This window comes from Quercus suber, unplaced genomic scaffold (genome assembly GCF_002906115.3).
Source record: "Quercus suber isolate HL8 unplaced genomic scaffold, Cork oak 2.0 scaffold_650, whole genome shotgun sequence".
In the NCBI taxonomy this organism is placed as follows: domain Eukaryota; kingdom Viridiplantae; phylum Streptophyta; class Magnoliopsida; order Fagales; family Fagaceae; genus Quercus; species Quercus suber.
The window spans coordinates 123703-236782 of NW_027070091.1; the positions used below are offsets into that span (position 1 = coordinate 123703).

General features: G+C 32.9%; 6 protein-coding genes and 1 long non-coding RNA gene across 8 annotated transcripts; 3 read left to right on the forward strand and 4 right to left on the reverse strand.

The window, feature by feature from the left end:
• Positions 1-11390: 11390 nt before the first annotated feature.
• On the reverse strand, positions 11391-17367 carry LOC112025320 (serine carboxypeptidase-like 13). Its single transcript, XM_024057972.2, has 14 exons — positions 17087-17367; positions 16794-16939; positions 14914-14990; positions 14647-14769; positions 14267-14369; positions 14139-14176; positions 13889-13990; positions 13363-13449; positions 13128-13274; positions 12723-12794; positions 12530-12648; positions 11932-12045; positions 11767-11821; positions 11391-11690 (listed from the first exon to the last, which is right to left on the reverse strand). The coding sequence occupies exons 1-14, from the start codon at positions 17227-17229 to the stop codon at positions 11607-11609; spliced, it is 1410 nt and encodes a 469-aa protein (XP_023913740.2). The 5' UTR covers positions 17230-17367; the 3' UTR covers positions 11391-11606.
• A 21340-nt stretch (positions 17368-38707) lies between these two features.
• On the reverse strand, positions 38708-40772 carry LOC136064235 (stemmadenine O-acetyltransferase-like). The gene is made up of 2 exons (XM_065765751.1): positions 40749-40772; positions 38708-39742 (listed from the first exon to the last, which is right to left on the reverse strand). The coding sequence occupies exons 1-2, from the start codon at positions 40770-40772 to the stop codon at positions 38708-38710; spliced, it is 1059 nt and encodes a 352-aa protein (XP_065621823.1).
• Positions 40544-42327, reverse strand: LOC112011965 (stemmadenine O-acetyltransferase). Its single transcript, XM_024044314.2, has one exon. The coding sequence runs from the start codon at positions 42182-42184 to the stop codon at positions 40820-40822; it is 1365 nt and encodes a 454-aa protein (XP_023900082.2). The 5' UTR covers positions 42185-42327; the 3' UTR covers positions 40544-40819.
• A 3766-nt stretch (positions 42328-46093) lies between these two features.
• LOC112011971 (uncharacterized) lies at positions 46094-60753 on the reverse strand. Its single transcript, XM_024044318.2, has 16 exons — positions 60563-60753; positions 60272-60445; positions 59218-59397; positions 57754-58147; positions 56703-56821; positions 56510-56587; positions 55543-55683; positions 54468-54512; positions 54171-54337; positions 53849-53927; positions 53685-53770; positions 51834-51963; positions 50946-51078; positions 49953-50119; positions 48582-48780; positions 46094-46810 (listed from the first exon to the last, which is right to left on the reverse strand). The coding sequence occupies exons 1-16, from the start codon at positions 60680-60682 to the stop codon at positions 46611-46613; spliced, it is 2412 nt and encodes an 803-aa protein (XP_023900086.1). The 5' UTR covers positions 60683-60753; the 3' UTR covers positions 46094-46610.
• Positions 60754-69556: 8803 nt separating this feature from the next.
• Positions 69557-70387, forward strand: LOC136064238 (uncharacterized). Its single transcript, XR_010625905.1, has 2 exons — positions 69557-69804; positions 69959-70387. It is a non-coding gene; the product is annotated as an uncharacterized LOC136064238 (long non-coding RNA).
• Positions 70388-79729: 9342 nt separating this feature from the next.
• Positions 79730-82739, forward strand: LOC112011967 (rust resistance kinase Lr10). The gene is made up of 2 exons (XM_024044315.2): positions 79730-80002; positions 81229-82739. Exons 1-2 carry the CDS (start codon positions 79816-79818, stop codon positions 82530-82532), a joined length of 1491 nt encoding a protein of 496 aa, XP_023900083.1. The 5' UTR covers positions 79730-79815; the 3' UTR covers positions 82533-82739.
• A 12280-nt stretch (positions 82740-95019) lies between these two features.
• LOC136064237 (rop guanine nucleotide exchange factor 1-like) lies at positions 95020-100038 on the forward strand. 2 transcript variants are annotated; one of them, XM_065765754.1, is made up of 5 exons: positions 95020-95605; positions 96064-96180; positions 96272-96804; positions 98796-98847; positions 99817-100038. In XM_065765754.1, exons 1-4 carry the CDS (start codon positions 95308-95310, stop codon positions 98802-98804), a joined length of 957 nt encoding a protein of 318 aa, XP_065621826.1. In that variant the 5' UTR covers positions 95020-95307; the 3' UTR covers positions 98805-98847; positions 99817-100038. The 2 variants fall into 2 exon arrangements, with proteins under 2 accessions (XP_065621826.1, XP_065621827.1); XM_065765755.1 differs by lacking the exons at positions 98796-98847; positions 99817-100038 and adding an exon at positions 99415-99500.
• The last annotated feature ends 13042 nt before the right edge of the window (positions 100039-113080 follow it).

Sequence of the window (113080 nt, forward strand, 5' to 3'; positions counted from 1 at the left end):
TCCTTAGATTAGGCTATTCTATCATCAGAATGTCAAATCATTTTACTTCCTTAACAGTTTGAATTTACCATGTGCGCAACATGTAATCAGAAAGGAAAAATGATACTTGTAGGGTCAAAATTCAAGAGCTTATTATCAGATGATATTCATCTGTGGAGCCTAGATTAATGGTTTTCTTTTTAAGTCTAATGCACCATTAATTGCAAGTTAAACTTTTCACCTATCAAATATAAATTTCAAGTTGCTATGCTGCAATTTGGAAGATTGTGCCACATTGCTTAATGTGGTGCATTTGGAGGGAGAGAAATGCTTGATGTTTTGAGGGTTGTAATCGGTCTATTGTTGAGCTTAAATCCTTTTTCTTTTTTTGTTTGCTGGAATGGGGTTAGAGCTGTTTCAGCTTTCTCTTGTTATTCTTTCTTTGATTTGTTAGAGCTATGCTCTTGGAAATGTTGATGTTGGTTTTTCTTTGTATACCCCCGTATACTTGGAAGTTTTTGCTGTTTTAATAAAGATTGTTACTTATTAAAAAAAAAAAAGTTTGCAAGTTATACTTTTCCTGGTTGAAGTCAGCATTTATGGTTTGTTTTGTATGTTAAATGATTGATTTAGACACTTTTTTTTTTTTTTTGATAAGTAAGAATGATATATATACGAAAGGGTGATAAGTAAGAATGATATATATACGAAAGGCAAAAACATAAAAAGACATTAATTACAAAGAAAGAGAGTTAAGGAATAGAGGAAGAGAGTCACTAGATGTGAGTCCCCAAGCCCTAGCTCAATCAAATAGGGAACCGGAAAAGAGAGTCACTAGAGTAGCCTTTTGTTATGCTGGTGCTAATTTGCATCTAGCAGTTTTTTTAATATATTTTTTCTTACCTATCAAAAAAAAAAAAATATATATATATATATATATACACGAAAGGCTACTCTATGCAAGAGAAGCGCAAAGCAAACCAGAGAATTACAAGAAGAAAAAAAAAAAAAGAGGGAAAATACATAAAAGAAAACCAAACAATAGATTAATTACAAAAGAGAAAGAGAGAGAATCATTAGTCGTGAGTCCCCAAACCCGAGACCAATCAAAAAGAGTTTCACTAAAAGAAGCAAGTATCTGATCACCAGAACTATCTAAATTCTCAAAAGTCCGTCGATTCCGTTCCTTCCAAAGATACAATAGTATGCACAATGGAACTAAATTCCAGATATGAGATGAATACTTCTCCAACCAATTCCACCAGCCAAAAAGCAAATATGGAATCGATCTAGGTATGACCCACGACACTCCAAAAGTTATAAAAACAAAGCTCCATAATTGATAAGCTATCTCGCAATGAAGAAGTAAGTGGTCCACCATCTCCCTATAGTGTCGACACATAATGCACCAGTCCACAAAATCCAAGCCCCCCAATCTTAGGTTATCACCCGTTAGGATCTTATTCCAAGCTACACACTAAACAAAGAAAGAAACACGGCTAGGGACGTTAACTCTCTATATACCTTTCCAAGGGAAGACACTTGAGGGTAGGGGTATTCAGCCAACCTGCCAAAACTGACCCAACCCAACTCGCGGGGTTGGGTTAGTTTTTAGGGCTTAGTGAGTTGGGTTGGGTTGCAAAAGGTTTTTTTGATAGCGGATTGGGTTGGGTTCGGGTTACAAAATTCCAAATCTGCCAAACCCAACCCAACCCATCCATATATTCATTACCATTTTTTTATTACTTCATGGTAACGAAATTTAAATTTGCTGAAAGCATTCACAGTTTGTTCTTATGGTGTATATGCGTACTAATTTCATATACCAGTCATTTAAAGAGTCCTTGGAAAAAATATTAAACCATTTAAAAGTGAATTCACTATTCCAAAACTGTAGGTAGCTTTGTATTACCCCCTAAGGGATCCCCAACACACGCACACACACAAACTCTCCCTCTCTCTCTCTCTCTCTCTCTCTCTCTCTCTGTATATATATATATATATTGACGGCCTAGGATGTGGCAATAAAAAATGCAGGCCATGCAAAGTCTCCAATGGATGCTAACTGGTGTTGGACTGCTCAGAGAGAAAAGACTAATTGTTTTACACCTTATTTGAAAATTGAAATGGTTCATGTTATTAATTTGAAAACTGGCTTATGGTTAGTAAAAATTATTGGGGAATGATTATTGCAGGACTTGCTGTAAACAGAGTTAAGTGGCAGGCCATAAGAGTGACACTCTTATGGCCTGCCACCTGACTCTGTTTTCAGCAAGTCCTGCAATAGAGTTCACAGCAAATCCTTCCCCAAAATTATTTAATAAACCATTAATTGTGAATATTTAAATGATAAAATTTAGTTACAAAACTTGTTATAGCCTAAGGCTACAACTTTATTTAATAAAATAAACGTTATTACATATTTTGAAAATCTAACCGTTAAATTGCATGTTCTACATGCTCTTATTACACATGCCATATTTTGTGTCAATCGGATATTATTTACTATATAATTTATAAGTTTATATATATGCATAATTTTAAACTATAAAAACTAGCAATTTAAACAATTTATTGATGAAATAACTATTAATCTTTAATTTTTTAGAAATTTTGCAAGTATAGAGGATATAAGAAGAAAATATAATTTAACGGTGAATTTTTCAAAATTCACTTCCAATAAAAAGATAATAAGTAAGTTTGTAGCCTTTAAAACTTTGCCTCTTTTACTTTACTAGCAAAGTCAACCTTAATTTTAAAAGTTGTGTTTGCTAAACTGTAGAACTAACCAGCTATGAATGAATAATATAATTAGTTTTAAAATATTTATTCTTTAAAAATTTTAAGAATATAGAAATTTATCATAATTTGTTAATTGGCATTTTTTTTTTTTTTTGAGGGGATAGCATCCAAATTTAGTGAAATGGTGATACCTGTTTTCATAAAATGATTAAAATGTAGTAAAAATGTTAACGAATACTTTAAGAGTATTGGTTTAGGAAATATTTTTAGAAATATTTTATGGGAAAAGAAAAAAAAATTAATTTTTTGATGGTTATATATATATATATATTCCTTATATAAAAATTTTGTAAAAACTTTCCTAAATTGATTTATTAACAAATGCTCTAAGAGCACCTCATTAACATGACCCTAAAATGTAATTATTGCATAGTTTAGCAAACCCATAATAAAGATAAAAATTAGATGTAAGTTGGTCTTAAAAATAAGAGAAATGAAAGTTAAACGAATTTTTAATTTATACGTTATAACTGAGTTTGGAACCACAATGAGCAGAGTTTTAAGTTTGCTATACACTTTCATTACGTTTGATCAAGAATAATGTCATTTGCACTTTTTCACAAAAGTTGCTGGCAATTTCCACTTCTGCAATAAAATTTTGCATTTACATAGAATAAAACAAATTTGATAATTGGATGTGATGTCAATAATCAACAATGAGAAGAAAATGGCTAGTAATTGAATTAACTCACGAGGTTGGTAAGTTGGGGAATTTATATAGGTTGGTATATAGCTATTGGCTTATTGCAACATGTCTCAAGTCTCAACATATTCAAAGGATTTGCTAGTCATTGTCAAATGGCCTAGTAACACATTATGTGGGGAAGTGAGGACGTCCTCGTGTGCACAGTTTTATAAAATTGATAAATTTTAATTTAGGAACACAATATTTTTTACAATTTTTGATAATTGTAGTTACATCATTTTCATAAGGATTCATCATTGTTAACCTACTAATCATAATAAATCATGTTAGTATTTATGAAAAATATTGTATTCCAATATTTAGGCTCTATTTAGAATTTGTTTATTTTGCTGAAATTGAATTTTTTTTTTTTTCCTGAAAGTACTGTAGATAAAGGTAAAAGTTAGCTGAAATAGTATAGTAAGACTTCTGAATAGTACCAAAAAGTGTAATGAGATCCATATATAGTAGCAAAAATAAGTTGGTAAAAATAATTTTGCCAAACAAACACTTATTATTACAAGTTTATTGGATAATAAATAGTTCTACTAATAGGGTTTTCTACTACTTTTCATAGTAAAATTCTTTTTTTTTTACAAGGATAATAGTGGTTGAGTACGCCCAATTACAGAAAAAGAAAAAAGAAAAAAAAAAGTAATAATAATATACCAAATTACTTAAAAATAATGTAGCACGTGGAAAATTTGACATATAACATATGTGGCACCTAAAAATCAACAAAAGAAAATTGAGCACTTTTGATCCACGTGTTTGGCTACTCCACTTTTGTTGCAGCCGAGGCCACGAGATCGTAAGCTGTCCAAATGTCTTTATATGAAACTAGCGAACACTTTTTTAACACATTACAAAAATCCAACAAACTTTCCTGGACGCTGGAGCTAAACTTGCATTGAGGCGGCGGTGAATACTGTTAGGCAACCCAAAAAAAAAGCACCAAATTTGTGTATCAGATTCAATGATTCATCCCATCTTTAGGTCATTGCATTTGTAATTTTTTTTTCCCCTACTAAAATATTGGTTCCATCCATAAAATTTATACTACGTTCGTTTTTTTTTTTTTTTTTTTGAACTTTAAAATGTTCGTCATTTTGTTTTTAACATTTTTAAAAAGAATTTCCTAGTCATTTTACTTTTTCTTTACAAAGAAACTTGGAGGATGGAAATGTTCTAAGATATCATGCCATAAATACAATAGCTTTTTAGATATTATATATGATTTATGAGTTTTAACTCAAAATAGAAATATAGTTGTATGCTCTAGAGAACACAAAGATTATATGGTTCAACGGAGGTTTTAGCAATTATATCTCTACTATAATCTCAATTTATCAATCACAATAAATCTAATATCCAAGAAACTAACCGTATAATAAACCATAATTTTTTGACTTGTAGTACAATTATTAGTATTATTGGTTTGCACTTGATTGGACTTGAGTTTTGACTATGAATGGTTTCGACACCTTTAACATAAACAAAAACAAAATAATATGAGATTAAAAGAGTGTGATTTATTTATATAATCTAAATGTTAAAGGTGCCTTTAGGGCATTTATTAATAGACTATTTTAAAAAAAAATTAATACAACTTTTATAAGAAATATAAAAAACTTAAAAAAAAAAAGTTTCCAAAAATATTTTATAAATGAATTCCCTTAGAATATACGATTAACTTTTTCCATAATCTAATAATTAAATAACCTAAATTAGAAAATATAAATTCTCCCGATCTTTTATCTAATAAGTTATTCATTTATTTTACCAAAGAAAAAAAAGAAGAAAAAAAGAAGAAGAAGATGAAATTATACACTCATGCTCATAAATGGTAAAAAATTGATTGCGTTGAAAGTTGAAACACGGGTACGTAGAAAGGGAGAGGAGGCAACGGCATGTCAATCCAAGCTTCAAGCATGGCGTATAACTATATAATATAGAATCAGACAGAACCTAATCCAAAATAAAACGTGGGAGCAAATGAATGCCATGCTTCTTTCCTATTTAAAATAACCAGTGCAGTCTTTTTTGTTGTAAAGAAAGAATAGGAAAATTAATTGCAATGTCAAATGTTTGACAAATCATCGAACTTTTTGGTGTCACCAACCTTTCAAACTTGAGAGTCAGAGCACCATTTACATTTGGATGGTTTTTGCATTACTTATGGAGTTTGGGCTTTGGACTTGGAGTACTCTACCAACCATTGTTATTAAACTAGGCCTGGCTAGGCCAGTTGGACCAGAAACTTGAGCAGAAGATAAGTTGGACTGGTTTTTCTTTCAATTGGATTGGAATTTTTTTCTCTAAAAAAAAAAAAAAAATTGGATTGGAATTTGGTTCTGACCAAAACTTTGTCAAACCCATTTGGTCTGTTTGTCCAAGTCTATTTTTTTAACAAAGTTTGCCCAATGGCCCACTTGTTCAACTAGTCACCAAATAACCCAATCACTTGTGTGGTGTGGATCAATACTAGAGCTCTGTTAGTAGCAGTTGTAGCAGCAATTCATAATTTGTTATCAATTTTTATACTAAATTCTACTTTGTTAAAGGCAATGGAAGTCTTTACCTTAATTCTACTTTATTTACCTCAGGGTATTGAGTTTGTCCGATTTTGCTTTTAAAGGAGTTGAAAAGTTCTTTGAGAGAGATAAAACTCTTTTAGTTGAAATTGTTAAACATTTGACAATTTCGCCAAAGATGCTTGAATCATCTCAATTTGTAGTTTATAGTTCTATTGAATCAACTTTGAAGTCGTCCCAGGTCCATCGGATATTGCTTCTGGAGGAGTTTAAAAGTGCTTTAAGAGGGTTAAAGCCCACTTAGGTTAAATTGTCAAACGTCTGGCAATTTCACTAAAGAGTTTTAGAGGGATTCTTAACACTGGAGTTTGAAGTTTTTAGGAAAAAAAACCTCTACGACTCATAATTCATGTTTTATAAATCTGTAACTTTAAAGCACTATTCAGTGTAATTTGCCAAAAACTTAGAACGCTAAAAAGCTTTTTGTTAAAATTTTATATCACAAAAACTCAATAATTATAGCTCTATGGTTAAACTCTACTTCTTATAACAATGCTAAATGAGTCTTTAATTGAAATTATTATTACTCCTCAGCAAAAAAGAAAAAGAAAAGAAATTATTATTACTCCTAAGCTCATGAGAGCATTCTTGGGCTCTCTCTTTTTCTCTTTTGTTAGAGTCATATTTTCTATGTAATTGGCTAATCCTTCAACAAAACATACTTTACTTGTAATTTGATAGATCTAAATTGGGTTTAATGTATAAAGAAGTATGTTATTCACACATATCAGGTGGTATCATTAAAGACATGAAGTTTTATCCAAGAAACAAGTGAAGAAAAGTTGATTTATTAAAGCTTGACACAAGCCCAACATTAGCTGCTATCGAGGATTAATGGAGAAGCTCGACACAAGCTCGATCTGTCGAGAACTACGAAGTCAAAATTCTCAAATCTAAATTTCGACCCATGATGATTTGAATGATTAGGGTTTCTCTCTCTACAACCTTAGTCATATATAAGGCCTATTTTAAAAGTCATTAAGTACGAAAATAGAGACCTAGAACTCATATATTCTATGTGAAGCTACTACGTTTGTACATCTGAGAGTTTTGTAACCAAGTGCTTCTAATCTTCATTGTTTATGAAGTTAAGAACTTTGTAGCCAATAACAATAAATCAAATTGCTGGAGTTGGTCACGTACTGAGATCTGTGCAAAAGAGTTGGTCACAGATTGAAGATTTGTGCAAAACAAAGAAGTCTACTACAAGATAAAGTTCAATTCGGTATTGTAGCAAATGTTCAACTATAGATTAGTATTTTGAGATAGTCCAAAGTAATGGTAAGATTCCTCATACTTGTAACTATTTGATTATTGATTAGTGGATTCTTGGAAGTTGTGACCTTAAATTTGCGAAAGGTTTTCCCCATTTATCAACAGATCATCGTGTTAATTTATTTTCCGATGCACTTAATTTATTTGGTGATTTGTTGGCGCCTCAACGATTTGCGTGTAATTTGACCTAATTAATTAACTTGGGTAATTGAATTAATTAATTGAGGTCATTCTATAACCCAATAAGTGGTATCAAAGCGGGCACACTCTGATTAGGCTTTTAATCTATATTGTGTTATACATTGACCTTTATTGTCATGGATACAAATTACATGAATAAATATTTTTCTAATAATATCTCTTGTGATACTAACATTGATGCTCTCTAGTTTCTCAGTACATGTAAGTCTCAGGACATGTAAGTTTGACAACTATATATATAGAGTTGAGTTTAAGTTACATATAGTGTAACTCTAAGTAATATTATATCACCCAATAATTTTTTATAAAATTCATATTTTGGAAATCTTACTTATGATTACATGTTCTATATGTTCTTAACATGCATGCCAATTTTCATGTTAATCAGATGTTATTTACCATTTCATATATATATATATATATATATATGAGATGGGTTTCAGTTAAAACGAATGTAACCCTTGTAAAGTTACACATTTTTTTACACTGTAGACTTTAAAAAAATCAAACATTTGAAAAAACTTCATTAAATGTTATTCCTTTTTCCCATGATACCTAATTAATATTATAATTTTTTTTTATCTCTCTCCTTATTAATTTCTCTCCTCTTATTCTGTTCCCAGCTTTCTCCGCTTCTATACCTAAGTTATTTTCCAACCGCCGATCAAATCATCGGACCACTGCAAAGCCAACAAAAAACGTCACCAACAAACAACCAAGCTAAATCTCAAAATTCCAAAAATACTGTGTTGGGCCAACATGTGGTAATTTCTAAAATACGTTGCAATGGAACACCTTTGTTGGCTTCTTTCTCTCTTATTGAACTCGGTCCCAGAGAAGAAGAGGAATTTATAAAATCTTTTTTGCATCTAATTCATAGGAACAAGAAAATGCAACTATTTACACAACAAAGTAAGGAAAAGATGAACTATATATATATATATATATATGTTTACAAAGGTAAAAGGGAGGGATGAGTTTAGTTATTAAGGAACTAAACCCGTCCCAAAAACTTACCCACAAAATATACTATGTAGAAGAAAGGAAGAGGCTTTTTCTGTAGGGTTTCCTAGAGAGAGAGAGTTTTTTTTTTTTTTTTTAAAAATTTTCTAATGGATTTTTTTTTACCTCTCTCTCTCTCTCTCTCTCTCTCTTCTTCTTCTTCTTCTTCTTTTTCCTCTATTTCTTACACAAGTTCTACATAAATTTTCTATCCCACTTTCTCATCAATTTTTATATAAACTCTACATGATCTTTCCAAAAGGAGGGGGGGGGTGATTTATAGGAAAAGTGAGGGAAAGGGTGGCTAGCATTAGTGTACCATGGTATGCTAATGCTAGCCACCCCTTTCAAGGGGCAGCTAGCATTGGTGTACCCTATTGCACCAATGCAAGCTCCATTCTTATCCGCTACATCATCTGCCTGGGATGGCAATGGGGTGGGGCAGGTCCGAAGAATGAGGTCTTCACCCCCGCCCCGCATGGTTTTGTCTTACCCCATCTCTCCCATTGGGGCCCCGTGAAGCTCCGCCCCACCCCATAAAACTATACTACTTGTTAATTTGCCCACAACTATTGCAATTATTTTCAATAAAATCTGTTTCGTTAATAAAAATATACTTGAAATTAAAAATAAATTTATCCCATCAAATCAAATTAATTTTTAGCAAAAATTGAATAATATTATTAAAGTGTTTAATAAGACAATATCACCACAAAAAAAAAAAAAATCTCATAATACAAAATCAATGATTCAATAGTATATAAATTTGTTTATAATAAAGACAAAAGAAAATGTTAACATTGGTACCTTATTTCCAACCTTGCTAGAGAAAAAAAAGGGAAATCTTTGTTGGGTAGAATAAAATAATTTGATGATATTTTTATTTAAATAGAATGGTTTAGGGTATGAAAAATTTACAATTAAACCCTTATCAATATAGGGCGAGGCGGAGCGGGTTAGGTCTAAAAATTCTAAACCGATCCTCGCCTCGCCTTGCCTTGCCCCGCCCCATGGTGCGGGACTAAAATCTCTCCCCATCCCCACCCCACAACCTTTGCGGGGCGGGAAAAACTCACATGGGGTGAAGCGGGAAGGGATGGGGCAAAATTGCCATCCCTACACCCGCCCTGACAACATTTTTCATTTTTTTTCTTTTTTCTAATTTCTGTCCTGATAATTTCACGTCTGTTTGGAGGCCTTTCGACATTTTCTTCAAATTTTGTATGCATGGAAAGATCTGGATGTCTAGTTTCCAATAGTTTTGACCTCATTCGATTTGGAGCTACAATCGTCGAGATATCACGCTTGGAAGGAAGGTGACGCAAAGCTGAAAAATTCTGAATGTCTTCCCTTGAAAAATTTATATCTTTTAATCCGGTGCCGATATCGTTGAGCCCTTTTGGTGAAAATTAACTAAGACCTTGTTCTTCAAGATGGTCTAGCCTATTCATTCCAGTTATTGCCCAATCGGTACATTTCTTTGCGCGAAGCCAGATAAAAAACCATCAGTTTTCTTGAAAAATACAATGAAGACTTTATTAGGATTTAGGTATTTTTGTGATATCTCATCCATTTTAACTCTAATTTTGGCCTATAAACTATTGTTTCTAAGAGAAAAATAGGCCCTACGAAACGGTCCAAAATTCAATATGATCCAACGGTAAGATAAAAAAGTCAACTTTTTTACCATACCCAGTTAGGCTTTTGGTTAGATTTTTTGTAAAATGGGTTTTTCGAATGTTGTGACTTTTTGATTCACCATTAAAGTATGTTGTATTTATTTTTACCATTTTTGGCTTTGAAATTCATGATTTGGCACATTTTATAAAAAATAAAAAAAAAATTATATTTTTCTGGCCTTTGTTTCGATGTGTGAATCAAAGCCGGACAAAATACGATATCGACATCTAGGACCTCGCCCTTCATTCTTGTGAAACTCCAAAAGTTCCTATAGTTGTTGAAGTTGTCTCCTTAAATCATCCATTTCAAAATCTCGATGATCCGTCTTGTGTATCTCACCATTGTTTCCATGTCAAAGATGTCCAGCCATTGAACCAAAACTCTAATACCAACTAATACCGAATTCGTATGGGGCAACCCAAACTTAACCAATATGATAAATGAGGATATGCTGGATAAATATATTTTATATTTTTTGGTTTTATGGGATAAGAAAAACACTTAATAATTTAAAGGATAGATAAGCTCACCACCAAAGTAAAGCTAAAGGGAAACAAATAACACCACCCAAAAGAATTTAACTAAGGATACAAAATTATTTTGGTTCACCACTCTATGGGATACAGATTAACACCACCCAAGAGATACAGAAACTGATACTCGCTACCCAAAAGAATCCACCCAAGGGATTAGAGATAATTTAGAAGAAATTTATCTTCTAAAAAACACAAGGTTTTTAATATGAAAATACACTCTAATTTTTATTTAATTCAGCCAAAAGGCTTTAATATAGCTTGGAACAACCCCCAAACGTAGGAAAACAAAAATAATAATAAATACATTCACTTAATCTGACCAAAGTTCTTGTTTGTCTAGGAACTTAGAAACACAATAAAGTATTTGTTTGCCTAGGAAAAATAAAACATAAAGTTTGATTTATCCTAGACACTAAATAAAGACTATTTGACTTTATTAATACTAAAAGAACGTTTTAAAATAATGGGCTTTTGTTCTGATCTTCAAGGAAAGTTTTTGCACTGGACTGATATCACATTAGGCTTGCTGGATCTTAGACACCAGATCCTTATTGAATTTATTCTGATGTTCTAATACGAAGGATCTGTTTGGATACCGCTTATTTTGCTGAAACTAAAACTTATTACTAAAAGTACTGTAGATAAAGGTAAAAGTTAATTGAAACAGTACACTGGGGCTCATAAATAGTACCAAAAAGTGCAGTAGGACCCATGAATAATAGCAAAAATAAGCTAAATAGTGAAATAATTTATAATTTTAATTGCAATCCAAACGCACGCTAAGTAGAACTAAATAAAAGTTATCTATAAATAATTATCAAATAGCTCCATGGTGCAAGAACTCCCAAGTAACTATAAAGGGTAATAGGCGAACCATCTATCAAGCATGGCAGCACACTCCTTCTGCTTGTATTCTGCAGCTATGTGACCCCCTCCCTGTACAATAAGAAAAGATATTGTAAGCACTTATTCCAATCCATCATGGGGAAGTCAGGTAAAGGGTTTTTCTTGCCTTTATGGTTGCAAATGTTAGAACATAGTCATTTTCTGAATACTCCTCGGTGTATCTAATTGAAACAGGTAAGTATAAGTAACTGACTTTGGGCTAATTGTACATATCTCAAACTTAAGAACAAAAGGAATAAAATGCATCATTTTTGCAAAATTTAACACCAACCCTGCAACTTGAGCATCAACAAACCAGGCTCGCCATGCATCCATTAAAGTCATATTAAAAGATCTTATCCATTCTCGTGTGCCAATGTGTGGAATAGACATGTCATGATCACCACTGTGAGAATTCAAAAATGAAATTTATAAGAAGAGCTGAAATAACTCAGGACTACTGGTCCCTAAAAACGTGATATGGACAGAATGGAATCATCTTCATTTCATTTTAAATGGACTCAATTTCTAGAATCTGACAATGTACGGAGTGTCATGTCATAATGTAGTACTAGAGATACCTTTAGATTTGAAATTTAATTCATGAATCTATTTCAATACCCTCTTGCAGTCAAGTGGTTAAACAATTTTAACTAGTTCCTACTTCCTACATCATTATGTTGCTGTGGCCATTAAGCTCACCAATTCAACTGTATTCTGGTTTCCTCAGCTATCTAGTGAATTTATAAAGCTTAGATAGCTTTCTGAACCATGTTTCTCATAGGACCACAAAACCTAAATAGTTTACTAGAGTTAATATGCTATTTAATATATATTATATCTGTATCCAGTTAATGGCTGAGATTTGCACATTTATGAGGTAAATTTACCTGTATATCAGAGCTCTTAATTCTGCTTGAGTAAAATTTTGGTGATAAGCAATAACACTTGAGAACTCCTGAGTGTAAGACAAACTGCTGTTGCACATCTTCCATTGGTCCTTTGTTCCCTAATTAGCATTATACAGTTCTTGTTTAGTGAATTTTTTATAATGGAATATTATAACTCATAACTTTCACTTACCTCTCGAATATGAAGAGCTTCTTGGACAGTCTTATCGTTTGCCCAGATGCCAGAAAGAACATGTCGATAATTCTGACAAATAGTAAATAAATTAAGTATGTGTTGAACTCATTTAAGGAGGTAAAATGCTGCTTGCACAAGTAGAACAAGAAGATTGAAATGAAGAAAATCTATTTCAAGGCTAAGATTTTATTTCCTGGATCTTATAGTATATAGAATGCTACGTCATTTTGAATGTTACATGACAATTCACTAGATGCATCTTTAGATTTGTAATATATAATTCAAACCATGAAATCGATCCATTTCAAATGGAGAGGATAAACTGCGCCTTTCACAAACACACATACATGCACACAAAAGCGAAGTCAAACACATGCGCACACATGCATATTAGAGAGTTACCCGACACCAATATGCAGAACCTTTTGGCTGTGAAAGGAGAAGATCTTTGGACTGTTTTCTTAGTGATCTTCTTTCGGAATTTGATTTCCAGGATGTCATTGAGCATGAAGGTTCCAAAACGTGTTGAAGATTTATTTCAAGGATTAACTGCAATTTTAAAAGGTCACTGATCCTCTCTGCCAAAGTTAGCTATATTGATGAAGACATTGTGAGACAACTGTGTCAGTTTGCTAACCTCTTTGATGATTAGAAGAGCATATTCACATTGTTCATTGCTTGAATCCACATTCACAAAATCGCCATTGCAGCTTGTTTTAACATTCTAGAATAGCATACGAGATTAGAGACTAAAACGATACCATAAAATGATTTAAAGGAAGTAACATCACGAAGCATAAAAAGGAAATGTAAAACAATGATCAAGTAATAGAAACATAAAATTTCAATCTGAAAGTGGAAACAATTTCTTTGGACAAGAACATACATATTTTGATGTATGCACCATCACTTCAACTGCTAAAATCTTATGAGCCTCAAGATTGACATGTTTATATTAATCCATGGGCTCATCTTAGAATTTAAAATAAAGAAAGTCATACAGTGCACAAAGTTTATATTTTTGCCGGATCTTAGAGAAGTGATTAATGGCAATCTTAAGGTGGAAGGCACTTGCCATCACACCAAGGCTTGACCTCTCTCATCTCATAATATATGGGGGTGGGGGGAGGATAACATAATATGAACATATGTCATCAACTCACCTCATAGAGATCATTTGGAATAAGACCTAAATGGTAAGCAAAGGAAATTCTTGAATTAGTATCAAGGTAAGTATCTGTTTTTGGGTTCCCAAGCACATAACCCTGTTCCAATTCAAAGTACATCACTTATTAGAATAACTTGCTTTTCATGGAACTCAAAATAAGAAAGAAAATAATTATACCTCTAGAATAAAGGAGATAAAATCTAAATTTACTGAACTAACTCGTGTTACAGAATTATATTACTTACTTTCAGATTCATGCGTGGAATGCCTTCAATTTCATTGCCTGAAATTCCATAATTATTAGTTGACCCAATGTGAAAAAAAAATAGCTCACTCTAAATTTTAGACACTGGTTCTTATGAACATAATTTACCCTGTAATATTTCCATAACAACCAAAGGAACAGTTATGCCCGAATACGAATCGCCACCTATATAGAGTTGATTTGTCTTGAACTGTGGGTGCTCCACCATCCACTGCATTACAGCTTGAGATTTCATAGTCCGAAAGATTTGGATTAAAGTATTTGACATTTATATGAATCAAACAATCTAATACAATCCATCATGCTTAAATGTCTTAGTGAGCTTTTCAAGAAATATTAGATTAATAGTTAAAATGATTAAATTTATCATTTCTTAATAACTTAGCTTTTTGCGACAGTTGATAATTTATCATAATATCAGAACAGATGTTCTTGAGTTTATCGGACTTGTTTTTTTTACCAAAAAAGAAAAATTATTTATTATACACCTTTCTTAGAAACTCATAGGTGAGTACTGCTGATTTTACGTCCCCACTGGGGTAGCCTTCTGAGGTGTTTGAATAAGAAAATCCTGTGCCAACCGGTGCATCCACATATATTATGTTGAGGCCCTGCAAAATTTGTTGCCACCCTTAAGTTACATGACGAGAAAGTCTAAGATTATATATATTTGCTGTACAAGTCTAAAATTCTACGTGAACAAAAAAAAAAAAAAAACAAATTCAGTGTACTTTCTGCTGAGATTAACTTCGTACCTTCGTCCACGTGTATGGGTTCAAATGAAGGGAAGGTAAGCTCCCATTGTAATCAGAGTAAGTGAAACCCAAAGGACCTGCACGAAATTGAAAATAAAAAGAAAGTGGCAAGGCTTTTAATTTTGTAAGCATCATCAATATGTCACACTTTTTTTTTTTATATATATATAATTATATTATTGAAGTAATACTAATCACACATCCTCACATGGACTGAAAACTAATTAGTATCTTGTCCTAATAATAAAGAATAATTATCATAAAGAGAATGTTTTGTATCAAAAAAAAAAAAAAAACATAATCACTCAGCAAACTATTGTGGACTTGGGTCACAGAAACTCAGCCCAACAAATGAAACTCAAAGGCCGAAGCCTACCAAGTACCAAGTACCAACCCTGATTTTGGTCTGGGCCTGGCAGTCGAAGAAATAAAACAAATTTAAGGAATGTCAACAATGACTAAGAAGTGAGAGGACAAGGACACTGGAGACCCTAACTGATCTCTCTCTCTCTCTAAAATATAATAATCATGAGCACATTTAGAATTAAAGAAATCATGCTTTTCAATTTTGGATAATACTAAAAGGTATATAGACTATAGGCAAAACTACAATGTCAGTTCTTTAAGTTTACCTAGTGAGTGTTTTTTGTCTTTAAAGTTTTAAGTGAATGCTATTGGTTTTTGAGATTTAAAAAATGAGTATTATTGATCATTCTATTAACTTTCATTAGTATTTTTACTTATGTGGCTAATGGATTAATGAAGTGACATTATTTAAGTGACATGGTAGTTTTTTAATATTAAAAAATTAAAGGCATATTCTAATAAAATAACCAACACAGTAAAACTGACCGGTAACCTAAAGAGTCCCAAAACCCCACCAATAGCGCCACCATCCCCAATAAGACTTCCAAAGATCATGATGTGAACACCACATCCTCGAATCTCTTGGCTATATGCAACAACAAGAAGAAATTTTGCACTTAACAACATCACCAGAAAATGAAGCAAATTTTGCTTGAAAAGTAATAAAAAGACTTTAGCTACCGACACTACACTACTGCTTCAAATTTGACATACCCACCACAGTTTAAGCTTTTTAAATTCAACTTTGAACATTAACTCAATACCATATAACTAAAAGAAAAATAAAATAAAATAAAGACCCACACTAGCAATAAATTAAAACTAAGATTCGAAGACCCACACTTCCCATGGTATCTTACTTCAAAATTTGAACAGAGACCCACACTAGAAATAACAAATCAATGTCAAGATGAACTTTTCATGGGGAAATTCGATAACATCCTAGGACTTTTGGAGGACCTCCATATTGTTGGGGATAGTGGCGCCATGGGTGGCTGGGCAAAGTACAGGGACGGTGGATGGCGGGGCAAGAAAGGACTTATTGGAACTCTTTTAGGTGACCGGCCAATTTGGTTGAGTTGGCTTTTTTTTTTTTTTATAGATAAAACGACTGAACTATATTAGTAAACGTAAACAAAGTACACAAGTATAAAGGAGAAACACCCAACTGTGTTTACTCCATAAAGACAAAAAAAATAAACAAACCAAACCAAACAGAGGAATACAAAAACTAACAAGAAAAAGCCATCCCCATTCGAATTTTTTAATATTAAAATACTGCCATAACACTTAAAAAATGTTACTTGTTTCGTTAGCCACGTTAGCAAAAATGCTAACAAAAGCAACAGAACAGAAAAACTAATAATGCTCATTTTTCAAACTTCAAAAACTCATGAATCAAAAACACTTAATTAGATAAACCTCAGACACCAATATTATATTTTCGCTTATTATATATATTAAAGGCCTTTCTAAAGCTGCGCAAGATTATGCAGTAGTGCAAAAAAAAATACCACTCTCATAAAAGAATGCCAAGAGAGTAGAACAGCCAGGGCCTCCGGTAAGCCAAAGCACAACAGGGTCTTGTGCTGGACTCCTCTGAGACTCAACAAAATAGTAAAATAGCTGCACATCTTCGGTGTTCCCAACCCCAATATATCTGCCACCAAAAACCAATGTCAGTGGTTTCTTTTTAATACCACTCGAACCCCCAGAGCTCAATGTTGTTACCAACAGATTGCATTGAACTTCTATGAAGTAAAAAAGCAACATTACGTGTATTTTACTTGTTAAAAAAGAAGCTCACCCAGTTTCAAGTGTAAACGGGAGATCACCAGAATAACCCGGTAGAGTCTTGACAACTGAACCTGACATTGCAATGCCAGCTGAAAGCAATAGAACCAAAAGTTGCAAATATTGCCTAGGTAGGAAACCATTTGAGTTCAACATCGTCTCTGGTGAATGAAAAAATGGGGGAAATTAAAGGGAAAGGAAAAGGGTAAGACCAGCTAGCTTTAGGTCTATTGTGTATAGGAACAAGCAACTTAACTTTTTCGAGTAAAAGTAAAATCTACGTTTACAAAGACCTGCCATCTGTACCTATTATAGGACTGGGGCTTCACTTTACTTTTTCATGATATTAAAGTCATTCACAACGTGGATAGGTACAACTAAGGTTCTCTCTACTTGCCATTCAAACTTATGAACTATCAATCTGAATATGTACAAAATTAGATAGGTTTTAGGATTTGTGCCCTTTAAATCCTATTGTATGATACTATGTATGATATTATATATGATATTATGTTGTAATTAATAAAATTATTTTATATTATTTAAAATAATGGTAATATGAATATTTGGATATTATCATATAGTCTACAAGATGCATAGTATGTGATTTGTGTGATTTAGTTTAGTCACAGAAAATATAAATCGCAAGTTCTTTATAAATTCAGAATTTTAGTTTGTAGTTAGTGATGAAATTGGGTATTTCATCTGCAAAGACTATAACATATTAACTAAGATGATTTGTCTTGATCATGGAAGTGGAGATTTCTAGTTAATATATTGATATGTTTTAAGTGTTAAGACATATTGAACTAGACCGCTGTGAGATTTATTATTCTACTAATGACTGTCAAATAAATAACAAATTTCATGACTTCTATTTACATAAAATCTTAATCCTGAGAGAATAATGAATTTGATCATGAAATGTAAGTTGTTTTGATATATCAAGAGTAAGATCTGAAGTCACGATCAAAACCTCAGTATGTTGGGCAGCCACATTTAATGTTGAAAGAACATATATTCACAAGATGGAATTCATAATCTCTTAACGAAGATATAAAATATTCCTTTAAAATAAGTTTAATGAGTTTGGTTATTCAGAATGTTAGGCTTAACTAGTTTAGTAAGAAGTTACTAAAGTATATATATTTATGAAATTGGATTTCATAAATATATGATGAATAACTTAAAGGACTAAATTGGGTACTTAAGAATTAAGATGTAGTAATCTTTAAAGTGATAATCAACATTCATGACTTTGTATTACTACGAATATTTTAATGAAGGGGTTGAATGTATAATAAAGTCTTGGGATATAATTTATTAATAAGGCCTAGAGTGCAATTATATTTATATAGTGGTATTAAATATAATTAATGGTAATTTTGGACTTCTCAAGAGTTGACAGAAAAGCCCAAAACCCATTAGAGCTAGTGTCTTATTTGTTCCTTTTGGTCCCACTCTAAGCCATATACTAAAGCTTAATTGGAATGGCCCAAAAAACTAGCTCAATTAGATAATCAGTTATATATAAGGAGAGAAACATACAAAATTTTCATATGTATGAAAATGGTGTTTATGTGAGTGTAAGCCACTCTCTTATTTTCGCTTAAACATATACGTGTAAACTGATTGAGAGACCATACTTCTTGGGTAAAAGTGAAATTAGAATGAAGATTAAAAGTGTTCTCAAGTACTTCTAATCGTTGGTTTTCAATTTCACAGCACCAAGTTACACTATCTTGTTCTTAAATTCTGAAATTTACATAGTACATGTTATCAATTGCGAATGAAGTAGATCTGTTAATTTTTCGCTGCGTATGTTTTGTATGAGATACAAAACTGTATCTTTCATGTGTTTTTCCAACAATAGGTACAACCAACTTTTTTACATGTAGGTTCCATGCATTTATGGAAATGGAATGCACATTATTAATTAATTAGGTCCAGATGTTTTGAGTAAATGCAATACGGATTTTGTTAAGTTCTTGGCTAATCAGAATTTAGAAGAGAGAAGAAAGACAGTTACTTAACTAGCCTGCTGAGTTGAGAGAATTGAGAGAGAAGAGATAAGAGCAATTAGGTTAACAGTTGACTTTTCTGGATATTTCTCATTATGATCCTTATTAGTTTTATATACAATAGTATCACTTCTCTCCAAAATTGACAAACTAACTGACATTCCAACTAACACACTAGCACATGCCAGCAATCCTAATAGATTCTCTGGCAATCTCTTTTGGGTTATGTTAATGACGTCGTAAGGTGCCCTATTCGTTAAGATACTTGTTAACAGTAGCTTTTTTGTCCCTTTTTTTGTAATTTTTTGTCTTTTAATTTTGTAACTTTATAGGCTGTGGGACCAACTTCAAAGAAAGAAAAATAAAATAAAATAGACTGTGTGGTCAGTTTTATGCATTTTTCTCTATTTATCTAATTTTTTTATTAAGTGAGACATATATTAGTCCAACCTTAACAAGCACTACACAGTGCTTGTTAACATTTGCCATTTTTTTTTTTCCAAATTGCTTTGTCAGGCATCATGGTCCTTGTAGGTGTCTTGTGCTTTTATTTTAACCCCATTGTGAGCGCTCTTATAATTAATTTTGTTGATTGATTCTTTGAAGTTAGGTTGTATCTTTTTCAAAGCCAAGGTTTACACATGATAAATAAATTGGAAGGGATAAAAATTTGATGCGAAAGTGGAAGCATAAAAAGTAACACAAAAACACATGAAAAATTCTGTGGTTCAGCCTAAGGGCCTACTCCACAAAAGAAAACCTTAAGGGCTACATCTTTACCATAAACTCAATTCTTGTGTTACAATGAACCCAATTTGAGTATTTTTAAGAGGCTAAACCGTAGACTAATCATATATTAACTATGGTTAATAGACTTGGGGAAAATTTTGATATTTAGCCTTAATTTTTTAAATATATAGCCAAACAAACCCCTTTTTCAAAATATGTAGCAAAATACCCTTATTTTAGATTAGCAATGTCAAGTTTTATGCGTACTTTACCGCTTAAATTTTTTTGAAAATTTTGCGCAGAACTAGACATTAGGAATATCGAGTTCCACTTAAAAATACACATAGAACTCGAGTTCAAAAAGATTGGTATTTGCTAGATATTTTGAAAAGAAGATTGTTTGTGTTGGGTTATAGATTGACCCCAAATAATTAATTCAATTATCCAAGTTAATTAATTAGGTCAAATTACATGCAAATCGTGGAGGCGCACATAAATCACCAAATAAACTAAAGTGTAGTGGAAAAAAAAATTAATACAGTGATTTGTTGACTAATGGGGAAAACTTCTCACAAGGCAAAAACTCTATCGAGTGATTTTCTTCAGGTCACTACTCCCAAGAATCAGTAATCAAGAATCAAGCAATTACAGATACAAGGAATCTTACCACTAATCTGGACTATCCCAAAGTACCAACCTAAAGTTGAACCTTCACTCCAATCTCCAATTGAACTTGATCTTGGAGAAATTTCTTCCCTTTGCATGGATCCCAGTACGTGACTAAGTTTCCAGCAACTAATGTTTGTTGTTGGATGTAAAGTTCTTCACTTCAATACACGTTGAAGATCTGGAAGCACTTGGATACAAAACCCTAAGGCATACAAGAACGCAGTGGCCTCTCCAAAAGTATACGAGTCCTCTAATTGAGTCTCTGTGTTTCTGATGACTTGAAAAATAAAGCTTTAATAGGAGTTTAGTGAATGAAACCCTAGTAATCCAAGTCATCATAGGCCGGAAGTCTGATATGAGAATTTTGGATCAGCGTAGCTCGATAGATCGAGAGGTGTCAAGCTATTGTTGAGGTCCTTCATTTAATCTTGATAGATGCTAGTATTGTGCTCGATAGATATATATATATATATATATAAATATATATTCTTTAAAAAAAAAATCAAGACTGTTCATTTTTACAAATTGTTTTATTTTTTGTATTTAATGAAGTATTAGATCATTTATGATGTCATCATGGTTTGACCTTGGTTAAACTTCAGTCCGACTTCAAAAATCTTGAACATTTCATTTTTTGGGTTTTTATGAACAGTTCAGGTTTCGAAATCATACTCTCCATTACTCACTATATTACCTTTGCATGTAAAAAATTGGAAAAAATTGGTATTAGAATCAGGCAAGAAATAGTTATGGTTGGAACTTGGAACATAGCATATGTTCTTCACATTGAATGCCCAGTTCAACCAACTCACAAAAGTTATTTTTTTGGTAAGGAGTGAGCTTCAATAATCAAAAGCACAATGATGGAGGTGAAGAAGCAAATGCTAATGGTGGAAAGGCTCAGGACTACTTGACAATCTTTCTACCTCCTTATGATGTCGAATTGGACTCCCTCGTAAGGGGATGGAAAGTGGATTTCAAGGGTTGATTAAAGTTTTGGACTTCACCAGACTCCAAAGAAGGAGAAAGTACCTTTTTTTTTTTTTTTTTGAAAGAGTTTTAACTTATGGCAAGTATTGAATCCCAAATTTTTTATACAATCATCACAGACTTTACGAATTGAACTAACTGGAACCTACAGGAGAAAGTACTATTGACACTATTTAATTTGAAGGAAAATGCCAACTATATGGTTTCAGCCGCAAGGATGTTAGGCGTACGAATCAATCTCTGTTCTTATTTTGTGATATAGTTTTGGATGGTCAATGGTTTAGGATTTTTTCAAATCACAAATTAAGTTTGCTCAAGTGTTTAGTGGCGTTGTATAATTCTTTCCCAATTACTGTAAGGAAAAAATCATCAAAGATGTTCAGTATTGCTTGAAAATTAATATATTATTCCAACATGTTTAATTATCCCAAATGATAAGATTGTGGATTTAAAGAATTTAAAAAGAAGAAAGGACCTTGAGGACAATGGTGTTCATATAGGCGAAGATTGCTATGTCCTACTTTGATTTAAATAATGTTTAAAAAAATGTTGTGTTGACTGAAATAATGAATTAATTAAGAGTTTGGTGTTTATCTTTGTTTAATTGGAAGACAATAAATAAAGATATTCATGATTTTAAAGTACAACTTAGAGGTTCGAAGTTTCTTGAAAAAATCAGAGTAAATAGAGTTTATCGCAAAAAAAGTTAACCCCCCGCCTCGTGCGGACCCATTACTCAATCAATTATATTAGCACATAATACGTATGTAACTCATGGGAAAAAAAAAGCTTTTATTATTTAATTTAATTTGCTAGATTTGAACTTTATTAGAAAATGAGAATAAATGCCAAAGGTCTTGTAATTGAATTTGTACATCCCTATACACAAAGTTTTTAAAGGTCTAGAGAGAAGGATTTGAATTACGAAATTAGTAGCATGTTGTAATTATTTCTAAAAAATAATAATAATAATAAAATAAAATAAGAATAAGTTTCTTATCTTCAAATAAGAAATTTGAAATTCAAATTTCACCTATACAAAAAATTAATTGATGTTATGACCTATTGGTAAATAACAATTATCACGAATAGGCATTATATATTAAAATTATATCATATCTATAATAAATAAATAAAAAGGAAAAAATTCAATCCCTGACTTTGCAACACCGAAGCCTGATATTCGGTTGAACAACCAGTCCAAGTTGAAGTTAGTAAGGGAAAAAAAAATTTGGTTAGACATGAACTAAAATCCTTGTCCCATTAACCGTACTGTGAGTCTGGGACTATTATTATTAAGATAATGACAAACAGCCCCTCGCAATTTACTTCAGAGGACAATAATAGTAAAGTGTGCAAAATGTGTGGTACAAAGCATTAGTGACGTTCATGCTTGTCTAATATTGAGTGGGTTGGTGGGTGCTAAATTATTGCTCAAAACTCTAAACTCGAAACCTTCTTCCTTTCACACGTGGCCCACTTTCTGAAGATCACTCGCCCCCCTTCTTTTAAATTAGGGTAAAATATCATTTTCGTTCCTAAACTATTACAAAAGTTCGTTTTTCGTCCCTAAACTTTCAAAAGTTCGTTTTTCGTCCCTAAACTATCACAAAAGTTCGTTTTTCGTCCTTAAATTTTCAAAAGTTCTATTTTCGTCCCTAAACTTTCAAAAGTTCTGACGGAGTGCTGACGTGGCTTGACAGAGTGCTGATGTGGGAGGGACGAAAATCAATACGTTTGGAAAAGTTTAGGGACGAAAATAGAACTTTTGAAAGTTTAGGGACGAAAAACGAACTTTTGTGATAGTTTAGGGATGAAAATAGAACTTTTGAAAATTTAGAGACGAAAAACGAACTTTTGTGATAGTTTAGGGACGAAAATGATATTTTACCCTTTAAATTAAAGCTCAATAATTGGTATATCTTTATATCTCCATCACAATAAATCACACAGTATACAAATCAATGGTGTATTCGCATGTTAGTTTGTTTAAAACTTTTTCTTCTCTTTCTTTGTGTGTATTAAAATATTTAGTATTTAAAAAGTGTATTAAAATATTTAGTATTTAAAAAAAAGAATTAATAATGGATTCACACGTTCTAATGAATCTCTAGACTACTCTACAGAGTTATGGTCAACTGTATTCTACTTCTCCTTTCACTCCTTCAATCTAAACTAGTTAAAAAAATTCCTCCCATAATAATTAGACGACCATTGATTTGAAACCTCTCATTTCATACAAGGAAAAAAATTCAATTGAATCATCTGAGATTCTATTGGGCCTGCTGGCCCAAGGGGTACCCGGTCTCCTAATGACCTATCAACTCAGGGGTTCAATCCCCTGCATAAACACTTACCTAGCCAAAAAAAAAGAATCATCTGAGATTCTACATAATTCTTGCTTTTACCTGAGTTTTGCAAATTATAAAATGAGAAATTATCAAATTTGTGCTTGAGGTGTTTGGGAATGTTGAATTGAGGTTCACTACTTTAAGAAGAAAGGAATTTTACAATTCCATTGTATGATTTGTTATGTATTTTTCGTAACTTCATATACATTCCTTGTGCATGTCTTTAATCTAAATTATTAATATCACATTTAGTTGTTAGTTGTTACATCTATTAATTTGAATTTAAGAAGTTTAGGAATATATATATATATATAAATACATATAATCTAATAATCGTTGGATTACATATTCTCTATATTTTTAATAAGCATTCTAAATTTGGAATCAAATATTAAATATTATTAATTACTATTTGATCCACAAAGCTATCTTTTACTCAAAATTTTAAAATACAAAAACTTTAAAGTTATATTTTTGATAGATGAGATAGTTATTTATCTTTGATTATCTTGAAATTTGCAAATAGATATTGTAGGGTCAAGATTTGTAGCCCAGGCCCAAAAGATATGGAATGAGCCCAACGAACCCAATATAATGAATTTGTAGAGAGTGGGTGAAAGAGCTGGACTGATTGTGAATTAAACAATGTTCAATAAAGGTTCAACAGATAAATAAGTGCAAGAATAAACTTGAAACTTGAATAAATTGTTGTCCGAGAAGACAAACTTTTATTTATATAATTCTTAGAGTTACAGTAAACCTTCATTCTCTTTTCCTCTCTCTTTTTTCCAATCCCCCACACTATAAGAGGTCTCTTACACTTATATAGTTTTCTTTTAAACTATCTTGATCGTTCACTTGTTTTTCATCTAAACGTTCACTTGAGTATATGTTCCATCAGGTATCTTCGTTGGTTCTTCATGAGTGGTGGTAACTGAGACTGTACTGTTTAGGGGTATTCTCCACATTAATGCGGTCAGAAAAGTTACTGCAGTGTATTTAATGCGGTGGTAGCAGCTTTTCCTTTAGATATTTCACTGTTCTTATCATCTTTATACGTGCCTGAAATTTATCCTTATCGTTGGAATTACCAGGAAGGTCACCCAAACCTCCTAGGTACTTGCTTGACCGATATTCTTTATATCCGAGGAAGACACACTCTTCGGACTATATTCCTCGATCATTTCCTTGCATGATTCTCCAATCTGAGGCTTTTCTCAATCATTTACTACTCTTCGGACATACCCTAATCTTTAAATTGGGCTTAAGGCCCAATATATAAATTTGGGCTTTTAACCCCACAAATATATAAAAAAAAAAAAATTAAAAAAAAAAAAAGATATAATCCAACATTTCAATAAAAATAAAAAATTTGAGTGTTGTAAAGTCAACTCTCTCTCTCTCTCTCTCTCTCTCTCTCTCTCTCTCTCTCTCTCTCTCTCTCTCTCTCTCTTCTCTCTCTCTCTCTCTCTCTCTATATATATATATATTATATATACACACACACACACACACACACACATATATATATATATATATATGTATGTATGCATGTATGTATCAGCTAAAATATTAAATTTATTATAATGGTTGAAATATTACACCACTCCATAATTTTTACGGTAAATTATATAGTTAAACCCTACTCTTTATATCATATTTCAATTTAGTTTTTAACATTTTAATTATATCAATTTGGCCTTTAACTTTTCAATATCGTGCCAATGTTATCCTTTGATGAAAAAATATAATGTGTGAAATGGAATAATAAAAAATATTTTTCCTGTCACGTCAATTGCCAACTGTACAACCATGGTAGGTTAAAAAAAAAATTATGTTCACACGTGAGTCATATTACATCTCCTTAAAAGTTTCTAAAATTTCTAAAATCCCTAAAACCCAGCCCCACTGACTGAAAAAATCGTAATGCAACTGTCAAATCCTCTAAAGCTAATGGTAGGAACAACAACATTATCCTCGTTGATCAACCTCAACGTCACACCCCTTCTCTCCTCTTTCTCACCATCTGCACATTTCTCATTTCTTGTTGAAATCATGATGCATCAAAGAAGGAAACAAGCCAAACAAAAGAAACGAAAAAAGGTTTTTACTTAAAAAATGAATTTGGCTCATCCTTTGTGACTTTGTTAAATACTTAGATCAGCTTAGAAAATCATCAACGAATAATATTAGAATATATTATAACACCGATGAGAATCAATGCCAATATTAGATGGATTTTTAGCCTTTTAGGGATTTTAGAAATTTTAAAACTTTTAGGGAGATGTAATCTGAATCACGTATGAACATAAAATTTGGATTTTAATTTTAATTTTTTTAATCTAACGTGGCTACACAGTTGGCAATTAATATGACAGAAAAAATAATTTTTTATTATTCCATTTAACACATCAGATTTTTCTAAGGGAAATTGCATTGACCAAATTGACACAACATTGAAAGGTCAAAGAACAAATTGACATAATTGAAAGGTTAAATACCAAATTGAAATATGGTATAAAAGATAGGGATCAACTATATAATTTATACTAATTTTTTATTAGATTAATATTTTAAGAGCTCAACCATTGGAGTACATATTCTCTTTGTTCTTAGTAATTATTCTACATGCTAAATTTTGTATTAATTAGATGTTATCTACTATTGATCCATAAATTCATATTTTACATATAATTTTAAAATTAAAATTTTTGAATTTATACATTTTGTAATGAGATAATCACTAATCTCCATTTTGATATTTTTTTAGAGGGTAAATTGCAAATTATACCCCTAAAGTTTGGGGTATCTGAATTATATATCCTGGAGTTTCAGAATTTGGATTTTACACACTGAAATTTGAGATTATTTGGATATTACACCCTGACATTTCAAAATTTGGAATTTACTCCCTAAATTTTAAGGATGTTTGGATTTTACTCCCCATAGTTTTGGGATATTTCGATTTTACATCCTAAAGTTTTAGAATTTAAGGGTGTTAAATCTAAACGCTCCCAAACTTTAAGGGGTAAAATCCAAATTCTGAAACATTAGGGTGTAAAATCCAAACATCCTAAACTTCAGGGGGTAAAATTCAAATTTTGAAATTTTAGGGTGTAAAATTCAAACACCCCCAAACTTTAGTGGTGTAATATCCAAACATAGGAGCATTATAATACTATGTATTTTGAAAACTAAATTGTCAATACTCATTTAATTAAATACTATGTAACAGTGTAACATTGCAAAGGATTGTTTTTTTTTTTTTTTTCTTTTACAGTGTTTGTTTTGAAGTAAAATATTTGCTCAAAAGAAAAATATTTTTAGTCAACCAACTCAACCTAGGAAAAGTTGCATAAAATATTTTACACTTCAAATTTCGATAAAACATTTTACATTTGTTTCTACATTTCAGTCCTGATAACTCTCATGCTCTCTCCCTCATACGCACTCTCTCCCTTTTTGTTTTCTCTCACAACTCAGCCTGATCATTCTCTCCCAAAACCTAATAGCGCCACCCACTAACCTATGCCACCCACCAATGGCGCACTCTCCTCCCTCCTCTCTTCTCTCTCATGAAGTCATCGAAATCTGACTGCTGAGTGGTGGCTTGGGTTTTCGGTGGCTGCTCTGATCCTTTCGGTGGCTGTTCTGATCTCGCTGCCATTAGATTTGCTAGGTTGTTGGATTTTCAAATTAGATTCTTTGTTCGTGGGTTTTCTTTTTAGGTTTTTGATATGGTTTTAGGGGGTTTTTGTCTCTCTGATATGGATTTTTGGGTTGTTGGTGGTTGTTTTTCGGGTGGTTAGCGATGATTTGGTGGTTAGTTGTTGGTTTTTTGAAGCTGGTGGTGGTTTTTTGAATCTTTGGTGGTGACCAGTGGTGGTTTTGATGGCTGTTTTTTGAATGGTTGGTGGTAATTTGGTGGTTGGTGGTGATTCTGGTGGCTCTTGGGTGTTTGGGTAGGTGGATGATAGTGGCCGATGGGATGGAATTACAGTGGGTAGGTTTTTGCAATTGTTAGTAGTGGTTGATGGTGGCTGATTTATATTTGCAATGTGTAGATAGCAACACTTGCCAAACACTTGCAAATATTTACAGCAAGTGTTAGTAGACTATTGCAAAGAATTACTCCTATAATAACTTGAAAATGAGTCTTATTTAGTTATTTATAGTAATATTCAGGTAGATTAAAATTTTAATCGATTTTTTTTTTTTTCAAATATGGAAATAACTTACTATGGATAAAGGAGATCACTTGCCCATCACGCTGAAAATCACTCGTTTCTTTGGCCCATAGGCCCACTACAAATATCTTAATAAAGGCCTAAAATTTTGAGGTTTTTTTTTTTTTTTTTTTTATTTTATTTTACCCTCGTTTTGTTGGGATTAATTAACTATATTTGTTATTGGCCCTTTAGGCTCTGCTTGGGAGTTCATAAGGGAATGGAATGGAATGCAATGAGATAATCATAAGGGAATAGAAATGAATGAAATAGAATAGAATGTATATAAGGGAAAAGAATGGAATAGAATGGAATTAAGTAACCTTGTTTGAATGTTTTAAAATAAAGGAATGGAAATGAATGAAAATGAATGGAATGTAAGTAATTTTGTTTGGGAGCAACATGGAAGGAATGGAATGGAATCATTTTATGACAATATTACTATTAAACCTCTGTTTTAAAATAAAGGGTTGAATATATAGGGGTATTTTAGGAGTTTTAGTAAAAAAATCATTAAATCTAATTCTATTTCTTCTCATTCCTCCAAATTTCGGGGGAAATGAAAATTTGAAGTTTTAAGAGAATAAAAAGGAATGGGTGTTTTCTCCTACCCATTTCATTCCCTCCCACTTAAACTCTCAAACAAGGGAATGGACTTTCCATTCCCTCCATTAAAACTCCCAAACAAAAGAAGGGAAGAATATTCTAAAATTATTCTTTCCATTCCATTCCATTCCCTCCTCCCAAGCGGAGCCTTAATATTTTTCCATCTTCCAAATAAAACTAAATCTTCTTTCTTTTTTCTCAAAAAAAAAAAAAAAAAAAAAAAAAAAAAAAAAAAAGAAGAAGAAGAAGATAGATCTCCCTTTGTTAATTACACTCCAAACCCGTCTTGGACTTGGAAAGTGTAAACACATGCAAACTCAATTTTCAAACCGACTTCAAGCAGAACTCTGATAGTATCAACCTATAAATACCCATATCTGGCTTCTCTTCTTTTAGATTTTTCACAAGTTTAACATACAGATTCTTCTTTAATTCATTGGTTTAATTTCCATGGCCAAGTTCTCCTTTCTTTTCTTTCTTTTTCTTCTCCTTCTTCTTCCAACTCTCTCACAAGCCTCTAAAACAACCAACAATGAACCCCTTCACGTTTCTGCCATCTCAAACGCTCTCTCTAGCAAGGGCTACAACGAGATGTCACTGACATTATTAGGCATGACTTTTAAAGCTTTACTATCAACTCAACAAAGCCTCAGCACTACAGTCACTGTATTCTGCCCCACTGACAAAGCCTTCTACTCTTTGAACTACCGACATGATCCATTCACTTTGCTTCAATATCAAACTGCACCATCAAACCTTGACAAAGAGACTCTAGAGAATTCTCTTCCTTATGGGTCCAAAATTGATACCCTTTTGCATGGCCATCCCCAAGTGGTCACAAAATTACCTGGTGATCACACAAACACATCAATCAATGGTGTAAACATAGTAGACTGGGATATATACCATGATGGGCATGCAAGTGATTCTACATGGGGTTGATGATTTCTTTGATCCTGCCTTTCAAATTCTCAAGTATCCATGGTATGATCGTGTGGGCGTCACAAACAATCAAGAAGACAAGGATTTGGAAAGTGAAGCTGTTTATCTTATATTTTCTGTGTATTCAGCCCTTGCTGTGTTGACATTTGGACTTGTTTATCTTCTGTATGTCTATTATGATGAGTGTAGAGAGGAGACAGATGATTATATAGAATACGTTTAGGGTTTATTACTTAGCATGGAAGGTCTTGTTTATTGTCGAGGACAAAGTTCTCAGAGTGGAGATATTTGCAATTAGGGTTTTTTGTTTGTCAAATTCTATCGTATTTCTTGTTTTGCTTGGAAAGCTTTGTATAATTAATTTTTATCTTGCAATTCATTAATTATCGACATAGTTTACTTGGATGAAACTCTATTATCACATCAAGTAGGTTTATTATTATTAATTGTTAAACAATTGACTTTAGTTAAAAGTCTAATTCCTAAGTTTACTGATCCAACTAAAATTCTATCCCAAAAAAAGTTTCAATAAAATTAACAAATTTTTTTATTAAAAAAAATTATTTTGACCATATAACATAAATTTATACTTTTTTTTTAAAATGGAACATATATTAAGAGTTCCATTATGTATCATGTTATGTGCTTTGTGCCAAGTGACTTAATGCAGCACATATGCTACACGTGGTAGAATTAATGTAATTTCACCATATGGATCATTAAATATTAATATAGTCAACTTTATTTTAGGTGAAATTATATTAGAGTTTTAATTGAATCACTAATTAATAAATATTAGATGCACTGAAAAATTTGACGATTTTTTTTTTGTTAAGTGAAAAATTAAAATAATAGATGAGACTTAATAAGTATTAGTCTCAAACTATTCACAAAATGATGTGATTACTTTCTAATAAAGTATATTTGATAAAATATATTAGATTTTCTAAATTACACTATTTATTTTGTAAAAAATGTAATGTGTGGTTGAAATATATTTCTAGTGCTTTTTACAAACAATTCATCCTCAATGCATCTTAATTACTTAAAGAGAAAGCAAATATAAGTAAATTCATCACTTATATAAATAAATACAAGACTTTAATAAAATAAGAAACTATTACTTTATTCAGAATTGTCATACTCTCACATTCGTAGAGATAGCAACAAAATTGCTCATAGTTTAGCTAGGCTAGATTTGATCACATCATATTGTACTATGTGGATGGAGGATATTTCATCCTACACCTTACCTCTTGTTTAGGCTGATTTGGCCACCCTTTAAATTTATATAGCAACAATAAATGTTTATAATATTAGACTTAAGCTTTTAGATATTAGATATTATATAGACTAAGATAGTTTTAATGATATTAATTAAAAAAAATTTAATTACCCATGTTTATAATATTCAGACTATTTTCTAGTTGATTTAAATTTTTTATGGGTTCCAGTTAACTCAACTGATAAAATCTCTAATGATTGAGTAAGAGATTTGGGGTTTAATCCCCGCCTACACCAAAAAAACCAATTTAGTGTCTTGATCTGATGATAAAAAGTTATTATCCAGAGAGAACGCCTTCAGTTGAAATTCTATTAAAAAAAAAAATCTATAATGGCTTCCTTATATCATGCAGTATCTCATATTCCTATAAAATCTTTAAATTATCATTAAAAAAATAAAAAAGAAGAAGAAAGAAAAAGTAATTGACACTAAAAGGTGAGACCTTACACAATGACAATGTAAGTGTCATTTGCCCAAACAATGTATGGTAACTTCAACTAAAATTAAAAATATACACAATAAGGATAACAGGAAATGCAAACGACCAAGTCTTAATCCCAAATCAATCTAAAAAAAAAAAAAAGCCTTAATTCCAAAATTTTGAAATCACAAACACTTTAAATACTTTAGCCAGCAAACCTTATAGAATAATTTTTTGAGGTTTCTTAGTACTTTTGACACCAAGCTCATAACAAATGCAAAATTTACCTTACCAAAAACATAAAATTACATTTTCACAGCATCCTTCCTTTTACGGTTATGTGATGACCCACTGAATAGTGAATATGGTCTCCCAAGGCCACTCTGATGGAACAGATGGGACCAATGGAGTTTGGTTCCTCTTTTAACTCCGGTAACTTTTCATAAATAGATGTATATCCAAATTGCCCTGTTATGAAAATATCAAATGAGGACCAAAATAATTAAGAGAGAGATAGAGAGCAAGAACTACACAGACTGTAAGCATGACAAAATTACAGAGAGGGACCAACAAGGTCAGGTTTCTTATTAAATTTTGGTACTCAGATTATAAAAACCCAACTACTCTTCTGTTGGCTCCAACCTCAGTTTCAACATAAAAACAAATAGAATAGGTGTGCAATAATTGGCACCTAATGATAATTGTTATTTACCATTAGGATATAACATCAATTAATTTTTTGCATAAGTAGAATTTGAATTTCAAATTAATTATTTGACGATAAGAGACTTATTTTCATTTTCCAATAAAGTTCAAATCTAGTAAAATAAATTAAATAATAAAAGCTTTTTTTTTTTTCCCATGAGTTACATATGTATTATGTGCTAATATGACTGATTGAGTAATGGGTCCGCACGTGGTGGGGAGTCCATTTTTTTGCGATAAACTCTTTTTACTCTGATTATTTCAAGAAACTTTGAATCTCTATGTTGTACTTCAAAATCATGAATATCTTTATTTATTGTCTTCTAACTAAACAAAGATAAACCCCAAACTCTTAATTAACTCATTATTTCAGTCAACACAACATATTTTTAAACATTATTTAAATCAAAGTAGGACATAGCTATCTGCCCCTATATGAACACCATTGTCCTCAAGTTCCTTTCTTCTTTTAAAATTCCTTAAATCCGCAATCTTATCATTTGGGATATATAATTAAAAATTTTGGAATAATATATTAATTTTCAAGCAATACTGAACATCATTGATGATTTTGTCCTTATTACAATAATTGGGAAAGAATTATACAACGCCACTAAACTCTTGAGCAAACATAATTAGTGATTTGAAAAAATCCTAAACCATTGAGCATCCAAAACTATATCACAAAATAACAACAGAGATTGATTCGTACGCCTAGGATCCTTGCGGTTGAAACTATATAGTTGCATCTTCCTCCAAATTAAATAGTGTCAATAGTACTTTCTCCTTCTTTGGATTCTGGTGAACTCCAAAACTTTAATCAACCCTTGAAATCCACTTTCCATCCCATTTAAACGAGGGAGTCCAATTCGACATCACAAGGAGGTAAAAGATTGTCAAGTAGTCTTGAGCCTTTCCACCATTAGCATTTGCTTCTTCACCTCCACCATTGTGCTTTTGATTATTGAAGCTCACTCCTTACCAAAAAAATAACTTAGTTGTTTTGTGAATTGGTTGAACTGTGCATTGAATGTGGAGAACATCTGCTATGTTCCAAGTTCCAACCATAACTATTTCATGCCTGATTCTAATACCAATTTTTTACATGCAAAGGTAATATAGTGAGTAATGGAGAGTATGATTTTGAAACCTGGACTGTTCATAAAAACCCAAAAAATGAGAGGTTTAAGATTTTTTAAGTCGGACTGAGGTCCAACCAAAGTCAAACCATGATGACATCATAAATGATCTAATACTTGATCAATAAATTTAAAAAAATGGAACAATTTGTAAAATGAGCAGTCTTGATTTTTTTTTTTTAAAGAATATATATATAGCATAATTAAAAAAATTAAAGTTACGCTTAGTCCTGCAAATATATAAAATCTTTTCTTAAACAAGGAAATAATTTTAATGCTCCACGTATAATAATGTTAAGTATATTAGTCACAATATATATATATATGATATTTATTATATGTTAAAAGATTATATATTTTCTAATGGGACCAATTGATTCTTTAATGTATATAAGTTTTTATACTATGAAACCATTATTTTTCCACTTAAAGTAACAATAAGTTTATACAAAGTTGTATTCATCAAAAAAGAAGAAGAAGAAGAAGAAGGTTTATACAAAGTTTTTGCCCTTTGTGCGCAGGTTCTAATCCTGCCATTTGAATTTTAATGTATTTTTTAAAAGCATAAATAAGGTGGTCTGAACCGTGACCAGTCGGTTCAACTGCGGTTAATTTGAACGGGTCATAAAATTTGGTGTAACATCCCATTCCTAGTGTCTAAAAAACCAGTGCTTGAGCCAGCTTGTGGTTAACCCAGTCGGATTAGAGATATATCAAGCCCCAAGGCCCAAGCCTGGCATGCAAGCTAAATCTTGTACTTGTATTACAGGTCTATGGGAAAAATGGTTCAAAAGCCTTAATTTTAAACTATGTAGCCAAAATGTTAGGGTCACATTTTTCATTTGTTGCCATATCCTTTGACAAAATGCACTTTACTTGTAATTCGGTAGATCTAAGATGTTTTTAGAATATCATGAAGTATGTTGAGTAATTAAGACAAGTGATATTATTGAAGACATGAAGATTGCATCAAGAAAAGAGTGAAGAAAATCTGAAAAAGTGAACCTCCACACTAGTCTCAACACAAACTCAATACTAGCATCTATCAAGATTAAATGAAGGACCTCGACAATAGCTTGACACCTCTTGATCTATCGAGCTACGCAGATCCAAAATTCTCAGATCAAACTTTTGGCCCATGATGACTTGGATTACTAGGGTTTCATTCACTAAACTCCTAGAGAGTATAAAAGCTTTATTTTTAAAGTCATTAGAAACACAAAGACTCAATTAGAGAACTCATATACTTTTAGAGAGGCCACTGCGTTCTTGTATGCTTTAGGGTTTTGTATCCAAGTGCTTTCAGATCTTCAACGTGTATTGGAGTGAAGAACTTTGCATCCAACAACAAACATTAGTTGCTGGGAAGTTAGTCATGTACTGGGATCCATGCAAAGGGAAGAAATCTCTCCAAGATTAAGTTCAATTGGAGATTGGAGTGAGGGTTCAACTTTAGGTTGGTACTTTGGGATAGTCCAAAGTAGTGGTAAGATTCCTTGTATCTGTAATCACTTGATTCTTGATTAGTGATTTTTGGGAGTGGTAATCTAAAGAAAATCACGGTGGAGTTTTTGCCTTGTGAGAAGTTTTCCCAATTAGTCAACGAATCACCGTGTCAATTTATTGTCCGCTACACTTTGCCTCCACAATTTGCATGTAATTTGACATAATTAATTAACTTAGATAATTGAATTAATTATTTGGGGTCAATCTAAAATACAACGCAAACAACCTTCTTTTCAAAATATCTAGCAAATACCACTCTTTTTGAACTTGATATTGCTAATATCAAGTTCTGTTTAGAACTTGACATTAGCAATGTCGAGTTTTATGTGTATTTTTAAGTGGAACTCGACATTCCTAATGTCTATTTCTGCGCAAAATTTTCAAAAAAATTTAAGCAGTAAAGTACACATGAAACTCGACATTACTAATCTAAAATAAGGGTATTTTGGTACATATTTTGAAAAGGGGGTTTGTTTGGCTACATATTTTAAAAAATTAAGGTTGAATAACAAATTTTTTCCCAAGTCTATTAAACATAGTTAATGTATGATTAGTCTATGGTTTAGCATCTTAAAAATACTCATATTGGGTTCATTGTAACACAAGAATTGAGTTTATGGTAAAGATGTAACCCTTAAGGTTTTCTTTTGTGGAGTAGGCCCTAAGGTTGAACCACAGAATTCTTCATGTGTTCTTGTGTTACTCTTTTATGCTTCCACTTCCACATCAAATTTCTATCCCTTCCAATTTATTTATCATGTATAAACTTTGGATTTGAAAAAGATACACCCCAACTTCAAAGAATCAATCAACAAAATTAATTATAAGAGCACTCACAATGGTGTTAAAATAAGAGCACAAGACACCTACAAGAACCATGATGCCTGAGAAAGCAATTTGAAAAAAAAAAATGGCAAATGTTAACAAGCACCGTGCAATGCTTGTTAAGGTTGGACTAATATGTGTCTCACTTAATAAAAAAATTGGATAAATAGAAGAAAAATGCATAAAATTGGCCACACAGTCTATTTTAATATATATTTTTTTCTTTCTATGAAGCTGGTCCCAAGGCCTACAAGGCTGCCAAAAAAAAAAAAAAAAAAGGACAAAAAGCTGCTGTTAATGGGTATCTTAACAGATAGAGCTCCTTACGACGTCCATTAACATAACCCAATGAGATTGCCAGAGAATCTGTTAGGATTGCTGGCATGTGCTGGTATGTTAGTTGGAATGTCAGTTAGTTTGTCAGTTTTGGAGAGAAGGGGTACTCTTGTATATAAAATTGATAAGGATCGTAATGAGAAATATCCAGAAAAGTTAATTGTTAACCCAATTGCTCTTATCTCTTCTCTCTCAATTCTGTCAACTCAGGAGGCTAGTTAAGTAACTGTTTTTCTTCTCTCTTTTAAATTTTGATTAGCCAAGAACTTAACAGAATCCGTACCGCATTTACTCAAAACATCTGGACCTAATTAATTAATTAATAATGTGCATTCCATTTCCATAAATGCATGGAACTTGCATGTAAAAAAAGTTGGTTGTACCTATCTAATTTAGTATATATTCNATGGCGTTAAAATAAGAGCACAAGACACCTACAAGAACCATGATGCCTGAGAAAGCAATTTGAAAAAAAAAAATGGCAAATGTTAACAAGCACCGTGCAATGCTTGTTAAGGTTGGACTAATATGTGTCTCACTTAATAAAAAAATTGGATAAATAGAAGAAAAATGCATAAAATTGGCCACACAGTCTATTTTAATATATATTTTTTCTTTCTATGAAGCTGGTCCCAAGGCCTATAAGGCTGCCAAAAAAAAAAAAAAAAAAAAAAAGGGGGACAAAAAGCTGCTGTTAATGGGTATCTTAACAGATAGGGCTCCTTATGACGTCCATTAACATAACCCAAAGAGATTGCCAGAGAATCTATTAGGATTGCTGGCATGTGCTGGTATGTTAGTTGAAATGTCAGTTAGTTTGTCAGTTTTGGAGAGAAGGGGTACTCTTGTATATAAAATTGATAAGGATCGTAATGAGAAATATCCAGAAAAGTTAATTGTTAACCCAATTGCTCTTATCTCTTCTCTCTCAATTCTCTCAACTCAGGAGGCTAGTTAAGTAACTGTTTTTCTTCTCTCTTCTAAATTTTGATTAGCCAAGAACTTAACAGAATCCGTACCGCATTTACTCAAAACATCTGGACCTAATTAATTAATTAATAATGTGCATTCCATTTCCATAAATGCATGGAACTTGCATGTAAAAAAAGTTGGTTGTACCTATCTAATTTAGTATATATTCAGATTGATAGTTCATAAGTTTGAAGGGCAAGTAGAGAGAACCTTAGTAGTATCTATGCACGTTGTGAATGACTTTAATATCATGAAAAAGTAAAGTGAAGCCCCAGTCCTCACATGAGGGGTGGGCCCAGCAGCCCACCCCTCATGTGGGAGGAGGGAGCATTGTTGTTATTAGGAACCCATTGGTTCCTAAAAGTGATGGATAAAGAGTCTATAAAAATGGGTGGGAAGTGTATGGGATTTGACTAGATTCAAGGTAGTAAGCATTCATTATAAAGAAAAAAAAAAGAATGCAATAAGTTGCAATATTATTCAATGAAAAGAAATGTAATTACAATTAGGCATTTATAGAACCATAAAGCTATTCTATTGACCCACATGACCTTATCCTATTGGTTCAATTATTCCCCATATGATTAACAATTACAACATGTCTTAAATGTAATTAACATGCTTAGAATTGTAACTAACCAACTACTAACTAAATACAACAATTATTATCCATGTGCATATAGGGTTTGCAACATATATTGTTCTTTTTCCTTCAAACCTAGTATATATGACTGTCCACTTCCATTTTTCTTTTTCCTAGCCACTTTCATTTAAGTTTTCTTTCACTGAGTTAGTGCTTGGTTTGTACCAATGCACTTCTTATTAGGGTTGTAAATAAGTCAAACTAAAATTAGTATTAAAAGTTTTAATTATTCATTTAATTTTATTTCAAATATGAGCTGAGTTTGAGTTCATTGATCAACATTCAAGCTTGTATTGTTATATTAATAATTAAATTAAAATAGTTGTAATTATTTATTTTTTGAATTAGTTAGAATAATATTTTCTATGAACATATAAAAAACAAATCCATCAACTTTATATTAGTAAATGGAATAATTTTTACTAAAAATGGGATATTTATATTATAAATAAATTAAAAATCATATATCTCATAAACTTCTATACAAATTTACACAATCCCATTTGAAGTCTTTATAAGTACATTTTTATACATGTATACACATAAAAATATAACACTATATATATGTATGTATGTATGTACGTATGTATGTATGTAAAAATGAGCTTGTACTCATGAAGTTGTTCACAAAACAAGTATCATGTTTAAGTTTAACTTGTTTAATACTTGAAAATTTGGGTTTGAGCACTCATTTTCTAAATAATCAAACGTAAACACACTTTTTCTTAAGTCGCTTTGGATCAATTAGGGGCCTTCTTCTTACAAGCACACCTTATGTTTGTGCTCATTACCTTTCTTCTTGTGTTGATACAATTATAAAAAATAATCATATTTTGTCGAGCTTTAACAGCTACTAATGCTATCATATTTTAATTTTATAATACAATATGGTGTTAACCACCTTTAAAACTTCAATATCATTTCGAAACATTGAAAATGATATACTTCAAAAAATATATATATACATGAAAATTATATTGGTTCTCTCCACTTATGTAAATTTTTATCACAACTTAAGAACTTCATTACATTTCATTCAGGAGAAAAAAAAAGAAAAAAAAAAGAAAGGAATTTCAACCATGTGAGCATTCCTTAAACTAACATAATGCTACAACACTATGCCTTACACGTAGTCTATCAAGACAAGGACATTGATAGACCAATTTATTATTCATTGACTGGCACACACAAACTTACAACGTACGTACCTGCAGCGACCATTTCTATTATATTTGAATATGGTATCTAACAAAACACATCCAAAGATTTTAAAAAGATATTGAAATGCTAGGATTAAGAGAAGTAAACTGGAGAAATTCAGGGTCAGTCTCCAATATAGCCATTTCTTTCTCATCCATAGTCACCCATGCCTCAATCCCAATACCCGAAGGGGTTTCAATGAATATTATTAAATTCCTAAATGCAGGGCCAACTTTTCCCATGATACCAACCCAAAGTGGCTTCCCCCAACCAAAATCAATATCGTTAAAAAATCTAAGCCAACTTGTAAATGCACAAACATCTGGTTTTATTTCTGCAGAAAACATATCTTCCAACTGGTCAAAGTAATCGGAGAAAGCCAAAAGTCCTTCATCCCCTTGCAAACTTTCCGCACAATCGCTATCATCAAACCCTGCTATGGCTTCGTTTACTTGGTCCACCAATTCATGCAACTCTCTTTGATCTTCCATAGCCAAATCAGCTGCTGCGCCTGCGGGTGCCCACCAAAATATATTTCCAGTAGAAGCATCTGACAAGTGTGGCTTCATTCGTGTTCTCAAGTTCACTGCTTGGACCATCATGGGTGTCGTTTTTGAACCTGATGATTTGGCTTTATAAGAAGCTGCCATGCAGTGTTTCCAAATGAAACATGTTAGTGCCTCAATGCGTGTTGGTTTAGGAACTCGTTCACTTTTCGCTTTGGCCCTTAGGGTGGCTATAGCTTTGTCATGGAACACAAACCTTCTCGTAACAAAATGACCTTCTTTGAACCACAGGCTATCCATTGTAGCTAAATACTTTTGTGGAAGTGAATCTCTCGGTGGAAACATAGATGATCCCTCAGAGAAATTTGGATGTACAACTTTTTCAGGAGACCTACTAAAGGTGGCAGCCCAAGAATGAAGGAAAGCACTCAATGTTGCTGCATCTCCAAGCTTATGTGAGCAACTCAACCCAATTGCCATTCCACCACAAACAAAGAGGTTTAGTTGTATAGCTAATTGACCTACACCAGTATCTGATTCCTTGTAAAAGGCACGACGTGGAATGAATAGACCCAGTAAGTCTGTGTCTTGGTGCAACTTCTTATTAGGGTTGTAAATAAGTCAAACTAAAATTAGTATTAAAAGTTTTAATTATTCATTTAATTTTATTTCAAACATGAGCCGAGTTTGAGTTCATTGATCAACGTTCAAGCTTGTATTGTTATATTAATAATTAAATTAAAATAGTTGTAATTATTTATTTTTTGAATTAGTTAGAATAATATTTTCTATGAACATATAAAAAACAAATTCATCAACTTTATATTAGTAAATGGAATAATTTTTACTACAAAATGGGATATTTATATTATAAATAAATTACAAATCATATATCTCATAAACTTCTATACAAATTTACACAACCCCATTTGAAGTCTTTATAAGTACATTTTTATACATGTATACACATAAAAATAAAACACTATATATATATATGTATGTATGTACGTATGTATGTAAAAATGAGCTTGTACTCATGAAGTTGTTCACAAAACAAGTATCATGTTTAAGTTTAACTTGTTTAATACATGAAAATTTGGGTTTGAGCACTCATTTTCTAAATAATCAAACGTAAACACACTTTTTCTTAAGTCGCTTTGGATCAATTACGGGCCTTTTTCTTACAAGCACACCTTATGTTTGTGCTCATTACCTTTCTTCTTGTGTTGATACAATTATAAAAAATAATCATATTTTGTCGAGCTTTAACAGCTACTAATGCTATCATTTTAATTTTATAATACAATATGGTGTAAACCACCTTTAAAACTTTAATATCATTTCGAAACATTGAAAATGATCTACTTCAAAAAATATATATATACATGAAAATTATATTGGTTCTCTCCACTTATGTAAATTTTTATCACAACTTAAGAACTTCATTACATTTCATTCAGGGGAAAAAAAAAGGAAATTTCAACCATGTGAGCATTCCTTAAACTAACATAATGCTACAACATTATGCCTTACACGTAGTCTATCAAGACGAGGACATTGATAGACCAATTTATTATTCATTGACTGGCACACACAAACTTACAACGTACGTACCTGCAGCGACCATTTCTGTTATATTTGAATATGGTATCTAACAAAACACATCCAAAGACTTTAAAAACAGATTGAAATGCTAGGATTAAGAGAAGTAAACTGGAGAAATTCAGGGTCAGTCTCCAATATGGCCATTTCTTTCTCATCCATAGTCACCCATGCCTCAATCCCAATACCCGAAGGGGTTTCAATGAATATTATTAAATTCCTAAATGCAGGGCCAACTTTTCCCATGATACCAACCCAAAGTGGCTTCCCCCAACCAAAATCAATATCGTTAAAAAATCTAAGCCAACTTGTAAATGCACAAACATCTGGTTTTATTTCTGCAGAAAACATATCTTCCAACTGGTCAAAGTAATCGGAGAAAGCCAAAAGTCCTTCATCCCCTTGCAAACTTTCCGCACAATCGCTATCATCAAACCCTGCTATGGCTTCGTTTACTTGGTCCACCAATTCATGCAACTCTCTTTGATCTTCCATAGCCAAATCAGCTGCTGCGCCTGCGGGTGCCCACCAAAATATATTTCCAGTAGAAGCATCTGACAAGTGTGGCTTCATTCGTGTTCTCAAGTTCACTGCTTGGACCATCATGGGTGTCGTTTTTGAACCTGATGATTTGGCTTTATAAGAAGCTGCCATGCAGTGTTTCCAAATGAAACATGTTAGTGCCTCAATGCGTGTTGGTTTAGGAACTCGTTCACTTTTCGCTTTGGCCCTTAGGGTGGCTATAGCTTTGTCATGGAACACAAACCTTCTTGTAACAAAATGACCTTCTTTGAACCACAGGCTATCCATTGTAGCTAAATACTTTTGTGGAAGTGAATCTCTCGGTGGAAACATAGATGATCCCTCAGAGAAATTTGGATGTACAACTTTTTCAGGAGACCTACTAAAGGTGGCAGCCCAAGAATGAAGTAAAGCACTCAATGTTGCTGCATCTCCAAGCTTATGTGAGCAACTCAACCCAATTGCCATTCCACCACAAACAAAGAGGTTTAGTTGTATAGCTAATTGACCTACACCAGTATCTGATTCCTTGTAAAAGGCACGACGTGGAATGAATAGACCCAGTAAGTCTGTGTCTTGGTGCTTAAGGAAGTCAGACATGCAACAATTAACACGAGCTTCCAGGAAGGGAACACCCGTGTCAAAATTATGGACAAAAAGGTTGTCTTTAATGCACCCAGAAAATGGGTAAAAGATACTAAGGGTATCTGAAAGGGAATTTTTAAGCTGCTCAATGATTTGGGAAATATTGAGATTAAGATCAGTACTCATGGGGTAGAAGAAGACAATGGGAAAGTAAGTTAAGGGAGTGACCTGATCAAAGAGGGTGAGTTTGTAGGGTTTCAGATGGTGCAGTGTTGGTGAAGATGGTTTGATTGTTTCTTTTGAAATGATAGAGACCTCAACCTTCACCATTTTGCCACACGAATTACTTTGCCTCTGATCTGCAGTCTCTTTTGATTTATATCTTCTGCTAAAGAGTTTGCCTCAACCTTTGCAACACCAACTCCGAGCTCTCTCGAGTGACAGAAACTTTGGCTTTGAGAAGAGATGTGTGCTATACTGCTATTCTTAAATGGCGTTTGTTACCGTGTGCCCTAGGGTACACGTTTATGCCAATGATAGTGGTGGCCCCTTTGCATAAAAACTTGAAATAGGCTGAGAAGGGGTTCTTTTTTTATCTTGCCAACAATCTTTTGATATGGCCGGATCTAACATAACAAAATTACTATGATGTCCTCAAGATTTTTTAACAAGACAAAAATGTACTTTTTGCAATTTTCCTCCTTTTTCTATTTCATCTTCCACCAATACTTACTTTACCGGTATTTACTTTTTTTTTCCCCCACTTTACCAATATCATTAAAAAAAAAAAAAAAAAAAAAAACTAGATGATGAGTTCAATGTTCAGCAAATAAACAAGAAAGAAAGATGAGTTCAATGAATGATCAAAGAATGTCTACAAAAATATAGTGTTCAAGAACTTATAAATAAGGTATATATTTCTTTTGTTTTTAATTTATTTTTCAAATATATTGAAATATGATGTTAATATTTATTTATCATTTTTGTTAAATTATTGTAGAATCAATGGATGAGAATTTTGTTGCTAGTAAGATTCATCAATTAGTTCCATTGAGTTGTTTTGACTTAAATGAATTATCTCAAGAGAAAAAAAAAAAAAAAAAAGAGGAGTAACTGACACCAAAAGGTGAGACCTTACACAAAGACAATGTAAGTGTCATTTGCCCAAACTATGTACGGCGAATTCAACTAAAATTAATGATATACGGGATAAGGATAAGGGAAAATGCAAACAACCAAGTCTTAATCCCAAATCATTCTTAAAAAAAAAAGTCCTAATTCCAAAATTTTGAAATCACAAACACTTTAAATACTTTAGCGAGCAAACCTTATAGAATAATTTTTTGAGGTCTTTTAGTACTTTTGACACCAAGCTCATCACAAATGCAAAATTTACCTTACCAAAAACATAAAATTACGAAATTTTCACAGCATCATTCCTTTTACGGTTATGTGATGACCCACTGAATATGGTCTTCCAAGGCCACTCTGATGGAACAGATAGGACCAATGGAGTCTGGTTCCTCTTTTAACTCCGGTAACTTTCCATAAATAGATGTGTATCCAAATTGCCCTGTTATGAAAATATCACATGAGGACCAAAATAATTAAGAGAGAGATGGAGAGCAAGAACTACAGACTGTAAGCATGACAAAATTACAGAGAGGGACCAACAAGGTCAGGTTTCTTATTAAATTTTTGTACACAGATTATAAAAACCCAACTACTCTTCTGTTGGTTCCAACCTCAGTTTCAACATAAAAACAAATAGAATAGGTGTGCAATAATTGGCACCAAATAAATTCTTTCCTTTTCTGATACTTCATCACATGCATATCTTTAATATTTAATTTCTCAGTACTGTTGCATCTTTGCAAAAAGGACACATTACAACGCTAACACTGCCACAAATTCATGTGTGCATCTGAGGCCAACATTTTGCACACAATTACGAGGCCTAATTCAATCGCAAGTCATTGATCAATCATACATCTTTTATTGTAGACATTTCTCTGATTCTAGCGAACACCAATTGTGTTAACAGAGGAGTGTTAGCATCGAGGAAGCACGAACACAGACACTGGTACGCATATAAGTACGAAACTACAACATAAGCAATTTTTGAAAAATTATAATATAACATAGTGGATATGCGGTACATCACCCCCAAATAAAATGTCTATGCTTCCTAGTTCGCACCAGTTGGACAGTAATGTGAAATAAGTGCAGTTTGAAGCAAGGAGTGACAACCATGTGAGGTTTTGGAAGGACAAGTGGAGCAGGAATCATTCTTTGAATGAGATGTCACAGACTTTAAACATGACCCTCAAAGATCTTTTATCAATTAAACAAAGTCTTAACACTATAGTCACTATATTCTGCCCCACTGACGAAGCTTTCTACTCTTTGAAGCACCCACAGGTTCCATTCACTTTGCTTCAATATCAAATTGCACCATCAAACCTTGGCAAAGAGACTTTAGAGAATTCTCTTACTTATGGTTCCAAATTCTCAATCCTTTTGCTTGGCCATCCCCTAGTGGTCACAACATTACCTGGTGACACAAACACATCAATCAATGGTGTAAAAATAGTAGACTGGGATATATACCATGATGGGCATGTGATTGTACATGGGTTGAGGATTTCTTTGATCCTGCTTTTCAAATTCTGAGTATCCACAGTATGATAGTGAGGATTTCATGGTTTTTAAATTTGGATCATTCAATAAACCATTAAAGGAAGAGGTTCAAGATTTTGAAGGTTGAACCGAGATTAAATCGTGATGACATCATAATTAATTTAATAATTATTTAAAATATAAATAAATATATTAAATTAGTTAAAAATATAAAAATTGGTTAAAATAATCCAATTAAATATATTTTTCTTATAATATATAATTATTTGGTTATTTATAACTATATATAAATTTATGAAATGAAATACTAAATTGCTAATATTTTTTTTTAAATGGAAATACCAATGACTATTGTTTATATATTCAAAAGGGTAATGGGTATAATCGTATAAATAGTTAAATACAACTTGTATTGCATGCAAACAACATGGCACAATAAGAACAACACTCACTAAACGGAAACAATATTAAAAATTTATCAACCAATGACAAAGTGAAACATGGCGCTTTATTAAATATCCTCAATCCCCACCTATCCCCCACTTCTTTCTCTGCCTCTATTTCGGCATTTTAGTTTCATACCACCATCTTTCTCACCAAAAAAACAAAAAAACAAAAAAAAAAAGTTTCATAGCACACACTTCATTCCCCTTTTACTTCGTATTTTCTCATCCACACCGCTTTTATTCTCTGACTCTTCTATTCTCTAACTCTTCGATTTCTAAAATTTTCACTTTTGAAATTCTTCTCATCTTTATCTTCACTTTCCTCATTTTATGTTGTCTTCCTCTTTGTTATTCTTTTTGTTTAAGTCCGGTGCTTCTTCTCCACTTTTTACTCTCAGTTCTCTCAACATGACTTTTTGTTTTGTTTTTGTTTCTGTTGATGATGTACAGGTAAGTTCATTCTTTCTTATTTTGAGGTTTTTCCTTTTTGCTTTTCCTTCTTGTTGTTCGCACACAGGGTTATTCTTATCAACAACAACAACAAACCATAGAGTGCAAATTAGGTTTCATAATTACTTTTCATTAAGGGTTATGTTACCAAGTGGGTTTTTTAATTGTTAAAATAGTTGACTTTAGTTAAAACTCTAATACCTAAGTTTTAAATTATAATGTTACTGATCGATCCAACTAAAATTCTATCCCAAAAAGTTTCAATAAATTTAACATAATTTTTTTATTGATTTATTTTAATTATTTTGACCATATATCATAAATTTCTACTTTCATACATTTCACAATGTGGGTCATTGGGGATTAAGATAGTTAATTTTATTTTGGGTGAAATTATAAATTTGAAAATCAACATATCAAGAAACTTGCTCAGTTAATTGCATAAGTATTGTTACACATAAATTCACATGGCGAGTTTCGAAGTTCGATCCTATCAAATAAAACCAGATTGCAACATAAATAATGGGCTTTGAAATGAATCCACGTTATACATTTTATATTACGTGAAATAGCATTTGGGTGGCATATTGAAGAGTCAACTTCAACTGAAATTGACTATAAACAAGAAGAAAAAGAAAAAAATGCAAACAATCCGAAATTTTTGGAATCACAAACACTACGTAGATACTTTTGCCAGCAAACCTTAAAGAAGAATTGGTTGAGGTTTTTTAGTACTTCTGAGTTCTGACCACCAAGTTCATCTCAAATGCAAAATTTACCTTAACCAAAAAAATAAAATTACAAAATTTTCACAGCATCCCTCCTCTTACAATTACAAAATTTTCTGAGCCAAGAAAACTTGGACACCTTCAGTTTAATATAGAATCTCTCCCTAAATGGCCTTTTAAAGTATAAATCAAACTCCACCAATCTTAAAAGTTGAGATCGTGGTCCCATCATGGCTTCATTAATCTCTCTTCCCAGAAGCTAATGTACAAAGCTGATAGATTTTCTGTTCCACCCTACCGGCGACCAAACATGTCATTCCTACTACCATGTCTGCATATCAGCTATACAGCGTCTTTATATTTATGCATACTCTCTCCGTCTTGTCAAAATATATTTGCGGTGGAGGCAAAAAGGGAATAATGAAATCAAATGTATAACATTCTACCCATCATCTTACCATCAAAAAGAGCTGAACCAGAGGAAGTTAAGGATCACTCAACAGCAGCAGTCCTCTTTTCCATCAATGATTCCAGAAATGCTGCACACAATCTGGTGAGGGGTGGAAGATTATGTGATGACCCACTGAATATCGTCTCCCAAGGCCTCTCTGATGGAACAGATGGGACCAATGAAGTCTGGTTTCTCTTAAACTCCGGTAACTCTCCATAAATAGATGCATATCCAACTTGCCCTGTTATAAAAATATATAGTAAGGACCAAAATAATTGAGAGAGAGCAAGAACTACAAAGAATGTAACCATAACAAAATTCCAGACGGACCCATAAGGTCAAGTTTCTCATTAACTTTGGTACACAGATTATAAAAACCCAACTACTTTCTGTAGGTTCATAAACAATGATAGCTCAAATATTTTGTGATTGAGTAAGCTCAGGAGTCATCCACAAGTTTCAACCTCAGTTTCAAAATAAAATCAAGGAGACATACATGTTTGCATTGGTACCATATAAATACTTTCATAGACATGCATATCTTTAAAATTTAATTTCTCAGTACTGTTGCACCTTTGCATACAGGATATATCACATTACTGGCATAAATTCACATGTGCGTATGATCTGAGGCCTACATTGTGCATACCATTACGAGGCCAAATCCAAAAATTAATAGCAAGTCATTAATTCCTCACACATCTTTTATTGTAGACACATAGCAAACACCAATTTTGTGTTAATGCAACAAGGGTTCGAATGCTGAGTAAACAAGCACCAAAGGATGTACTTTATGGTGGAGTATTAGGACCAGTTGGGATACTTATCTGAACTAAGTGCAGTTTGAGGTAAGGGATGGCAACCATGTGAGGTATTGAAGGACAAGTGGAACAAGAACCATTCTTTGAATGATATGTTCCCAAATTTGTATGAAATTGCAACTGATAAAAAAGATGCTTCTATTCACTCAAATTTATGGTGTCAAAATAAAAGGAATTTCAAGTTCATAAAAGATTTTAATGCCTGGGAATTGGAGTCAGTAGATTTCTTCTTTGATACCTTGCTTTCCAAAATCCCAAGGAGAGAGGGCCAGTGTAGGGCATTGAAAGCTCAGGCATAATTCCTTTGAAAAAGTGTTTGGTGTTCCAAGGCTCTGAAAGTGTTAAGTGTCACTTTATTTGTGTGGATAGTAGCTTGGAAAAAGATTCAAAAATGCGATAATCTCATGAAGAGAGAAATCACTTTAGAAGATTGGAAATGCATGTGTAGGTACAGTGGAAAGTTACTGTAAATCACTTGCTGTGGCATTGTGATATTGCATATGCTCTGGAAACATACATTTTCTCTATGTTTGGAGTTCAGTGGGTCTTGCCAAGAAGTGTTGTTGATCGTTTATCTGGTTAGAGGAATTTTTTTGTAAAGAACTTTTTTTTTTGTTTGGAATCTAGGCCATTTATGCTTGTTGTGGACATTGTGGGGAGAGGAATCATCGCACTGAAGATGTGGAAAACTTGGTGGTTCGACTGAAGATGCATTTCATGATATCATTGGTTGAATGGTCATGTTTTGGGTCCTAGTGATACTCATTCTTTTGTAGATTTTATTGGTTCCCTCTCATTTTGATTGAAATTCACGTTTGTTGTAATTCTTTAGGCTATCTTATCTATACAATCTGTGTATACATGAGGCACTTCCTCATTTCCAATAGAGTTTTTTTACCTCAAAAAAAAAATCAACATAATGGGGGGTACAATACAATGGGGCTTGAAATGAGTTCTAACTTAAATGACACCTTCAATTCTTATAACAAGGTGAAGGGTACGGTCCTAGATTCAGGACCCAACATGTTAATGCGTAACTTACCAATAACCAAAAAAAGGAGTGTAACGTGACAACTACCGTCAAATTATTTTCCAAGAATATCAGGAGCATTCATGTGCATCTATTAAAACTTCCTTAAGATAGTATACTCTTAACTAAAACAATGAAAGTTCTAGTAATGGAATCCCCACCTGTTTCTTCAAGCTCAACTAAACCCTTCCGCCTGGCCATGCTAACCTCATTTGCTTCATTGCTATATGGGTCAAAGAGTACGTACTCATGATCACCATTGACATACACAAGGAATTCTTTTGGTGCATTCCCATCTGAAATATTCTCTTCCAAAAAAGATGGATTTCCTTGAAGAAACGAAAGCCCTCCTCCCTTTGCCTGCCCAAAAAAAAAAAGGGAATAAGAAGTGGAGCAGGAATGAGGGCAATTATAATGTAACAGAACATTATGGATGCAAATTACCTTACTACTTACACTTGACATGCTAAAGTATATATAGCAACAACAATTTTAGGCATTTATTAAATACAATACATTCCAAATATATCTGTTGATATTTTTTTCATTTTGTTCTGTGGTATATGATACTTAATTCTTAAGCAAAGAACGGAGAGAGTGAAGAAAAGGGTGGGGTTGATACTTCTTACAAGATTCATTTGAGAATAAGTTGATAATGAAGAAAAAAATAGAGCCTTTTCATGTATCTTCTTATCATTAGCAATCAATTAGTTTGTCTCTTACTGTTCTTTTAATTTACTAAGGAATAGATCTCTACCATCTTTTTTTTTCTTTTATAAGTAATGGAAAGTTTATTCAGATCATAAAAAGGAGTCACCCAAGTATACAAGAAGAGATCTCTACCATCCTCTTCTTTGCAATTTTTTTTTTTAATTTATAAAATTATAAAAAAAATAATAATAAAAAATAAAAATATAAAAAATATAAAAAAAATCCTGTAAGTAGCCTGACTTGGTTTTGGCTGAATATGATATATGTTCATATGTGTAAAAGATTCATTAGAGCAGCTGAAACATATACATGCTGCAATCAGAAATTTCATCACCCACATGGCTGCATGATTTAGTTTACCTTATTGCATAAGATTTTGTAGCATACCCATCAATATTCTAAAAGCATCCACCAGTATAATTTGATCACCATCATCATTTAGCCAATGATTCAACCCAGTTACATGAGCTCTCAAGTTGACAAATAACTCATTTTATTGATTTCTAAATCTTACCACTAATTTGTCTTCTTCATTTTCTTTTTATAGGGTTTAAGGGTAAAGATCACACATAAATTCATGCATTCAAAAATCCTTTAAAAACTATAAATAAACAGCTTTTAATGCAACATAGAGGTCTATCGCATTGTCAATGAAACTAAAATATATAGCTGAGTCAAATAGTTTTAATGGATTTTGAGAAAGCCTCAATGCAAATATTTTGATTTTTTACACTAGTTTGATAGTAGACTCTACCAGATTGTGAAAAATCAATAAGATTCTCGCGAAGCAGATGGAAGGGGCCATAGCAAACAGAATGTACCTTTCTTACGGACCAGGTAGCGACAGGAACAGGATCCATTACATTGAATAATAGGATTGCCCCATCTCTTCCTTGAGACATTAATTCATTAGATTCCGTACACATAGATGATTCAGGAAGAAGGGCAAGAACTGCAAAAGACAACAGATCCACCGCACATGCTACAGCTGCATAAAATATACATAGCAACATCACAACAGTGGGGTGACCTTTCTCGCAACTAAAAGGAACATCCAGTAAATGGAGAAATAAGCAATGGGCCACATTATAAATTAAGATGGCAAAAAAAAAAAAAAAAGGATCAGAATCTCAGACTTAGAGCTACAGCTTATTAGAAAAGTAGAACAATTAAACCTAATAACCAAAAATACTTCCCTTTCTAGTAAAGGGCCACATCATAAATTAAGATTTTTTTTTTTTTTTTTTTTGCTGATAATTTTTGGCCCTAAGGGGAGGAAGAAGGGTAGAGTAAAACTAGAGATCTCTGCTCCATGAGGCATTGTCCCTAGCCAATTGTGCTTAACAAAATTAGTAATCAATCTTTAGCAGTCCAACTACCATTCCAAATATGACCGGAATTTGTAAATAACCACTTATTAATGCAATGTATTGCCTGGTTCCTAATTTCTGTCATCTGCTAATCAACAGAAGCCTCTCAGGGTTCACCTTTATCCATCTCCATCCTCCCTTCAGGCTTCAAAAATGCCACCAATCTCCCATCACGTTATATGTCAAGAAAATTCATCTTTCCACAAAAGCATTTCTAAAATTTACAGATGACAACTTTGTCCTGTAATTTTAGACATTATACAAAATCTACAATAACAGTGAAACTAGCATCTCAATTTCCAAATGATTCAAGTAATGGGGTTCTAATACATGGGTATTGGCCCTATTGGGTGGTAATGTTGAACTCCGCAATAGTCTTAAAATCACATGGAGAATCATACTATGAAACTGCTCTCAACATGGAAAGAAAAGAGGATTTCAAACCTTCAATGTGAAGCCTGTATGACCAAGATAGAGACAATTTTGACATATTCCATACAGAGAGTTGCGGCTTTGGATCTCGTGACACAGATACTAGATACTCTGACTTCCCAGCAAAGGACAGGGTCACAATTGGCTGAAAGAAAAAAATAATATGAAAAAGATTAATGACAGGGAGAGGCAATTCATAATAGAAAAAATAATAATAATAAATCATGCCGGCAAAAGATGCCTCAACAAGGCAATCCTCTTCCAAATATTGATCTTTTCTTCTCTATTTTGGCTTGGCACTTCATTATTATAATTTTCTTTATTTGGTATGGTTTTCACCTATTAGTTGTGTAAGGTGAAAAAGGTGTTCAAGCTCCAATATGAGATTTAGGCAGGCACAGTAATGAGGAAACTCCAACCAAATAATGTAGGAGTCTACAACTCTAAACTATAGTCAACTGCTTAGCCTAAAACTGCATATGTCCACTTTTAGGTCTTAATAAAATTTTTAAAAACAATTATGATCAAATATGAGCTTCACGGAGGTGAAAACTTGGCCATGAATGTAAATTTTATAGTCAGGTGGAGCTGTAGAAAAGCCACATTTGGGGCTTTTTTGGGAGAGGCTCATCTTTTTAAAATTATGAGAAGCTCAGCTGAGTTGAGGGGCTGCTTATCCAAAGCCACAGAAAATGCACAAGCTGCTTTACAAAACTGGAGATAAGTCAAAGCCCCTTTGTTTTACCAAATGAGATGCCAGTAGCTTCTGATCTTCAAAAGCTGAAGCAATTCTGGTAAAGGCACTATTACGTACATGCATAACAAAAAATTATGCATATAAAACAATGAACTCTCTGAAGAAACACAAAGGCAAAGATTGTCATGTTTTTAACAAATTACCGAGAGAGTCTCTCCAATTACAGCCAAAAGGACATTCTTGTCAGGATCCCACAATGTGATAACAGTTTCCGCTGCAACAGCCAGAACAGACCCATCCAAAGAAAATGCAGCCGCTGTCATTGGCTTTTTTCTGCATTGGAAACAATAATCTATCACAAAGACAGCGAATTAAGAGTTTCTATCACCAGATTATGCTGCAAAAACACGCTCATATTTATATATATTTTTTTTTCTTTTGCTATTTACCCAAGGATCCATATCAATATATTTGACACCATGTTGGCAAAACAGAGGGTGAGGGAAGAGAAAGAAAGGGAAAGGTGAGCACTTTTTCTTCCAGTTGCTTGGTTTGCAAAGGAGAAAGGAAATGAAAAAAAATACTCACATGGATTCCCTTATCTTCTCTCTCATTTCCTTCCAATTTCGGAGGAAAGACAAATGTGGGCCAATGGAAAAGAAATCCCTACATTTTTCTTTCCCTCAAATTATATCTCCAACCAAACAAATGATTTATTTTATCCACCTTGTGTTTTACCTCCCTTTCTTGCCTTTCCCTCCATCTTCCCCCAAACCAAACATAGTCTTAACTATTTACACAATCAAGTTTCACCCTACTCTACAAGATCAAATGCAGCGGCCCCCCCAACCCCCCAAAAAAACACCAAATATATATATACACACACAAAAGGAATCAATAGCTATTGAAATATAGACAGAGCCGGGGGTTGAGCTTGTTTCATTACCAACAGGTGAAGCTGATTGGGCACAAATAAGGACAGTGATGAGGCCTTGGGTGGGTTAAGGCACTGGTCCATGATGGGTGGAAAATGGTGGCGTGGTGGTGGTAGCAGCAGATTTCATTGGTAGGGGAGTGCTGGTTTTTGATATGCTTCAGTTGGATTTTGTGGCTGATTTGGGTTTGATAACAGTCTTATCAAAGAAGGCTTTGAAAAATATTGTATAAATGGTTTTCTGGTGAGTTTATGTTGGATGTTTGCCAATGATTGACAGCAGAGAAGCAGTGGTAGGTTATGGCTTATAAAGTTGGTGGTGATGGGGATTGAGGTGAGATTGTCGGTGGAGCATTTGGGTGAAAACTAGGCTTTAAAGGTGTGAAAGATGGGTGAAGCATTTGGGCAATATTTTTCTTTTGACAGTAACAAGGATAGTGGGATGGTTACAATGGGCAGATTTTAGCGGTTTTGGGAGCAAAGAGGTTGTGGTGATGATGCAAGTGGCATTGTGCAGAATTCTAGGGGCAAGAAACCAAAGTTCTGTTAGGAAGAAGGAATTGGAGGTTTCTTCAAAATCCTTCAAAATATTTTTTTTCCCTTTTTCCTCTCTTCTTCTTCTTCTTCTTCGTTGTGTGTGTGTGTGTGTGTGTGTGCATGTGTGGCCACATGACAGGCACATATAATGAAATTAATGGCAGGGAGTTATTTTCCACAATGCCTAAAATTTGGGAACTGATTGCTCTAGTGTTAGAGTTGAGGGGGGAGCAAAAAACCTAACCCTAAAGCTTAATGAAAAAATGCAATTTACCTAGAAATCATGAAAGTAAAAACTGACAGGAGGCAGGTCATATATAAAATTCTATTTGTTGGCCAACCAATTCTCAAAACATCACAATTGAGACCTGATTCAAAAGCGTAACTGAATAGCATTCTTGTGAACTGGAACGATTTTGAATCATTTATGAGCAATCTTTGGATGTTTGTGAATCAAGTGTTTTCTCTTCTGTAAACAGACTTATCTCTATCAAGTCAAAAAATTTAAATCTACAGATATGAAAATAGAGAAAATCCCCTAAAAGAAAACTATGGTCCTGTAAAATAAAGTGTATGACCATACTTGTATGCTCCAACTGCAAGGCATGCCCAACCAGAATTCTGAAGTGTCTGACCTTTCTGCTGGATCTCATCATTGCAAACCCATACCTGAAATATCATATTAAAATTGTAAGTTTTACAGCAAAGAGGATCCTCAGAATACAATTGCCACACAACCAAGGTTACCTTGAAGTCCCCACCATAAGATGAGCTAACCGCCATATGACGGGTAGGATGAAAAGCAACAGCAGAAATACCAGCATCCCTACATGACAAGTAACGCAATATTCATCTCTGCCACATATTATAAACACAAAAGGAGTACATTCTAATAAACAAATTCAGGTTCAAAAAATTGAAGCATAAAAGAAACTGCCACATCCACAAAACAATGACATTTCATTCTTGGTGCTTAAAATATTGAAAACAGCAAAAGGGGCCCTTAATAGCACCATCAGACCATATAAAAATTTTCAGAATTTCCCAGGTAATTAAGTCAAGGCCAAACCTGTGAGGTTCATAAATAACAGTGGACAAGGTGAACTTTTTGTTCTCTGAACCCAATGCCCAAAACTTAAGACAAACAAGACCTCCTATTCCCTCTTCAGGAAGCTTAACTTCTACAGTACTCATCATAGAGCCATCTTGGGAGAGGGCCACTAAAATCACTACAACCTGTACCAATAATAATCCAAGATTTAAAATAAAATTGACACAAGTCGGTGATCATATGTATAACAAGTATGTATGACCAAGAGGATATCATTTCCACAATGAAGGTAATTACAAATGAGCAACTTCATACCGAGATTTCATCGCCTGGCTGATGGTTTCTTTCACAGACTTGAACCTGAAAAGCATTAAATTTTAGAACAATTAAACTTGCAACTCATCACTTGTAATGGGCAGAACATTCCTACACAAATATTTGTCATTTCCTGAAAAGAACAATGTGTGTGATGCACGTGCAGCAGGGCTGGAACCAGTATATGATGTGTCCCACCTAGTATGGGCCCATATCACCTGTAAGCTATTGCATGTATTAATGCATGTGAGTGGGTCCCATATAGGACCCATGTGATTGTCCCAGATGAATAATCAGTGTAGATCCATGCATATCAGGAAACCAATTATAAAGTGATCTAAGAAAAAAGAACTTCAATCGAAGCAACAGGGACTCAATCCTTTCAAAAGACCTCAAATTAAGCTCCTTCCAAATACACCACATAAACCAAGGAAGAATGGCATTCCATACATCAACACTTTGATGGACCTTAAAACCACCTCCCCAACAAGTTAGGAGGCCTTTGACCAAATAAGGCATGTCCCATAGTGAGAGCAAATAAAGAAAAAAAAACATACACCAAATATCACTTGCAATAATATCACATCATAAGGAAGGAGAAGATGGTAGATCCATTGGGTCCAAAACTAATAAAAGATAAAAGCAATACAAACATTGAACAAAGTAGAAAAGCAAATGATTTCATCAAAAAAGTTAAAGGCAGAAAGTGAAATCAGTTTATATATAGAATGATTTCCAAGTATTTGACAGGAGAATCAATATCTACACGAGGGGAAAAAAGGGCAGTAAACAGTAAGTCTCGATCTTCTTTTCCCCCACCCCAACCCTTATTTCTTCAATTCCCTAATGACAAACACATGCAAAATAATATTGCAGATGCTTATTATGGAGATTGTGTCATGTCTCTACTACACAAACAAACTAAAGATGGCAGAAAAATATCAACAGCTTTTTTAAGCTATACAGACAAAACTGCATATGTCAAGACAAAAAAAAACTAAATAACCATAGAAAGCTCAGTGTAGGAAATTCAAACTAAATTTAAAATTGAACCATTAAACTAAAACATCCTAACCTCATACATTCCATGGTCATCAAATAAGCTGTAGAATTGGATGCCATAGCTCTCTGTACGTAGGGCAACTAACCCAGAAGTGTAATCAAATGCAAACCCACTGCTTAGACCTTCATATCTCCCTGGAAATGAATGAGGAAGCTGGGGGTGGGAATGAAGCTTAAATATTAGCACATAAAACTGCAAATAATATAGTCAATTATTTATAATACAAGAGGGGTAAAAAGTAAATAGCCATTAAACACACAAGTGTTCCAATCACACAACATAAACTTCAGCAATGATGTATATGGCAGCCTTGGCAGGTAACCACAAGGTCAGTATTAGTAATATAAGTCCATAACATATAAGGTAAAAGAAAAGCTTTCTGAAGCATTTTGAAGGCTCTTCCCTACACAAACCAATTCTAGAATGTTTCAAGCCATCATGTAAAGGCATCATTTCTTGTAATATGTCCTAAGTTGACTCTTCCAGTACACATCTTGTGTACTGGGAGATGTCTTTTGCTCCTTTAATAAAACTAATTTATCTATCAAAAAGAATGTAGAGATATCACTATATCATCATGAGCATACTATGTATTCAATGACGCACATTTTGTGTGCTCTGAAACACCAGCCACAAGAACTACACCCCATGTGGCCAAATTCTAAGGGTTACGTCCAAGGAGGTTGACTGAAATATCTCATGATTTTAAAATTTATATGCCTTAAAAGGAAGTGCATAGGCAAAAGATGAGTTTTTTTTAAGGTCTGCCACATATTGAATTGACATTTTAGTAGTGTACTTATTTATGTGAAACTTAATTATAGGAATTTCCTCTGAAGATATACTGTCATTAGTATTTCTTATTCATTAGACAGTCAAATTCCAGTCAATCAAACACGTATAAAATACACATCATAACTTCATTAGAAATGTAGATAATTAGGTATTCAAGATTTCACACAGATTCTTTAGAACAAACCTTGATCCCTGAGATGGTCTTTAAGATATCCATAGAAGGCATTTCCAACATATGAATTAGATTATCTGCACAAGATATCTGAATAACCTTATTTCAGTAAAATCAGTGAAATTAACTGGTTATGTTTCAGCAGAGACAATAATACTTTAATACAGAATAATTCTGAGTTCCAGTACAACAAAATTTTCCTTACAGATGAAAGTGTAGGATCTGGAGAATCTGTAAAACACAGAAGTGGAGATCCAATTCGTGGTAAAAATTTCTTTTTCCCTGTGTCTAGCTGCCAGACCACTAGAACTCCCTCCTTTCCACCTGGACCCCAACAGAAAAATCAGAATAAACAACTATCTAGAGGTAACCATGACAGAAACTGGTCTTGAAAAAGCATCCTAGCCCTTTTTCATCTTCAACTACAAGGAGTCCTGGTACAAAGTGGTCCACATGGACCCTCAAACTATTCACAAAGTAGATCAACAGAGAATGTATAACAGCTAAAAAGTTTTTCAAGCATCACTCATGCTAGGAATCACCCATTTAACAATGTAAGACATGACATTCTAAAGACAGGGTACACATATGACATGCATTAGTATACCCAGCTTTTTTTGATGAATCATTAGTTTACCCAGCTGGTTGACCACTGTAATTCCTTTCACATGCAGACTAATCATCATTTTTACATTAAACTTAAATGTAGAGAAATACAATGTACCACACATCCAACTTTATCATGTAAACTCTACAAACTATATGAAGCAGTCCTCCCCATCCTCAAATGCTAGCTACAACGCAGCATACATACAACAAGAAAAACAGCATAAAACAACAACAACAACAACAACAACAACAACAAAAAAAACAGAGCCCTAGTCCCAAAATTGGGATCAGCTACGAATCCTTGACAGATTTGTTAGAGTCGGCCATATGTATTTGACGATTCGTTGCCTCCATTCTACTCTATCTAAAATCATACTATCTGTTACTCACTTAATTGACATGTCCTTTTTATTACTTCTACTAATGTGATTTTTAGTCTTTGTTCCATCAACTTGGATCAACTCCACTCCTTACTAGTGTATTAGTCACTCTCCTTTGAACATGACCAAACCATCTTAAGCAATTCTCCCTCATCTTTTCATCAATAGGGTGTACCACTATCTTTAAGCAAATTTTCTCATTTCAAATCCTATCCTATTTTTCATGAAAAGGATAGGCTTTAGCACATTATGGAATTCCGTATTTACCTGAATATAAATAGGCACCATCAGAAGAGAAAGAGAGGACTTTCACTTCGGCAGAGTGCCAATGCCACGTGGAGCAAGAATCAGCATCATCATTCCCCCTCACACCAGGATGTTCTTCCTCTTTATTCACTAGTTCATCACCAGTAGAAAATGTTCGATAACCAAATCCCCTCCAAACTAAAATTCTCCCAGTTACATCACCTGCAGCCACAATCCTCTCAGTTGGATGAAATGCAAGAACTGACAAAGTCTTTGAATGATGCAGGGTAATTTTCTTTGCCAATGATCGCCCAGAATCTATAGCAGGAACCGACCACACATGAAGCTTGCGCTTGTTTCTGATTCCAAAAAATTTTCCAGAGGAACTTACAGTAATGAATTCTGGCTGTGGAGTCTGTCAAAAGTGACAACAATCATCATACATCTCAAATTGCAAAAACAATTGGCAATCAGCATAAAAGTTAAAAAGCTGAAGACACGAAAATTATGGGATGATATGGTACTTTAAAAACCAACATTTACTAGATTCTTCCACTCATTTATACCAGATATGTTAAATTTTATGTGTTTCTAGTAGGTTTTCAAAGATTCAGAAACACTTCATGAAATCAGATTGATCTTGTGAGACTGTAAAGATGTCCCTGATTCTTTATTTCATTTGGATATGCTCTTTGGGGTAAGAGGATCTAATAACCTACTAGACTGAGCTTATGATAACTTTATAGATCAACCTACTAAAAAAAAATTAAGAAAGAAAATATATAGATATACCATTCAATAACCTTGAACATATTATTTCCCTATCATCTAAATTTCGTCCAAGCACTCCATATCAACAACAACAACAACTAAACCTTAGGCCCAAAACTATGGAATTGCCTATGAATCCTCAACAGACTAATCAACTCTGTCCAAATCTCCACCATTCTATCCTATCCATATCAAGTAACATTTAAATTGCTAGAGTAAGACTTTGTAACCAAAAGAAGATAAATAAAGTAAAAGTTTGATGAAGTCCTCTTCATTTCTCTTGTAAGGCAAGCTTCATCTTTTATAAAAGGAATAATACTATCTCTTTGTCAGTTATAAAGTCAAATAAATAAATATCAATATTCCAATAAACTCTATCAATATATGATAACTTTTGTGTGTGCTTGTGCGCGCGCTTCTTTAAAATTTCAATTTACAGCATGTCAATTGAATCCTCAAATGAACTACATATTTTAATCTTCCTTGTTTTTGGGGAAATCACACACACACACACACACCCCTAATGGATCTAAAATCCATGAATTCACCTTTTACCCTATTCTTACAATGCAAAAAGGTAGCATTTAATCTAGAGTTCATAGGCATAAGTAGACTATTAAGAATTACAAAAAACAAAAAAAACAAACTAATAGCACCCCCGCGTGGGGGGGGGGGGGGGGGGGGGGGAGTAATTATTGCTCCAACAAATTGTACCTCTTTCAAAATTAATCCGCCAACCATACGAGACGCAGTCAAGTTACACTTCCGAATCTGTCCATGCATAGCTTTGGGCCTGTTTTCTTGCACTTTTTTATCTTCAATGGACAGATAAGCAAAAACATCAGTTGGCTTCTCATTGCTCTCAGCTGGTTGACCTACTATAGATGGAATCACCTAAAAATTAAAATAAAAGTCAGCACTAACTTTTTGTTTATCATTCATACAGCACTAATTGCAAAATGTACATGAAAGACGAGACAAAATTATAATTTAAAGCCAACTTTGGGCAACCAAGATTCTTATTCTTAACTAAAGAGCTGCAATCAACAATACATGGCAAAGTATATATATGAGAATCAACCTCAAGCTTTTTAGTCATAAATCATTGAATGGCTTCAACACTCTTAATTCTCACTAGTACCACCCAAAATGAAAACCTATAAAAATTTTCATATTAAAAGCCGAATTAAAATAAAAAATAAAAAACTATTGGCTTAAATTTCCTACACAACATAAAAAAGTATAACTTCTCCCAAATTTTAACTTAAAATCCCAGTTTAAGTGTCACTTTAAAAACATATATATATATATACACATATACACAAAATCCCCCGTGGTTTCCTTTAAAAACACAAATTCCCCCAAAATTTTTGAATGTAACACTTAAACCCTAGAAGTTTTCTGGCTTTTTAAGTGAATCAGTGACCGATACTGTTATTAGTCCCAAAATTTTGGGGTCGGCTCCTTGAGATGCTGTTTTATTGTCCTCACAAAAACCATTTGTGTTTTTGTGTATTTTTGTCCCCCATTTTTTAAATAACATTAGCATATATGTGTACTTAAATGTGACATTTTTTAAAAAGTTCAGATATTTTGTTCTCTAAGGGTGAAGCAAAACAGAGACGCCAAGGTTCAAATCGCCGCTCCCCCAACTATCAAAATTATCAAAAGGCAAACATAATAGTGTAAAAAAATTCATAAGCATCCAAATTAAATCATTCAGCTTCATCCAACTAAGTTTGAATAAAATGAACATAAAAAACCATACCATAGAGAAAATAGGCATCTTAACATCGAGCGTTTTGAGCAACTCCGGAACGGAGAAATCCCAATACCGAATGGTGCCATCAAGGGACGCAGTCCAGCAATAGCACAAAACCTTAGTGCCCGGCACCACTATCACCGACGTCACCGCCGCCGTGTGACCTTCCAACGACGCAACCTAGCACCCAAAAAAAAAAAATGGTGAGTTATATTGTGAAAAAAAGGAGAGAGAGAGAGAGAGAGAGGCAGTTGAAAAGTTAGTTAGCGGTTGAGTAAGGGGGGGAAAGAACCTTACCTGTAAGGCGGTGGAGGTACTGAAGATGGAGACGGTGTTGGCAGTGCAAACGAGGAGGCGCTTGGCGTCGTTTGAGAAGGCCGGTGGCGAAGATATGTAGCTACTGCCTCCCCTAATCATCTTTGAGAGATTTCACAATTTGAAAGCACCAACGCAAAGCCCTAAAAGCGGCTTAAACCTTATATGCTAAAACCCTGTTTCTGCTGCCTCTATAAAAGACATGAATAAATAAATAAGTAAATAAAACATTTAATCAGATTTTAGTTTTTTTTTTTTTTTTTTTTTTTAAGTAATGGTTATTACTTATTATTATTTGTTACATACACAGGCCCTTTTTTTAACTGAAAACGTGACTCTTCTTTAGTAAAATTAAGGATCTATTTGGTTAAATCAATTTGACTCAGATGGCTCGGGTCATGAGTGCTCTCTTCCTTCCCGTCAATAAAATCAACGATCCATTTGGTCTATTTAGTATTTAGCTTGGCTCAATTTCACTCAAGAGCTACAAGTGCTCTTAATTCCGCATTTCTTTTTCCCCAAAATGCAAAAATTACCCCTAAAATCATCTTCTAGGGTTTCATTTGTTCTTTTTAATTCCCTAAATTTTTCATATAACCTCTAAACTAACTTCTATTAACTCTTGTGGACAAAAAAATCATTTAAGTGTAATATGACCACATTAGGAAGGCTCAATATATTCAAGATACTAGTTATGTGATTTTTCTATCTATAAGACTTAACGAAAGTTAGTCACATGGGTCAATTTGGCAAATATAGAAATCTCAGTGAGTTATAAAAAGAAATCAAACCTAGGGGTGTTTTTGCAACAAACCCAAACCCTTGGGCCTTTTTTTTTTTTTTTTTTTTTTTCCACCTAGGCCTTTTTATTTCTTTTTAAGTAAAGGATAAAACTTATGTGCAATATATTAAGTTCTTCAAATTAGTTTCAAGCACATAGTTGTATTGCCATGGTATAGAAACAATGTTTTTTTTTAAGATAATTAAATTCAATACAAGCATATATTTGAATTAATGGTAAAATCTAATATATTATTCCTAAGGTACCGTACCAAAATATTGCATGCAAATAAAATGTATCACACAAAAGAACGGTATCACTTAGGCACATTTTGTTAGCTCTAGATTTTAGCATCTTAGGTTCCCCAGTCAAAGTTTGAGTTTGATTTCCTTTTAGAAAAAAAAAAAAAATGTATTAAAATATGGTTTTATTTCTCAGTCTCTTACAGGAAATCCTTCCTGATACTCAACGAGGATTCTTCTATTGATGCAATTGAGACCTTTCAAGCTTGGGCCTATGATGGAGATTGCATGTAGAAGTTCTAGTTCGAAATGTTAATCTATTTGGGTCAAGCCCACCTCCACCTCTCACTTTAACTAGGGCCGGCCTAAGCCCTAGGCAACTTAGGCCCAACTTAGGCTTAGGCATAAGGCCCCATCACAAATTTTTTTTTTATCTCTATAAAAAAGACTTATTCCCGTTGTAAAAGAACCAAAAAAATTTATATATATATATATATATATGAATTTTTTCCAAATGATTGTGCACTTTTATTTATTTACTAGTGATACTAAAAATATCACAAATTTTATTATAGGCTTACAAATTGACATATTACCAATTACAAAAAATTAATTCAAACATTAATTAATTACATTATTGAAGTTCATCAATCACAATTATTGTCACATCATATTTTAAATATTTTATAATAGTTTTAGCATATTTTTATTTATAATTTTCTAACAAAGTTTTCAAAATATGAGAATGGTAGAAACCTAACCCAAAAGATTTTTTTTTTTTTTTTAACAAAATAAAACACATATTTGTAGTTTTATTTGTTTACAATTGTTTATTTATTTTGTTGCTATTATCAATTAATGTATTTAGATTATTTTTGTTTTAAGATTGTCTTTTAATCTTGCCCTCTAGACGGAAATTCTAGCTCAGCCACTGCTCTACTTCCTTCTTCCTCTCCATCCAAACACCTTTCAATTTTAGCTTAGATTTTTGGTTTGGAGGATAGAGACAAGTCCATATGACCCATAGTTGTTTTGTAAGTTTCTAACATCATGTTTATCTAATGAAAAAAAAAAGAACTATACAAACATTTCGTCAATAAAAACCTAGAGGATACCATTGTACACCTTTGGTGTGATAGTTACTCCACAAGTGTAAGTGTTTGCGGGGTGTGGGGGGCAAGGGCCGGGGTTCAAGTCTCTAGAAAGGAGTTTCACACACATATATACTTAGATTAGACTAAAATAGAATTTCTATCTCGTATTAAAAAAATTTAAAAAAAAAAACAGAGGATTTTTATACTGATATTACATTTTTATTTCATATCATATGTCTTAATTTTGACATTGTTTTTTATCACAAAAAAAACCAACACATGTTTTTTGTCTGCAAATGCACAATTTCATTACTTGAGGACATTTTGTAGATCACAACAAATAAGCAACGCTAGCAACAATTGAGTTAGTAAGAGGGTGTTTAGATCGGTGAAAACTAAGTTATATAACTTAGTTTTCACCTAAAACTCAAAACATGTGGGACCCATGACAAAGATGGTTGTTTGGCATAATTTTTAAGTTACGTTCTCATCACTTAAAAGTCCGTTTAAATACTGCTTATTTTGCTGAAAACTAAAAATACTGTAACAAAATAATTTTTAAACATGTGAATAGTGCCGTGGGACCCATTTTTTAATGAAAATTTTGGTAAAAAAAGAAGTTTGTGGGACCATGAAACACAGAAACGTGGCCGCTATCCCAACGGTCACTAAAACTCAAAAAATTTGAGTTTGAGTGATGAAAATCAAGAACACCATTTTAGTGTTTCCAAATCATGAATTTTGAGTTTTAGGGTCCGTTTGGTTCCCGTAAAATATTTTCCGGAAAATAGGTATTTTCCGGAAATGTTATTTTCTGAAAAAGGAAAATATTTTCAAATATTTGGTTGTATTATGAAAATTGTTGTGAAAAATATTTTCATGTATTTGGGTGTATTAGGAAAATGCTATTTTCCGGCGACGACAACAACAACAACAACAGCAACAAATTGATTCCGGCAACAACAACAACAACAAAAAATTGATTTCGGCAACAACAACAACAACAACAACAACAATCAGTTCATCAAAAATAAAAACAACAAACGGCGATGGGTCTGGTTCGTGGATCGGCGAGCTCGAGGAGGCGATGGGTCTGGGTGAAGGCGATGGGTTGCTCGTGCTGTTGCTCGTGGGTCTGGGTCTGGGTGAAGGCAATGGGTTGCTCGTGGGTCTGGGTTCGTTGTGCTCGTGGTTCGTCGTGCTCGTGGGTCTGGGTCTGGGTGAAGGCGATGGGTTGCTCGTGGGTCTGGGTTGCTCGTGGGTCTGGGTTGCTCGTGGATCTGGGTGAAGGCGATGGATTTCTCGGATCAGAGGTGGAGGATGACTTCTCTCGGCATGGTCTCGACGTCGAGCTCCGGTGTCTTCTTCCTCAGATGGTCACCGGCGTTTTCTCTCTTTCGTTTCTCTCAATCAATTTCTCTGGCTCTGTTGTGTGTTTTCTTCTTCTTTTTCGTTCTCAATCAATTTCTCTCAGAGGCTCTATTTTGTGCGTGTATCTTGTGTGCGTTTTTGTGCGAGACCCGGAAATGGTTTGAAGGTAAAATAAAAGCGTAAAACCATTTCCGGGTCAAAGGGGAAAATATGGTCAAAGTTGAACCATATTTTCCAGAAATTAGCATTTCCCTTGCCTTCCAAACACATGGGTCAGGTGGTAAATGATTTCCTGAAATCATTTACCACCAAAACAAACGGACCCTAATGGCAAAAGTGTTATTATGATGCATTGGTGAAGCCCAATAGCAGTGTGTTGTCACGTCAAAAGCTAATCCCATTGGGCTATGTTTACCTATCTCTAACAATTTATTGGCTCTCATTCTCGAATACTATTGACATAACTTTTTTACATATTTCTAATAATTTGCCACAATAACAATTATGAAAAAAAAAGGGTCAAATATTTTGTGTCTATAAATTTTCTCAACAACAAATAGGCTTTCCAACTCGTAAAACTTTTCCTATTAACAAAAAAAACTGGTAAAACTTTTATTTTATCTTCTTTACAACAATAACAATAAAGCCTTATTCTCAAAATTTTGGGGTCAGCTATTATCTCAACAATTGATGGAGAGTCTGAATCCTGGAGACATGCAACCATTGTTACAGACAATAAATCCCCAACCACTTGATTCAGCAGTGATATTGTTTCTTCTTCTGCCTGCAATTCCCAACAACATATATATGTATGGTAAGAAAAGAAATCAAGATACAATAAAAACTAGATTCAAGCTTTTGTTTCCCAATGGCCAATAAATCATTTATTTATATTTATTATATTTAAGAGTTTTATCACCAAGAAAAGAACAGTAAAAGAAATATTGAACTAAGTAAAAAGATAAGGAGAAAAAAAAAATCATACATAAATGTTCAAAGAACAAATAAACTATATCCACAAACCTGAAAATGCTTAACTAAGATCAGAGAAGGAGAAAAAGAAGAGAAACAAAGGGTCAGAGATACTCCATGAAAATTTTTTCTAGTAACTCACTGATCCGATTTATGAGGCTAATTGATGTCTCAACAGCATAATTTTCATTTTCATGTCGTTTTATTCTGAGGATTGTTTTCTTCATCATTGCAAACAAAAAACCAGGGGCAGCACTTTGAAAATATCACCAAACCCAAGCTTTTATATAGATTGAATTGAAGTTACACTAACACCCCCAAGTTAGATAAATTACACTAACACCCCCTAGTTATGATGAAATTAGACTCACTTCGCATGTTTTTGAAGAAAGCACACTCCCTTTTTTCAAAAAAATAATAATAATACTCCACTCCCAAATAATTAAAATAATTGATACTTGATCCTTGAAAAAAAAATTATTTAGGACTAGAGTGTCAATTATTTTGATATTTTGAGGAGGAAAAAAAGGGACTTATGTCAAATATTTTGATATTTTGATGAGGAAAAAAGGGTTGCGAGTGTCAAATATTTTGATCTTTTAAGGACAAAGTGCTATTTCTTGAAAATTAGGTATAATAAATCAAATTTCACTATACTACATGGGTGATGGTGTAATTTATTGTAGGGATATTGAGCCTGAAAGCTCATCATTTATTCGTGTTAAGTCTGTGGCCCAATCCGAGGACAAGAGTTGTCCGAGGAAAGGGAGTCTTTATTAGAAAAGACTGTATTAGTAAATAGAGGTTAACTTTGACCATAACAGCTTAAGAAGATGGGCCGATGGTAAATACATCCTCGGCTGATTGATGCCGAGGATAGAAGGCTCTGTCTATCACTCAGGATGACGTTCTAAGAAATCTCGTTGTTGTTGATAAGTATTGTGGAGGTGGCAAATAGGAAAGTGCCCTAAAATATCTAAGAAGAAAGCTGTTGCCTCCGCATTAAATGCACTACAGCTAACTCTCTGGCCGCATTAATGTGAAGAGGATACTTGAACAATGTTGTTTCAGCCTTACAGCTACTATACAATGACATAGGAGACGGCCTGATGGAACAAGTATCAACATCAATTCTCCAGTATACACGTGTGAAGAGGATACAAAAAGGAGAGGAAGGCAACAAGAGGAGGGATCGGAATTGAAGAGAAAAAGACTGTAGCTTCCAAGAACTAAATTTGTAACCCAATTTAAGAACAATATATATAAGAACAAATATCATCAGACCTTTGCCGAGGACTATTTGTCTTCAGTACAATTCTTCTTCCTTTCATTCTCCTATCATCTGAACCCATTTTAGAGTTTGTTTGATTTACTAAAACCCAGTTTTCCAACTCATTCTCTATAAATTCATTATTTTGAGCTTTTTAGGCCTAAGTCCATCCATGTAGTGAGCTGAGAATTCAAATCTAGTCCTTACATTTATCTTTCTATTTTATATAATTAAAACTGGAGAAAGTTTGCAGTCACAAACATCTCAAAACATTTTCAAACAAGTTTGTTTTGAGTTGTGATAGGTCCCAATATAATTATTTTATTTTATTTTGGCACACCTCAATTAATTGTGACAATATTATGAGATTTTGTTATTATTGTGTGTTGTTAAGTCAACAAAATTATCTATATATACCATATATAACAACAACAAAATATATGACATTAAATTTTATATTTTCTTTGTTAACCTACGGTAACCCTCTTCCTTTCCTAGACCTGGGACTAATTGTGAACAAAATATATCACACCAAACACAAACACAAAGTTGAGAAACAAAATGAAAACTTTCACAAATGAAATAATGTCTTTAGGTATGAACACAACTTCAAGAGGGTAAACTGCCAAACTCTATCAGAATTGAGAATATTCACAAGATCACCGAATGTACTTTCAGTAATAATTCAAGAATAATGCTAGGGATTTCTCATTTCTACCCAAAAATAAAATAAAATAAAATAATAATGTTAGGGACACATAAAATTCAGTAAATTTTGTCACAACTTGTCACATAATAAATTGTAAGTAATGGAAGTAGTGGTTATGAGTTATTGAATTATGATATTGATGATTTGTGGATTTTTTGTTGTGTTGTATTTGGACTATGGAGGGGCTATGGGTTCAAAGAAAGGGTTACGTGATTAGTTTCTTTTGGGCTATTTGGACCAATCCAAAAATTTGAGGGGGGCCAACTATAAACTCTAAAATATGAACATGCAAATAAAATAGCTAAAAAAGTTTCTAAAAAAAAAAAAAGCTAATTTGAGAGAGAGAGAGAGAGAGAGAGAGAGAGAAGGGGGGGGGGATTTTTAAAAATAAGGATAAATTAATTAAATTAGGGGTATTTTCGAAAGTAAAAAAAGATTATAATTAACTCTCCGAATTCTCTTAATATATAGAGATAATATAATAATAAGCACTAATTTTAACATTTTTTTAGTATTTTTTATTTTTGTTTTTTCAAGTTAAATTGTGAAAGAGTAAACTTAGTAAAATAAGATAATGCTTATATCAAATCTGATTATTGGATTTTCTTTTAATATATATAAAATTTTAATTTTTTTATAGGTTTGATAGAATTTCAACCTATAACATCCATTCCATAATCAGTGGTTGAGCCATATACAATTTTTTCTAAGGAGGGGGAAAGCTAAATATATATTGTAGGGTCTATATTTGTGGCCCAAATCCCAAAGGTACGGAATATGAGCCCAACTAGCCCAATACAATGAATTTGTAGAGAGTGGATGAAAGAGCTGGGCTAATAGTGAACTAAGCAACGTCCAACAAAAGGTTCAACTGGTGAATAATTGCAAGAACAAACTTGAGACGTGGATCAATTCTTGTCCGAGGAGAAAAACTTTCATTTATATAATTCTTAGAGCTACAGTGAACCTTTCTTCTCTCTTCTTCTCTCTTTTTTCCGATCCCCCAATTATGTGAGGTCCTTTACATTTATATAGTTTTGTTCTTTTCCTATATTCATCGTACACTTGTTCTTAATCTAAGCATCCACTTCAGTCTCTGTCCCATCAAATATCTTCTTTAGCTCTCCATGAGTGGTGGTAGCTGAGGTTGCACTGTTCAGGGTCTTCTCCACATAAATGCGGCCAAAAAAGTTGCTGCAAAGCATTTAATGCAGTGGTAGCAGCTTTTTCCTTAGATATTTCTCTGTTCTTATCATCTTTATACGTGCATAAAGTTCATCCTTATCGTTGGAACTTCCTGGAAGATTGTCCAAGCTGCCCAGGTATTTGCTTGATAGTATTCTTCATATTCGAGAAAGATAAACTCCTCGGACGATATTTCTTTATCATTTCCTTACATGATCTTCTAGCCTGGGGCCTTTCCCAAGCCTTTGCTACTCCTCGGACGTACCTACATTTTCAAACAGGGCCCAAGGCCCAATATAAAAATTTGGGCTTTTACCCCCACATATATAATTTTTTTTTTTAGAATATTAAATATTTATCACACACACGGGGAGAGGGGAGAAGGGGTCTTAAAGAAACTAATAGTGGTGTATATTCAACATTTTTAATTTTTTTATAGGTTTGATAGAATTTCAATTTATGACATTTGCTCCATAATCAATGGTTGAGCCATATACAATTTTTTCTAAGGAGGGGGGAAGCTAAATATATATAATTTTTTTTTGAGAATATTAAATATTTAACACACACACAGGGAGAGGAGAGAAGGAGTCTTAAAGAAACTAACAATGATGTATATTCAAGAGGACCTAACTCTTATATACACAGTACATACTTTAAATCCAAAGAATAATACACGCGCATGCGCGCGTGCACACACACACACACACACATATATATTATCTGTTTATTTCTTATACATTAAATATTTGTAATTTTAATTTAACATATGATATTTTCTTACCTAAACAAAAATATTTACATCAAATAACATCTTTGCAAAAAAAGAAAAAGAAAAAAGAAGAGTAAGTCTTGACATGTTTAAAAGTATACAACTCAATTTAATAAAAATAAAATTACATATGGTATATATTAAATACACTTTAATTTAATGAACTATGTATGAAATAAGAGTAATCAGTGGGAATAAAAAATACATTAACCAACTATATAAATGCATTACATGTTTTTAGTAAAAATTTAGGTAGCTATAATTGAAATTTATATCTAAAATTATTATTCTTTTTGCCAAAAATACAAGGGAAAGAGAAGATTTTTGAAAAGTCAAAGCTCCTCCCTCCACCCATGGACCATGATGATTATTAAAAATTGCAATTGAAAGAGCATTTATAGCTGGGCTTGTAAATGCCAAATGTAAGCATATTTTAGTATTAAGGCCCAATTTGTCCCAACATCTGAAAGCCTAAACATGAAAATTTGTAAATTTTTTTGGCATAGTGCTATGATGGTACTGTAGCACTTTGCCAAAAGATTATATTAATATTTTATTCCTGCTTTTCTCTCTCATCACACAGTCTCTCATCTCTCTGTCTTTTGCTTCAAAAATAAAAAAATTTGTCTTTCTCTCTCTCACTCACTTTCCTCTCTTTCTCCCTCTTCTCTACAATCAACGGAGCTCCACCATGATCATTCACCATGATCATCCACCGTGATCGTCAACAGAGCTCCACCGTAATCGTATAGGATCGGAGGGGAGGTGGAGAAGCACCAAGCCACAAACGGAGAGAGTGATGAGAAAGGGAGACTGAGAGTGAAAACGGTATGGATAAAATTTTGAATTTGTGATATGTGTATTCAGATTTGTAGCGATGGGTTTTGCAATAATGGGTTTTGCAGCGATGTTAGCGGCGTGTTTTGCAGTGATGGGTTGCTCAAGATCGTTGCTGATGATGGGTTTTGTGTGTGTTTTGCAGTGAGGCATGGATTGATGAGTTTTGTGTGTGTTTTGCAGTGAGGTATGTATCTGATGGGTTTGTATCGGTGGGTTTTTTTTTTTGGTATGTCCAGCAGTGGTGGCTCTGGGTTTGGCCGCGGGGATGGGTTTTGGCCGTGGCTTTTTTTTTTCTTTGTTTTTTCTTGCTGGTGGTGGGTTTGTGACTGATGTGGTGGTGGTGATTTTTGGTGGTGGGTGGATGAGAAAGAGAGAAAAATAGAGAGACGGAGAACAGAGATGAAGAGAGAAGAGAGAGAGATTTTTTATATATATTATTTTATTATGTAATTTATATTATTTTAATATATTGTAGGTAAAAATAAAAATTGGAATGATGGGCGCGATGTAAAATGATATGGTATAAATGATAATGTAGATTTTGAGATAGTAAAATAGAATAGTTTGAAAATTCGGATGAGAATGCTGTAATGCATATATAATAGAATCTTTAACGGCATAAAAATTTATGTATTACATAAGTAATTTTTATTTTTGAGTATTTCTTCTTTTTTATTTTTCTCCTTTTATGTGTATTTGAAAGGAAGATCATACCAATTAATCAAACTTGTTGAAAACTTGATAAGGATTAAAGATTTTGCAATCCATTTTACCTTACTCATTTTTAGCTTTATCCAACTTAATAGAATTGAAACCCATCTAGCTGAAGTTGCCATGAGCCATTTTAGAGAAAGTATATAGACATAACAATTTTGACACTTGATGTTGTGGAAAATTGTCAATGGTAAATAAAAAATTAATATTAATGGTGGATCTAAATAAGAATCTGTAAAAATTTGTCAACTCATCTATTATAAAAAATTTTCCAAAAAATAAAAATAAAAACTTGTACGAAGAAATAAGAATATTATTGAATTTCTATCAAAAAAAGAATGTTATTGAATTTTTTTTGAATACGTTAGTAACTAGTATCACTTGCCCCTTAACTTTGAGTCTTTGACCAAGTTATGGTTTTAGATTCCTTTTTAAAAAAAGAAAAAAGAAAAAAGAAAAAAAGTCATGGTTTTAGACTTTATTATCACTCCAACGGTCCAACCTGCCCATGCGGGTTTCTCACCAGGCCCGCAGTTGAGTTTCCACTTTCCCCCACTTCTTCTTCTTCTTATTATTTTTTAACCCACGTACAGTTGAGTTTTGAAACAATCTCTTTTACATGATAGAGGTCCAAATAACAATTTATTTTAAAAATAGTAATTGATTTTTAATATGAATTTGAGATGGTGTTATTTATATATATTTTTGGAATAACTTCTTCTTCTTCTTTTTCTTCGCGTTTACATGATAGAGGTCCAAATTAAAAATATTAGTTGATTTATAATATGTATTAGAGATGGTGCTATTTATATATTTTTTGGAATGATAATACTTATACATTATACATACTGGCATGGACTTACAACTGAAATTATATTTTAAAAATACGATTTTAATTATAACGAAAATGTATAATTTAGCATGTTTAATAATAATTAGTGTATTTTCTAAGCACGTAGTTCATCTATACCCTAATTAAAGATAACATAAATTTAACATATATTTATTAATTTTAATAAGTTGTAATCCACTGTACGCAACTAGGGGGGGGGGGCAATGGCCCCCCCTGCCCCTTAATGGGTCCATCCCTACTAGCCTTATCACACACGCTTTGTGCGTGCGATGAGGTTCTATTTTTTTATTTTTTTATTTTATTTTTTGTTAGGGTTTAGTATCTTAATTTTTCGTTCATCACAATTTGAAAAAATAGATAGGATTTTTTTTTCCTGAAGAGAATGAGATTCCTATTTCAATTAGAAGCTTTTGCGTGTTTATACAAATCCAAATTGATAATGTAATACATCCAAAAAAAAATGATAATGTAATAGTTTAAAATAGAAACGTGGGATAGTTTAGCCTAACACATTTTTTTTTTTAATTTTTATTTTAATGTGGGATAGTTTTTTCTTTTTGTTTGGTGGGTGAAGTTATTTATTTATTTATTTTTTGAACGTGGGTAGTGGGAAGTTATTTATTTATTTATTTATTTTGTGATCAACGTTGATTATCTAGTGGGGAGTTAATATCAAGCAAGTTTTTTTTCTTTTGATTTTTGTCTATTTATGGTTTTAACCTCAATTTGTATTTTTAAAAATAAGGATAAATTAATTAAATTAGGGGTATTTTTGAAAGTAAAAAAAGATTATAATTAACTCTCTGAATCCTCTTAATATATTGAGATAATATAATAATAAGCACTAATTTTAACATTTTTTTAGTATTTTTTATTTTTGTTTTTTCAAGTTAAATTGTGAAAGAGTAAACTCAGTAAAATAAGATAATGCTTATATCAAATCTGATTATTGGATTTTCTTTTAATATATATAAACTTTTTAATTTTTTTATAGGTTCGATAAAATTTCAACCTATAACATCCATTCCATAATCAGTGGTTGAGCCATATACAATTTTTTCTAAGGAGGGGGAAAGCTAAATATATATTGTAGGGTCTATATTTGTGGCCCAAATCCCAAAGGTACGGAATATGAGCCCAACTAGCCCAATATAATGAATTTGTAGAGAGTGGGTGAAAGAACTAGGCTAATAGTGAACTAAGCAACGTCCAACAAAAGGTTCAACTGGTGAATAATTGCAAGAACAAACTTGAGACGTGGATCAATTCTTGTCCGAGGAGAAAAACTTTCATTTATATAATTCTTAGAGCTACAGTGAACCTTTCTTCTCTCTTCTTCTCTCTTTTTTCCGATCCCCCAATTATGTGAGGTCCTTTACATTTATATAGTTTTGTTATTTTCCTATATTCATCGTACACTTGTTCTTCATCTAAGCATCCACTTCAGTCTCTGTCCCATCAGATATCTTCTTTAGTTCTCCATGAGTGGTGGTAGCTGAGGTTGCACTGTTCAGGGTCTTCTCCACATAAATGCGGCCAAAAAAGTTGCTGCAAAGCATTTAATGCGGTGGTAGCGGCTTTTTCCTTAGATATTTCTCTGTTCTTATCATCTTTATTTGTGCATAAAGTTCATCCTTATCGTTGGAACTTCTTGGAAGATTGTCCAAGCTGCCCAGGTATTTGCTTGAAAGTATTCTTCATATTCGAGAAAGATAAACTCCTCGGACGATATTTCTTTATCATTTCCTTACGTGATCTTCCAGCCTGGGGCCTTTCCCAAGCCTTTGCTACTCCTTGGACGTACCTACATTTTCAAACAGGACCCAAGGCCCAATATACAAATTTGGGCTTTTACTCCCACATATATAATTTTTTTTTTAGAATATTAAATATTTATCACACACACGGGGAGAGGGGAGAAGGCGTCTTAAAGAAACTAATAGTGGTGTATATTCAACCTTTTTAATTTTTTTTATAGGTTTGATAGAATTTCAATTTATGACATTTGCTCCATAATCAATGGTTGAGCCATATACAATTTTTTCTAAGGAGGGTGGAAGCTAAATATATACAATTTTTTTTTGAGAATATTAAATATTTAACACACACACAGGGAGAGGAGAGAAGGAGTCTTAAAGAAACTAACAATGATATATATTCAAGAGGACCTAACTCTTATATACACAGTACATACTTTAAATCCAAAGAATAATACACGCTCATGCGCGCATGCACACACACACACACACACACATATATATTATTTGTTTATTTCTTATACATTAAATATTTGTAATTTTAATTTAACATATGATATTTTCTTACCTAAACAAAAATATTTACATCAAATAACATCTTTGCAAAAAAAGGAAAAAGAAAAAAGAAGAGTAAGTCTTGACATGTTTAAAAGTATACAACTCAATTTAATAAAAATAAAATTACATATGGTATATATTAAATACACTTTAATTTAATGAACTATGTATGAAATAAGAGTAATCAGTGGGAATAAAAAATACATTAACCAACTATATAAATGCATTACATGTTTTTAGTAAAAATTTAGGCAGTTATAATTGAAATTTATATCTAAAATTATTATTCTTTTTGCCAAAAATACAAGAGAAAGAGAAGATTTTTGAAAAGTCAAAGCTCCTCCCTCCACCCATGGACCATGATGATTATTAAAAATTGCAATTGAAAGAGCATTTATAGCTGGGCTTGTAAAATTTAAATGCCAAATGTAAGCATATTTTAGTATTAAGGCCCAATTTGTCCCAACATCTGAAAGCCTAAACATGAAAATTTGTAAATTTTTTTGGCACAGTGCTATGATGGTATTGTAGCACTCTGCCAAAAGATTATATTAATATTTTATTCTTGCTTTTCTGTCTCATCACACAGTCTCTCATCTCTCTGTCTTTTGCTTCAAAAATAAAAAATCTGTCTTTCTCTCTCTCAGTCACTTTCCTCTCTTTCTCCCTCTTCTCTACAATCAACGGAGCTCCACCATGATCATTCACCGTGATCATCCACCGTGATCGTCAACAGAGCTCCACCGTAATAATCAACAGTAGATAGGATCGGAGGGGAGGTGGAGAAGCACCAAGCCACAAATGGAGAGAGTGATGAGAAAGGGAGACTGAGAGTGAAAACGGTATGGATAAAATTTTGAATTTGTGATATGTGTATTCAGATTTGTAGCGATGGGTTTTGCAATAATGGGTTTTGCAGCGATGTTGGCGGCATGTTTTGCAGTGATGGGTTGCTCAAGATCGCTACCGATGATGGGTTTTGTGTGTGTTTTGCAGTGAGGCATGGATTGATGAGTTTTGTGTGTGTTTTGCAGTGAGGTATGTATCTGATGGGTTTGTATTAGTGGGTTTTTTTTTTTGGTAAGTCCAGTAGTGGTGGCTCTGGGTTTGGCCGTGGGGATGGGTTTTGGCCGTGGCTTTTTTTTTTCTTTGTTTTTTCTTGCTGGTGGTGGGTTTGTGACTGATGTGGTGGTGGTGATTTTTGGTGGTGGGTGGATGAGGAAGAGAGAAACATAGAGAGACAGAACAGAGATGAAGAGAGAAGAGAGAGAGATTTTTTTTATATTATTTTATTATGTAATTTATATTATTTTAATATATTGTAGGTAAAAGATGAAGAGAGAAGAGAGAGAGATTTTTTTTATATTATTTTATTATGTAATTTATATTATTTTAATATATTGTAGGTAAAAATAAAAATTAGAATGATGGGCGCAATGTAAAATGGTATGATATAAATAATAATGTAGATTTTGAGATAGTAAAATAAAATAGTTTGAAAATTCGGAAGAGAATGCTGTAATGCATATATAATAGAATCTTTAACTGTATAAAAATTTATGTATTACATAAGTAATTTTTATTTTTGAGTATTTCTTCTTTTTTATTTTTCTCCTTTTATGTGTATTTGAAAGGAAGATCATACCAATTAATCAAACTTGTTGAAAACTGGATAAGGATTAAAGATTTTGCAATCCATTTTACCTTACTCATTTTTAGCTTTATCCAACTTAATAGAATTGAAACCCATCTAGCTGAAGTTGCCATGAGCCATTTTAGAGAAAGTATATAGACATAACAATTTTGACACTTGATGTTGTGGAAAATTGTCAATGGTAAATAAAAAATTAATATTAATGATGTATCTAAATAAGAATCTATAAAAATTTGTCAACTCAACTATCATAAAAAATTTTCTAAAAAAAAATAAAAACTTGTACGAAGAAATAAGAATATTATTGAATTTCTATCTAAAAAAGAATGTTATTGAATTTTTTTTGAATACGTTAGTAACTAGTATCACTTGCCCTTTAACTTTGAGTCTTTGACCAAGTTATGGTTTTAGATTCCTATTTAAAAAAAGAAAAAAGAAAAAAGAAAAAAAGTCATGGATTTAGACTTTATTATCACTCCAACCTGCCCAAGCGGGTTTCTCACCAGACCCGCAGTTGAGTTTCCACTTTCCCCCACTTCTTCTTCTTCTTATTATTTTTTAACCCACGTACAGTTGAGTTTTGAAACAATCTCTTTTACATGATAGAGGTCCAAATAACAATTTATTTTAAAAATAGTAATTTATTTTTAATATGAATTTGAGATGGTGTTATTTATATATATTTTTGGAATAACTTCTTCTTCTTCTTTTTCTTCGCGTTTACATGATAGAGGTCCAAATTAAAAATATTAGTTGATTTATAATATGTATTAGAGATGGTGCTATTTATATATTTTTTGGAATGATAATACTTATACATTATACATACTGGCATGGACTTACAACTGAAATTATATTTTAAAAATACGATTTTAATTATAACGAAAATGTATAACTTAGCATGTTTAATAATAATTAGTGTATTTTCTAAGCACGTAGTTCATCTATACCCTAATTAAAGATAACATAAATTTAACATATATTTATTAATTTTAATAAGTTGTAATCCACTGTACGCAACTGCACATAAACAGCGTGTGTGTATCCAAACATGAGGAATAATTTTTTGTATTTGTTCTTCCTTTTTTTTTTTTTTTTTGGTTCTTTAAATGACAACTTTTGCGTGGAAGTTTCGCTTGTAGAGTTTTATTATTGAAAAAAGGACAATTATTGTCAAAGTCAATCCTAAAGTGTGGCGATTAAATCCATGATTTACTTACATAAATATACTTTATGCTTGCTTTTGTTCGGTAAATCATTATCATTATCATATTCATCTTCTTGAGAATTTGGTTGAAGCTTATACATATAAAAAAGTGATGACTATGAGCTTTCCTCCAATTCAGCATGTTCTTGATAGAAATGGCCGTTTGGTCCAAGCCAAGGAGTCCCAAGTACACTCCTACAGCGGATTCAGCTATCCTGGAGTCCGCAATATGGAAATGGAAGAGGCCCAGAATGCATTCAAAAGTTTCAATGATGTGGTTAGTTCCACAATGAAATGGACTACAATAGCTTCTCTTGGTAAGCCATTAGAAATGTTTGAATCCTGCATATATGTTTTCTTGGCTGCTGTCTATTATATGAATCCTACAACTTGTTTCTAATAAAAAAAGAGGTTGTTAAGTTGTGTCTTATGTTTATTTATTTATTATTATTTTTTGATGAATTAAAAATGGATAAGGAGGGCAATTTAAGTTAGCGTATTCCATTTGAGTTTGACCATAGTAGATTTTTTATGTTTATTCAATTTTGGTCTCTCAATGATGTTTAAACATTTATAGGTTTTTTTTTGGGCGTGTTTTTAATTTTTATTTTAAAAACAACAAGTTACCCAAGGAGGGAATCAGACCCTTTTCTGCTATCCTGTGATATATACTATCATTGAAAGATCGAACACAAGCATCTAGGACCTTGTATGTGGTTGTTTTCTGTTGTAATTTTGTCTTAGGGTTCCAAATATCTACTGCTCATGGTAGGGTCTACTATTAGAGCAATACACACAAAATTCATGGTCTAAAAACCTAGAAACCATGATAGAGAAAATTTAAGAGCATAAGAGAGAGGGAGAGTTTTCTTCTACTTTTATCTTTTGCATCAATTACACAAATTACACCCCTTTATAACCCACCCCAAGTGACATGTATATATGTTACATATGGTTAATCCATTAAATAGGTCTTGCCCACTAATGGGTGACCTGGTTAGCCAAGCTTGACCAACTTCTAACAATCATAAATATGTATCCCCTAAAATATAGGATATTGTCACCATGGACTACCATGGTTTTGTAATATCATAGTCTATTACGGTTTTAGGTTACCATCCATACTAAACCTAAGTATTTTTATATGTACCACATATTGATAAATTTATTGTAACACACAATTCAATATAACAAAATATAGTTGCTTTGGGTTTTTTGTTGTAAACATGGGCCATTACGTCAAACCATGTTTCCATTCTCTCCTTCTACATCTTTTTATATTCTACGTCCCTCCATTGCTTAAGTTAAACAAACATTGTTCTATGTAGTTCATTTGTAATCCCACCATGATATGTTAAACTGGACATATTTGACATGCTACTTATTACACATCCCATGCTTTGTATTATTCTTAAAACTTTATATATTTAATAATTTTTGTATGTGATTTAAATTTGAAAAAAAAAAAAAAAAAAAACTAAGATTAACCCAAGCATTCTACTTATTAGATTTTTCCCTTAATAAGGATGTCCAAATTCCAAAACTCTTCAAATATCTTACTATTCTCCTGGGTGTGTGTAGTTCTACTGTCCCACACACATTAAATAATAACGCAGAAGAATCTTTTGAGGATGAACCTAATATATTAAACAGAAGTTTCAAACCTAGAATCTCATGTGGCTTTAGAAATCACTAGGCTAATCACTTGAGGTTCTAATAGATTAATTGTTTTTATTCCTAAAGTATATAGTTTAACAAATAGCAAAGTCATAGTTTTTTTTAGAAAAAGAAAAACCACAATTCAAAGCAATATAATTAAAGCAATAAAAAGAACACAATAGCAGTTCTTCAAAGTTAGTTTATTGTTTTTATTTTTAACAATATCGCTCAAATGAGGGTTGAGTGAACTTACTGTCTTGATCACTTTAATTAAGCGAGTCTTCTATGACTTGAAATCTTTAAGCAACTTAATTATTAATTTGACATATTACAAAACAACCATGAATACACTGTCATTAACAATTGGTTTGACACAAAAATACGCCAACATAGAACATACACCTAAATCCCAACAAAATGTATTTCATGTTTTATATATGGCAGGTTCACATGAGGTTCATACTTGGTCTACAGTATCCCGTATCCGGGTATTCTTCTATTTTTTGTGTAATTATTAGTTTAAGTAAACCTTTAATTGCAAACTTAAAAATTTATATATTATATATGTAACTTATATTTTTGAGTATTTTCTTCTTTTATTTGAAAGGAAGAAAATAGGAATATACCAAAGTTTATTTATTTATTTAAATTTATTTCGTATGTAAAAAGAAAAGAAAAGAAAGAAAGATGAACTATACCGATTAATCCGACTCGTTAAAAATTGGATACGGATCAAAGATTTTAAAACCAATTTCGGCCCTACTCATTTTTAGCCCATACCCCACCGAATCGAATCTAAAGCCGTCCAAGTCTACTGGTTTGCCAAGACTTGCTGAAATTAACATGAGCCCTTTTAATTTGACCAAGTCATGGTTTTAGACTTTTAAAATCACTCCTAGCTTCACACGCACACGCCCACGCCCACGCGGGTTTCTCAATTGAGTTTCGAGACAATATTTTTTCCAGGAAAAACCTGTTGATCCACATACGGCCAAAATGAGCTAAACTTGTGATTAAAGAAAAAAAAACAAAAACGTTAACGAATGTTATGAAAAAATGATAAACCAATTAATTATATTGACAGATTTTTCTATTTCCTATAAAAATAATATTAAAATTTTCCTCATATAGTTTATTAACCATTCATAACATAATTTATTAACGATTTTCTTAAGAGTATCTAAGAAAAAACAGGTTTGTTACACAAGTGCGGATCCACACACCGTCGAAATGAACTAAACTAAACTTGTGATGATTTCAAAAACATGACCCTGAAAATCATGTAAATTTATCATATATTTATTAGTTTTAAGTCAGAATCATAAACGGTGTATCCAAACATAAGAAAGGAGTTTTTTTTTTTTTTTGGCTCTTTAAGACAACGTTTGCTAGGAAGTTTCGTTTGGAGACTTTTTTTAAGTTTTAGGATTGAAAACGCGTTATATAGTCAAAGTCAAGATCATATGTGGTGGCAAATCCATGATTTACTTACATATATTTTATGCTTGCTTTTGTAACGTGATCATTATCATTATCATCATTATCATATTCATCTTCTTGAGAGAATTTGGTTGAAGCTTATACCTATAGAAAAGTGATGACTAGGAGCCTTCCTCCAATTCAGTTTGTTTTTGATAGTCATGGCCATTTGATTGGTGCCAAGGATTCCCAAGTGGACTCCTATGGTGGATTCAGCAATATGGACGATGAGGCCCAGAATGTTTTCAAAAATTTCAATGATGGGGTTAGTTCCACAATGAAATGGGCTACAATAGCTTCTATTGGTAAGCTATTTGAAGTGTTTGAATCATCATGCATATATGTTCTGTTGTTGGTTACTGTTTCAGTTGTTGCGTCTAAGTCTAACCAAAAAAGAGTTTGCTGTTTTATGTTTATATTTATTCAGTTTCAGTCTCTCAATGATGTTTCAGCTTTCAGTTTTTTTTTTTTTTTGTGTGTGTGTGGGAAAAGTACTGTCAGTTCTAAAAATGTTAGTTGGCACTTAAATTGAAGTTACACAAGGAGGGAATCAAACCCTTCTCTGCTATCCTAAGATAGTATCTTTGAAAGATGGAATACATGCATCTATGACCTTGTATATGGTTGTTTTACATTGTAAATTTGCCTTAGTGTTCCAAATATCTACTGCTCATGGTGGGGTTTGCTATTAGAGAAGGCACACAAAATCCAGAGTCTAAAAACCATAATAGAGAGAATCTAAGAGCATAAGAGAGAGAGGGAGAGTTTTCTTCTGCCTTTTTCTTTTGCATTTACTACACAAATTACACCCCTTTATAACACACCCCCAAGTGATAGAGAGCATGTCCCTTTATATATGTTACATGGGGAGTTAATTAAATAAATAGGTCCTAACTAGTAATGGGCGACTTGGTTTGCCAAGTTCGACCAACTTCTAACAATCATAAATATGTTTTCCCCTAAAATATAGGATATTGCTAGCAAGGACTACCATGGTTTTGTAATACCATATGTTGTCGGGTTTTAGCCTTTAAGTTTACCATACTAAACGTAATGTGCTCTTATGCTAAACCTAAGGTTGTCGTGGCAAGTGACGACAACACCCATAGGGAAAGAGTTAAGAAAAACATTGTTTTACCTTGGAACTTATGTTTTGTGAACAAACAGAAAGCCAAATAATGATTGAAGAAGAAAGTGAGAGAACTAGAAATGTGAGGTAGAAAGTAGAAACATATTTTTCTTCAATTCTTTCTCAAGATGTGATTTGGCACTTGCTACATCATCAAATTCTTTTATAGTTAGAAGAAACGGCTCATTAAAAAAAAAAATACAAGGAGATAAGTATCACAAAGTTAACTGCAATGGAGCTCAATGTTTAAGGGTATACTGTAATTTTCCCTTCATGAAAAAACACCATTACTTTTGGAAATGTTGTTACTTAAAAATTCTTACCCAAAATTAATTTTTTCCTGAATTTGAGTGTACAAATTTGTATGGCATAATTGAATTATAATTCTCCTCCAATTTTCAGTTTCAGGTGTGGTGGTGATGGTTGCAATTGTAGCCATAGTATATGCCATTATTGATTGTTTGAGGAAGGCAGGGACTGCAATTCCAACTTATGCCAGGTTAGCCACTGCAGACACTGATAAAGCTTCAAATCCACATTCATCATCCCAAGACATCGAAAAAGCAGAAACACCACTTTTCCCAGTACTTAGAGATTCACAAGTCGAGCATGCAACCATGGAGAGATTCCTCAGCAACATGGCAAGAGAAAAGCCCATCAGGTTCTCACCTAAACAACTTGCAGAATTCACAGAAAATTACTCCACCATATTGGGTTCAGGAGGTTTTGGTGTAGTCTTCAAAGGGCAATTCCCAAATGGAATGCAAGTGGCTGTCAAAGTGCTTAATGGTGAATTGAATAAGCGAGTTGAAGAGCAGTTTATGGCAGAAGTAAGCACCATGGGAAGAACCTACCATATCAACTTAGTTAGACTCTATGGTTTTTGCTTCGACCCCATGATGAGAGCACTTGTTTACGAGTGCATGGAAAATGGTAGCCTTGACAACTTCTTGTTCCGCGAGAACAGCCAAGAGATGTTGGAATGGGAGAAGCTTTATGACATTGCAGTTGGAACTGCAAAAGGGATTGCTTATTTGCATGAGGAATGTCAACAAAGAATTATTCACTATGATATAAAGCCAGGAAATGTACTTCTTGATAAAAATTTGAATCCAAAAGTTGCTGATTTTGGATTAGCAAAGCTTTGTAACAGAGGAAGTAGTCACTTACTATTAACAAATGGCAGAGGAACACCAGGATATGCTGCTCCTGAGCTCTGGAAGCCTTATCCTGTGACTCACAAGTGTGATGTTTACAGCTTTGGAATGCTGCTCTTTGAAATTGTGGGGAGGAGAAGAAATTTTGATGAGAATCAAACTGAGTCACGACAATGGCTTCCACGATGGACATGGGACATGTTTGACAATTCTGAATTAGCAGTTATGATGTCACTTTGTGGGATTGAAGAGAAGGACAAAGAAAAGGCAGAGAGGGTGATAATGGTGGCTCTGTGGTGTGTTCAGTATTCACCTGATGACAGACCTCTAATGAGCACTGTGGTGAAGATGTTGGAGGGAAGCATGGAAATTACTCCACCACCTTTTCCTTTTGAGCACATGGTATCTCCTAACCCAACTATGAACCTAGATAATGGAAGCAATGGGGGTTCGTATACTACATCAATATCATCATCGAGTGCAAACACTCTTGAGCAATCTAATTCCAAACCTGTGCATAGAACTTTTGAGATTGAACTAGCTACTTAGTCTATAGTTACTCAGATTATGGTGGTATATTTTTCTCAAAAAAAGAAAAGAAAAGAAAAAGATTATGGTTGTATATGTATCTATATGTATGCAGATGTATAACATTCTTTAATAATTTTTACATACATGATACACAATTGCATTGTTCATGAATTGACATCAATGCCATGACATATATACAATGAAAAGTGTTTCAAAGGTTTTTTACTTGAGAAGAGATTAAAATGAATATGATATAAATTGTTGTTAGCCGGTTCAACCCTACCAAACCAACCAACAATGGTCAAGGGTAGTCTAGTGTGGGTTTTGATTCTTTCGTCTTTTTCTTTTTCCTTTTGTTAACTCTATGATATGATGTTTAGATTCTATAATTTGACAAGAAAGAAAATTTCTTAAGTATACACAAATAGAGGATTACCAAGTTGAAGAAGGTAAGTCAGAGGTGAATCTTCTTTAAGAATAATAATAATAACTCATAATAACGCTGGCCCTTTTGTGTGTGTGTGTGTGTGTATTTGTGATAAATGGAGAACTGTAAGAGGCAGATGACAGCAACACAGTTCAGATATCATACACTAAATCTGAGAAGACTTTGAGGCAGGGGTTGTACAAACAAAACCATGAAAGAAATTTAAATTACTGATAAATTTCACAATGGATCTACTTAGGTACAGATCAATAAGAAAAATGTAGTCCAAACAATTTTCCACTTCATAGCATAGAAGACGGAAATTTTGGACACAGTTTGCTTAGCAGTCATGTCATGTTCAGAAAGGCACAGATTACTTCTAACTGAGTAGAGACACAAGTTTGCTAATCTTGCTCCAGTGTTAATCCTTGAAAGATCAAATACATGTATCTATAACCTTGGCACTTAAAAACAAACTAACAAACCATGATAGACTCATAAATTAGGGATATAAAGGTGATGGACAAAAGTTAGGTACAGTATCTTAGGTACTGTTCCTTAACTTCCCTTTTCAAGATTTAGCCATATGACTACTTAACTAAAAGATACACTTCTATTCTATAAAAAAAAATCCACATGGCAGAATCTTAAAAAGGGAGTCTAAGGAATAGCACCTAAGTACTGTACCTAAGTCTTGCTCTAAAGGTGATATATATTGGGTTTTTTTTTTATTTTTTATTTTTTGGTAGNGTGCTGGGCTGAAATAATCTTAAGTTGGGTTTTCAAAGCTTTGAGGGGAAAGGGTCTTAGATTCTTTTGTTTGCAAGGTGGCTTGGGCAGCTTCTGAGCATCACATATGGTTGCAAATAAATTTTGGAGAGAGCATCATTCAAACCATCAAATGGGATGTGAAATCTAGAGCTGGTTGCTGCATGAAGTCTTAAGACTCTGCCGACAGAATAGGACCGAATATGACTAAATTGGACTGAATAGAAGCAAAGTTGACCACATGACCAAATTGGACTGAATAGAAGCAAAGTTGACAGAATATAACCAAATTCGACCGAATAGGACTAAATTGGACTTAATAGGACCAACATGGACCGAATTGAACTAAGTAGAAAGAATAGACTGAACAGGACCGAATACGACCAAATTGGACAGAATAGAACTACATTGGACCGAATAGGACTAAATTGGAGTGAAGAGAACAGAATAAACAGAATTGGACCGAATAGTACCAAAGTGGACCAAAATAAGACCGAATAAGACCACTCTGGACCGAAGAGGATATGATGGACTGAATTAGACCAAAGTGGACTGAATAAGACCAACGTGGACTGAATAGGACTGATGTGGACCAAATTAGACCGAAATGAACCAAATAGGACCAAAATTGACATAAATGACCAAATAGGACCAAAGTAGACAATGCTTGAAGCAAATGTTACATTTTCTATATTACATTATTATACCTTATTACAAAATAATTATAAATCCATTACAGGAAGATTTAGCTATTTCTCTCTCTCCCTGCACATTACTTGTATCATATATCCAATGAATCATTAATTATTATATACCATTATTTGGGGAAGCGAAATTTTTAATTATCAATTTTGAAAAAATGCAGAATTTTTGAATGAGAAAATTTGTCAATATTTTTTCTTTCAAATATTTCAATAAGGAATACAATGTTCATTTCTTAAATCAAATAGTTGGAATTATTGAATCAAATTTTGCAAGAAAAATAATATATTTTATAAATAACAGTTTTATACTAGTCAATTAAAAGTTCACTTACATTAATCTACACCTAGTTAAAAACTCTTTTGGTGGGGTTTGGATTGGGCGTCTGCGTTTATAAGTTTGCGTTTTCTTCTCTTTTTTTCTTTTTCTTCTTTTTTTTTTCCCTGCGCATGAATAGTAACATCACATGGGTTCACTATACAGGGGATAAAAATCACTGTTTACGTACATAGCACTGTTCACACACTAAAAAATATTAAAAATGAGTCCCATGATACTATTCACATATTTAAAAATCATTTTGCTACAGTATTTTCAGTTTTTAGTTTCAGCAACAATAAATTCTATCCAAACGGATCTGCAGAGATTGAATCTCAAATCTCTTATTCAACAATCATAGACTTTACTAGTTGACCTAACTGAAACCCACAAAACCGCCCTTTTATTGTTATGCTATTTCATTTTCTTTTCTTTTCCTTTATCATTGGATTTGGGTATTACAATTTACACATGTAGATGCTCCAAGTCCAAAGTTTTTGCAATGTGGGCCAAACGTAGCCCTCATTAGTTGACACGGTGCACTTTGCTCTTTTGCGCTTTTGTTATTCTAATGATTGGAGAAATGAATATATTTGGGCCCTGGGAGAATATATTAGATTTTGCTATTGTTGTGAACCGATTTGGGTATTTGAAGAGTCTGCTTAGGTGATGATTATTGATTTGGATAAATACTGATTATCATCTTGATTTTAATTGGAATCTGTATTCGTTTGTTTGATTTTGTTATAGGAAATGGAGGACATGACCAACATGAGAACAGAATCAAACATAAATCGAAGAGGATTGATTGATGAGGCTTATAGGTGTGGTTCTCAAGCCTTTTTACTAGGAAAGTATTTGAAGGGGATTAACTGTTAAGGCTTATGTGTTGTTATCAAGCCCTTCTAGAAATTAACTTTAATTCTATGAGCTTTTTGATACACTAGATAAAATTAAATTATAGAACTAGAAGGAAAAGTTATTGCCCATAAATTTTCTAAATAGTTCTAGCCTTTCAAATCTATAGTCCATACTTGCAAAAGTGACCAAAGTACACTCTTCTTTTGCTATGTGAAAATAAAATATGGTTGAACTATATGTTCAAATCAGAACAGGTCATCTGCCCAGCTTTACCAAACCTTATCACCACAATACCTACTTAGCTTGGCCACAAACTCACCAAAGATAGTCCAACTCGGGAAAGTCATGAAAGAGCAAGAATGACCTAATATGGACTTACCCAAAAAGCAATTAATTCATATAGTAATCACATTTCTAAAAGACTCTAATCACCTTAGTTTAAATCTTGTCTGCATCAAAAACTCGAATTATCCCTTGTAATAAAAATAAAATTATTATGGAAGGAAAGGCATAGACTCAAATCTCAACCCAACAGAATATTTTTCATCTATTTATTTCATTTTTATAATGGTTGAAACTTAAATGGACCCATCATGTGGATCTATAGCCCAAATAGTAAAGGAGCCCTTTCAAAGCAGTGGCTATTGGCACCTTGTAAATTTTAATGATCGTAGTCTAAACATTGATGCTTTGAATTAATTAGCTCAACTAGTAATATCTTTTATGGTTGAATAGGAGATTTAGAGTCAATTTCTACCTACACCAAAAACTGATTGGTATCTTGATTTGATGATAAAGAGTTATCATCAAAAAATGACGTCATAGATTGAAACTCTCTAAAAAAAATTAAGCATTATTTGGATGCCATTAGTATCTGATTATCATGGTATAATGTGTCTCAGTGTTCATTTTACTTGATTTTTTCTTGCATTTAATTTTGTAATATTTTGTTTCTCAAAAAAAAATTGTAATATTTTTAATGAGGTTTTTGTGAACAGGGATGAGATTGGAGCTCTTGTTTATACAAAGGGTATATGCAGGGAGTTATTGGGCTAGCTTTTGGTTTTCAGGATTATGGAATTTATGATGATGAGTCATGATTGACACTCTTATAGAACCAGGAAGTGCTGCAAGCCTTCATTGAGTTTGGGCCCCAAAGAAATGAACTTTCATTTTTATTTTTCATGAACTTTATAAAATGTTTGTAGGCCTTCAATCCAGAGCCCATATTTGTTGAAGTGAACAAAGCTAGCTAGCAATGTTTGTTGAGCTAGAAGTGTTCAAATAGATAGGTTTCTTGTTATCTACAACCCAAAGATACTATTTTGTACGGGTACAGTCTAACACCTGGTCCACTGGATCTAACTAGCTAGCTCGACTTACTTCTCAAAAAAAAAAAAAAAAAAAAAAAAAAAAAATAACTAGCTAGCTCGACCTTTTTCACGAAGTTACCTCTTTAGCTCGACCACAAACTCACCAAAGACAACCCAATTTGGGATAGTCTTGAAGAAGCAGGAAAGACCTCAGCTCGGTTTACCCAAAAACTGGTCAAGTTATACGGTATTAATTATGTTCCTATATTTATTTATTTATTTCTTAAAATTATAACTAACAAAATATTTGCTAAAGTCTAAAACATAGAAAATCGTAGATTGGAATAGGCCAACAAAATGTTAATCATGTTACTATGACCACACTAGCTAGCAGATAGAATTGTTAATTATTTCACACTAGTGTATAACTCCATGCACATGCACCAGTGTATAACCCCGCGCACATGCACCGGTACATTTATAAAAAAAAAAAATTACAATTACATATGTATATATATATATATATATGTGAGTTCAAATTAAATTCTGTGTAAGAATTACTATTTACACATTTTTTAAGCTATGAATTTTTAAAATATGTAAGGGTTTTTCATTTTATACATTTTTTTTTTCAGTTTTTGCACCCAATAATTCATTTGCCACAAAAATTAAAAAATTAGATAGGATATATAACGCAAAATTGAACTTTAATTAAAATTCAATTTAGAATTTAATTAAATTTAGATTCTTTGATTTTTGCACATAATAATTCACTTTAAACAAAAATTTAAAAATTAAATGAGACATGTGGCTTAAAATTAGACTCTAATTTAGAATTTAATTGAATTTTTTTCTTAGTTTTGACTATTAATATATATATATATGTATATATATTGATTAACTATAACAACAAAGATTCTAAAAATGGTCCTCCATGTATATATAGTGCCACTGCCATATATTTTTAGTTTTTATTACCATAACAAGCAATAATCACACATGCTCCCTACCAAGAAAGCTGCAGCTAGCCTCTCTGCTAATTAATGGATGTTTAATTTTATCATTAAAAAAAAAAAGGCTTCTCTGCTCAATGATTTACTGTGCGCAACACGAAACATAGGCGTACGTTGCCAGCGCCCCTAGAGCAACATTATAGGCAATGGTTAATAGTCAAGCAATATTTATATACCTATTACGTACCTAGCTGTATATGAATATATAAATTATATAGTTAATATATATCTTGCATAATTTAAGAGAGAGAAAAAGATAGATGCAAATTTTTCTTTTCCTTTTTTTCTTTTTTTTTAAGGGAGAGATGAAACTATAAAGAAAAATTATATGTCTATAATATGTTTACAATCTTTGGATGCCACACAGTTTCATACCTTGCTAAGTTATTAATTTATGATGAGAATAATATTACATTATTACTTTTATATGGATTTATTTTATATGCTATTTTTATTATGCATTAATTACTAATTAATAATATATTAATTAGGTGTCAAGGTAGTGTAAACCTACATTTATCAACAATAGAAGGGTGCCAGCAAAATCAAGTATTAAGTATATGCATGTACCCTCAAGATATTAGTTATGCTCATACATATTGTTATCAACATGGTTTTTAAAAGAGAGATGCTATGTCTACAACAATTTTACTACAAATCATAGGTGATTAGTTGTTATTGGTTCAAATTTGAAACTAACATTACTTTTTTTGCCCCAATAATAACAACCAATAATAACCTGCCATTTAGGATTTGTTGTAAAAATATTGTAGACATATCATTTCTCTTTTTAAAAAAGTTCAATTAACTAAGTAAAAGATTTTGAAGCTGATTTTCAAAAGATTTAAGTGTTTTTTTTTTTAATAGAGAATTTAAGTCTTAAAAAAATTAGAATATACATTTTAAGTAATTAAAAATTATACGATATAAAACAAGAAAATTAAACTTTGTTATTAGTTTTATAGTTTAACTGACATCTTTTGATGTTTTTAACAAAAACATTTATAATTTGAATCTATTTACCTTTATTGTAAGTTTGTAGTGGTTGAATTATGAAATAACAAAGAGAAGAAAAAAAAAAGGAGAAATAAACTTCAAGAAAGGAAAGGATTATGAAACGAAATAATTTCAAAGGGGCGTTACTGTCATTGAAACAAAATATTAGTAGAAGTAAAAGTTTAGTTAATGAAAAAAAAAAAAAAAACTTGGAGAAATAAAATACTGCTAGTATAGTATTGAGTAAAAGTTTCGTTTAATCAATGTGATAATTAATATACTAAAGCATGCATGTGATAATTAATATACGAAGGCATGCACTTTGCACACCCAGATTTGTTTTTGTTTCCATAATCACGAGAGAGTTTAAACCATGCATTGACCAACAACGTGAGGTGTGCATCATGCTTTGTTTTTTTGCTGAATAGATGTGCATCATGCATATTAATCAACAATTGTGGTGATATTCACATTATTCCCCCGTAAACGTTGTTGGGATTGTTAATTCTTTAATTCTCTTCGTAATCAGCAGCAGCAGCTCCAAAATTTGTAACTCACAAACTAATTAACTAAGCACAAAGACTCAGAGTTTGAGGTCAACTATTCCGTGGTCGTGGGCCCCCAATAAAGATCACAGGCTAAGATTCAACTTAAAGATCACAACTTAATATATTATACTCTTTTTCCCCCTTTTATAATCGTTAGCGGTTGAACTCACTCGATATTGAAATTGTGATTAAGATTGCGTTTCGTTCAATGTAAAATTACTAAAATGTTTTATGACTGTAAAATGTTTTCTAGTGAAAATATTTTCAAGGTACTTGGTTGTATTCCAAAAATTTGCTCTAGAAAACACTTTTTTTCTAACTTTCAAACAAATATTATAATTAAAAATTTCTAATATAAAAATCCAAAGAAAAAAAAATGATACTCAAACCAAATTGATTGTGAGAGAGGGAGCGAGAGAGAGGTAGATCAAGAAAGAGAGAGATCAATTCATGGGTGGGTCAGATGACTGTAATGGCTTGGTAGCGGCGACTTGGACACAGTGGTTTGATCTAGAGGCGGTAGTGACAAGATTGAGGTAGAGACGAAAACATCTAGGNGATCACAGGCTAAGATTCAACTTAAGATCACAACTTAATATATTATACTCTTTTTCCCCCTTTTATAATCGTTAGCGGTTGAACTCACTCGATATTGAAATTGTGATTAAGATTGCGTTTCGTTCAATGTAAAATTACTAAAATGTTTTATGACTGTAAAATGTTTTCTAGTGAAAATATTTTCAAGGTACTTGGTTGTATCCAAAAATTTGCTCTAGAAAACACTTTTTTTCTAACTTTCAAACAAATATTATAATTAAAAATTTCTAATATAAAAATCCAAAGAAAAAAAATGATACTCAAACCAAATTGATTGTGAGAGAGGGAGCGAGAGAGAGGTAGATCAAGAAGAGAGAGATCAATTCATGGGTGGGTCAGATGACTGTAATGCTTGGTAGCGGCGACTTGGACACAGTGGTTTGATCTAGAGGGGTAGTGACAAGATTGAGGTAGAGACGAAAACATCTAGGGGTGGGTGGTCGGCGTTAGTAGTTGGGTGGTCATAGTAGTCCGATCGATTCATGGGAGGGTTGCTTAACTTGGTCACGGTGGTTTGATCAGTTCATGGGTGGATCACTCGATTGGGTCACGATGTCTAATCGGTTCATAGGTGGCTCCTCTTCTCTCTCTATGTGCTACTTCATTCATGTTCAAGACTCTCATATCTTCTCTCTCTCTTTAGTTCAAAGAAGTGTGAGTGACAAGTGAGGTTGAAAATGACATGTATGAAAATAAAAGTTTAATTCATTTTACACCAAAACCGGCCCTATACACACATACAAAATTACACGTATATTGTTTTTTTTTTTTTTTTTTCTGAATAAATTACACGTATATTGTTGGGTTGCTATTTTTTGGCTTACGTACTCAATTATAAACTTCGTTTTTTTAGTTCTACAGTTGTACATACTCAATTATACATTTATAACCCTATCAAAAAAAAAAAAAAAAATTATACATTTATAACACACACGTAGCATCACACACACTACACTATGCTTAAATTATCCAATAATCGCACACCCGACCAGCCGACCTACAGTTAATAGCCCTGTTGGTTTCATCACGAGAATGGGCCTCTATGGTGGTCCTCACATAGTCCAAAAAAAACCTCCTCCTATCGACTTTTCTAATCTATAATCATAGGCACCTGGACCCCACAAGTAGGCTCGAGGATTAAAACTATGATAACTCAATTTCAACCATCCGATCCATTGAAAAATCAGTGAAATCAGGGCGTGACACGTGGCCATATGATCTGTTTTGGGCCGGTCATTTTTTCAAATTTTTAAGTAATAAATTATTATTAGTTAATATTAGTGAGTAAAAAAATAATTTTAGTGGTAGGTTCAAATTAGAACTAGTAACAACTTTTCACATAAATTTTATTTTGAAAATATTGCGAAAAATATTGTGAACGTAACACTTCTCATTGAAAAATATAATTGTTGGTAAATTTTATATTATTTAATGAGTGCAAATAAATATATTTTCTACCTATTATGTAATAAGGGTATAATAGTTAATTTATATAAACTACATTTTCTATCATCTCACTTTTCTTTTCAACCAAACAAAAAAGTTATCTACTCTCTCACTTTTTCACTCCTCTAACTAAACACATACGAAAGAAAACTAAATATTTTCTATTCTCTCACTTTTCCATCTTCTCACTAATTTTCAATCCTCCCACTTTTCCATTCCTCCAATCAGACAGATCCTTAACGTTCGCTATTAATAATAATTCTTTATCTTTATTTTTATTATCAGATTAAAATACTAATTAATTTTTTATATTGATAAAAATTGAATCTAAAATTTTTTATTTAATCATTAAAAATTTTATTAATTGGATTAACTAAAATCTAATAAAATAATCAGCTTAATAGCCTGAGATTCCTCAGAGCTATTAATAATGCCATGTTTGAATCTGAGACCACACATCAGGTTGAAAGCTTAATATGGAAAAAAGTGATTAACGTACGTAGGAACGATTGTTATACGTAAACAGAAGAGAGGGGGAATAGAATACTTGTGTTCTACACAATGTCAGATTTGGCAGCATACTGATGGAAAATTTAATAAAGTTTTGAAACAAAAACAACAACAATAGTACTCAGAGTCTACAGACCCCGGTGAGTGGGAACCGGAAAGTCCAGTGGGACCGACCTGGGCTGTCCATAAGAATTAAGATACAATGTATCTCACATACTTGGTGAGCGTGCCATGTCCTTCGACAGTCCAAAATTGTACCAAGAGTGTGTAAACAAGGGTTTTACATAGCATTTGTTTGGATAGCAACGTGGTTGTGTTTGTTTGTTTATTTGTTTTTTTTTGGTGTATTATTTATGAGACTTATAAGTATAGAATTTAGCAAATTTTAAATTAAAATTAAGTCTTACAATACTATTTACATATTTAAAAATTATTTTGTTACAATATTTTTAATTTTCAACAATAAATAGTATATAAACAGACGAATAGGGTAATAGAAAATAAATATTCAATTAAGAGATATGATAAACATTTCATTAGATACATTTTTACAAAAAAGAATTTCATTACTAGTGTCCTATTGTGGAATGACATTAAAGGTTTAAATTCTAACTTATTTATAAAAATATTATATTGATAAAACATAGATACAATTTGTTACATACAAAACATTAAAAGTATCAAATCCCAACCGGTGTGTGTGTGGGGCCGGCGTTGGGGTGGGGAAGAAGGGTAAAATATAGTGGTAGTTTATTAGGTGTTAGACGTTAGGTCCATTAATTAAATTCAAACTTATAATAAGTGATTACATTAATTTATTTTTTGAAGGTATGACTATAATGAATAATTTTTAAAGAGTATAGCATTGGACATTGGTTAGTGTAGTTATGTGTTTGAATTGAAGAGCATAAGTTGTAGTATAAATGCACTCTCATTAGTCATTTAACACCTTAAATTTCTTAATTAGATGTGAGACACGACATTTATTTGGTTTTATGTCATTTAAATAAAATTTTTAAGACCTTTAGAGTTCTATGCATCTTACATCTAGATTAAATTGAAAAAAAAAAAAGAAAATTTGAATGAGAGAAGATCCCTTCCTAATACAACATTTTAAACTTTTCTTAAAGTTTAACTATAATTTATTAAGTTTACATGATAAAAATTTATCAACCAATTTCCAATATATGCTTGCCCTATTAAAAAAAAAAAAAAACAATAGTATTTGTTTGCTTTATTGTTTACATAAAAGTTATGCCCTTGGATCAACTAATCCAAAAAAAAAATTGTTAACAAAAAGCAAATTTCTAATTCGCATTAAATGGAGTTGCACCGAAAAGCATCTTGATTAAAAAAGAAAAGCATATGACTTTGCACTGAAAATGATGAAATCAATCAAAACCCCAAGACACACTTTAATAAAACAAATAAAACAAATTAATCAACATTCCAAAAACCACGCTTGGAAAGGCGAGCCCACGGCACGTAATCTAAGAACACCCGCTTCGTAACTCTACCTCCCCTTCCTTGACCCGCCAAAACAAAAATAAAAATTAACCGCCGTTTCGTCTTTTTCCCATTAGCAAAAATTAACGGCCATCCGAATCCGTTTTTGTCCACGTCAGCCACTCACACAGTTTAGTACGTTACAATATCACAGAGACTATTGTGTTGGGTCCCACAGAAAAAGGCCGTGTCGGGTGCTAAACCCAGCTGTTACGGAAAGACAACCCACACTCCAGAAGAAGAAGAAGAAGACGAAGACGACGCCGTCTCTTTCTTGTCCTAGTCTTTTTTGCTTTTTTCTTTTCTGCCTTTAGTTTGCCTCATTATCAAATCATCTTATGATCACAAATAGGAATAGAGTTTTGTCTTTGTGTTGTAGTTAGCTTTTAGCTTAGTTCTTTTTTTTTTTTTTTTTTTTTTTTTGTGTTGTAGTTAGCTTTTAGCTTAGTTTTTTTTTTTTTTTTTTTTTTTTTGAGAAAAGCTAAGCTTAGTTGATAAAGTACTAAAGCGTCTTGAGTTTTCGTTAATTTAATTGATAAATTGTCTTAAGACATTTAGCCTTTGAACTAAACACATATTCAAAATAAATTAGTATCTTTGTTTAATAATAAAAATCAATCGTTATGAAGCAACTCTCACATATTAAAAGAGAAATGTTATGTTCACGTCATTTTTTTGAAATATTTTTACAACAAATTATAGGCAAAGTAAAAATGTTATATTTAAAACATTTTTATAGGTAGTAAGCTGTTATTGGTTCTAATTTGAATTTACTACCTAAATTATTTTTTTCTCACTAATAATCCATAATAACTTGTTACTTATGATTTGTTTTGAAAGTGTTGTAGATATAACATTTTCTTTACGTTAAAATGTCATCATAGTTATAAAAAAAAAAGTTATAGCACTATTATATTTAGAGTAGTGTTTATTTCGCACATTGTTGGTTGTTGCACAAGAAATACACAGATCACACGATTTTGCACTGAATTCTTGAGTCTTAACTTGAAGTCATAATTTCTAAATTGAAACTCAGCGTGCATTTGCCTAGCATGTTTGCAGCGTTTTACTTTTTAAAATTAGGACCACGGTACTGTAGCAGTTTCAGCCAACAAATGAAGACCCATGACAGATTATTAGCTACAGTATTTTGTTACTGTTCAAGTTTTAAAATTATTTTGTTATAATGTTTTCAGTTTTTAATTTTTAATTTTCAGTAAAATAAGCGGTATTCAAAATTTTGTAAGTGTGTATTTCATATACAACAGTGTGCACTAGTTATTACCCTTGTATTTAAGAATCGGAAAATCTTAATAGACACACGTACCCATTGCATTTTGAAATAAAAATACAATTTTTAGTTATGTAATAATGTGTGTACGGTAAGTGTGTAACATGAGTATTGTGCAATGCAAGTGTGGCACTGTCATTACAGTCTACAGATACCATACAGTTTCTTAAAAAAAAAAAACACAAATATTCAGTTTATACATTTCTCTCACATATAAAAGCAGAGAGAGCGAAAGAGAGAAAAGAGACAGAAGAAAAAGCAACTATAGTGTCTGCTTTTTCTCTTTATCCCTCACCACCACCACTTCTACAAACTCTCTTACTATTTCAGAATTCAGAAACCACGCGAGCGAACTCTCTTTTTCTTTTTTCTTTGCTTTCTTTTTTTTTGTCCACTGTAATCACCTGCGCCGCGTTTCACTATAGCGAATGTGCAACTGAACTGGTGCCTGAGACTTGAGAGAGATCACTGGTGACCGTTCGATCTTTTCCAGATCAATGGCCAGCCTTTCGTCGGAGGAAGCCTCCGGCTCCGGCTCCGACCAGGAGCAGAGCGAGCGGTGCGGCAGCTACAGCCTGAGCGCTGACGTCAGCGAGTCGGAGAGCTGTAGCAGTAGCTTCTCGTGCCGGCGGTTCGAGACTGAGTGCGGAGCTTCGAGCTCCATGACGTCATCTCCTCGTCCGGTGGCCGGTAATTTCCTTTTTCCGGCTCCGGTGATGCTGCCGGTGATCGGAGGCAAGGACGTGGTGGTTTGGGACGAGAAGAAGCCTGAGAAACCGGAAACCGATTTGTCCGGTACGTTGTATTTTTCATTTTTATTTATTTATTTTCGGTATTTATTTTTGTTTCTAAATTTGTTGCTAAATTGACTGAGAAGTGAGAGTGAGAAGTCTTTGGTGTTTGGCTCTAGGAGCTGTAAAAATGAGAAACCCAATAGAAAATGTGGGTATTTTGCTTTTTCATCAATACCCATTTCCTTTAAATTTCTCTGTTACCAAACAGGGCAATGCTTTTTATTGTTAAGCTGAGATCTAAGTTTGTGTATTGTACAGTTTAAAAAAATCAGTTTTGTAATGGAAGATTAATAATTTTGCTCTATTTTGATAAACATGGGGCACTTGATGCAACAAAGATGATTTATTTTGTTACCCCATTTGGAATTTGAATTAATAATAAATAAACTCCGAGTTCGGACAGTTTTTCTCATCAGTTAATGTTAATATATGTACTTATTTTGGGTGTAATTGCAATAGAGGTTGAGATGATGAAGGAGAGGTTCGGTAAGCTTCTTCTCGGGGAAGACATGTCTGGAGGAGGGAAAGGAGTATGCACTGCCCTTGCCATTTCAAATGCTATCACCAATCTCTCTGGTTAGTCATCTCTGCCTGTTCGTGTGTTTATGTATGTTATAAGTTTGGGTAATTATTTTTGTACTGAAGTTTAGTTTTGTTGAGATGGCAGCGACTGTGTTTGGGGAGCTGTGGAGGTTAGAGCCGTTGGCGCAACAGAAGAAGGCAATGTGGCGCCGTGAAATGCAATGGTTGTTGTGTGTGAGTGATTCGATTGTTGAGCTTGTGCCTTCGATACAACAGTTCCCCGGTGGGGGCACGTATGAAGTCATGGCAACGAGGCCACGCTCAGATTTGTATGTGAATTTGCCTGCGTTGAAAAAGCTTGATGCGATGTTGCTTAGTATGCTTGATGGGTTTTGTGATACGGAGTTTTGGTATGTTGATCGGGGGATAATTTTGGGTGAAACGAATGACCGTGATGCTTATGGATCGTGTGGTGGGAGGCCTTCGATTAGGCAGGAAGAGAAGTGGTGGTTGCCCTGTCCAAAAGTACCGCAGGATGGGTTGTCAGAGGATGCCAGGAAGAGGTTGCAGCAGTGCAGGGACTGTGCAAATCAGATATTGAAGGCGGCTTTGGCAATTAATGGTAGTGTGCTAGCTGAGATGGAGATCCCCAGTGCTTACTTGGATACCTTGCCCAAGGTACAGGTTTCTATTTCTATGCCGATTTACTTATTGTGTTAAACATGACACAGCTGAAGACTAAAGATGCTATCACATGTTCATTAGTTTTCTTTCTGTGTTATCCTATTGGTTGAAATGGTAGCAAACTAAAGGAGATTTAGGTGCTTGTGGACATGTGGTCTTAGAAGAATGCTTATCCTAGATGGGGATCATTTGATTTTGTATGGTGCTATATCCCTACTAGACACTAGACAGGAGTTTGGAAAATAGTTAACAATTAAATCTGAGGTTATCTATTTTCTTCGTATATCAATGTCCCTTGGCAATCCTGTTAGTTTTGTCATCATATAACGTCCCTTAAAAGTGGTGAACCTTTGATTTTAAAATTTGATTACCAATTGGCTATTGATCTTGGAGAAATGTCTACTTTGCATGACTATGTTGTTCACTTGTTTTTTTGTTGGTGTTGCATGCTTTAATGGTGTCAGTTAAGTTTTAACTCTCTTTTAAAGAAAGATAAAGATATCATAAATTGCATAATTTATGAGACTATATCTTTGATGTAAATTGAAGCTACCTGCAGTGTATCAAATACTTACCAAATAAAAAAGTTACCAGCAATGTAATGAATGCTGGGGTAGTGGGGACTAGAGTGTTTAAAGAATATGGTTTTGCATTTGCTCTAGGAATAATTTGTCTTTTGGCAAAAGATGGCTGAAGCTTCTGAAAGTGAAGGATCAAATGTCTGCATTCCATTCCCAATAGAGTGACTAAATTTTACGCTAGTTGTCAACCTATAGAAACCCTCCTACTTTTTTCGGGTATGAGACCAGATGTGAATGAAATATATAACACTAAGCACAAATATAGCTGGAGTTGTTCAGATGACTGGATTGTTTATGAAAAATAAAGAAGCGTAAGTACCAGACCATTTAGCTATACCCATTGGTCTAGGATTCTGGTCAGTTGTGGTATTTGTCACATTATGTCTATGCTGGAACCCAGTTATTGACTATTCCACTTACTATAAGATAAGTCAAATCTAAATGTGTTTCTCTTTTCTCTGTGCATCTTGGAATTGTTAATCATTGTTGGTTTCTTTCTTCTTACACTTGGTTGTTAGCAGGCCATACATCGAAGTATATTTTAATTTCCAAGATTTGTGGTAAGGAGTAGGAGTAAAACTCAAAATTGCAGACAATTGAACAATGAAGCTACTAGCTATAATCCTAAGCCTCATCTCTTATTTGTCCATTCAATACGCCATTTTATAAAATAAAATAAAAAAAAAAAAAAAATCTTCCTAAAGTAAACTAATGCTTTAACATACCTACTCTGTTTAGAGGAGATTTCTTTTTTATGAGTAAATTAATCTCATTCTCATTGTGAACACTATCGGTTGTTACTTAAATGCTTTTCAATTTTGTCAAATTGTAATTTTGTGACTTTTCTAATAATCAAAGAAGTTTATGTGAGGTATATATCAATTGTTTGTGAGGTCATGATAGAATGGCCAATCATTGGAGTTGTAGTAAATAGAGAGAGGCTAAACTAAAGTTGTGCTTTCATTCCCAAATTGATGCTGGAAGGCCTGTTGAAGAGGTTTTTGAGTTGATTAAAGCTGTATTTACCCCTAAAGATGAGAAGGTAAAGTGCCGTTGTTATGCTTTGTAGGGGGTTTTCTCAAAATAGACTTTGTTTTGGAAGGAATAAACTCACAAATTGAGTTTATCTATGCTGTAGAATGAGGGTTGTATTGTCTCAAGAATTACATTAGTGTGCTTTTGTAATTACACTTATTGAATAGAGTGGTCTGAGGTAAATTTAGCTTTAATGGCAGCTTAAAGTTTTTTAAGTTCTAGTTCACATAAAAATTAATATTTAATATTTTCCACATTTTATAGAATTAGGGGAGTTCCATTTTTTTTTTTCCACTCACTGAACACAAATATGTAGCCATTTCTATTGCACATTTTCCCATCATTGATGCTGATCTGTGGTATTTGCAGGCTGATTGAGTGTTGCATATCTACCTTAAATTCAAATTTTATGTCTGATGAGGTAAAACTTTGATCATGAACTTTTAAGGTTTTCTGTATATTTGTTTACGATGACAGTATGTTATCCTCAAGCTGAGAAATGCCAAATCAGAAGTTAATCATGGCTTGAAAATTTTAAAAATAAATTTGTGATTAAGAATACATTTTTAGCATCAATTACCATGATGGACATCTTGTTTTGGTTAGGTTAGGATTGAAAAATGGTTGATTTTGAACTTTAGGAATGTTCTTGGGACATCCATCAATGCAAATAGTTTACTGGACAGGTGAGTTTTTGTTTTGTTTGTTTGTTGATGGGGGGGGGGGGGGGGGGGGTGAGGTTTTGTTTTGTTTGTTTGTTGTTAGGGGGGGGGGGGGGTGGTTATTAGTTACTATTACACACCAACTGGAGCTTCCACTCTTATGCCATTATTGTTTTTCCTCATCAAGTTAACTTATCAATATCATTTCTAGAAACAGAATGTTCTTCTCTTTTGTATAAAGAGCTGCATCTTCTAAACAAAATGAAAAACTAGAACAAGTGAATAAAGTGCATAGTTTTGACTTTTGACATTCATTCCATACCTAGAAATAGGAGCTCGAAACTTTATATTCTTGTTATAGAGCTCAACATTTTAAGCATAAGCAACCAAATGAGGAAGTGAAGAAAGCATTTGTAGAATTGGTGAAACGCTATTATTTTGATTAGATGTTTCACATTAAAAATCCAATTTTTAAGAAGTACACAGAGAAAGAAGATTGTTATAAGAATGGTCATTCCTTCCTTCCTACACTCTTTTGGAAAAAGATGGTGGATAAATGAATGGATGGAGATTAGGGGGTGAGTATAAATGAAATACATGTCATGAATTCTCTCTATCTCTCTTGCACTCTCTTTAACCATTATTTGTTACTATTTTTATAAAAGCTAATATTCTTGTGTATGAATTATGTTTAATGTTTAATGTTTTGTTTTTTGTTTTTTTTAAAGGATGGTACTAGTAGAGATGAAGAGGACAACTCAATCAATAACATGAGGGAGGTTGAAAGTCACTTGGAGGGTAACTCAGAGGAAGACTAGTATAGATCTTGTCATAATTCTAGTTGTTTAAGCTTAAAACAAGGTTTAATTTCAGGATTTCTTTGTATATTCTATATTTTAAAGTTTGAACTTATATGAATTTTTATCTTTCAATTGATCAATTTTTAGTAATTATTGTACTATCGTAACATGATAGTTAAAAAATAATGATATAAAATAATTATAAATAAATAAATAATAAAATATTTCAAAAATTATATAAAATATTATCACTAATGACGTAAAAATTTGGTCATAAATAATTTTATAGTGATGACAAAATCTCTTGCAATTTATAGAATAGCGATGCCACTTAACCCCTTGTAAAAACGTTTTAAGTGACAGCTTAATGTCGTCACTATTATTTCTAACTAATTGTGAGGGGTTAAAAGCCCTCACAAATAAATTTTAAGGACAACACTATCGTCTCTGAAAATTATGTCATCAATTTGAAATTCGCAAATAATTAATTGCAAGGGTATGAAGGTCCTCATAAATAATTGTTAGCGACAACTGCTTCCCTTCGCTAAAAATAAGTTGTTGACTTTCCTCGTCGTTTGGTAATATATTTGTGAGGGTGGATTTGTTCAATAATGATGGTGGATTGCCCTCGTAAATTATCTATTTGCGAAGGTATGATCGTAAAATCTCTTTTAGCAACACGAGCAAATACAACGGCCTTCGAGGGCCATATGCCCTCACTAATAACCTTTTGCGACGATATTTAAATTTTTGCGAGGGCATTTTACCCTCGCTAATAGATTCGTTTCTTGTAGTATCTCACATATACTAGACCAAAAAAAAAAAAGTCTCATCGCACATGCAAAGCGTGTGTGATGAGGAAAATTAAATCCACAAACCCAAAGTCTTAGCATTCCTAAAGTCACATCAAGGATTCAAAATAATAACATACCAACATAACAAATAAACTTCAAAATGGTATGCATGGCCTCAAGATTTACAAGAATATATGAGACCCAAATCAAAAAGTCAAACAACATACTCAATAAAAATACAGATACAAACATTAAGCAATACAAGACATAAGAACAACTACCTTTGTGGTTGTCTAGGAGAGTACACAATTGATGGAAGGTGAAGAATTGAAGGGATAAAAATAAAATAAAATAAAAAGGCTTCAAAAAGGTTAAGGAAGGAAAAGACAAAACAACATGAAAGAAGGAGCAAGAGGAAGTGGCTGAAGGTGAAGGTGAAGGCTAAATATATAGTGCATGTAGTATACGGTTGAAGTGATTGAATGTTCAAATGCGTTAAAAACACTATGAACGTTTAGACCCCCAAACAATAAATTACCAATTCAAGCTTTATATCAAACAATATATGTGTGGAAAATGATAATCAAGTTTATAACAGAATTGATAAACAATCTAAACCATAAACAATCACAATCACAGCAGTAATTAGATGGTAAAGATAAAGGGAAGAGAGATGCAAACACAAGGACAACACACGATGTATTATCGAAAAAGAAACCGAAGCTCTCGACGTAAAACCTCTCCGCCGCCCTCCAAGCAGTTAATAATCCACTAGAAAATGTAGTTGGGATACATGAATAGCAATAGAGCCTCCAAGCCTAATCTACCCAGGTACCTAAGCCATCCAAGCTTTTTGCTCCAACGAGGTTGCGCCGAACCTTTTTCTTTTCTAGCTTACTAGATTCCGCTATAAACCATAGCATCAACCAATAGTCATTGGTCCCTTCCAAACTGCTTCCTTTAGCACCAAAAGAACCTTCTCACAAATGTGGGTATGGTGAGATAAGGTTTTGGTCAAGAACTTCTCAAGGATGTATCAATGAAGAGGAAGAGAGTAGAGGAATTTAAAGAGTCTTTTAGGTGAAGATTGTGAATAAGGCAATCTTGTTTTCTCTAGGGTTTCTCTCTCAAAATTATCTCTAAAAGCTCTCTACATTTCGTGGGAATGAGGGGTATTTATACTAGGGTGAGAATGGAATGTGAAACGTCTATTTTTCCCAAACAAGGTGTTCTGGCGACTTGACCTCGCGACTGGGTTGAGTCGCGAGTTCAAGCCGCAAGCTAACTGCCTGGCCAGCCTGGGACTTTTGTCCTGTAGTGCAACAGCTGGCGCGACTCTTCAGCTTCTGGCATGCTTGGCACATGTGCAACTTTTGGCGACTTGCAAGCCGCGAGTCACCCGCGAGATCCAGTCACGAGTCCCTGTTTCTTTGCACAATCTTGAGCTTTTCTTCACACTCTCTCACTCACTACCCTTACAAGATTCTCACCTAAATACAAGGTTACTAAATGCTAAAATACATGCAAATTTGGCACAGAATAAAGCCAACAAGATGGTTGATTAAATTCAACCTTACAGTAATTTTATGGTTTCAATTTTGACTTTTTATATTTTGTATAAGGAATTGATTATTGATTAGCTGTAAAATTGATTAGGTGAATTAATTAACTATACATACAAAATATACGACAACTGCTTGAACAACGCGAAGCTGCAATCACACAGTTATAGAGTTTGAATCACAATTTCACTAAAAGAGAAAGAAAATGAAGTAGGCCAAAGAACAGAATTTGACCTTCGTTATGGAGAACTCCAAGCCCAGTGCAAAAAGAAGAAAAACTACACCAAATTGGGCCACTGTTTCAACCTATGTACATTCATCAGGGGAAAAAAGTAAGTGACCTGTAGAGACATCTGATAAAAAAAGAATACCAAGATGAAATCTTGATTACCACCAGAGAGCCTAGCAAATAACTACATGGGCAAATCATCTTTATTTTCAGTTGCTATTATACAATGAAGGCCACCATTTCATGCTTGATGATTTGTTTTTAAATTTTTGTGCCCTTGACTCCTTCATAACAATGTAACAAAATGCATGATCTTTAGTAAATTTCTGACATAGGCACATTGACACAAGTTACAAACACCTAAATAATTGCAAACAAAAATTCTAGAACAAGTGAAAAATGTCTAGGCTTTAACTAATTTCAAAAGGAATTAACGTGATAATAAGATGGAGAAAATTGTTGGCAGTAGAGAAGCTTTGTATATAGAGAGATATTTCATGGGAAAAGATGGAGAAAATTTAACGCTTGTCATTGGTGTTCAAGCCTTACAGCCTTATCATGTATAAGCAAATATATCTAATTGGCTTGCTTGCTTGTTTTCACCTTTTCTTTTTTTGGTTGAGTTTAAAGAATTCTATTTCCTATTTGGTGTTTAATTATATTTTACATGTCATAAGAGAAGCAAATGTGTGCAGATCTGTGCATTAGGAACAGAAGATGAAATATTTGAACAAGTTTGGCCAGTTTTTGCTGCATGCAAGGTATGTTTTATTGTCAGTAATATTTTCCCTTTTCGTCTTATCTTCATCTCTCTTCAAGAATTTCCCATGATTATCATGATATTAACAACTTTATTTTCATGCACACCAACTCTTAATTTTCAATCTCCGATACTTATAAAATAGGTATTTAGCAAAATCACCTTTGTGGAATGCCTATACAAATTAGTACGGCATGTAATTTAATTTTGTGGCTCTATACTTTAACGTTATAATATGAGCTTTTAGGCAAGCTGGAAGAGTACCAATCAGCCAAAAAGCATCATATTCTTGTTTGTTGAAGGCAATAACTTGGATTTTATTTTGCAGCAAGTGATTCAATGAAAGTTAATTTATGCGATAAGAAAAGTAGAAGTAGGGCAGATCCTGGTTTTAGTTGGGAGTTACTCTGCCTATCTCGGCTGATATTACCAGAGGTTAATGGCTTACTATCAGCTTTCTAAGGAGGTGGGGATTCTTAGTATAAGTTGCAGGGAAATCAGTTGAGGCAAATATTGGTGTTGCAACTTTAACTCCTCTATTCTTAACAACAATCACCAACCCCAACCCCCCCCCCCACCCCTCCATTTCGAAAATCATGGATTTCTTTACATGAGTAATAATAATTCATCATTAAGAAAATTTAGACTAAATAGCATTTCTTCACCATAAGCACAAAATGGAGGGTGAAATACTACAATACCAATAACTAAGTCCTAGTCTCAAATTGATTGGGGTTGATTATGGATCCTCAACAAAGTACTCAGAGTTGGTCATATGTATTAGCTCATTCTATTCTATCCGAAATCACTGTTTTTTTTTCTTCAATATTTCTAATTTTGAATCCATTAAAATTTCAAATGAAAGACGTAACCCTAAAACTAAAAAACTGACCTTAGTGCGAGACAATGAGAGAGCTGAGTGAGGGGTCGCCGACGAGAGTCTTCTACCACCGACGGAGTGAGGGTTTGGGGTTTTTATGTTTGGGTGTGAAGGAGAGTGAGAGTGTGAGAATGAGAGTGTTCACAGTAAGAGAGTTGAGTTCGGTCGCTAACGAGAGTCTTCTACCGCCGACGAGAGTCTTATACCGCCACGGTTTTTCTGCCGCCGCTGGTGTGAGGGTTTGGACTTTGTGTGAATGTGTGAAGGAGAGTGAGAGCGTGTTCTGGTAGCTGTAAGTAAGAAGTGAGTGAGAAATAAAATTGAATTTTTAGATATTAGTACAGCAATACTCGAGTTAACCGGACTCGGGTACTTTTTTAAACAGTACTCGAGCTTAGGAAGCTTGAGTACTGTTTGGAATTTTTAAATCCAACTGCCATGTCAGCCATGCCACGATGGAGTTATAAAATATAGTACTCGAGTTCACCAAACTCGAGTACTTAAAAAAGTGGTACATCACCAATTATTTCCGAAATAGTGTTTTTTTGCCAAATATTTCAAAAATTAATGGTAAAAGGCCATTTTGGCCAAAAAGTAGGTACACAACACTGTTTATTCTCTAAACATTGCAAAAAATTGAAGAGCACAGTAACTTGGAAAAACGTTTTTGTTTTCATTTTGAGAATATGGTGATTTGGAATATCAACGAAGAATTTGTTATTTTATTTTATAGCATTTTGAGGACCACCGTTTGAAAAATGGGCCATTTGATGGTAAATTGTTTTGGTCTTTTTTATTTTATTTTATGAATTCAGTTGTAATTGTTTTTGGGTTCTTTTTTTTTTTTGGTACTAATTATAATTTTGGGTTTTCTGGACTCTTCAAAAGTTTGAGAGGCCATTTTTAAGGTTCAAAGTTTAGATTTTGAGGGATCTCTTTGCACACTAATCTTGATCATTTGAGGTGTTCTAAAAAAACGTCACTAAATGTATTTTTAAAAATAAAAAACAAAAATGATACAGTAAAATGTGGCATTTTCTAAACTGCTGCCAAAAGTTTTTAAATGTCATTAAAAAGATTATATTTGGTGACATTTTATACAAATGTCACAATAGCTTATTGTGATAGTTATATAGTGACGTTTTTCTCTTCTCTATATCATTTCAGACCCTCTCATACTTTATTACTCTCATGTCAGCTTTAGTTCTACTTTATGTTTTATTTGTCATTTTTTTTTCCTTTATTAGTAAAAAGAAATTATAATATACTTCATGTATTTATAGATTTTTTTTTTTGTAAGATCAATATATTCAAGTTATTTATTTATTAGATTTTGTATCATTTAAATTTCTTAGTGACTTGCTTAAAACAATTTCTAAAACCACCACTAAATGGATGTAGGTCGTTTGACCAAACCATATTAATTCATATGTTCCATTTTTTTTTTTTCTTGTTTTTGCTCTTTCTCAAACTACCTTTAATAATTAAATAATAAAATATATTTGTTATTATTATTATAATATTATTTTTGCTGAATAAATCAATTTTGTTGAGAACCAAAAGGGAGGGAACCCACCCGGGCCACCCATTTTCCAGCTTCACGCAAACAGGCAGAAGAAATGGTGGAGATGGGCAGGGTTCATGAAAGTCGAAAGATTACACTGTAGAATCCACTTGGCAAAGTATGAGCTATTTACCTTCTCTAAAATCATAGGAGGCAAACCAAAAAAAAAAAAAAAATACAAACAAAATAGAATTTACATCTGTAATAATATCCTCAATAGACCAATGGGGAGCATGCATGATGGGTGGAACCTTGGATAGCTTGAATGAAACTAAGAGCATTATGTTGGGCTAAGATAGCTTGACCCTGGTTAATTAAATCAATTACCCAAGTTGTTTAAATAAGTCAAATTACATGTAAATTGTGGAAGCACCAACAAATCACTAAACAAACTAAATGCAGCGGAAAATAGATTGAATACGGTGATTTGTTGACAAATAGGGAAAACCTCGCCGACGCAAGATGCAATGTGATAACGAAAAAGATGATCAACCCGATAAAATAATAAAGTAATATGTTAAAAGTGATACACAATAAAAATTGGTATCAATTATAAATATTGTGAAAATTATTTATTTTATTATTATTATTATTTTTTTTTTTTTTTTTTACTGCTAAACTATACAGATTCCATTCCAAATGAACAAAACAAGCAAAAAAAAGAAAAAGAAAAAAAAGAATAATGCCAAGATTTTTTTCCTAACCTATTATAAATTTGTTGATACGAGAAGTTGTGAATCGGTGTGGCATCGCTTTAACATATGTTTCTTCAAAAAAAAAAAAAAAAAAAAAAAAAAAAAACTTTTATATATTTATATTGATACAACCTTTTATTGTGTATCACTTTAACATATTACTTTATTATTTAAAAAAATTGAAGGTTCAAGTGATAATCTAATGGTAATGAAATTCTTTATAGTACTTCATGTATCTGATTTGAATCTTAACTTTCACTTTCTCATTATTTACTGATCACAAATAAATATTTTATTTTTTAAAAATGTATTACTAAATTCTTGACACAACCGTTACCCTTAGCTTTTATGATTTTTTTTTTTTTTTTTTTTTTTNTTTGTCATTTTTTTTTCCTTTATTAGTAAAAAGAAATTATAATATACTTCATGTATTTATAGATTTTTTTTTTTGTAAGATCAATATATTCAAGTTATTTATTTATTAGATTTTGTATCATTTAAATTTCTTAGTGACTTGCTTAAAACAATTTCTAAAACCACCACTAAATGGATGTAGGTCGTTTGACCAAACCATATTAATTCATATGTTCCATTTTTTTTTTTTCTTGTTTTTGCTCTTTCTCAAACTACCTTTAATAATTAAATAATAAAATATATTTGTTATTATTATTATAATATTATTTTTGCTGAATAAATCAATTTTGTTGAGAACCAAAAGGGAGGGAACCCACCCGGGCCACCCATTTTCCAGCTTCACGCAAACAGGCAGAAGAAATGGTGGAGATGGGCAGGGTTCATGAAAGTCGAAAGATTACACTGTAGAATCCACTTGGCAAAGTATGAGCTATTTACCTTCTCTAAAATCATAGGAGGCAAACCAAAAAAAAAAAAAAAATACAAACAAAATAGAATTTACATCTGTAATAATATCCTCAATAGACCAATGGGGAGCATGCATGATGGGTGGAACCTTGGATAGCTTGAATGAAACTAAGAGCATTATGTTGGGCTAAGATAGCTTGACCCTGGTTAATTAAATCAATTACCCAAGTTGTTTAAATAAGTCAAATTACATGTAAATTGTGGAAGCACCAACAAATCACTAAACAAACTAAATGCAGCGGAAAATAGATTGAATACGGTGATTTGTTGACAAATAGGGAAAACCTCGCAAAGCAAAAACCCCCACCGGATGATTTCAAGTCACCACTCCCAAGAATCCTTAATCAATAATTAAGCGGTTACAAGTATAAAGAATCTTACTAACTACCCTTGGCCTATCCCGAATTTTTTTTTTTTTTTTTTTTTTTTTGAGGAAAAGCTTTTGGAAATTAGGTCCAAAGAATAGCAAGAATTCTGTATATTTAATTTAAAAAATGCTTCAATGCCCACTTATCAAATTAATGAGAGGCCTTCCAAAAAAAAAAAATCAATGAGAGGCTCCATTTACATCCCTAGCTATCCAATTCAAAATTCAGACTATTAGATACAGAATCTAATTTCATAATTTCTCCCATAATTAGGGCAATTTCAAATTATACTCTAAAATTTTAGAAAGTTTCAGTTAAAATCTTCAACTTTTAAAATCATTTCAACTTACCCACTCAATACGCATTATCAACAAAAAGCAATGGAAATTCATATAGCTTGCATTTAGATTTGAGTATTTAAAGTTGATGGATTTTTAAAAAAAAAAAAAAAAAAAAGATTATTTGAATTTTAAAAAAAATGACTGTTTAAATTAAATTATTTGAAATTCACATGTCAATAAAATTTAAATCCATTCATAATTTTGGTTAATAAAAATTTGGGTAAATTACGTATTAGTTTCTAATCTTTTAGATCATATTTCAATTTTGTCGATACCCTTTTAAATGTGTCAATTTAGTCTCTAACCTTTCAGTGTCGTGTCAATTTATTCACTGTTGTTATATTTTTGATAAAAACAGCTGATATGGCAAATAGCCAAAATAAAAAATTACTTTATTGCCGCATCAATAGAAACTAATTTTTTATTTTGGTCGTTTGCCACGTCAGCTATTTTCATCCAAGAGATAATGGTAGTGACTAAATAGACACAACACTGAAAGTTAAGGGACCAAATTGACATTGTAGAGTGTGCATAATATCCGCTTGACTCTCTAACCCTCTTGGCCTGTGTGGGTCATTAAGTTAGGCGATTTGGGTTAGGCGGGTTAGGCGCCCAAAATAGTGGATTAGGTTGGATAACGGATTGAAACATTGTCAACCCACTGCCCACCTGCTTAATTATACATAAATAAAAAATAAATATTAATTCAAATTGATCAATCATATATTTTGTATGTATAGTTAATTAATTCACCTAATCAATTTTACAGCTAATCAATAATCAATTCCTTATACAAAATATAAAAAGTCAAAATTGAAACCATAAAATTACTGTAAGGTTGAATTTAATCAACCATCTTGTTGGCTTTATTCCGTGCCAAATTTGCATGTATTTTAGCATTTAGTAACCTTGTATTTAGGTGGGAATCTTGTAAGGGTAGTGAGTGAGAGGGTGAAGAAAAGCTCAAGATTGTGCAAAGAAACAGGGACTCGTGACTAGATCTCACGGGTGACTCGCGGCTTGCAAGTCACCAAAAGTTGCACATGTGCTAAGCATGCCAAAAGCTGAAGAGTCGCGCCAGCTGTTGCACTACAGGACAAAAGTCCCAGGCTGGCCAGGCCGTTAGCTTGTGGCTTGAACTCGTGACTCAACCCAGTCGCGAGGTCAAGTCGCCAGAACACCTTGTTTGGGAAAAACAAACGTTTCACATTCCATTCTCACCCTAGTATAAATACCCCTTATTCCCACAAAATGTAGAGAGCTTCCAGAGAGAATTTTGAGAGAGAACCCTAGAGAAAACAAGATTGCCTCATTCACAATCTTCACCTAAAAGACTCTTTAAATTCCTCTACTCTCTTCTTCTTCATTGATACATCCTTGAGAAGTTCTTAACCAAAACCTTGTCTCGCCATACTCACGTCTGTGAGAAGGTTCTTTTGGTGTTAAAGGAAGCAGTTTGGAAGGGACCAATGACTATTGGTTGATGCTATGGTTTATAGCAGAATCCAGTAAGCTAGAAAAGAAAAAGGTTTGGCGCAACCTCGTTGGAGAAAAAAGCTTGGACAACTTAGGTACCTGGGTAGATTAGGCTTGAAGGGTCTATTGCTGTTCATGTATCCCAACTACATTTTCTAGTGGATTATTAACCGCTTGGAGGATGGCGGAGAGATTTTACGTCGAGAGCTTCAGTTTCCTCTTCGATAACACATCGTGTGTTGTCCTTCTGTTTGCATCTCTCTTCCATTTATCTTTACCATCTAATTACTGCTATGATTGTGATTGTTTATGGTTTAGATTGTTTATCAATTCTGTTATAAACTTGATTATCATTTTTCACACATACATTGTTTGATATAAAGCTTGAATTGGTAATTTATTGTTTGGGGGTCTAAACGTTCATAATGTTTTTAACGCATTTAAACATTCAATCACTTCAACCGTATACTACATGCACTATGTATTTAGCCTTCACCTTCACCTTCAGCCACTTCCTCTCACTCCTTCTTTCATGTTGTTTTGTCTTTTCCTTCCTTAACCTTTTTGAAGCCTTTTTATTTTATTTTATTTTTATCCCTTCAATTCTTCACCTTCCATCAATTGTGTACTCTCCTAGACAACCACAAAGGTAGTTGTTCTTATGTCTTGTATTGCTTAATGTTTGTATCTGTATTTTTATTGAGTAAGTTGTTTGACTTTTTGATTTGGGTCTCATATATTCTTGTAAATCTTGAGGCCATGTATACCATTTTGAAGTTTATTTGTTATGTTGGTATGTTATTATTTTAAATCCTTGATGTGACTTTAGGAATGTTAAGACTTTGGGTTTGTGGATTTAATTTTCCTCATCACACACGCTTTGCACGTGCGATGAGACTTTTTTTTTTTTTGGTCTAGTATATGTGAGATACTACAAGAAACGAATCTATTAGCAAGGGTAAAATGCCCTCGCAAAAATTTAAATATCGTCGCAAAAGGTTATTAGTGAGGGCATATGGCCCTCGAAGGCCGTTGTATTTGCTCTTGTTGCTAAAAGAGATTTTACGATCATACCTTCGCAAATAGATAATTTACGAGGGCAATCCACCGTCATTATTGAACAAATCCACCCTCACAAATATATTACCAAATGACGAGGAAAGTCAACAACTTATTTTTAGCGAAGGGAAGCAGTTGTCGCTAACAATTATTTATGAGGACCTTCATACCCTTGCAATTAATTATTTGCGAATTTCAAATTGATGACATAATTTTCAGAGATGATAGTGTTGTCGTTAAAATTTATTTGTGAGGGCTTTTAACCCCTCACAATTAGTTAGAAATAATAGTGACGACATTAAGCTGTCACTTAAAACATTTTTACAATGGGTTAAGTGGCATCGCTATTCTATAAATTGGAAGAGACTTTGTCGTCACTATAAAATTATTTATGACCAAATTTTTACGTCATTAGTGATAATATTTTATATAATTTTTGAAATATTTTATTATTTATTTATTTATAATTATTTTATATCATTATTTTTTAACTATCATGTTACGATAGTACAATAATTACTAAAAATTGATGAATTGAAAGATAAAAATTCATATAAGTTCAAACTTTAAAATATAGAATATACAAAGAAATCCTGAAATTAAACATTGTTTTAATCTTAAACAACTAGAATTATGACAAGATCTATACTAGTCTTCCTCTAAGTTACCCTCCAAGTGACTGTCAACCTCCCTCATGTTATTGATTGAGTTGTCCTCGTCATCTCTACTAGTACCATCCTTTAAAAAAAAACAAAAAACAAAACATTAAACATTAAACATAATTCATACACAAGAATATTAGCTTTTATAAAAATAATAACAAATAATGGTTAAAGAGAGTGCAAGAGAGATAGAGAGAATTCATGACATGTATTTCATTTATACTCACCCCCTAATCTCCATCCATCCATTTATCCACCATCTTTTTCCAAAAGAGTGTAGGAAGGAAGGAATGACCATTCTTATAACAATCTTCTTTCTCTGTGTACTTCTTAAAAATAGGATTTTTAATGTGAAACATCTAATCAAAATAACAGCGTTTCACCAATTCTACAAATGCTTTCTTCACTTCCTCATTTGGTTGCTTATGCTTAAAATGTTGAGCTCTATAACAAGAATATAAAGTTTCGAGCTCAAAACTATGCACTTTATTCACTTGTTCTAGTTTTTCATTTTGTTTAGAAGATGCAGCTCTTTATACAAAAGATAAGAACATTCTGTTTCTAGAAATGATATTGATATGTTAACTTGATGAGGAAAAACAATAATGGCATAAGAGTGGAAGCTCCAGTTGGTGTGTAATAGTAACTAATAACCACCCCCCCCCCCCCCCCTAACAACAAACAAACAAAACAAAACCTCACCTGTCTAGTAAACTATTTGCATTGATGGATGGCCCAAGAACATTCCTAAAGTTCAAAATCAACCATTTTTCAATCCTAAACTAACAAAAACAAGATGTCCATCATGGTAATTGATGCTAAAAATGTATTCTTAATCACAGATTTATTTTTAAAATTTTCAAGCCATGATTAACTTTTGATTTGGCATTTCTCAACTTGAGGATAAGATACTGTCATCATAAACAAATATATAAAAAACCTTAAAAGTTCATGATCAAAGTTTTACCTCATCAAACATAAAATTTGAATTTAAGGTAGATATGCAGCACTCAATCAGCCTGCAAATACCACAGATCAGCATCAATGATGGAAAAATGTGCAATAGAAATGGCTACATATTTGTGTTCAGTGAGTGAAAAAAAAAAAAAATAGAAATCCCCTAATTCTATAAAATGTGGAAAATAGTAAATATTAATTTTTATGTGAACTAGAACTTAAAAAACTTTAAGCTGCCGTTAAAGCTAAATTTACCTCAGAGCACTCTATTCAAGACGTATAATTACAAAAGCACACTAATGTAATTATTGAGACAATACAACCCTCATTCTACAGCATAGATAAACTCAATTTGTGAGTTTATTCCTTCCAAAACAAAGTCTATTTTGAGAAAACCCCCTACAAAGCACAACAACGGCACTTTACCTTCTCATCTTTAGGGGTAAATACTTCTTTAACCAACTCAAAAACCTCTTCAACAGGCCTTCCAGCATCAATCTGGGGATGAAAGCACCACTTTAGTTTAGCCTCTCTCTATTTACTACAACTCCAATGATTGGCCATTCTATCATGACCTCACAAACAATTGATATATACCTTACATAAACTTTTTTGATTATTAGAAAAGTCACAAAATTACAATTTGACAAAATTGAAAAGCATTTAAGCAAGTTCACTATGAGAATGAGATTAATTTACTCATAAAAAAAATCTCCTCTAAACAGAGTAGGTATGTTAAAGCATTTAGTGTTATATATTTTATTCACATCCAGTAATACTTGAAAAAAGTAAGAGGGTTTCTATAGGTTGATGACTAGCGTAAAATTTAGTCACTCTATTAGGAATGAAGTGTAGACATTTGATCCTTCACCTTCAGAAGGCTCAGCTATATTTTGCCAAAAGACAAATTATTCCTAGAGCAAGTGCAAAACCATATTCTTTAAACACTCTAGTCCCTCCATC

Bases quoted from the DNA above. Each gene is read 5' to 3' on its own strand.
- LOC112025320 (XM_024057972.2), bottom strand. From the start codon at position 17,229: ATGTTGAACTCAAATGGTTTCCTACCTAGGCAATATTTGCAACTTTTG. The intron at 14,770-14,913 runs GTACGAAGTTAA...CAAATTTTGCAG, and splicing joins ACCCATACACGTGGACGAAG to GGCCTCAACATAATATATGT. The intron at 13,450-13,888 runs GTGAGTTGATGA...ATGCTATTCTAG, and splicing joins TTCCAAATGATCTCTATGAG to AATGTTAAAACAAGCTGCAA.
- LOC136064235 (XM_065765751.1), bottom strand. From the start codon at position 40,772: ATGGTCGCTGCAGGTACGTACGTT. The intron at 39,743-40,748 runs GTAAGTTTGTGT...CCTAATAAGAAG, and splicing joins TCGCTGCAGGTACGTACGTT to TTGCACCAAGACACAGACTT.
- LOC112011965 (XM_024044314.2), bottom strand. From the start codon at position 42,184: ATGGTGAAGGTTGAGGTCTCTATCATTTCAAAAGAAACAATCAAACCA.
- LOC112011971 (XM_024044318.2), bottom strand. From the start codon at position 60,682: ATGATTAGGGGAGGCAGTAGCTACATATCTTCGCCACCGGCCTTCTCA. The intron at 58,148-59,217 runs GTACAATTTGTT...CACTTTTGACAG, and splicing joins GCGGATTAATTTTGAAAGAG to ACTCCACAGCCAGAATTCAT. The intron at 55,684-56,509 runs GTTTGTTCTAAA...TCCCACCCCCAG, and splicing joins AGACCATCTCAGGGATCAAG to CTTCCTCATTCATTTCCAGG.
- LOC112011967 (XM_024044315.2), top strand. From the start codon at position 79,816: ATGACTAGGAGCCTTCCTCCAATTCAGTTTGTTTTTGATAGTCATGGC. The intron at 80,003-81,228 runs GTAAGCTATTTG...TCCAATTTTCAG, and splicing joins GGCTACAATAGCTTCTATTG to TTTCAGGTGTGGTGGTGATG.
- LOC136064237 (XM_065765754.1), top strand. From the start codon at position 95,308: ATGGCCAGCCTTTCGTCGGAGGAAGCCTCCGGCTCCGGCTCCGACCAG. The intron at 95,606-96,063 runs GTACGTTGTATT...TAATTGCAATAG, and splicing joins ACCGGAAACCGATTTGTCCG to AGGTTGAGATGATGAAGGAG. The intron at 96,181-96,271 runs GTTAGTCATCTC...TTGAGATGGCAG, and splicing joins TGCTATCACCAATCTCTCTG to CGACTGTGTTTGGGGAGCTG.